The sequence below is a fragment of the Ursus arctos genome, unplaced genomic scaffold, assembly GCF_023065955.2.
Source record: "Ursus arctos isolate Adak ecotype North America unplaced genomic scaffold, UrsArc2.0 scaffold_2, whole genome shotgun sequence".
Taxonomy (NCBI): Eukaryota; Metazoa; Chordata; class Mammalia; order Carnivora; family Ursidae; genus Ursus; species Ursus arctos.
Window position 1 is genome coordinate 29,801,037 of NW_026622874.1, and position 108,340 is coordinate 29,909,376.

The window sequence follows — 108,340 nt, forward strand, 5'->3', positions numbered from 1 at the left end:
GACTGCCTGCGACACCCTCAGTCACAGACGTCTGGTAGCTCAGGTGTGCAGTTAGCAACCGGCAGGTCCTCGTGGTGAGGCTTTCTCACCGGGGCTGCTTCTCCTGTGGCCTCCAGTTCTTCTGGTCAAGCCATCTCACCAGGAAGATGGTGAGCCAAGGACAGCCCATCCTGCCCACTCTGGTCCCAGGCCCCAGGCCCCTCCACTCTCAGACAGTTCCTGGCTCCAGTTTCCCTCAGGTGGTTGCCCTCCGCATGGGAGGGCATGGCTGAAGTGCTCAGGATTTTCTCCATGGACATAGTTCCACGATCGGGAGGGGGACAAAACCATATGGTTCTAGAAGCTTCCATTTCTTTCCTTGACAGGCACATTTTAAAGCGTGTGTTCTTGTGTGATTGACTCATTGGCTGTTTGCGGTGGTTGTGTTTTTGTCTAGTTTCTAAATTTCTGCGTTATTTCTTTGGGCAACAGGGGAGGGAGGTTCCGTGATCCTGCTTTATCCATCTTTAAACAGAAGTTGAATATATGTAAAACAGGATTCAGTTCATGAAAAGGCTGCTTAATCCATGCCCTTCTCATGCCTGTTATTCAAAATGAAGCACGTATGAAAAGAAGGTATTGTATTACCTACAGCCCAGGGGAAAACTAATTTAGTACAAAGAATTGAGGGGTTCTTCTTTCTCTTTTGATAGGCTGAAGGACTTCCTGAATGAAGTGCGAGTTCAACTGCTGAGAGAAGGAAGAGGGAGGCTGAGTGTGGGCCGCAAGGGCTGCTAATCTGGAAGGTTTCATTTCCTCAATTTCTACTCCTTAGAAAATGCCTGTCGCACGGCGGGTCGGTGACAACCCAGAGAGATAATCCTTGTGAAAGAACTTTAAACACCCCACACGAACGAGCAGCAGATACAATGAGATCCAACAATGAAACGGGTCCTTTCTTGTCACCGAAAGAATTGACAGAGAATCTGGGTGAGCCCGTGCCAGGGGTGGGTGGGAGAGCCCGGCTCCGCCGAGGGCTGGACCAGCTGGCGCTGCAGCCTTCCCCGCCTCGGGCCTTTGTCCGTCGGTGGCCCTCTGATGAAAGCTTCACTGTGCCCGCGTCGTCCGCTGCGCTCAGCGGGGGAAGAAAGCGTGAGCTCAGCTTGGCCAGAGGACGGGGTTCGTTTTGCTCTCATCGTTCACAGAGGCCTCTCCCCACGATTTAAGCCACCGGGCAGGACCAGCTACATCGTTTGTAGGACCCGGGGCGAAACGCAGAGCCCCTGGTCCGAAAATTTGAAGAATTGCAAGACGGCGACAGCAGAACATTAACACAGGTGCGGGTGACACGTTTATGAAGTCCGCCCTGCCACCAGGACCCCAAGGAGGAAGTGAGGAACGGGAAGGTGCCAGGCCGCTGGGGGGCCTCCGTGCCCCCGGTCTGTTCCTCCTCCCACGGCCCTGCACAGGGTCCTCTTGGGGAAGAGGAGGTAAGAGTAGCAAACACAGCTCCCAGCTCCCGTGGGCTAGGAAATACTCCGAGCACGTCACCACCTTCAAAACAACCCCACGAGGTCGGTGATACTATCGCTGTTTTACAGATGTATGAAATGACACCTGGAGTTTAGGTGACTTGCCCCAAATCACCCCATGAATGATGGCCGAGCCAGGATTCAGATGCAGGGTATCAGGCCTCAGTCTGGCCTCTCAACCGCTGTGATTTACGCTTTTTTCAGGGGGCCTCTGTATAGTTGCTCAGAGAGGGGAGGCTGGCAGGGGAAACCCGCCCAGGAAGGTCGATGGATCACTAGGCCGCAGCCTCTTCTCCTTTATTGCCCTTAGTAAAAGCACCGCGAACCCATCTGGGAGGGGGAAGCTTGCTGGGCGCTACCGCAGCCCGGGTAAGCAGAGATGGTCATGCATCTCGTCCAGTGAGAGGGGTCTTAGTTGGGGGTCCCTCTTTTTTTTTTGCTTGTTTGTTTCTGAGAGAGAGCAAGGGCATGCACAAGCATGGGTGGGGTGGGGCAGAGGGAGGGGGAGTGAGAGAATCCCAAGCAGACTCCACACCCTGCAGCGGAGCCTGAAGCGGAGCTCGATTCCACAGCCCCGAGATCACGACCTGAGCCGAAATCAAGAGTCAGATGCTTAACCGACGGAGCCACCCAGGCGCCCCAGTGTGGGTTCCCTCTAAAGCAAAGCCTGAGATAAGGCTTTGGGTGCAGATAGTTTATTTGGGGCATGATTCTTAGAATGAGTCCGGGATCAGAAAGCGTGTAGAGGAAAGAGAAAGGGACAAGGAAGAGTGAATACTGGGGACATTGACACTGCCATTGTGGCCAGCGGGAGCTCAGTTCTGCAGGAAGCTGGGCATTCACCCATCACCTCCTGTCCCCCATTGATTAGGGGCTGCCCCTGTGGCCATTAACTTCTCCAAATTTCTAGGCTGTCCCTGCCGTAGGTGAGAGAAGCTTTCCTGGCACTGGAGAAACCCTGGGGCCAAAAGCAAAAAGACTCAGGGAGTGGGCTTCAGGTAGGATGTGCCCAAGGTGAGTGTAAGTCCCCAGAGAACCATCAGCCAGCTACCATCAGGGCAGCTGAAGGCAGAGGGCACAGGAAATATAGGGAGGGACACCCAATGTGTCTGTACAGGGGCCTCCAGATTTCGCTAGGGACCAGCTCTCGACAGAATCTGGGAGCAGGGGTGGCAAGGAGATCTGCAGACAAAACATCACTTGCACTGTTCCCCTGTGGGTCTCTGTGCTCCTCTTCGATGCCCACAGTTGTTCAGTCTTGGGGCTACCGTCTTCCCCAGCCCCAGAGCCCCGGAGATGGCACAGCGGGCGAGGGCCAATCAGCTGTTATTTACGGAGTGTGCTTCCTGAATGGGCTGGGCAGGGGGCGAGGGAGGGGAAGGGCACAGGCTCTGTTCCCCTTAGGGCAGCATGTTGATGCACCCCGGATGGCATCGCCGAGACTGGCTGTGGCCATGATGAAGCGCTTCAGGGGAGAGGCTGATCCCCAGAGGCTTTCTAGAGAAACAGCCGCAAAGCCCAGGAAAGGACTCCGAGTAAAGCTTCCCTGCTGGCTGGAGAACCCCGGGGACCCCGCCACCCCGCTCCTCAGTCCCCTCCTGCACACACGCTCCCTGGAGTCCAGCTGGCTGCCTGCCTGAGGCTGCCCTGGGCTCCGCCAGAGTTGCTGGCTCAGCACGCCTGCTCTGAGCCTCTGGCCAACCCCTTCCTTCCTTTCCCAAGGCCCTCTTCCCTTGGCCACATTTCCCTGAAACCGCTTTCTAGGTCCTAGTTACTCTCTGCCTTCTTCTGAGAAACTAGTTGACAGACAAGTTGACCAGCCAGAACCCCCGAACCTTCGAGCAGAGGGGCGGGTTAATGATTGTTGTTCATCTGTGAGCGGGGAGAATCCGGGCCTGGGAAACAGGAATCTCTGGCTTAGGTCACAGCTCAGCTTTTCTAGCCAGCGAGTCACATTTCCTCAGTTTCCCCATGTGCAGCAGTCATCTGCCTTGCCATCTCCACGTCACAGGGCTGCTGAGACATGAGATGAAACATCTGTGAGCAAAATTTTCAAACCAACGGAGTTCGATGTGGATGTGACATATAATAACCATTGTTTGCCGCCCTGTGCCTGGCTTCCCGTTAAACCCGATTCCTACGCTCTCTTCCTGGCATACACAGGGGCTTTGTTGTTGGGAACTCATGAGCCTGGCAAACTCCTGCTTGTCTGGAATCTAAACCGGCCAGTCGTGAGTTGTCTCGGAGTTGTGGAGCAACGGAAAAGGCCCTCAGTCAGGGCCCGAGCCAGGAATCCCTGCTCCAGGCCCAACTGCTAGGGGCCCCATGGCCTCGGGCAGGCTCCTTGATTTCCTGGAGCCTCGTGTGATTCATCCCACACAGGTGGTTATGACGCCGGCCTAGCCTGTCTGCCTCCTGGGCTCCCACGGGGGTCAAGATAGATTAGGTGGGTCTGTGCAAGGGTGAGCGAAATGCTCCGATGCCGTGTGAATGCTGGGGATTGTTACTGAAAAAAAAAAGGCTTTCTGACCTGATTCCACAGCACACATCCAGCCATCAGGGCTAGTGTGAACTTGGAGGCACAGTCAAGATCCCGAAATGTTTTCCAGATCATCTGATAAAGTCGGTGCAGGAAGAGAAAGACTCAGATTCTAACTAGCTGGAGACGCAGGTCATTGACACCATTACGGTGACGGGCTTGGTGCATAAAGGTTCAGGGTACAGTGGGTCAGGAAGGAAGAGAGTGGACTTTGAGTCCTGGGAAAGGAAGACAAAAATGGCAAGATGTCTTCGGAGGGACAGCAGGAATCAGAAAGGAAGAGCAAGGCAGGGCCCGTTATGCGGAGCCTGGAATGAGGCAGGGAAGACAGGGCGGGGGCTGCAGGACAGGCCCCCCACCTGCCATGCTGGCTAAACCCCAATTTCTCTTGCGTGCCAGAGGGGCCCTCCTCCCGACCCCATGGCCGAACCATGATTGATTTAGAATCTTAGTCCATACCACCACTCAGCTTATTTGTGTGACCCAGTCCTGGCCAATAGAATCTGAGGGAGAGTCCACTGGGGGCTTCTGGGAAACTCTCCCTCCTTGATAAAAACAGAGAGACAAGGGAGTCTCTTCCCTCCTCCTTATCAACAAGGCCCCTCCAGAGCCTGTCCTGTCCCACCTGATAGTAGCTGAGCTAGATGTTAGCTGGTTCACATTTCTAACCAGCAACTCCCCTCCCCCACCCCTCACCCCCCGCCTTACCCACACCTTCCTGCTTCGACTGTTGGCATGAGAAGCTGAGCCCGGGAGCAGCTGTGGCATCTAGTAAGAAGAAAGCCAAGAGCCTCGTACAGAAGCTAAGCCAGAGCCTGGACATTGTCAAGCTGCTGAGTCTTGGAATTCCCTCCAGGCTTCTTGACATGTGAGACAAGGCCTGTTTTCGCGCTTGAAGCCACTTGTAATCTAGTGTTCCACTGAGAAGAGCACAGGGGTAACATAACCCTGGGAATGCATGCCACGGAAGGGAGCCTACGGTTTGCACAGCACTTTATAGGCACTTGTCTTACTCGGTCCTCATAAAGACAAGAGGATGAGTGATCTCGCCCTCTTTTCTAATGGGTGAGCAAACTGACCAGGGGGCATGAATGACCCCCGAGGTCACAGAGCTAACTGGTGGTAGGCCTGAGAGCATAAGTCAGAGTTTCTGACTCTTAGCGCTGCACACTTTCCACTCCACAGGGGAGAGAGCAAAGTCGAAGCTAACCGGAGGGACAGACAGACGCTCCAGACAGCTAAAAGGAGAGGCCAGACAGCAGCCTCCTCTCACCTCCCCGGAGAGTCTCAGGGAAGAAGGAAAGAGAATCTGATCATCAAGCATCAGTGAGCCATTAGGTTGGGTGGCTGAGCCCAGGCTGGAACCAGACAGTACGGGGCTGGGAGATGGACAGATGAAGGGGGTGGTATGTTCCTCCACCACCCCCAGGAAGCTCCTAGATGGAAGGAGGGAAAGATGAGAAAGTGTAAAGCAAGGACTGGCAGTCTTTCCAAAGCATGAGGCCAGCTGATTTCCTGAGCGGGCAGGCACGTGTGGGCCCAGCAGTGAACACACAAGGCCGTGAGGATGCGGCCAGAGAGAGGAGTGTCCGGAGCAGCACGGGCTTTGTCTGAGAAGCTTTTCCAGAGAAGCTGAGTTCTGGACCAAGGAGCCAAAGAGCCTCAGGGAGGGCTGGGAAGGGCTGCTCTGCGTGCTTCCCTGACCCTGGTGTTGGCCAGCCATGGGTCCTTCGCTGGGGTGTGCACGGAGGAGTCCTTCCTTGTAATTCCCCCCTCAGGAAAGACCCCCCAGGGGTAAACTCAGACTCTGCACGTGGTCAGATGTGAAATGTGTTGCAAGAGGTGATACTAATCATAACGTCCCAAAGTATGGAAATCATTTACTTAAAAAAAATTAAAATAGGTGGGGTCAGAGTCAGCCGGCACAGTTACAGTGCTGTGGGATGGGTGCCGTGAGAGCCGCGAGCACCCTGGGAGCAGAGAGAACCAGGTTTAACCCAGCCTGGGCTGCGCCATGGAAACCTCCCTCCTTGGTCTGCATCAGCAGGACCCACCACCGCAGTCCTGGCAAGGACAGAGCCAGGCCTGAGCGAAGGCAGTGTCACAGAAAGGAAAAGACTGGCTAACGGGGAGAGGCTCCAGGAAGGACCTGGCTGAGGGAGATGACCCCAAGTTGCCCTCAGATGTCTCGCTCATGGAACTAGTGGAATGGCGATGCCATTAACCGAAATAGGGAAGAAAGGAAAAGATCAGGTCTATGGGCAAAAGCATTTTTCTTCTCAAATATAAGAATCTGATCGTGTAAATATCTGACATAAAATTTCCCAAGATTCTCCATAACTTTTAAGATAATATTCAAACTCTGTTGTTTACTACATATGGCCTCCAAGTTCTTTCTTCTTCTCTAGGCTTATTTCTCGTCACTCCCCTAAGTTGATCCTTAGATACAGCTATATAAAACTCCTAGTTATTCCGAGACACATTCCATGGCTGTTGTATGGTTTCGTATGCGTGATTCTCTCCGGCTAGAAAGTACTCTGTTATGAACATCTGTCGTCTGTGTTCTCAGTACCCTCTCCTTTGGATTACCTCTCCTGTCTCATTCCATGCGGTCCTGATGGAGCTGCCAATCATCCTGCCCACTGGCCCCAGGGGTGGGGAGGAAAGCCAGGCCTGGTCAAGCAGAGTATCCCATCCCTCCATGATTGGCCCAGGATGGGCACGTGACCCAAGCTGGACCAATCAGAGCCCTCCTCTGGGATTTTATATATATATAGGTGCTAGGAGGGTTCTTTTTTCTTCTGGGGGCAACCAACTAAGGTGATAGAAGCCTAGGATTTCCTGTGGCCATGGCCCTCCTGTCCCCTGAAACATGAAGGAAGATTGATAGGAGAGAATGAGTTCAACACAGAGGAAGAAACAACAGAGATGATGTGAGGAGAGCAGCAAGTCTGAATGCTTTGTGAGTTCGGAGACCAGCTTCACCCAGTTGTCCCTGGTTTGCTTAAATTTGTCCTGTCACTTTTAAAACTGAAAGACTCAGGGGCGCCTGGTTGGCTCAGTGGGTTAAGCATCTGACTCTTGATTTTGGCTCAGGTCATGATCTCAGAGTCATGAGATTGAGCCCCACATCAGGCTCTGCGCTGAGCATGGAACCTGCCTAAGATTCTCTCTCTCCCTCTCCCTCTGCCCCTATCCCACCTTAAAAAAAAAAAAGAAAGAAAGAAAGAAAGAAAGAAAGAAAGAAAGAAAGAAAGAAGAAAGAAAAATAAAGTGAAAGACTCTTATAGCCCAAATCCCAATTTCTTCTATCCACTTCCTACACATCCCTCAAAACTCAGTTCCAACCCAATTCCCCTGGAAAGTTTCCTCTGACCAGTTGCTCCTTCCCTCCTGGTTCCATGCACTTCCCTTGGGTTCCCAGCAATCAGATCTGTTATGCTTGGTTCGTATTTCTGCTTACTGTCAAATCGTAAGCTCCTTGGCCTTAATTGCATTCACATTATACCTCCCTTCCTGGCAAAGAGAAGGTATTTTAAAAACTTTTGATGAACAAATAGCAAGTCCAGAGCTTATCTGTGGAACATTCAGGTGCCCAGGAGTGTTTGTGGGAATATTAGTCATTGGCGGGGCGGGGGTGGGGCTGCTTCTGTGGAACAGGTGGAGGCCAATGGGCTGTGGGCAGTGAGGAAGGCTCTCAGTCTGTCTCCAGTGGCTTATCCAAGGAGGAAAGAGAGTAGTAGGGTGGTGACTGGAGGGGTAAGGGCGGATTTACTGGAAGATTCCAAAGTTTTGAGTGTGTTTATATGTTGAAGGAATGGAGTCAGTGAAGAGAGAAGGCTGAGGATGCAGGAGAACTTGGGCATGGGACCAAGGGAGGGGAATGGGCCCTGAGCACAGGTGAGAGGACAGGGAACAAGAAGACCCAGCAGACACTCAGTTCAGACGAGGACAGAGACGGAGTGTGGAATGGAGCAGCCATGCCGCAGTAACCTCTTCCGTAGCCCCACAGGCTAGTGGTGTTGGGCAAAACCCAGCCTCCATCTTTTTCCTGAGACTCCTGGAGCATCTGGCTGCCTTTTTCTCAATTACCCTCCACCTCCCAGCAAGTAAGGCCATTGCTGAGCTTGAGTGGCCCTCTCAGGTCACTGGCTTCCAGCTGGGTCCAGACCTCCCAGGTGCTGGCCGGAGCTCAGAGCAATCCTGGGCATTGTTCCCTTTGTTGTTGTCACTGGACCCAGGAGATCAGGTTCCCCGGGATAGTGTTTGCTGTCTTTGTCCGGGGCCATGTGATCCTGTCACGGGAGGAGCACGGATGTAAATTATTGAGGAAACCTCAGGTTCTCAACAACTCCCTAGTGAGTCAGATATGCCAAGAAACCTGAGAGGACTCTGTCTTGGGGTGCTGCAGCTGGGATTGTGCTGGGGCCCGCTTCCCCGGCCTGCGGCCTCTGAGCCTGCCAGAGATTGAAACTTGAAGTATGGAGGCTCACCAGGGCCCCATGTTAAAAGCCCTCTGTAGCCATGATTGCCCTAATGATCTGGAGTGTTGAGAGTGCAAGAGCCCAACTCAGAAACCACTCATTCGGGGCCCTCAGTGCGGACACAGGTGAGGAGAAAGCAGTGCCTTCTAGAAGAGCCCAGGGAGGCACGGTCTTTGCTCAAGAGAGAGAAGCTGTTGGGAGCTCCCGACCAGACAGAGGACACACAGGGACACCAACACACATGCACACACACACCCCCCCCACACACACGCATCCACTGTGACTGCAAGGACAGTAACTGGAAGACACAGGCAAGGTGTAAGCACTGTTCTGGAGGCTGGAACTAGCTGGACCACTGCAGGGGCATGGCCCAGAGGAGGGGATTACCTGAAGTTGCCCCCTTCCCAGAGGCCTCCCTGCCATCCGGTGCAGAGCTGAGCCAGGAAGGGTCCAAGCTAGTTGGATGCTTGCTGGTTCCGGCGGCTGCCTATCAGACACTGTGGTTCCTTACAGGGGGGCAATGCTGGAAGGATCTTGCTGGCTTGTTGCCTGAAGTTCCAGAACTCTCTGGAAGAGAGGAAGGGAAGGCGGGGAGGAGTTCGGTGTTCAGTCTTTCCAAGCTTCCTTTGGCTTTGGTTATCAAGAGACAGCCCATCTGTTTGCTCAGGGCTCGCATTTCCCCACCCTTGACTACCTGTTATCACACTCACTGTGTTTCTGGGCTCTCAAAGATCGCCCAGCCTGTGTACGTATGTGTGCTCTTGCATGCCTCATGCGCCGTGCAAGTGCACATCGGCATATCTCCCTGTGGATGTGACCACGCGTGATAATTCCCGTGTCTGCCTAAGTTGTCCCCGCACACGTGTCCCCTGGACACGAATGTGTCCAGTCGTGTGTGCTGGAGGGTCCTCACTGAGGACATTGAGGACAAAATCTACCAGGTTTTCATGACAGCATCAACACAGCTGGCTGGACTTTGAGCTGAGTCTCACCACCTCTCTGGCTTTGTGCCGAACTGATACAAGCACCTTAATGTCTCAGACCCCCCGCCTCCCTTCTCAGCCTGCCCTGAGCCCTGAAGAACCCTGGTATGCTCCACTGAAGACTTTCCCAGAAGGGCTGAGGATGTCTGATCTTCAGAGCTTCCACTGAACCTCAGCTCGTTTGTTCACTAGTCTGTTAAAACATCTGCGAACTTCTGCCCGGCCAGGTCCTATGTTAAAGAACCAGGGATCCGGAAATGAGTGAGACACAGTCCCTGTTTTCATGAAGTGCACATTCGAGTCAGGGAGGAAGGCCTGGACACAACTAATCGCGTTCAAAGGCAGACTCTGATAAAACCATGGGAGTTCAGAGAAAGAAGACACTAATGCCCTCTGAGGAACCCAGAATGGTTTCCTCGAAGCGGCATTTAGCTACGACTGAAGTAGAATTTTGACAAGAGAATGTGCAGAACAGTCTTCCATGCAGAGCAATGGTACTTTCGGGATCTAGAAATGAGAAAGCCCACAGAGTGTCTACTTTCAAACACCTCCCTAGGGCTACTGTGTTGCATGACTCCAGGGGAATGCCCGTCACAAAGATTTCAGCATGAAGGATGCCCCTGAAGTTGTGCAATGGTGTGGTCCTGTCCTTTATCTGTGTTCTGATTAGTCTGTGCCCCAGCCTTACTCATGTGACACCAAACCAGTTCCAAATAGGAGCAAATGACTAATGTGGGGTTCAAAGAACACACGGTAGGAGGGGGCAACCAAACATGCTGTGAGCAAGGCTCCAGAGAATCCCATGGAAAACCAGCCTGCTCTATAAGGATAAAGTCAGAATGGGTTGTTGAGAGTGATTTCAAATTCTTTCTTTGAATCATTTGCTTAACAAACATTCATCTGTTCTCTAGGAAGAGATGGACACAGAAGAGGAGAACCTCTCATTTGTTCATGACGATTTAGTGTTTCTTTAAGTGTGTTCCTAAGAACAATAAATAGTACAGAGAGATTCTGAGATCAAAGAAAAGTTACTGGAATCAATTACATTTAGAAAATATGTGTGAACAAAGCAAACATTTTCCTCTACTACAGTATTTATCAGCGCCTTTAAAAGCTTAACATGCTCTGTGAATCTTCATGAGTGGGATATAACCAGCAGTATTTCTTCACATTATTTCAACTATAACCCCCATAGATTCCCACAGAACTGGTAAGGTGGATTAAAACCTTTCTGGGGCAACCCAAGATTGGAGACAGTAGTTCTAGGAATCACTGGGAGAATGGCAAACCAGGGGGAAAGGATTCATAAACTCATGGGCAGGTGGTGTGGCAAGGAGACAACATCTATCTCACTCCAACCAGAAAGACTTTCTAGAGGATGTGTGGTCTTGGGAACCATTGAGAGAAGAAAGGGCAATCTCAAGGGACTGCAGCTTAATCTGTGTCACATGAAAGCAAACATGTACTTGGAGGCAATAACCATGAGTAAAATGGGATGGTCTTAAGTATCTGTTAGAACATGATTTGAAGGAGGGATAAGGAGGAAGGCAGAGGTCCAGGTCTTGCCTGCTCTCCAGCAGCACCCAGCCTGATGAACCAAGCACAGCCCCCTGCCTTCTAGGAGCTCCTAGCCTGATGGAGGGATGCACGAAATGATGGCTTCCAAGACCCTGGACGTCGGGCTACAAAGGTCAAGGACACCTGAGAGGTGGGAAACAAAGCAGGCAAGCCCTACAATTGCCTCAGTTTACAGCCTTGAGAGAATTTCTAAGCCATGAAGCAGGGAAGGGACACTGAGGCCGAGCGCAGCAGACTGTGAGTGAGGAGAAGGAGCTGCAAGCTCGAGATATCTAGGCAGCGACAGCACACAAATGAGTACCCAGGAAGAGGGAGTTGCATGGAGAGAGAACCCTGGGAATCTCCAAGATTTAAGTAGAGCGCTGACCTGCACAGGTGTGTAAGGAAACTACTCACAGCTGGGGAAAGAACCACCCAAACAGATGAAGGGAAGAGTACCCAGAGCTCACACAGGGCCGGGAATACTCGCTATTCCCACCAGTCAGACTGGAAACATTCATGATTTATGGGTAGGGTACTCAGAAGGATCGTACTTAGGTAGTGAAAATAATTAGCTCTAGACTAAACACTGCTTTCATCTCACCTAACAAATCCTAAAGGCATGAAAGGATAAAATTGCTGCATCCCAGAACACATTCAAGAATATTTATTGGAGGGGCACCTGGGTGGCACAGTCGTTAAGTGTCTGCCTTCGGCTCAGGGCGTGATCCCGGCGTTCTGGGATCGAGCCCCACATCAGGCTCCTTCACTAGGAGCCTGCTTCTTCCTCTCCCACTCCCCCTGCTGTGTTCCCTCTCTCACTGGCTGTCTCTCTGTCAAATAAATAAATAATCTTTAAAAAAAAAAAAAGAATATTTATCGGAATACAAAATTATCTAGCACCCAACAAAGTAAAATCCACAATGTCTGGCATCCAATAAAAAATTACCAGGCATGCAAAGAAACTGAAAAATACATCCCATAATGAGAAGAAAAGATCATCATTGGAACTGGCCCAGAACCCTCAATTAGGGTGACAACTGTCCTAGTTTGCCTGGGAATATCCCAGTTTTAGCACTGAGGGTGGTGCAGCCCACAACACCCCTTGGTCCCAGGAAAACTGGGACGACTGGTCACTCTACCTACAACTACAGCATACTTCATGGTGGAAGACTGAATGTCTTCTTCCTAAGGTCAGGTGCACATCAGAACATCCAGTCTCAACGTTGTTATTGTGTTTGAGATTGCAGCCAATGCGTAAGGCAAGGAAGAAATCCCTAGTGGCAAGAAAAAGTAAAGCTGTCTTTACTCTCAGATGACATAAAGAAAATCTGATTGTTAACTCTACAAAAAAGCAATTAAACCAGTAAGTGAGTTTAGTAAGATTGCAGGTGAATATCTACAGATCGATTGCATCTCTATATACTAGCTATGAACAATCAGAACTGCTATTAAAATAACAATACCCTTTTCAAGTACTATCAAAATATCTGAAAAGGGAAACACATGACAATAGATGTGAAAGACATGTATGTAGAAAACTACAAAACACTGATGAGAGAAATTAAAGATCTAAATAAATGGAGACACCTACCTCGTTTATAGTTTGGAAGACACAATTATTGTTAAGATGTTAAATCTCTCCAAATAGATTCAACACAATCTCAAAAAAAATCCCAATAGTCATTTTGGTAGAAGTTGACGTGTTGATTCCAAAATTCATGTGGAGGGGTGCCTGGGCGGCTCAGTTGGTGAAGCATCTGGCTCTTGATTTCCGCTCAGGTCATGATCTCAGGGTCATGAGATCAAACCCCGCATCAGGCTCATGCTGGGCACAGAGCCTGCTTAAGATTCTCTCTCTCTCTCCCCCTCTCCCCCTGCTCTCCCTCCCTTTTCCTTTCTTTCTCATAATAATAATAATAATAATAATAATAATAAATAAAATTCATGTGGAAATACAAAGGAACTAGAACAGCCAAAACAACTTTGAAAAAGAACGAAGCTGGAAGACTAACACTATTTGATTTCACAACTTATTACAAAGCGGTAATAGCCAAATAGCCCCACACATAGATGTGTGGAGTGGGCTGACTTGTGTTCCTCCCTTCCCCAAAGCAAATGTCCACCCGGCACCTATGAATGTGATCTTATTTGGAAAATGGGTCTGTTCAGATGTAATTAAGTTAGAGATCGTAAGATGAGAACATCCTGGATTTAGGATGGGCCCTGAAGCCAATGACAGGTATCCGTATAAGAAGAGAAGACCCTGAGAGATACTTGGGCAGGAGGCCAGGGAGAGACGAGACAGAGATTAGGGTTATGCTGCCACAAACCAAGGAATGTCTGGAGCCCCCAGAAGCTGGAAGAGGTGAGAGAGAATTCGAGACTACAGCCTCTGGAGAGAATGCTTCCTGCCAACCCCTTGATTTCAGACTCCGAGCCTCCAGAACTGTGAGAGAATATACGTCTGTGGTTGTGAGCCCCCAGGTCTGTGGTATGTTATTAGGCAGTCCTAGGAAACAAATGCATAACTGATTTTCTACAAAGGGGCAAAGGTAATTCAGTGAAGAAAAAGATAGTGTTTTCCACAAATGGGGCTGCAACAGTTGGATACACATATGCAAAGAAATAAACTTGGATTCATGCCTTCAGCATATATAAAAATTAACTCAAAACAGATCATAAACCTATGTAAAACCAAATCTCTAAAATATCTGGAAGAACTCGTAAGAGAAAACCTTTGTGACCTTCTGTGAAAGATTTCTTAGATGTGACACCCATGCGCGCTTCATGAAATTAAATATTGATAAATTACACTTCTTAGAAAGAAATCTCGTGCTCTTCCTAAGACCCTGCTAAGAGAACGGAAAGGCGAGTCGCAGACTGTGTGCATATATCTGATAAAGGACTCGTGTTAGTTATATTTTTTTTAAACTCTCAAAACTCAATAATAACAAATAACCCAATTTTAAAAATAGACAAAGATTCAAATAGGCGAGCCACCCAAGAAGGTATACAGATGGCAAATAAGGACATGAAAAGAGGCTCAAAATCATTAGTTAGGGAAATGCAAATCAAAACCACAAGATACTAGTGAACGTCTATCAGAATGTACACAATTACAGGCCTTCAGTAGCAAATGCTGGTAAGAATGCGGAGCAACTGGAATTCTCGCGTGCTGCTGGTGGGGACATAAAATGGCACAGCCGCTTTGGAAAACGGTGAGGTAATTGCTTAAATAAACATGGACTTACCGTCACATGATCCAGTTATTCCACTCCTAGCTATTTACCCAGAAGAAATGAAAGCATCTGTCCACACAAAGTCTTGTCTACAAATGCCCATCCACACTCGAATGGATAAACAAGTGACAGAATTAAAAAGAAATGAACAGGTGATACACGTGACCATGGATGAATCTGAAAAAATAATGATGCCGAGTGAAAGAGTCTGGGCCAAAGAAGGACATAACGCACCCTTCCATTTAAACAAAATTCTGTAAAATGGAAAGAATGTATAGAGGCAAAAAGCAGATCCGTGGTTGCCTGGGAGGGGCACAGGGGTGCAGAGGGTGGATATGTATCTCCTGCTAACGGTTTCATGGGTGTATACGTATGTCGAAACTTCTCAAAATGCACACTTCAAATGTGTGTCGTGTCTTGTACGTCAGTCAAACCCGATAAAGCTAAAGAACAGAAAAGCACCGGTATCTCCAGCATTCCCAGCCTTAGTGCTGCAGCCATTGCCTAAGGATGGAGGACGGAGGGAAGGGGGAGAGGCGGAGGGGTCCCACAGCCCTCACTCCCAGGCATCGTGCTTGCGGACCCCCATCCATACACACACCCTGAGGACAGGAGGCAGCCTGTCCCCACTCCTCAGCTCCTGCAACAGAAGACCACCCGGACTTGCCTGCGGTCTGGCTGGAGGGCAAAGTCAGCGGGGAATGAGGTCATTACAGTCCTTGGAGCAAGAGCCTGAGAGAATTCATACAAACATCAGAAAACATTTGGTCCGACAGATGCTGTAAAACCCTTTGGACTAATCTTTTTTCATTTCATTCATCTTTGCTGCCCATCTGCAGCTGGATCTTTCCACAGGACTGGGGGGGCTCTGCTCAGTTGCTGTCCTGCAGTCATGGGGGGTGGCGGTGCTATAAGGAGGAGAGAGTCCAGGAACCCGGGCTTCACCTGGGTGACACCCCAACGTAACGGGGGACCATACTCAGATTTTTAAGGATGTGATTTTTTTCTTATTAAATACGGTTGCTTATTACATGTAATTACATTTATAGTTTCATAAGGCTTTTTTTTATGGAAATGTTTTTCAAAATTGCTCTGAGGGTACTCAACTGGAAGGTAAGACACTTTGCAACCATATTGCCAGCAACCCTGTTGCAGGGCTTGGAGGTAGTTTATTCCGTTAAGAAATTTAAAAATCTCCCATGTACTCAACCTTTCTGATTTGTGCCCAAAGTGAGCTCAGCTCACCCTTCTGCTAGGTAGGAGACTCCGAAATTCCAGCCTACTGTATATGCATGATCACAAATTCAAATGACCAGTGTTTGCATAATCGGCCGACTCAGCTGTTCTTCTGGGACCCAGGCATTCAGGTCAATAAGCCTTAAGGAATTCCTCTGTCTCGGGGGGGATAGATTCCCAAGGTCCTGGGACAGACTCCCCTCCCTCACACTTCCCCACCCTATCCTATCATCCCTGTCCCTTTTCTCTACTAACCTCCCCCTTACCACCCTGCTCAACAGGAAACACTAGTAATAGTAAGAGCTGACATGAGGCTCTTGGGTGGCCAGGCACCGATGTGAACACTTCCTATACATCCCCCAGCGGATCCTTACAATGCCCCTCCAAGATGGGTAGTATGATTATTCCTATTTGACAAATGAGTAAACTGAGGCAAATAGAAGTGGGGTAAAGGTACAGAGTTTCCATTTTTTAAATTTATTTTTAGTTTAAAAAATTTTTAATTGCGGTGAATTACATAAAACATAAAATTTACCTCCTTAGCCATCTTCAAGTGTCAGTTCATTTGTGTTAAATATATTCACACTGTTCTGCACCCAACCTCCAAGACTCAAACTGAAACTCTGTCCCCATTCAGTACCACCACCTCACTTCCCCCTCTGCCCAGCCCCTGGCCCCCAGCATTCCACTCTCTGTGTCTAGGAATTTGACAACTCTCGTTCCCTCCTAGGAGCGGAATCGTGCAGTGTTTGTCCCTCTGTGACAGACTTACTTCACTTAGTATGATGTCTTCAAGGTTCATCCATGTTATACCATGCTGTCAGAACTTTCCAGAGTTTCCGTTTTGTAAGACGAGTTCTGGAGCTGGGTGGTGGTGATTTGCACAACAACATGAATGTATTTCCTGCCACCGAACTGTATACCTTAAAATAATTCAGATGGTAAATGTGTATTTTACCACAACGAAACCACCACCAACAAAGACCGATGAGATGTGCCCAAGGGCACGCCGTGGACGGCCGTCCAAACCCAAGTGGGCGAGCTCTTTCACACCGTGCCGTATACATTCTCTCCCGAAGAGACATCACACAGACCAAGCCCGAAGCCCCGAGTCCTTCCAGAACAACACAAGATGCGTGCACGGCGGTAGATTTGGGTTCAGGGTTTATCGGGAATGGCAATGCGCAATCCGCCCAGGGTTTTCGGGGGGAGACAGCTTAGAGGCTGGGGGGATGGGCTCAGACGGAAGACCGGAGTACCAGTGTATGGGGAAGGTTTATAGGCCCACAGCTGAAGGCTTAGGGGCCACCGAATGACCTGAGACCAGGACAGGCTGGGGAGAGAGGGTGTCAGAAGGTTGTGTGAAGGTGGGTGAGCCAAGAAGCCACATTCCGTGAGGGGCCTGGGTGGGGCCAGTGGGGCTACCTGCTTCCCTTAGCTCTTCTCTTACCCCTGAGGAGCAAAGGAGCAGAGGGAGAGAAACGTCTCTCCCCAAGAGGCATCTGCCCCTCTTTCTTGGGGAGGGACCGGGGAAGAGGGGGCAGGGACGGGAAGGGAGAGAGTCCACCTGGGTGGGCACAACAGTCAACTCAGCACAGACCCCTCCACCCCTTTCCCTGTGTCTAAGCCGTGACTGTGGCCTGACTTGGGGGTTAATCTTCTTCCCCACATTTCATCCCCCTTTGACATGAGAAGTAGATTACCACTAAAAATGTCTTTTTCCTAAACAATTTTAGATCGTTTTTAAGAATCCAGATAATAAAAGAGACATATAAATAATAAAATAAAAAAAGCAAGGATGATGGGAGGAAAATATATATCTGAATGGAAGGTTGACAGGAATATATAACCTTTATTTCCTCTCTCTGATTTGTCAGTGGCCGAGCATATCTTTTGCGGGAATGTTAGTGTCCTCACCCCATTTGGTGAGCCCCAGAGGGGAAGCCAGGAGAGCCAACTGGGGGAATATCGCTGATAGTTATCTCTGCAGGGGTTGGGGTGGGTCACGGTTGGGAAAGGGGTCAGAGCCCACCACAGAAGGAGACTGAACTCGAGAGCAGACCAGGAAGGTGTCACCCGTGCAGACAGGGCCGAAGCCCTTTGAGCTCAGGGGAGGCCACTGTATCCCAGCCTCTTCATGACCCTGACAAACTGGCCCAACACCTGGATTACCTCCCAGGGAATCTTGGGAAGGAGCTAGGGAAAAGCCTCAGTCCCCCGATGAGGTGTGTAGGCCCCACCTCGGCCCCTGTGCAAGAAGAGGCTGGGCTGGTCGTGCCATGTAAGCAGGCCTGGGAGTCCAAGGCCATGCCCCCCCGCCCCCAAGTCCAGCCTCACCCAGTAAAGCTTCCTGATGAAGGAGTGGGGCAGGGCAGGAAATGCCCGTGGAAATGCCCGTGAGCTCGCTGAGTGCGCGTGTCTGCCATGGCCTTTCTGAACTGCTCGGGGCAACTGCCCCCAACAGCGGCAAAGCTGCTTCAAGCTCGGAGCTTTATTACAGCTTTCAACAACCTCCTACTCTCTGGGTCACAAAGCGAGGTGCTCAGAGGGAAGCCCTGATCAAGAAGTCGGTGGGACAATAGGAACACTAAGACCACACTCCCGCCCTCCCTGGTACCTGGAGCCCCGGACCGCCTTGGCTCCTAGGAAATCTTTATGGCTGCCTCCACTTCACACACAAACCTATCGATCACCTTGCTCTTCCCCTCAGAACCTGTCCTCCCCAAAATGCCACCAGGCTTCCTTGTTTGGACCCTGCAGAGGCCCTGAGTTTGCACTGTCTGGGGGGGAATGGTGGTGTTGCCTTATCGTAGGCCAGACTTCCTGGAGCAGGCTGGGGCCCAGATTCCTGACAACTCTTGGCTTATAAGCCCTCAGGCCTCTAGGGCCCCGAGCGAGCCAGCCTCCCCAGTCCTCCTGGGGGGCAGAGAGCACCGAGCCAGCCAGGCAGCCAGTTTGAGAGAGGGCTGGGGTCACGCTGAGGGTTTCTAACCAGCTGTCGATGCTCCAATGCTTTGGGTAGGAAGGCCTGCTCTCCATAAGCAGATAGGAAAATAATAATTATAATAAAAGAATAACTAGCTAGTGTTTCCTGCCTTTGTACTGGATCCCACACTCACACACATTATCTAATACACTATTCACAACTTTGGAAGTTGGTGGGAGGAGTTAGGTGCTTTTTTTTATGCCCTTATTAAATATAAGAGAACAAAACCTCAGTAAGCAGAAGGCCGGTTCTCAAATTGGACCCGTTTGCCCCAGAGCCACGCTTGTCCCCAGTACCAGTGTTTCTCAACTTCTGGGTTCATCAGCAGCCCCCGGGGAGCCCCACCCCGGAGTTCCGGATTCAGTAGGTCTGGGGTGGAGCCTGAATTTGCATCTCTCAAAAGGTCCCAGGTGGCACTGGTGATCCCAGGAGGCATGTTTTGAGTCGCCCTGCCTTGCACAACACCTGTGACCCCCAACCTCCTGCAGAGACCCCCTGAGTCCCCGATGACCCTCTGGTGTTGTCACCTTGTGGTCTTTATGTAAACATCCAGCCCCGGCAGGTGTCACACATCCATGCCACCTGGGCCACAGAGTCCCTTGGTCCTCTCCCCAAGACGGGGCTTGCAGAAGGGGGCAGGCACACACGAAGGTCCCCATCTGTACTCACGATGCACAACTTCTCATGACCAGCAGAACACTTAGCAGCGTGACGAGGCCGTTTATACACACCCGAGCCCTCTTTGTGCCCACATGGAAGCGGGAGGGTCAGGGTCAGGGTTTGCTGGGACAGCAAGACCCCCAGCGAGCCGCTCCTGGCACCTTGCTCCTGTCACTGCAGCAGCTAGCACGTGGCTGACACTGCTAATGCCCTGGCTCCCACTGCAACGGAAGTGCCCTGAGGACAGGCCCCCCACTGCACGCCCAGCATCTGGAACAGTAGCTGGCTCACAGAAGGCAGACAAGACGAATGAACGGAATGCCCCAGAAAACCAGCGGACGGTGGACCAGCACGTGAATAAGTGAACGAACCAGCTTGGGACAGACTCAGGGACAGGCCGGGGAGCAGGGAGGAGCGGGACTTGCTGAGAAGCTGGACTGTTAACTTGGCCGGACAAATACATCAGAACAACTGTTCTGGGACCCTCGGCATCCCCCTGTCCCTTCTCGGAAGAGGTCGCCTCTTCACACCGGACAGAGGGGAACCGGCTGCTGGGGCTGCCGTTACAAACTGCACACGCGGGGTGGCTTAATCAAGAAACTGCCCCACAGTCTGGAAGCCAGACGTCCACGATCCAGGTGTCAGCGGGGTTGGTTCCTCCTTGAAACCCCTGAGGAAAATAGGTCAGGAGTGAAAGTGAGGCCGTGGGAAAACCCAGGGGGCTTGGCCCCAAGCCGCGGACTTGAGATCACACCCAGGCGTTCTTTGTAGCCGCACCTGCTCCCTGGGGTGGGTAGATAAGGGCTGAGGGCTGAGGGCCGAGGGGGCCCCGGGGGCAAGCCCCACCCCGCAGGTGCTGCCCCAAACGGCCGTGCTCGTCCAGCCAGCCTCCTCGAGAGCCTGCCCAGCGCACGCCGGCCAGAGCCGGAGCGGCCACGGGAACAGAGGGCTGGCGCGGGCGTTGCAGCCTCCCTTTCCGGTGCTTCCTGTCCTGGGTGCAAATGACAACACCGCCCCCTCCCTGCACCTCTTTGGTGTGGCACAGGAAGAAAGGACCCGGTGGGCCTGGCTCAGCAGCTGCAGCGCCAACCCTTCTGAGCCTTTCCTCAGGCCCGAGGTGCGCTTATTCCAGACCCTTCTTCACTTCCTGCAAAGGCCCATCGAGGCCCTGGGCGTGCGGAGTGGGGGGGCTCTTCTAACTTGCTTCTGTATTGTGATTACCTTTCTTGTTCAAGCGGCTCAGGAAATGCGGTTTTAAGGCTTTTACCAACAGCTCCCAAGGAAAGCAGCCACCAATAATGACTTAAAACAAGCCATTTAGTGGAGAACTGCTTTTGACTCCAGGCACCATTCCTCATTTCATTGACCATGGACAGAATGAAGCCAGTTTTGGTTTCAACAGAATCCCGAGTTCATGAAAGTAAACAGCCCCCGCCCACACACCCTGCATGGCTGGTGTCCGCCTGCCCAGGACCCTCTGCTCCCCTCACTCTGCCCGGGACCCCCTCTCATCCCACCCTCTCTCCTGGACCTTCCACACGGTCATTTACCTGCTGCTGACTCCAGATCTCTATTTCTCTCCTCCCCGGGTCGTCTGTCCACTGCACAAAGGCATCTCCAGTGGGAGGGCCCGACCCCCTCCTCGGCAGGCTGCCCTCCTTCCCGCTGACGTCTACGCGGCACAGTCATTTGCCAGGTGGTGCATCCAGGAACCTGGGCGTCTGTCTCCACTCCTCCCTCCCATTTACTGCTCACGTTCAAGCCACAGTGGCCCAGTCGTTCTATCTTCTAAACATGACCGGAGGGTGTCCTCTCCTCTCTGTGGCTATTGTCTTGGTTTAGGGGCCTTCAAATGCCCCGGATCCCACAACAACCTCTTTTTTGGAGGCTCTGCCTCTGGGCATGGAATCTTTCTCCAACCCTGAGGTGGTCTGTGTCAGTGCACATCTGACGATGCTCCCTTCCTCCTGCTGAGAACCCTTCAGTGGCTCCCTGTCACCATCGGGATGGAGCATAACCTCCCAAGATCCAAGACCTTGTAAGGCCTGCTTTAGCCTCTTGCTAGAATAGCATCGTCACACACACCCACGGCTGCCCCTCTGTTCTCTATGCCCCTGGCACTACCCCACCCTGGCCTCAGCTCCTTGGCTAACTCCTACTTGACCTTCAAAACCCAGCTCAAGGGTCAATCAGGTCCTGAGGCACATTCAGGAACCTGTCTGTTCCCCAGAAAGCAGAAGTTTGCTGTGAATCTTTCAGTCATGGGGTCAAGGTTTCTATATTGGGACACTGCACATCTAAGCACCCCCAAGGTTTGGGTCCTCTAGAGTCTAGTCTCTCACCATCCTCTCCTTCTCTCCCACCTCCACCCCTCTTCCAAAAGAGTGTGCTGGCCCATATAGGTGAGGGGCCAGGCATCCCTTCAGTGCTTTCTAGAGGGAGGGAAGAACACCTTCATCTGGTGACAGGCAGGATGGCAGAGACAGCGCAGGGCTGAGCCGGCTGCAGGCAATGCTCCTAGCGGTTCTGGTCCCTGGATGCCCCTCAGAACCACCTGCGGGACTTCCCCAGGTCACAGAAACCTGGGCCCTCGCGAGAGACCCTGATGCAGAAGGTCCCCGGTGTGGTCCTGGCATTTTTGTTTTTAGGAGAACAAGCCCCATAGGGCTTCTGATCGGCACTCAAGTTGAGAACCATAGGATATTGAGATCAGATAGGAGGCGTCACCCATACCGTCCTGCTAATCGTACGAAGTTACGGAGCCAAAGTTTGGACGCATTCATCGTCTTCCATATTTAAGTTAGAGCAGATGCGAGGCCAGTCCTCCGGCTCTGCTCTCCCCTGTATTCTCAGGGAGAAAAGGCTGGCGGCGCCGCTCTGCAGGCCTGCTGCCCCTCGGGAGCCTCCCTGAGAGGCGGTCACCGACCAGCTGCTCACCGCTGGGATGGTTTCAAATGGGTCGAGTGCTTTCCTGGCCATCCCAAAGCTTGGGCCCAGGTCTGATCGGGGGCTCCCAGGAAAGGGTGCCTCAGAAGCAGACGCTGTCCGCATGGTGTTTCCGAGCAAAGTGAGGCCGGAAGTCGTTGTTCCCAACGTGAGCCTGCACGGGAGTCACCCGAGCTCTGTGTTAAAGGGCAGGTCTGGGGTGCATCCCGAGAGTCTGCATTTCTAACAAGCCCCCAGAGGACGGCGTGGTTGCTGTCCGAGGACCACACTCAAGGGTTGGCACCACTAACCAACAACACCGCTCTGGCTATGGGCAGGCTGGGGTGCTTGCAAAGAGGAGCTCCATAGCCACAGTGACCAACCGTCCCAGTTTGCATGGGACCAAGGGGTATCCAGGGACGCGAGGCTTTCAGCGCCACAAGCCGGGTCAGCTCCAAGCAAGCCAGAATCGCAGAATGAGGGGTGCTGCCTCCAGCCGGGGTCCCTAAGCAAAGGGGCGATGCTGAATTGTCTCGTTACCACCCCAGCCTCATGTGCCCAGGCGGCCCTTCTCATCTCTCACAGGGAGTGCCTCACTGGCTCGCTGCTGGGGCAGGGCTTGCTGTGGTCCAGTCGTTCAGGTTTCGTCTGGCTTCCCTTTCTCTGTGGTGAGGCTGTGAGGAGACTACAGCTTTTCCATTTGTAGAAATGACCCTTGTCCCCAACTGCACCCTTGCCCCTGTGTGCACAAACACACGTCTGCACAAATGCCGGCCCACGTGTGGCCGTCCAGGCTGACGGCCCTCCCACTGAACCAGGCTCATGCCGCCCTTTGACTTGTTTCCCCGTAGGCCCTTGTTCTAACCAGACTCCTTGCAGGGGTCGTATAGTTTCTGAGTGGTCTGAAGAGGCATGGGGGGCTTTCTCAGGGTTTAGTGAGCCAGGCCTCCAAGAATCTGTAGGGTGAGTGGGCCCATTTCTGCTTTCTCTTCTTCAGATGAGAACTGGAATGGTAGGCTGAGGCTTAACCATTCTGAGCCTCAGTTTTCTTTCGTGGAAAATGGGAATAAACCAACATTTCAACCATGGTTATGTGGTGAAGAGTGAAGAAGAGTGAGTAGCCCAGTGTGTGACATAGATGAGTGGCCTTTATCATTCCTGGCTCCCCCAGGCCACATCAGCCATGCCAGGTGTAACCGTGGCCTCAGTTCAGCAGACACTCCAGGGCGGCCCTCCACTGCTGCCCAGGGTGGGGGGCACTGTGAGGGCGGCAACACAAGCCTGAAGAGTAATAATACATTGACAGTCACCAAAACCTCCTCCAATTAGGTCCTCTCTCTGTGCACCACAAAATTGCTCCAGAAAAAACAAAAGTGCAAAGAATACCTTTCAAATGAAACCACATCTTAAGAACACTCTGGAAGACTGGCATTTAAAGTAATCAGTAGCAAGTTCTTTGAGTGGTCTGTGTCACAAATAATCCCCTTCCCTAAATTACTTGTGTGGTAAATTCTGATTTCATGTGTTGCGTTCTCTAAAGACAGGGATTTAACGAAGAACTTTGTGCTTTGGGTTCAAATTATGTATTTGGGAGAATGATATATGTCATTTCTCCTAACATCCAGCAACCGAAGAACTCTGGAAGAATGTACGGCAGTCTAGGGTTCACTCCAGAGGCCATGTGGCAGATCTCCCCAGAGGAGTTTCCAGATGTTTCCTGAAAAACAAGAGAGGAAGAGTGAGGTCTCTGCAATGTGTCTCAGACCAGAGGGAGGCCAGTTCTGGAATTTGAGGCCCATGAGGGAGGGAATTAGCTTTGAAGGGCCACAGACCAGGGCACCTCCTCCCCTCAACTCCCCTCAGCTGCCTGTCTGCCCTGGACAGGTAGTGAGGAGGAAGAAGAAAACAAGAGAGAGAGAAAGTTAGCACAGCCAAAGAAGGGTGGCAGGCACTTGGGAGCCATTTACATCTGCTCATCAATGCGGAAGTGAATTTAAAACCACCTTGAAAACAGCTGTGCCTGGCCCTTGCTCCCCTTGTCTCGAAAGCCCTCGACTGCCACGTTGAGAACCCGACCAGGGCAGAGTGCCACCTGGGAGCAGGCAACGCAGAGGCCAGGTGAAGGAGCCGGACCCTCTGGGGCAGTGTTTGTCGTCTGAAATGCTGGCCAGGGCAGGCGACTGGAGGTCAGATAGATTCCTGTCATGGGGGCACCTGGGTGGCTCAGTCGGTAAAGCGCCTGCCTTCAGCTTAGGTCATGATCCCAGAGTCCTGGGATCGAGCCCCACACCAGGCTCCCTGCTCAGTGGGGAGTCTGCTTCTCCCTCTGCCTCTCCCCCTGCTTGTCTCCCTCTCTGTCAAATAATGAATAAAATCTTTTTAAAAAATGCCTGTCACAGAGCCTCAGCAGTCAGCTGAACGTCTAGTGTTGTGTTTCCCTCCGTAACAAGAGAATTCTACTATAAACCATAGTAGCAATCACATCGGGGGCGTCTACAGCAGGTCAGACATGACACCCATGATTTCGCCCAACCCTCAGGGAAACCCTGTGAGGGAGGCATTATGTCCCCCTTTCTCCAGGGGAGGGACCCGGGGCTCTGGGGCCCTGGGTAACTGCCCGTCGTCTCATCCAGCTTGGGTGTGTGGGGCCGGCATCTGCCTCAGGTCCGTGTCGCTGAGGAGGAACACAGAGCCCTGCTTTTCCCTCCCACCCTCTCTCCACGTTCACACTGAGGCAGTAGGTGAGCTCTCTGGGGTCCAGCGAGGGGGGCGAGGTCTGGTCAGTGGGCAGATGCCAGGCCTCATGGCGCAGCGGTTAGAGCAGAGCCTACTCTAGACATTGGATCATTGCCGTTGATTTTTTAAAAATCCCCTCTGTCCTGGACCAAAGCAGGCCAGCCACACAAACTAGCTGTCAAGATCCTGATCTCTCGGAGGACGGACGCCACCGGGGGCTGCCACTCAGCACCCTGAGTTCACCAGTTGCCGTCTCTGTGCCCCCAGTTCCTCCTTTGTGAATTCCCCACGGGCAGTTGCGAGATGGGATCGGTGCTGGCCCGGGGCTGGCCGGAGCTCAGTGACCAGTCACCATGCGAGACCTGTCGCCACAGGCTTTCCCTTCTGCGTCTGCCCTGGGTTGTCCTCCCCGGCTACAGGCTACAGCCCTGAGGCTACTCTCCGGCGGGGCTTGGTCAAAGAATGAGTGCTGAGAAACAACGAAAGGGTGTGGGGCGCTTCCTCCTGGACTGAATCCAGACTCAAGTTCATTGCCGATGGGAGGCGCCCGGGAGCTCATGACGCGCCCTGCCCGGGGAGCAGACCCAGGCTGGTGCCTAGACTTTCGGTTCTTTCCCCTGAAAGTCAAAACAGAAGTTCCTCCTCTGACTTCCTGTGAAGCCTCCTCACTGAGCAAAGGCAGGCCAACAGCGCCCTTTCCGCGGCCTCCGCGGGCTGCTGGTCACGATCCTCGCCTTTCCCGTGGAACCTCATCCGTGGCCGCCGGGAAGGTGGGTGCTGTGAGGAACGTGAGCTCCATGAGGCACCTGTCGTGAGCGTGTAACTTGCAACCAGCCGCAGGCTGATGTCAGGAGAGTGGGGCAAGGAGGGTGGGAAGGCCACCCGTTCTGGGGACAGGGCCGGGCGGAAAGGCAGGGCCCCACAGGACACACACACACACACACACACACACACACACACACACACACACTGTCTATCTTCCTTCACCATCTGGTCCTGCTGGCTTCTACACCACTCGACTTGAAAATGCTCCTATGGGGCGTCTGGGTGGCACAATTGGTTGAGCATCTGACTCCTGATTTTGGCTCTGGTCGTGATCTCAGGGTCGTGGGATCAAGCCCCATGTCAGGCTCTGCGCTGGGAGTGGAGCCTACTTAAGATTCTCTCTCTCCCTCTCCCACAGCCCCTCTCCCCCCACTATCTCTTTCTCATAAATTTTTTTTTTTAAAAAAAGAAAATGCTCCTAGGTGGGTCACAGGCTCTCTGAATGACCTAATCCAGTGTTTCCATTTCTGCACTGACTTTATTTGCTCTTTCGACAATATCCAGCACTGTGGACCACGCCACATTTTTAAAAAACCATTTCCTGGGTTGGAAGCTGGGTTACAAGTTATTTCCCTATTGCTTCCTACCTCTTTGGTCACTCGCCTTGGTGTCCTTCGCTGGCTCTTCTGCCTCCTCGTGCCCAGCATGCCCTCCAGGCTCCTTTCCCATCTCCCTTATCGCTCTGCCATTCTCAGGGCCTATTCCTCCCCACACCTGACCTCTGTCGCCACCGACTTCCAGCTCTTGTCTCCAGCCCAGACCACTCTGCTGAAACTTCGTGTCTGGCTGCCCACTGGTCAGCTCCCCCAGAGGCCCTGAGGCTGAGCGTGAGCTCAGTGTCCCCCACGCCAGCAGTTAGGACACCACCACCCGTCTGCTCACTCAAGCTGGGAGTTGTCCTCGTTCCTCCCCGACGTACATCTGATCTACCTCCCAGACAGGTCTGCCCCCCACCACCTTCTCCATTCCCACAGCCACTTCCTCAGTTCCGTTGGTATCATTTATCCCCTGGGTTTTACTACCATAAACTCCCACCTGAATTCCCGTCCCCACGTTCCCATTCTACAGTGTTATCAGAGTGACCTTCCCAGAGCACAGTCTGGTAATGCGCGTCTGCTCAAAGCCTCCATGGGGATTCCATCAGGAGATTGCATCTGCCCTCGGGTCGTCCTGCTCACCTGTTGCACAAGGTAAGCACACCGCACCCTTTGCTTTGCCAAACTGCAGCCCCTCCCTTGCCTCCCTGCTTTTACCCACAGTCCCTTTCCTCCTAATTCCCACCTGTCCTTCAGATGTAGTTCAAATGCAGCCTTTCGGGGCGCCTGGGTAGTGCAGTCGTTAAGCGTCTGCCTTCGGCTCAGGGCGTGATCCCGGCGTTCCGGGATCAAGTCCCACATCAGGCTCCTCCGCTGGGAGCCTGCTTCTTCCTCTCCCACTCCCCCTGCTGTGCTCCCTCTCTCGCTGGCTGTCTCTGTCAAATAAATAAATAAAATCTTAAAAAAAAAAAAAAACACAAATGCAGCCTTTCCGGGAACATTTGCCCTGGCTGGCAGTCCCTGCCTTCCTCATCAGATCCGGGCTCCTCCTTCTGGGCTCCCTGAACATTTAGGGAAAGCTCTCTGAGCGTGATTTTCACACTGCATAGGGATAGCTGCTCTGCACCTGTCTCGCCTTTCCAGGGGGACCTCTCACTGTGTCTGTCTTTCAGTCAGTGTTGCTGGTAAAGGCAAAGAATGAAAAGAGAGGGAATGTTGAGAAATCTAATGCAGACATTGCTACTTAATAAAAAACTGTCACCTGGGGTCATACCAAGAGTCCTGGCTCTGACAGTTCTGGTGGATGTTCTGGAAATTGAGATAGAATCATAACGTGTCAAGCTGGAAGGGTCATTTAAGGTCATCTAATGTCACGTTCTCATTTTGTAGGGCCCAGAGAGGTGGAACGGATTCCCTAGGTGACACAGCTCAGCAAAAACAGAAAGGGGCTCCTAGACATCAAACCCCCTGCTTCTACACTTTCACTCTGCTGCCCCCTGAAGGAAGAATCGAGAGTGTTCTCTAGAAGCGGCTAAAGTCCTTTAGAAATACATTATGGCCTCAGCATTTGAGATTAGTTTTAACATTCTTCTTTACCAATTTATATCCTCAATATCCTCAGAGAGAACAGATATCCTTAATTTACAAGTATTATGAAAAATCATGTAAAACTGGTGAATGGCTCTCTGTCGGAAACTTGATCCTTACATTGAACAGAACTCAGCCTTGGACACACCATCCCTCTTTAAAATGGGGTAGCACTCAGAACTAAACACTATTTGGTTTTCAAAGATAAACTGCTTCTCCTCATATTCTTCCCTCCTGACGTTAAATCCAAAGCTGTCTCTTAGCTTGCATCTTGCCCTTCTGTTTATATGAAATAGTGTGTCACTGCTAGGGCCAGTCTCCGTAACACCTCATTCTTTTTTTCTAGAACACGGTTATCTACTCAGCGCATATGATGTCATGCACATTTTTTTCAGAAACATATTTTAGCTTCTGATTTTTATAAACAAAGAATCTTTCCTTTTTTTTTCTCTTTCTAGAAATCTTTATTAAGTAAGCACTTTAAAGAATTTCCATAATCCCTGACTTCAGATTGCTCCCGGGAATTGTAGAAAGAAAACACACAAAGCATTTGTCTGAGGTTCGAAATGTTCAATATGCAAATCTCAGAGTTTCCTGTCAGCACAGGCCCCTGCAGGTGGACTGGGGTGCGTGTACTAACACCTCGGTTTCTGTGTAGTGATTTGCAGCCCTCTAGTGGGTCTTTCACGTAACATTAAAAGGGAGGCAGAGGGCATTGAGGTATGGCTTGTTCTTTTGTTTGTTCCTTCATTTGTTCCTCCCTCCCTTCCTTCCTTCCTTCCTTCCTTCCTTCCTTCCTTCCTTCCTTCCTTCATTCAACGTACAAATGCCAGTGGAGTGCCCACTTACGTTCCAGGCACGTTTTAAGAGCCGGAGATACTGCAGTGAACAAAATAAACAAAAACAAATCCTATGCGTTGGTTACTTAAGACGAAGAAGACAGCGAGTAGAACACATTTGGAGCAAAGATCAGGAGCTTGATTCTAAACATGTTACCTAGAGAGACCTACTAGTCTTCCAACTAGCTTCTCTTCAAAATGAGCTGGTGTCTCGTGAGCAGAGCACACATAGTGCAGATAATCTCTTTATTTGGGATTTCACCACATTGCAGTTAAAACTGACCACAGGAGCAAGAAGACCGTGGAGACAGTGAATTCGACCCTGGGTGTGAGCGAGAAGTTCGAGCCTTGGCCCTGTTCTCATGGAACTGCTCAGCTCTTAGTTCTTGGTTTCTGTCTCAGTTCTCTATTTTCTTAATTCTTCCCACGATTTGTAATGGCTGAATTTCTCTGCACACGGGCACACGAGTACATCTGACCCCTCCGCCTCCAGGGCTGCATGTGAGTCCTCCTCACGGGGGGATCTTTGGCACCTGGCAGGGTCTCAATTTATATTTGTGGAAGGATGAGTTTTTGCTGTAATAGGTCAGAGAAACAGGATATTACATGAGAAACTAGTGATACAGACTAGTATATGGCATATTCTGAATGCATAAAAAACACAGTTAATTCCTCTTTTGGGAGACCACCGTGGGTTGAAGGCAGTCAGGGAAATTTTCAGGGAAGAAACCGAGTGCAATCCGAGTCTTAAAAAATTGGCAGAAGATGGAGGAAGGAGAGAGGAAGTGACGGGGGAAGGGGTGTTTCCTGTAAAGTGTTCCTGATTGGCTTCCACATGCTTCTTGCCTCCAGGTCTCTGCTCTGGGCTGTCCTGCCCCTTACTCCCACCCAGTGGTATGGACTAACTCTGGCCGGTCCTTAGGGTTTGTCACGCCATGCCTATGTCACTTTTTATCTTTGTGATCACGCCTCCCCTGTCTCTTCTCTAATGAACACCTAGCATATCAATACCTATCATTACACCTGGCACATGGTAAGTGCCCAATAAATATTTGTGGAACGAATATATGTGTCTAGATGGCACTCTCCATACTCGTGGGATGGCCTTTCCCCAATATTCTCTGCCATAGGACTGGGGCATTTGAAACATGAGTACTTCAGGGCTCACTCCAAATCCTTGCATGATTATTAATAAGCTACTTCTCATACTTTCATTTAACAAAAATTTATTGCATGCATCCTTTTACAGGACTTATGTTGGCTGCAAGGAGCTTGGAGCTGAGCTACTGTCAGACCCATGTAAACAAATAATGATAAGTTACAAGAGAAGTGTTGATTTACGCACGAGGCGGTCTGTGAATATTGCAGATGAAAAAATTGCTTGTTTTAGCATGCTAGAGGAGACTTCCTGGGGTATAGGAAAGAAAGCTGGCATTGAGTATTGAAAGACAAGTTGTATCGTCTGGACAGACATGGGGGTGAGGGAGTGGTTAAGGGAGTAGGGTGGGCAGTATTCCACACAAATGGAATAACAGGTACAAAGGTGATGGTGGCAGTGGCGGTGGGAGCTGAGAAAGTGTGCCAGGTTTGGGGAACCGGTGCAAAACATGAGAGCAGAAGAGTGGCCAGAGACAAGGTGCAGGACTGGATTTGGGGCAGGCCAGCCAAAGAGCCCCATGAATGTCAATCTTTAAGAAGTACTAAAATAAAAAAAATTACAATGCCAATTAACTCAGATACTTGTGGCTCCTTACATAACTTTTGAAACCTAAATTGGTCCTATTCCCTTGAGGTAAGACAGTGTCCTTGAATGTTACTTTAAAAATGCTTCTGGCTGGCAATTCCAATTATGCTATATTCAGTGCATGTAAGAAATTCCTTATTTTTAACAGAAAGAGGTTTGTAATTCTTATTAATAGAAAATCAAGTTCCTTTCAACTCCATGCTGAACAGATATTTAAAGAAAATTGACCTACTTATGCACTGCCAACTTATTAGCCTTCTGGTAATGGACTAATCCTCCATTCAGGGCTGGCCCCCTCTTCCAGTAAAAATGGGACTCTTTAATCTGACTAGGTGAGCTGGGCACCCAGAAGAGGCTATATCTTATGAAGTTTTGTCAATTAATTATGTGTTTGGCACCCCAAATAACCTATGTGGTAGTCTTTTCTAATAAAAAATTTTTTTGTAGTTGTCTTAAAGGTAAACCTGACTGTCTCTGCCCGAGAGCCACTGTATTCTCCTGGATATTCCAAAATATCAAGGACTTCCATATTCTACACTGAGGTTTTGCATACATCCTGTACATGTTAAGCAGGACTCTAAATTTAGTGTTCAAAAATATAGTCCCTCTACGGTGACTACGCCCTAAGGTCATGTGTAAGCTTTAAATCATTTCTATGAGTATCCACTGTTTTCAAATTGATTCTTCTCTTCCTGACTGTTGGACCTAAAGCAAATAATCTAACTCTTCTGTGCTTCCGTTTCCTCATGGGAAAGTACACTAATTCCTGCATTATAGGTTTGTGTTGAGGAATAAACGAGACAACACATGTAAGTGCTTGGCACAGTCCCCGACCATTGTCTGAACCTGTTCACGCACCTTTAGTAGAGGTTCTGTACTTTGCATCTCAGCACTCAGGTCCCACCACGTCTTCAGTGTGATCCCGCCCAGGCTCAGGGTTCAGGAACTTAAGAGGAGGGTGTGTGCAGAAGAGAGTGGCTAGTGTGAGGGGTCATAGTGCAAAGGTCAGAAGGCAGCTGGTGGCGGCAGAGGGCAAAGAAGTCCGAGGAGAGGTCGCCGGACTTCGATTACCTTGGCTACCTCAGCAGGAGGGACACACCGGCGGAGACACGCCTACACCTGCTTTGTATCCCCCGCCTCCCTTTGGTTTAGCTCCGCCTCTTTCCCCCACGGGGCGCGGGGCGGGGGGGGAAGCCGACGCCGAGGGGGACGCCGACGCGGTTGCCTAGCGATACGCCTTTCCCAAGATGCCTAGGATGTTGTGCTCTTCTAACCAATCAGAGAGGCGAAGCGACCTCACCGCGGGCCAATAGGCTTCCAGGCCAGGGCCCGCGTCGGTTAAACCGGGCTGGAGACTGGAGCGGCAAAATAGGTAGTGTGGCTCGGAGGGGTCTCAGAGCCGGCGGAGCGACCTGCAGGAGACCTGCGGCGGGCCCGGCCATGCCTACTCGGGCGGAGGACTACGAGGTGCTGTACACCATTGGCACGGGCTCCTATGGCCGCTGCCAGAAGATCCGGAGGAAGAGCGACGGCAAGGTGAGCGCGGGCCACCTCCGTGTCTCCGCCCCAGCAGCGGTTCCGCCCGCCTGCGGCGAGCGCCCCCGGGCTCCTGGGAGGCAGGGGAGCGAGAGGCCTGGGGCCGTGGGTCTCCAAGGCGGGGTGCCTGGCAGAGTTCATCTCTTTCAGGTCTGTGTCTGTCCTGGGTCGCTCAAGGGCTGGAAGACTGCGTCTTTTGAGATCTCTCTTTTCTATTTTCCTTTCTCTTCCCTTTTCCTCCTTTTTCCTGCTTTGACTTGCTAAGGGCCTCCCATTAGTGACAGATAGCTGTCTTGAGCTCTTTTCAGAGTAGAGTAGTCCTCTTGGACCTGGGAAAGAGGCAGGACCACCAGAACCTGGAGATTTTGTCTTGGAGTCAGAACTCATTTAAAATACCCATTCTTCGGATTATTGGAGCCTTATTTCCCACTGTGTGTAGGTAGATCTTATACAGGAAGAAATAAGGGAGAGGAAACTGCCTGGCTGCTGATGGAGGGATCTTTACTAAGGTCTCTCACCCTGGAAAAGTTTGACTGGTTGGAATGATGAGGAACTTTGACTACCTCTGCCCCAGCTTTGACCACAGTACCTTCTGCCCACCTGCCACAAAGCAACTGAGGGTAGGAGGTTGGAGGATGCCCAGTATGCCTCATCCCCCTCTCTCCTATTGCATCATTTATTGCTTGAAATTTAGGGCAAAGTTATGGAAATAAACGCAGGGGTTCTTATGTTCATTGAACTAAATTAGATGATAACGACCGTGTGATCTGTTTAATAGAGAAGTGCCTTTTACAATTTTCAGAGGTTAGAATGTTCATTCTTTGTCTTTGAATATAATGAGTTCATTCACACCTTGGAAATTCTTACTTCAGATATTAGTTTGGAAAGAACTTGACTATGGCTCCATGACAGAAGCTGAGAAACAGATGCTTGTTTCTGAAGTGAATTTACTCCGTGAACTGAAACATCCAAACATCGTCCGTTATTATGATCGAATTATTGACCGAACCAACACAACACTGTACATCGTAATGGAATATTGCGAAGGAGGGGACCTGGCTAGTGTAATTACAAAGGGAACAAAGGAAAGGTAAATTAATCTTTTAAACTTAAGCTGAGAATAGGCCAAGTTTCATTTCTGTTAAGCATCCTGTTGCAGGATTGGGGATGAAGTACTTAGCAATGTGGAAGACTGTTCTTGTATTTGTTTGGTGGGTCCGTAGTACTTTAGAAAATCCCTGGTGAATCAACACCCATATCTCTTATTGAAAATAAGAGTTTTTTTTCCCCCTATTTGTACACTTTGAAAACAAACTAGATACTTCACATTGTCCCATCTTTTTAATGGTTTTGTTCAGAAGTTATATGCTGTATAACTGCTTTGGTTTCAGACAATACTTAGATGAAGAGTTTGTTCTTCGTGTGATGACTCAGTTGACTCTGGCCCTAAAGGAATGTCACCGACGAAGCGATGGTGGTCATACTGTGCTTCATCGGGATCTGAAACCAGCCAACGTTTTCCTGGATGGCAAGCAAAATGTTAAGCTTGGGGACTTTGGGCTAGCTAGAATATTAAACCATGATACGAGTTTTGCAAAAACATTTGTTGGCACGCCCTACTACATGTCTCCTGTAAGTACTTCAGAATTTAGATACTTTTTAAACATCCTAATGCTAAGCATTCAAATGCAGGGAAATTGAGGTTTTGTTCATTTGTTTGCTTAGTAATACACAATAGCCAAGGATTAATAGTGTTGTTCATTTTAAATTTCTGTTTTTCCAAATGGATCACCAGACTGTTAAATTCCTCTATATCAGCAATTAAAGTGAAATGCTTTTTTTTTTTTTAAGATTATTTATTGAAGAGAGAGAGCGCATGCATGAATGCATGAGTGGAGGGAGGGGCAGAGGGAAAGGGAGAGAATCTCAAGGAGATTCCCAGCTGAGTGCCAAGTTCAACTCGGGGTTCAATCCCAGGACCCTGAGATTCATGACCTTAGCTGAAACCAAGTCAGACTGAGCCACCCAGGCTCCCCTAAAGAGAAGCTTTTATTCAATGACTGCCAAGTGCTGGGATTACAAAGATGAAATGGGTTTTGTCTCTGGCCTCAAGAGCGACATTTCCCAAAGTGCCATGGGTCCTGTACACCAGCTTGGACTTATTTGGAGGGTTTGTTTAAAATGCAGAGTCCTGGGCCCCAAACCCAAATCCAGTGAATCTGGGTCTCTGGACTGGTTTTTGCATGCTTCTTCACCCCTACCCCCTTCCACTTTTCATTTTGGACTCTGCCTTTTAACAGACTCTGTAGATGACTCTTGTGCAGGCAGATTCAGGAGTCACCTCGGATAACATGTTTGTACAGTGTTAGCTTCTTGTACTGTGCTTGTTTTTGGTTGCCTTTTCCGGGGGCGAAGCTGCAGCCCACCCACCTTATGTAGCCATTCCTTCTGTTGCTGGATATTTTGTTTCCAAAATTTCTTACGCTTCTAAGAAGCCCTGCTCTGCATACCTTTGTGTGAATTGTCCTTTCTTTCTTTTTGGTTATTTCCTTGGCATGTAGCTCTCAGATTGAAATTGCTAGGTCAAAGGATAGGAACTGTTTATGACTCTCTAGATATTAGCTGCTGGCTCTTGAAAAGCTTGAAGCAGTAAGTGCTATGACCAGTGTGTTGTATATGAAATCTGAGCAGATCAACATGGAGATGTATTCATTTTTTTTAACAGTTCACAAACATTTCTAGGATTTTCCAGATCTTTTTGAGTTATTTTCACCCATCTGACTCTAGTATAAAACTTTGTAAATTAACGATTTTGTTTTTGACTAAGAGTAGACATTGCCAGAACCGTGTCATTTTCTCAGTGGATCAGATTCCGAACAGAAAGCCTTTAACATAAAGGAAAATTATCCAGAAGTGGTTCTTGGAAAATTTGAAACCTATGTAATTCTTTTGTTCCTTTTCCCTCCTGCTCTTGTAATTAGATAAGTTCAGCCCTCCCTCCCTAAGGCATTGATTGTCAGGAAGTGGTACCAGACTCACCTGTTGGGAGTTTAAAACACCAAGCGTCCTGAAGGTGTTGGTACTAGATTCTGTGCCCTCTGTAGAGAATAAGAACTGTGGTGGACTATGTATGTGTGGGAGACAGGCAAATGATTAAATTAGAAAATGAGAATGTGAGTTAATACTGTGATTTATACTGCGGACTAAGGGGAAAATATATAAATGGATAACTCAATTAGCCACTTATGTCTATATCCATTTAAATGTGGGCCAGATATATGTTTTGGTTATTCTGAAATTTTTTCTGGTTCTTTTTCTTTCTCTGGTTCTTTTAAAATGGAGTTTCTAGGGGCGCCTGGGTGGCACAGCGGTTAAGCGTCTGCCTTCGGCTCAGGGCATGATCCTGGCGTTATGGGATCGAGCCCCACATCAGGCTCTTCCACTATGAGCCTGCTTCTTCCTCTCCCACTCCCCGTGCTTGTGTTCCCTCTCTCGCCGGCTGTCTCTATCTCTGTCGAATGAATAAATAAATAAAATCTTTAAAAAAAATAAAAAAAATAAAATAAAATGGAGTTTCTAGATTATGAATTCCTTGAGGGTAGAGGTTTGAATTATCAGCGCCTGATCCATTGTAACACAATAACGTTTGTGAATGAAAAATAAGTGAATGAATTATATAGGACAAAGTACATTAGGATAAGATCATTACCTTTTCTCCATTATAAATTTGAAGATAAAATATAAAGTACTGTCTTTTGTTATTATAATACAAGATCTGACATAAACTGAATGAGCCTTTTTGATGTTTTTGTTACAGATATAAAAATATTTTATAATATAAAATTTTTTCCTTTTTTTTTTTTTTTTTTTTTTTTGCTCCGAGTCAATATTACCAAACGTACAGGTTCCATTTTTGTCTCGGGTCATTTTGTAAGTTTTAAAACAATAAACGTTTAACTCCTCCTACATTTTTGCCCTTTCTTCCTCCTTTAGGAACAGATGAATCGCATGTCCTACAATGAGAAATCGGATATCTGGTCACTAGGTTGTTTGCTGTATGAATTGTGTGCATTAATGTAAGTACGATGAAGACAGAGTTCTGGTCTGAGGTACAGTCACAGAGGCTTGTCACCTTTCACTGGGTTCTGCCTTTTGAGCACCTGTGCGTATTCAAGTCTGAAAGACTCATACCTTGGGTTAAAATTAAGATAGATGGACAGCACAGACCTGTACCCCTGAAACAAAGAATACATTGTATGTTAATAAATAATAAATAAATAAAATTTTTTTGGAAAGATGGACAGGTTAAAAAATTATTTCCAAATTGATGGTGTAACCCTGGGACTATTCACACTTCTCACCTGGCTCGATGCAGCCCTTGCTGGACTGAGGCTTAGCTCAAGGGGAGAGAGCACACAGGTCAGGCCCATGGAAGAAATGCAACAAAAATCTGGGGGAGAGGTCTGGGGATCTGGAGAACAAGAAAGAGCTCCCATTCTTTTCCCTTTTTTTCCCTTCTAAACTATTCTGTAGAGCAGTGGTTCTCAGCCAGGGAGCGGAAAACAATCCTGCCCTCCATGGGACATTTGACAGCGTCTGGAGACAGTTTTGGGTGTCACAGCTACAGGTAGCTACTGGTATCTCATGCATAGAGGCCCCTGGTGCTGCAAAATGTAGTAGGATGCACAGGACAGCCCCCCAACAAGCATTACATGACCCTAAATGTCTAACGCCAAGGTCGGGCAACTTCGCTGGAAGACAATCCCAGAAGAAGCCTAAATTCAAACTGGAGCTCCAATTGTGCTTTTGATTTCGTTCCTACTCTTTATTTTCATTTTTACATGAAAAACATTTTTCCCCCAGGCCTCCATTTACAGCTTTCAACCAGAAAGAACTAGCTGGGAAGATCAGAGAAGGCAAATTCAGGCGAATTCCCTATCGTTACTCTGATGAATTGAATGACATTATTACGAGGATGTTAAATTTAAAGGTAAAGAGTATAAGATTATATTGTCTGTTTCGATCTCTCAATTACGTTGTAGAGTAGTGCATTTTCTGTCTTGGAGCACTGAAACTGAAGAAGCATTAGCTGTATTTCCTTAGCTAAATCTACTCTGTTAATGCCAGTGAAAATGTAAATTTGGCAAATTGTGCCTCCTTGCTGGCCTACCTTCTGTGCTGTCTTTATGTCTCCTCCCTCTCTCTGCCCTGCTAACAGATGGCTGGTAGCAAAGCAAGATTGCAGAAAAGCTCCAAATCCTCAGTTCCCTTGTCTACCTCAGTGTGGCAGGTGGTAAGGGAAGGGGCCACTAAGAAGACTTCATTACCCTGCCTCTCGCTCCACTTTAGAGATCAGAGACCAGAGATGGGGCAGGGGAGGGCTGGCTAGAAAGAGTTGAGGGGAAATAAATAAAGAGATTAGGTGGAAAGAATCCGGCCATGGGATGGGGAGGGAGATGTCCTAGGGTCAGGTTGATGTAAGAGCAGGAGTTCAATGCTGTGGAATTACAAAGAAGGGTAATGGTGACCAGCACGACTGAAAGTCAGAGAGACTCTTCAGAGATACAAGGGCAGGGCGGGCCCTAGAGCAGACCTAGCAGTGCCACCAAGCACCAGCTCAGGGACTGAACTTTTTTTAGAAAGGTTAAGGGGAAACAAAGGGCTAGCCAGCCCTCCCCTGCCCCATCTCTGGTTAAGGGGAAACAAAGGTAAGCTCACATCTGCATTACCTTGTGGACCCAGAACCTCGTGGGTTAATAAAGCCCCCAGTGAACTTAACCTTTCTAGGTGTTTAAGACCCATCCATAAGGGTGTCCTTTCTTTCGTCTCGGAAATGTATGCCATTTTTCATGCACCTGCTCTTTTAGGATGAGTGTTTATTGTGTTATGAAGTCTGATTATAACACCGAACATTTTTCCCCCCAGGATTACCACCGACCGTCAGTTGAAGAAATTCTTGAGAATCCTTTGATAGCAGACTTGGTTGCAGAAGAGCAAAGAAGAAATCCCGAGAGAAGGGGGCGTCGATCAGAACCAGAGAAGCTGCAGGATTCCAGCCCAGTGCTGGGAGAGCTGAAGCTAAAGGAGCTGCAGCTGCAGGAGCGAGAGCGAGCCCTCAGAGCTCGAGAAGAGAGGCTGGAGCGTAAGTCCGAACGGGGGCAGCGCACCGGAGCGCTGTGGTCCGATGTGCCTGCCATCTGCTTGTGAACAGAGTATTCGATACGTGTATGTTCTACCAGAACATTCTTAAAAATATTTGAGAAACCAAAATACATATTATAAAATAGTAAATGAAGCGCCTGGCGCCTTCACGCTGAGCCTCTTTCTGAGCTTGGTCGCTCTTACGGTTGGTTACTGACCGTGATGACCCTTTCACGTAGCCATTACGCTGTCCCGTGGAGCTACTTTTTCTTTCCCTTCCTTCCTGTATTTACCCTGACTTTTTTTCCCATTGTAAAAGAGGGTTTTCACATTTGCTGCCTTCCATAATAAAAGCCATCACGTTCACTTTCCGATGTGGCTTCCCCAGCACAGGCCAGGTGTAAAATCCTGTCGAGTGGGGGACTCGACACGTTCAGGAAACTCGGTAGAGCACAAGGTGTCCTAGGTCCGTAGACACGGATGAGTATTCACTGATGGGGTGCTAACGAGTTCTTGATGGTGGAAGTGTGTCTCCTCCCCTGTCGTACGAGCCGCTACCCAGGTTTTCCCCCCGATGCAGGGTAGTGACTGCCGGGAGGCCTCACGTCAACATTAAGGGACGAGGGAGGGGGTGACGACCGTCTCCTGCCACCCTCGCGGCTCACTTGGTTTTGCTTCTGCAACTGTATGGCCAACACGGACTATACACACGTTTGTGTTTAAATGAACTTACAAAGCATCCAATGCATACCTTACTGTTTTACTTTCCGATGACGGTCGTATAGGGCCCAGAGATGTGCTTTCTGCAGAAGTATGATCTATGCTCACCCAGAAACCTTTTCTTGAGGCTTTTGTCAAAAGAATTTGTAAAACAAACCTTTTATTAAGACTTTTCCCGCTGTTCTGTAGTTTCTTACAGCAACTGAAATCTGAGCTTTCTGAATTCTGGGCCATGAATTTAAAAACTGGCCTTCGTTCCTGATCTAAAGAAGCACCTCCTGAGTTGTGGTTTTTTTTCTCTTCCACTTGGGTGCTGTCACTCACCCGGAAGAAGAAGGAGGGTTTGTTCTGTGAGGTCAGGTAACGCCAGAAAATGGACCATTGCCCATTCTCCGTAGAGAGCAGAGATGACTTTAGGTGTTTATTTTCCCAAATGGGTTCCTCTAAGACAACATGACCAAAGGTTGACGCCAACTTCGTATTTGTGCTTAAACCGGTCCTTAACGAGAACACCTGAGACAACACACCGCATACTGAAGGGCTGAATTATAACCTAGCACAACAGGCTGACCGGGGTCTCTGGCGAGAAAACCTTCCCAGCGCCGGTGAGGCCCGCTGGTCTTAGTGATGAGGAGAAGCGGTGAGATTGCCCAGTGTGGACTGTCTTCTGCCTGTTGCCTCCTGTTAACATTGTTCTTGTCCCCTTGCCTTTTTAAAGAGAAGGAACGGGAGCTTTGTGTTCGGGAGAGGCTGGCAGAGGACAAGCTGGCTAGGGCAGAAAGTCTGTTGAAGAATTACAGCCTGCTGAAGGAGCAGAAGTTCCTGCGTCTGGCGAGTGGTCCAGGTATGAGAATCAGCTCCGTCGACAGAAGCTGCCTCCCCCCCCCCCCCATGAAGGAGTGGCCCCAGTATTGCCGCCCTGGGGCTTTGGCAGCCCTTGCAATTGACAGTCTTGCGTTTTAAGATGGAGTGTACTGAATATACGCATTTCGATGGAAATAATAATGATTCTGTGATAGCAGTGATTTTCTTGCTGGGTTCATAGACTCGAGGTCGAGGCAATGAGTCATGATGAATTCGTCTTCAATTTTATTCACCTCATCAAACTGCGTGTGTAGTTTTTGATATTTGTTTTTAAAAGGTACATTTTTAAAAATGTTGTGCATTTCAGATTTTTCTCTGGGTATATTATCAAAACTCTACATTTCTCTCCGTTTTGCCACCGCCTTTACAGGAAGTATGGCTGAAGAGGTGTGATAAACCGATCATAGACTAAGCCATCACTTTGGGATCTTTGCTAAGACCCTTCACATTGAAACGTGTTTGTCAAAATTCGGTTGGTTGACCTCTCCGTGCGCTGTTTGTGTTCCTCCTGTTACTCGGTGTCGTCCGCAGTCAGTCAGCCTTCCCAGCGCCCTGCCTTTGCGGGCCTTGTGCCCTCGCTCTGCTCTGTGAGGCGTGGTTGGCGCGCACACCAGCGAGCCACCTCTAACGGGCCTTCTCCGGTCCGCAGAAACCCTACATCCAACTTAATCTGCTCTTTGAGATGATAGAAAATGCACAGCGTTAAACCTCTTTCCTCTAAATTTCTTTACGACACAAATTGTTTCTTATAGAATGTTTTTGTTGGTTTTAAAAACTGAGTATCTGAATTTTCCAGGGAAACTGAGGCAGAGTCCTTATGGCTTTCTATGACCATGGAGGGCGGCATTGGTGAAAGCTGTCCTTTCCATCTGGAGTATATTGAGAGAGAATCTGGTCACTTCAGGGAGCATGACAGCATTTTGTATCTGGAACAGACAAAAAAAAATACTTAAGTCAGTCTGATGGTTATAATAACATTATAGAAGAAGTGAGTGAAGTAAATGAAAGAAGATTTATATAAAACTTGGGCTTCATCTCTTTTGAAATATCTTCTTTTTTCTCAGTATTGCTACCTACCATTTCAGTATTTTTAGACTATTTATTCCAGCTTTTCTCCTTATGCCACCCACAAAGACAAAATAGGCCGAAATTATGATCACTGTGGTAGAGCAAGGAAACATCTTTATCTGGGTGAGTTTCATGCATCAAACCCGTTGTTCCAGAATTCTCGAAGGTCCTGCCAGGTCTGCTCCTCCAGGGAAGAGCTTATTTACATCTTGCTCTGACAGTGGTTGAACACAGGCTGGAAGAGCTAGAGCACGACGATGTGTCTCAGTACAGGATATAGAACCAGGTGTGTGTAGACACTGAGGTGTCTATCGATGTGAGTCATGGCGACCACTTGAAACGAGCTGTAGGAGTCAAGGACCCCCCGGGACTAGGGGCTACTTGATGGCAAGTGAGCACTGACCGCTCTGAGCACGTCAGTCATAAACAACAAAGCAGGGACGAGTGGGTGCCCTTGTGCGCTCAGGACAGTTGGAAATATCCTCCCCTGGGCTATAAACTTCAGACCGGAGGAAGTGTAATATGTCAAAATCATCCCGGTCCGCAGCAGCGTCTCCGTAAACACTCAGTGTATTTAATGAAGTGTTAACTCCTTTTCTATGTAGTGAAGTACAAATTCTTTTCTAAACACTTCTTCGAAAACTGCCCCATTCGTCAGATTTGCAGTGTATGTTTGGTTTATAACGACAGAGGTTCGTGATAATAAAGGTGGACATCTTTGAAACTGTAGAGTTAAGGGCAAAAAGCCATCGAGTTAGCTTTGCAGCGGGAACAGGCACGATGTAGGAAACGGGAAGTCCCAAGACAACCGGAAGGCAGCACTTCTCTCTGCAGCCTGCCCCATCCAGACCCCGGCCCGACCCCAGGGCCTTTCCTTTTCTTGGGCCAAGAGCAGCTCCTCCAGAGAGACACACGGCTTCTCGCTTCCTCCTTTGCATCAAGTGTCTGCTCAAAAGTCACCCTACTATGCAGCTTTCACCCCCGCAAACACCACCCAGCCCTTCTGTCTCCCTTTCTCAGTATTATTTTCCTCCATACAGCACCTCAAATATTCCTCCCGTGTGCTTGTTTACTTGTTGATGGTCTGTCTCCTCCTACGGGAATGGGACCTTTTGTTCGATCCACAATAGCCCGTTCAGGGAGCTCAGTAAATATTTGAACATAGTTCCTTTAAATGAACACAGAGGAAAAATGGAAAGGTTCTAGAATTCAAAACTGCAAGTCCCCAGCCCCCAGATAGTTCTGTCAGTAGCAAATAGTGTAGCCACTTCAAGTACATTTTTCTTCATGTAAAAGACACAATTCACATTTTTCACTACACCATTAACTTGAATTACCTTTTCTGTGCTGAATTTACCTAGGTTCTTTTTTGAAACAAGTTTCTGCTCAATTAAGCTGCTTTGAAATAAGTGTTCTTGAATACTTAACCAAAACTATACGTGTTCTCTGTTAAAAAAAGAACCTCTGCTTCCTTACTTTTGTGGGAGTTATGTGTTCCGGTTACAATAGCACTTGTTTTCAAGAATCGAGATAAGTCACATTGATTTCCAGAAGTTTTACATTGTGGCCTGTAATCCCCAATGCACTTATTAACCTTAAAAGAAGAGTTGGTTGTTAAGAGAATACGTTCCTTGGTGCATTCCAGGATTAAGTTTTTCAATGCTGTGGGTTAAAAAATGGATTGATATCCGCCAGCATCATGGCCCTACCCTCCTAGCCCAGAGAAAATAACGCAGGTCCCCAGATTTCAAAGGTGAATGGAAAGAATAAATGGTTTTGAGAAATCTGAGAAGTATGGAGAAGTTGAACTTAAAACCCTTTCTCTTTTTTTTCTAAAGAACTTTTCGATCTTCCATCCTCGATAATTAAGAAGAAAGTTCATTTCAGTGGGGAAAGTAAAGAGAACGTCCTGAGGAGTGAGAACGCTGAGAGTCTGCTCACCTCCAAGTCCAAGTGCAAAGACCTGAAGAAAAGGCTTCATGCTGCTCAGCTCCGCGCTCAAGCGTTGTCAGATATCGAAAAAAATTACCAGCTGAAAAGCCGACAGATTCTGGGCATGCGCTAGCCTAGCAGAGAGACCCAGAGCTGTGCCCAGCATTGAGCCCGGCCCGCCCTTGGAAGACTGATACTCAACTGCTGTAGCTTTCCGTACTTGGTTCCGTGAGCCATGCCTTTCTGTAGAGTGAGCAAGATACTTTGGAATTGCTTTGGCGGTTCTTCTGCGTCCACACCTTTCATTTTTCTTTCTTTATAGAAAGATTGACATTTTCTTGGTTGGTTGGGCTTTTAATCCGTTGTGTGATTACTACTGGAACATGAAATATGACATTCTGAATGTTGGGAGAAAATAATGTTAGGAAAAAAATACCCAGATGTAGCACTTAGAAGTTTTAAACGACTGAGTGGTGTTCCTACAACTGTCATGCCTAGATGTAAGGTTTTAAATGTTCTTGAGCTTAGAAAACTTAATTGGATACAAATTGGCCACCAATACTGTGACATCTCGCTCATAAATGTCCCATTGGTCTGCAGTGGAAATCTGTCGCCTCTTGTGAAATTCATCTCTGTGATGTCTATATTCTTCCTTTTTATTCTATTTAAGTGTGTTTGAGCTGGCTGTCATTTACCACCTGTTTCTCACTAAATAAAAGAATTGTTTAGTTTTCCTATATTTATGTCTCTTGCATTTGTTGATCTCTTAGTCGAGGGCGTCTGTGTCTGTGGTTCATGGGCATGGCAGGCAGAGGAGAGAACATTCGTCTGATCTCGTGAGAGCCGTGATGGTATTTTACTCTCCATCTCATGAATCCGTCTTAGACAATCGTCCTGAACTAGGGGCCACTGTGCCCCCCGGCGGACATTTGGCAGCTTTGGAGACAGGAATTGTAATGATTGTGGGGAGGGCATTATTTGCATCTCGTGGGCAGAGGCCAGGGCTGCTGGTAAACACCTACGGTGCACGGACCGTGCCGCCACAAAATCCCTCTTTTTTTCCTTCCTGCCTGCCTTCTCTTCTTTTCCTTTTCTTTTTTCTTTTCTTTTTTTTTTCTTTCTTTCTCTTTCTTTCTTTCCTTCTTTCTTTCTTTCTTTCTTTCTTTCTTTCTTTCTTTCTTTCTTTCTTTCTCTTTCTTTCTTTCTTTCTTTTTCTTCTCTTTCTCTCTCTCTTCTTGCCTTCCTCTCTCTTTCTCTCTTTCTTTCCCTCCCTCCCTTCTTTCCTCCCTTCCTTCCTTCCTTCCTTCCTTCCTTCCTTCCTTCCTTCTAGTGCTACTCTTCAGAAATCTGATCCAGGCTAAAACTTGTTGGAACATATTCCACCCTTGAAGGAAACTTACATTCGTTCTGATGGATTCTTTTTTTTACACGTCTGATTTTTAGTATGAATTAGCGGTGTTTGCTGTGCCCCGCACTCTGCGATGTTTTCCCAGCTATGCTAATCTTTTCAGCTTCGTGAATTAAGACTGAATTATAAAGGGTTAATAATGGGAAGAAACCGTTCCTTTATTAGCTATTTTATTGCTGGTTTATTACACAGTTGATAACGCAGTTCCATCAAAGACAAATGATATTATCGAAACAATCAGAAACTGATTTCCATGCCTGTAGGGTACACCCCACAGATTAAGCCTAACAGCACCACTTTGATATAAATGTTGAATGTAATTTGCAGGGTCCAGTGCAAAATAAAAAAGTAGGGCTCTTTGTTCAAAAAGCAGGAAACAAGTACCATTAAAAGTATGTGAAAAGCCTTGTCCTTTCCTCTAAGGTCTCTGCGTATGGTTGTTACCTGTTATTTAATGTTCAAAGTAAGGAAAAAATTGTGAATTATTAGCATGAAGTTTAGCACCCCTCTTTTATATTGTGCCCTGGCAGTTTCAAATACAAATAACACATTTAGCATGTGTGTAGAATCATCGACCTGTAATTTGTGTTTTATGGCTCTTCCGGGAGGGTGCCTCAAGCTGAGCCTAAGAGGCACACACACAGATCCCTGTGACTGGCTTCCGGGGACCCACGGCTGGTACTTGCCCAGGTCCTCGTCTCTCCAGCCTCCAGACCTACCTACTGTCAGCCTGGAGCAGCCCAGCCAGGCGTCTACCCCTCAGGCCCGCCGCCCCAACATACAGCAGATACATCACTGCTAAGCATCCTTACTCTTCCATGCTGGGATTTTCTTTGCAGCTGGATAAGGGTTCCTGGATCGCTCCCATCAAGATAAGGGCTCCAGCGGGTCGCCCAGCAGCCCTGCCATGGAGCTGCCAGCCCAGGAGGGGAGAAAGCCATGGGGGGGGGTGGTGAGGGCAGCTGCCATGCCCTGTGCCGAGATGCCTCAGGCCACAGGCCCCCACTCCTGACCTCACTCTTGACCATGTGCAGATCCCTCTGGAGGCAGAATGTGGCAGTGGTCCTGGGGCACAGGCAGGAAAGGGAAGCTGGAGGGGGCCTGGTGCACCAGGGAGTGGGGGAGCTGGTAGCGGGAGGTGGGCCTCCCACAAACTGAGGCTCTAAGCCCCTATAGGCACCCTTGTCCCATCAGACTTGACTTACAAAACATCCATCCAAAGACACAATTACTCAGATTTTCAAGACGGCAAGCACAGAGCTTTAAACCCCAGGTCCTGGGCCCTTCTGAGAGCCAGGTCCTCCTACACGTGGGGCCTGTGTGTCTGCACTGGTCGCACACGCATGACCCCAGCCCTTTCTCTAGGAAACTCCCTTCCTACCTTAAGGAAACATTCTTCTTTTCATTTTTAAATCTGTGACGAGTTTCCCCCACCTCAGACTCCACCTTCCTTTTCATTCCTTCTTCATTCAATCAACAAACAATTATTAGGCACCTACTGTAAGCCAGGCACAGTTTCAGGTGCTGAAGATACAGTCATGGAGAAATACTGACATCCTTGCCCTCCTGGAGATTCCATTCAGACGGGGCCAGGGGCCAGAGAGTCAACAAGCACATACAGGGTGTGAGAGTGCTAGGGGGCAGCATGACCCGGAAAAGGGGAGCGAGGGAACCGGGGTGTGATTTTAGAAGAGGTAGTCTTTAGTGTGAGGCTGACTGTAGGTTAGGGTTTAGGTGGGGCTGGGGGAGAAAAGGAAGGGCGAGTTTTGAGTGATGCAGGGGGAGAAGGGAAGGACAGGCCAGTAGGGGAGGGGAAGCTGAGCACAACTGGGATCGCAATAGGACAGAACCTGAAAATAGACGGGCACTTGGAAATGAAGCACAGAGGTGCCAGCCTGCTTGTGCATCCCCTCGCCCACTCTGAAGCTAGTAAGACCTTGCTTCCTGCTCACCTCTGAAGCTGGGAACGTCTGGGGGTATTTGGGCAATGACAGCAGATTAGAAGGGGATCTCTGATGGCGGGAAGGGGAGAGCCTTCCCAAATGATGTTTCTCTGGCAACTCTTTCTAAGACCCTTTTAAGATGCTTTGCTGGATACCAATCCCATATTCACCGTTGCAGACTTTACATATTTAAACAACGAGCTCTAGCAAGCACAGTCCGCTCCTAGGCATTGGGAAAGAAGGGTCTGTGGATTTGAGGGAGATGAAGAAGCTGTTGTAAGACAGCAGCCACAAGGGGGCGCCATGGTTCCGTTAGACCAGGCGTCCCACACTGTCCTGCAGCCTTTGCCATCGGTCCTTATTGAGAGATTATTTGGCAGGCTTTGGTTAAATGTCTTATTCCTATCCTTTCATCCGGTCCTCACAACACCCCTGAGCAATAGCGTCAGCAGCGTCACACTTCACACGGGGAAGCTGCAGCTCAGAGATCACAGCTGGGAAGAGGCACGGCTGGTTTCAGAACTGTTCTTGACTCCAAAGCTCCTGTTCTTGATTAGAACCCTCCACTGCCTGCCTGCACAGGACAGCTAAAGGTCAGTTTTGCCCCCAAACCATCTAGTTTCCCTAATGATGGGTGGATGGTCACAGTCCGTGGGCTTTATCCACGAATCGGCACGACCAGGGAAGGGGGGAGTGGAGCGGGCATGGCTAGGGTCCAGTGGCCTTCCAGATCTGTGTGCCCGGACAGACGGGGTAGTGTTGGGGGAGGGAGGCTGAGAGGTGCCTTCCAAGTGACCCCAGTAGGACCCCAGGTCAAACGGCTTTAGACTAGTTGCTTACCCACCTTCCCCAGCCTCTTCCGTTCCACCGCCTGGCACCCCATTTCCCTCTGCTGCACTCAGGCTCACCCTCCCCTGAGGAACTTCGTGTTTCCAGGTGACCTTCCTCCTTCCAGGACGAAGCCCATTCCTCTAGGCCGGCTGGTTTCCTCAAAGACTGGAGGGAGGTCTGCCCCCTCCAATGAACTGAGGACGAATGTAAAACATAACACAAGGAAGGTGTTTAAAAAAGGAGCATGAGAGACTATGGACTCTGGGAAACAAACTGAGGGCCTCAGAGGGGAGGGGGGTGGGGGAATGGGATAGACCGGTGATGGGTAGTAAGGAGGGCACGTACTGCATGGTGCACTGGGTGTTATACGCAACTAATGAATCATCGAACTTTACATCGGAAACCGGGGATGTACTGTATGGTGACTAACATAATATAATAAAAAATATTACTATAATAAATAAATAAATAAATAAATAAGGAGGAGGAGAATTTCTGTGTCCAGTCAAGAGAGGATGCTTGTTCGCTGAGTGGCTGGGAAAATAGGGATCCATGTTGAATGGACGGCTTTTACAGCGAGGGGGTGAGGGGAGCAGCCCTCCCGGATAGACAGATGGAGGCGCAAGCGGATGGCTAGCTGATGGAGTCTGGGGGTGTGAGGCCGGCCTTCTCCTCCCCCCACCCCAGGCTCACTCTGCCCCTCCCCCACCCCATGGAGGAGTAGAGGTCAGCTGCTCCGGAGGCTCCCCCGTCTAAAAGGTGGGGTTCAACACTGCATTCAGAGACACCGGTAGGGGCACCCTTGCTTACCTCGCGGAGGCTCCTCTCCTACATTTCTGGGACCACAACCAGGGCACCTCTGCCTGAGCTGCTAAAACCCCAGACTAATAAGGCCGCACACCCCTCACTACAAGTACAGGCCAGGAAGCAAACCTCCCCGCCTCCCACCTGCCCAGACTTTCGCTGAAGCCACACACTGGCCCTTTTGAGGCAACGAGGCATTCTGTAATCTTCGTCACACATTCATAGGAAACGTTCACAGTGGCTGACTTTATTCATTAGGTTGAAAAAAATCAGTCTTTCCTTAAATTATGAAGTGATAACATCAATGTAAGACATTCTCGCCGATGGAAGTATATATAGAAAACATGAAGCAGGAAAAGATCTGTCACCTATCACTCCATTTTCTCTCTCTCTCTTTCCAGCAGTAGCTGTTAATAATCTGGTGTTTGAGGTTTCTCTCGAGACCTCCTGTGTGTGTGTAGTGGTGTCAGGGTGGGCTGTCTCTGTGTATGGGGGTCTGTGGCGTGTAAATGTGTGTCTACATGGAGGCATGTGCACGTGTGTATTTAAAACACATAGATTGGATCTTAACACATACACCGTTTTTTAATTTGCTTTTTTCTATTAACAATAATTTTTTTCTTGCTGGTACATATAAATCCTCTTCATTCATAAATAGCTGCCTCGTGTCACCTTCTGCATCATCCTAAATTTGTTCCAGGAGGGCAGGCTCGCTTTGAGCCTTTCACGGAACCAGCTTGCCTGGAGCACCGGACACTATGGGGAGCACAACCCCTGCCTTAAGAACTCGGGACCTTGGGGGCGAGGCAGGCCCACACCCCTGAAATGCTTACACATTCCCACAAAGCAGTTTGCCTGCTCCATTCACAGAATCACTGGCCCCAGCTCTGCCCTCAAGAGCCTTCATGGTCAATTAACTGGGGGAAATAGTGGACAGGGCATAAACAAGCCTTCCAACTAGCGTTTGGCTGCTGGGCAAATCCCCATAATGCCTGGTGGAGAGTTCTAGGGCCCAGGACAAATCCAATATGAATCTGTCCTCTGCTCCCTCTCAGCACGGTGTTGGCCCAGCTGCCACGACAGCCAAGTCCACGTGCTTCCCCCCCTCTGAACGCAGAGAGCCTAGACACCTGACTTAGGCACTCAGTCACTGCCCTTGGCTTGTGTCTTGAACCTCTCTGAGGTTCACTTTCCTCCTCCAGAAAGAAAAGAGACCGTGCTGCTGCTGAAGGTGAAATGGGACGAATGTCGTCAGGGACCTTGAACTGCACCTGCGCGGGAGTGCCTTCCACCTGGCTTCAGACGAGATTTAAAGTGGCTTATAAGATGGGTTCTAATAAAATGCACATATGAAAAGTCAGGAGGAAGGGTGGAGGCAGGAATGAGCCACACAAGGGGACCACGCATCATTACACACTTCACCATGGTCGGGCCACGGATTTGCCTTGAAGCTTCCCAGCAGCCAAAGCAAAGAGGGGAAAAGCCTTAGTTATCTTGTACAGGCCCGCAAGGTAAAGGCCGCGGTCTGCTTGCTCTGGAAGTACAGTGAAAGCACTCTCGCTTATGCCCTAACAGACAGCAGGACCCAGTGGTGACAGCAGCACCCTCCCAGGTGACATCTCTGCAGCTCGTGCACCGCCGAGCCCCGAGCACGTTCTCTCGTCCCCTCCACGCAGACGGCTGGCGTCCCCCAGGCCTACGTCCGCGAAAGCTGTTATAACCCGGAGAGCACGTGGGTGTGTGTCTCTTTCACAATTCTGTATCTTTGCTTCTTTCTTTGTCTCACCCCTGCTTTTGCGGAGTAAACCTTGGGGCGGGTTGGGATCCCTATAGTAAGTACAGGGAGAGAAAGAAAAAGTCACCGTTCCTCTTGTGACGTGCGCCGAGGCAGATTTCTGGGTCCACAGCATCCCCAAGTTGGGCTTTGGCAGGAGAGAAAAGGTTTTCCTGAATGTGCTGAGGTCCATGAATAGCAAGACCCAGGACTAGAGGACCGGATTACAGAGCCCGACGTCAGGCAAGGACAGAAAGCGCTGGGACGCGACTGAAGCACTTCTGCTCCTCAGACGTGAGTGGGGCCTGTGACTCGCCTGCACGGCTTGTGAAAACGCAAGCTCCCATCCAGGAGGTCCGGGGCGGGGCTTGAGAAGCTGCATTTCCAGCGAGTTCCCGGGTGATACTGATGGCTCTCTGGTCACGCGGGTGAGAGGGATGGCAAGGCTTCAGTGGGAAGAGCTCCCCCTTCCTGGGCCAGGGAGTATGGGAGGAAGATGAGCCCACATCTGGGACATGAGTGGCCAGACTCGTGGGTGCTGGCCTTCCCCTCCAGGATGGAGTCCCAGAGTGAGGAGGCAAGCTGAATAGACTGAGGGGAAAGGCAAAAGCAGAGGGTCCTTGGTGCCCTGATCCGCACTAAGAATTCTGATAGTGGGAATAGTTGAGAGCTGGGGGAAGCCGGGCTGGCTTATGCACCAGGCAGATGGCCACCTAGAATGGAGAGCCACGCAAGGGTCCGCTAAGGACCCATCAGCACCACTACCCTGAGCAATTGTTGTATGAGGACTACCAGTCACATTACCAAGGAACTGGTAAGGTTGAAATGGCTCATTTGTGTTGAACTTCAAATTCACTGAATATTTACCCAAAGCAGTCAATTAATTAGCCTGTTAAATGTTTCTCTCACTACCCTACCAGGTGGAATTTGTGACAATATTAGATTCATCACAGGAAACAGAAGCCACGATTTTGCTCGTCTGGGCAGAGCCTGGGCATTTGCTATTGTAACAGCAAGACAAGGATAATCTGAAATGCTGCTCGCTAAATTATCCGTAGGGCCGTTGACAAGAGCTCATAGACAGGCAGCTTCCTAGTGGGATCAGCAGAGACACGGGGACACAGGGCTGAGGCTGCAAAACTAGGGACGGCTGAGGGTTCAGTGGGAGGCCCCCTGGGAAGTTGAATTTTGAGCAGAAGTCAGAAGGAAAACAGATACCCAAATTGGCAGAGAGGGGGCAGGGAAGGGTATGAGAAGGTTTTTTGTTTGTTTGTTTGTTTGTTTGTTTTTAAGATTTTATTTATTTATTTGTCAGAGAGACAGTGCTCACAAGCAGGGGGAGTGGCAGAGGGAGAAGCAGGCTCCCCGCTGAGCAAGGAGCCCGACACAGAACTCTATCCTAGACCCCTGGGATCATGACCTGAACCAAGGGCAGACGCTTAACTGACTGAGCCACCCAGATGTCCCGGGTATGGGACGGTTTAAGCAAAGCATGGGTGAAGGCCTCATTCATTTGTCCAAGAGTCTTTTATTAAGCTCCTGTTGTATGCCACTCACTGAGCCAGGAGCTGGGAATTCAGAAAGGCGTGCCAGGCCTCATGTGGCTCGTTCTCCATGGAGCGGATGAAAGCAGGACAAGGCTTCCCTCCTACCCTCCAAATGGAGGGCGGAGTGTTCAAAATGCTCCTTGCTGCCCCATCCTCTGCCCTGTACCCTGGAAAGTCTGGGATGTGGATGGGGGCGGATATAAGACCCATGGGGCCTATCCCCTCCCCTATTCAGATTTATCCTGGGAAGAGGGGAGTAGCCATTTATTTGTATTTAGAAAAACATTCCCCAGGTGACATGTCTCCACCCCAACTCCTACCACACACACACACACACACACACACAGGTTGATGTGTCTAGAGCCCGAAGTTCAAGCAGGGGCATGAGTCAAGTGGCTTCAGCTGCTGGGAGCAGGAAGGCGACTCGCAAGACCTGTAAAACCTCTCGTAAGGGATTTGGATTTATTATTACGTTTTGCAGAAGTTTTCAGTGGCAAATTCACTTTCATGGAGTGTAGCCCCTCTTTCTATCACGAGGACCCCTGGAGGTCAGAGAAGAGGGCCAGCCTGTGGTCACGCAGAGCCAGGACTCACGGGGCCCCTGTGGGCCGGTCCTGTTCTCAATCAGTCTGTGCAAGCCTTCGCTAAGGCTCCCGGCTGTTCTCCTCCAGCGTGCAGGAAAGGATTAATTATTAATTTTTATAACAACCCAGAAACTGATACCTGTGAACCACGAGCCCCGACGCTTCTTTTCCAACATCCTGCCGCTTAATCATTGGTTTTAGCTGGGTCAGCATAACAGTCTCGTAACCTCAGAAGAAGCACGCCGCAAAGGCCTTTATCAGCCTCCTCTGAGGCCGAAGGCCAAGTTCAAGGAGGGCAGTGGTGGCACGGAGCCGATAATGCTCTCTAAGAACCCGAGATGGCTGCACCACGTGTCAGAGCCAGGCCTCCTCAGAGTCCCTTTCCTGGAATGAATGGTCTCTTACCTTTGTGTGACTGAGCCACAGATTTCAAAGCACTTGCACAAATACCACCTCAGTTGACCCCCAAATGATGCTATCACTGTCTTGGGTGGGTATTTTTCTCCTGAAGAAGATAAAGACTCAGGAAAATGACTCACCTAATGTCACACCAACCTGAGGACTTCTGTCCTTGGTACCACCCACCTGGAGGAATCCGTAGCTGGATCAACTATCTATCATCTGTCTATCTATCATCTATCGATCATCTATCATCTATCTATCTAGATATCTATCATCTATCTGTCTATCTATCATCTATATATCTCTCTCTATCATCTATCTATTTATCATCTATTTATCATCTATCTATCATCTATCTAGCTAGCTTTTACTGATTTATTTGAGAGAAAGAGAGAGAGAGCATAAGCAGGGGGAGCAGCAGAGGGAGAGGGATAAGCAGGCTCCCCGCTGAGCAGGGACCTCGATGCGGGGCTCGATCCCAGGACCCCGGGACCATGACCTGAGCCGAAGTTTAAGGACACTTAACCAACTAAGCCACCCAGGCACCCCTTGTCCATCCTTTTAATGCAAGGGTGTTAACTACGGTCCTTAGGTGTGTTTGGGGCTGTCCATGAATCCTCTGAAAGTGTTGGCAGCATTGGGGACATTTTTCTGAAAGTCCATAGTTTTTTTTCACCGGATACCGACCCCAAACAGGGAGAATCACTGCTTTCATACAGGCAGCGAAAGCCGCTCCGTGCCCCTGCCTGCAGCCGTTCCCACCTGAGGGGACCCGATCTTGCTGGGTGCTGGGTTCGCCGGACACAGTCGTGGTGGGGAGCTGAGCTCAGGAGTTTGCTGCCCTTGAATGGGAGGTTGTCCACGCCGCAAACAACAGGCCGGAAGATCCATATGCAAAAGTTCCCATTTCCACAGCAATACCAAGAAGTGAAGTGTACAGGAAATGCACAGTGCTCATAAAACATTGTACCAAACTACTCTGAGGGGCATTAAATAAATGGTAAAACATCACATCGCGAACTCTTAATATGGTAAAATGCCATTTGCCCACATTTGTAAGTTTGATGCAATTCTAATAAAAATAACTCAGGTTTGTAAAATCTGACACAAGGCATTTGTGTGGAACAATTCAGCTGGAAGGATAAATGGATGAACAGAGTCACAAAACTGCTGGCAAGGAAAGAACAGTGTGGATGTGTACTCCCAGATATTAAGATATATTATATATATTGTACACCTGAAACAAATGTACCAGTGCATATTCAGTATACTGCAATTCAAATAAAAACCTTAATCAAAAATAAATAAAATACATTATACAGTTCAGTGAGGAATGAAACAAGGACAGGCAGCTCAATGGAGAAGCAGCAGCAGCCCAGGGGGCGCCTGGGTGGCTCAGTCGTTAAGCGTCTGCCTTTGGCTCACGGAGTGATCCTGGCGTTCTGGGATCGAGCCCCACATCGGGCTCCTCCGCTAGGAGCCTGCTTCTTCCTCTCCCACTCCCCCTGCTTGTGTTCCCTCTCTCGCTGGCTGTCTCTATCTCTGTCGAATAAATAAATAAATAAAATCTTAAAAAAAAAAAAAAAGCAGCAGCAGCAGCCAGGAAGAGATCCTATATATAAAAGGAAATTAGTAGTGTATGATGAAATGTAATGAGCTAGATCCCTACCTCATCCCATGAACCCAGTTAAGCCCAAAATGTGTTTCTTTATAATAAGAAGGAGCTAGAGTTCCTGCCTTGTAGCGTAGTGAGGGGTCACACGAGGTGATGCGTGTAAAGTTCTTAGCCTTGTGTCCAGTTCAGAGTACCTACCTGATAACTATTAGCTGATATTATTATTATTAGTGTGATGATTAATCCTAATGGGTCGTAATCCAAAGATATAATGACAAGATCATAACATTAACTGAAAGTTCAGGCAAATACCTGATCTCAAGGTGGGAATGCTTTCTGGGGAAGCAGAGGGAGAAGCCGGCAAAGGTGGGGTATGCCAAGAGCCTTAGAATGTTCTTAAACTGTGACCCAGAAGTTCCACTTATAGGAGGTTTATCCTGAGTATGTACTCAGATAAATGGGCAAAGACGGTTATTAAATATTTTTCTAAGAACAAAAAGTAGGAACAACCTAAATGTCAAAAAAGGAGTGCGTAAAAGAAAAAAGCTTTCTGTTGAAACATACAATGGTTTGCTACGCAGCCATTAAAAACTGAAAATCATCTCCCTGAACATGAATTGACTGATTTGGGGAAATGCTTAGGTTAGAATGCTGACCATGACCCAAAGTAAATCTATAGTCTGATATCCCGGACACCAAAACGTATACCAAAATGTTTATCTTTGTTTGGTGGGAATAACATGAGGTGTTTTTTCTTTTTTTTTTTTTTTTTTTTTTTTTGCAAATTCATTATTTGAGACGTGCTTCTTTTATGATTCTACCAAATTTCATGGGGGTTTTTAACATCTATTCCACAATTTAAAAAAATAGGCATTGCCAGATAATTTGTGCTTTTGAAAGTTCTTCACTGAGCAGAGACTTTACAAAAAGTACTTTTCTATCCTCGCCTCTCAAACTGGGGTGGCTTTGGGGTTTCTGCTAATTGGCCATTATAGAACACGTTCACAACCTACTTGAATAATCTTCCTCAAGTCGTTATTTTTTTTTTTTAAGATTTTATTTCTAAGTAATCTCTCCACCCAACGTGAGGCTCGATCTCAACAGCCGCCAAGATCAAGCCCCTAGTCGTCAACTTTCATAGTAACACAAATCCCAACACATTATGGGAGAAATACAAAATGTCCATAATTTCTGTTTGCAGCTAGAGCAGGAGGCCACATGGTGCGGACCCCCAGGTGGCGGCCACTTAGAGCGGGTCCCGTCCACGACCCGTGTCCCCGAGAGCCCGGCTCCTTTCAGAGACGGCTGCTGTGGCGGCCTGAGGGGAGCCCCGGGCAGGGCCAGGCGCTGAGGTCAAGTTTGTCTCCACCCCCCGGCCCGAGGTGCCCAACGGTCTGCCCAGCTTCCTTAAGAGTTCAAAGTCTCATGTGTCACAAGTCCCCAGAGCCAGAGATTTCCCTCAGGTGGGGACTCGCCTCCCAGAAGCCTCCAAAACAAACAGCGATAAGCAAACGAGACGCGAGAAGCGGGCCGGCAGCCAACTTGGGGCTGGTGCCAGGCTTGGGGTGGCGTGAGCCCACAAGAGACCGAGGGCTCTCACCTCACCGGCCTGTCGGGGCAGCTCCTTCCCGAGCAAGCCATGCTCCCTTGGGCAGCTGGCCCTTCGAGAACACAGCCCGCCCCGGGGGAGAAGCCGGTTGAGACTGGGGGGCCGGGGGCGCTGGCGGGAACCCGGGGAAGCTGGCATGTTCTGGGCAGGAGGGAAGCTGGGCTCGCATCATGTGCCCACACAATGCCCGGGCCTTGGCCCATGACCGTGGGGACGTCTCACCAGGATAGCCTCCCAGGCTGCCTGAGCGTGCTGGGGAGTGACACCCAGGGGCCAAGCCTCAGGGTAACCCAGGCTTTTGGGTCACTGAGTCCATGGACTTTAGCCCCCGTCCAGGAGAGCAGGCTCACAGATCAAGTACATGTGAACTTCCCACCAGCACGTCCCTGTTCTCACTGCCGTCCTCACCTTGCTTTCATTTAAGAGGTGCCTGGACTGAGTGACTAAGGACAGCCTTCCAGCCTGGGGGACTGTGGTGGGCAGGCCACGGAACAACTAGCATTAATGGAGCTTGTACTCTCCATCAGACCTGGGGTTGGCTGTATACATTTAGTTGTTCATCATAATGACTGGATTATCTCCATTTTACAGATAAGGAAACTGAGGCTCAGACATGGGCAATGGAGACAGAGGAAGGTCACACTGCTGGTGGATTGCTAGCTGGTGGTGGAGGGACTCACACAGAGAAATCTGTGAATTTTATTATTTTTTTAAAGATTTTATTTATTTGACAGAGAGAGAGGCAGCAAGAGAGGGAACACAAGCAGGGGGAGTGGGAGAGGTAGAAGCAGGCTTCCCGCTGAGCAGGGAGCCCGATGCGGGGCTCGACCCTGGGATCATGACCTGAGCTGAAGGCAGACGCTTAACGACTGAGCCACCCAGGTGCCCCAAATCTGTGAATTTCTTTCTTTTCTTTTTTTTTTTTTTTAAGATTTTTATTTATTTATTCGACAGAGATAGAGACAGCCAGTGAGAGAGGGAACACAAGCAGGGGGAGTGGGAGAGGAAGAAGCAGGCTCATAGCGGAGGAGCCTGATATGGGGCTCGATCCCATAACGCCAGGATCACGCCCTGAGCCGAAGGCAGACGCTTAACTGCTGTGCCACCCAGGCACCCCCAAATCTGTGAATTTCTTGAGCCAGGCTCTCTCCACTGTCCTGGGCTCTAGTCATTATAGAACCCCAGGCCCCCCCAGCCCCTGCAGCACTCCAGGCCCTTTCTGAGGCCCACAGGCCACCCTGGTGACCCCTGCCTGACTTCCTAGATCAAGTCCCGGGGACCCAGCTGAGCACCCCCTCTATGGGGAAAGTAGTCACTCCCCCTCTGTGGCCCTGGACAAAGCCGGTGGGTGGAGGACCGACTTCCCACCTGCCTCCTCCAACACCGGCTCACAGACTCCCGTTCCCAGGCTCCTATTCCTCTGGGAAATGAGGCAAGCCATCACCCACATAGCAAGCACGGAGTTACAAAGGTGCTAGAACTGAACGGAGCTCTCATACTGCCTTCCCTGTGGATGGTCCTGGACTCCCTCTGAGAAGGTAAGTAGAAACCCAGGTGATCCTGAGCCCTGATCTTACTTCTGAGCCTTGTGTTTGTTAAGAGCCTGGCCCAGTTCTGGCCCTGTGCTCCCCTCCCCCAACCAACCCCAGTTCACCCTGTTCTCCAGTCACCAGGGATGGTGAAGGCAGAAGGAGGCCTCTCCCTTTGTCAGATGGTCTGTTTGCTTCTCTGGGATTTTCAATCCCATCCTCCCCCTCCCCCTCCCCTTCCCACCCCTCACCCCACAGAGGCCAAAATTGGGGCATTTTCTTTTAAGACTAACTTCTGTCTTGTAGAAAATGGGGATCAATGTTGGTGTTCTAAGCATTCCTTTTTTCCAGGCAGTCCCACTGCAATGCCTTTCCAGAGGTGTGTTCACAGGCCCGGGCTTTTGGAAGGGGCTGCAACCAGCTGACCCCCAGGCATGGAGACCCCGCACGTTCTGTGATGCTTGCAGGCCTGAGCTCATCTCTGCCTTATCAGAAGGGAGGTGAGTGAAGCCCCACAGGCCCAACTTGTAGGCTCCCCAAGGGGCGAGGCTGTCATCCAGACTTCATGAGGTCCCATCCTGTAGCCACACAGCTGCCCCGTGGAGATGGGCTCCATGTGTCTGGTCTTCCTAAGACAGCAAAGTCCCCTAGGTTGCTCTGCTTCATAGTCTTTGACCTTAACGTGAACAATTCCCTGATCTTATTTGACCCGGGAGGTGGGGGCTGTCCCAAGAATCACCTGCACAGCCAAATCATAAAACATAGAAGATCAGAGTCGACTGCTTCAGTTTTCTAAGCCAAATCGAAGATTTGAAATAGGACGGATGTCTCTACCCAGCAAGGGGCAGCATGGTTAGCGTCGAGCTGGTCAGCAGCAGGCGGGTAGTGAACAGTGCCAGCCACACGGGTCTCAGCCAGGAGCTGTGTGAGGGCGGGCAGCGTGAGAGCCGGGGGCTTCCACTTCCTTGCCTGGAGACGTGGGATGGGACTCTCTATATCACAGAGTTGTTAGATAAGCAGACAGCATTACGTTATGGCTGGAACACAGCGCTGAATTCACGGTAGCTGTGATTATCCTTTAGAATCGCGAAGCTTTGGAGTCCTCAGTCATTCACTGAGCAAGAGTCATGAATGCTCAGAAGATCCAGGGACCCGGCCGGGTGCAGGCACCAGGGAGCTGGGGGTGGCAAGACCTTGCCCTCCCTCAGGGAGTCCAGTGGGCAGACAGACAATAAACAAAGAGCTGTGCATGGTAGGCACTCAACAAATATTTGTTGAACAAGTTGCAAAAATAGATGCGTGATGAGTTTATAATGGGAGCATGCAAGGTGACGTGGGGGAAGGCTCGAGGGGCTCCCCCAGCCCAGGCCTCCCTGCGGAGGTGATACAGAAACAGTCTCACGGATAAGACAGATTTGGCCAGGTCCTTCCGAGCAGCTTTGAATGAGCATTTGCTAAGAGCTTAGTGGTGCTAGATCGTTAATCTTGGTTAGGAGGGTAAACCATTCCCAGTGTTCAAGGTTCAAGTGCAGATCGGGCCTAGGGATTACTTTTCTAGGTCTGGCAAACCTTCCAATCTCTCGCCGCTAACTTTTAGTGGAAAGAAGCTACCGGGTAGCATTCTCCCTCCCTTCTCACTCCTCTTCTCCACTCTGCTCGGGGCTCACCGGGGAGTGAATACCAACAAGGCTGACGTGGTCAGGAACAGACAGGCATTCCCTTCTGGCAGCCTTGCTTTGCCCAAAGCTCCCTGGCACTCACATGTTTAAATTATTCCATGTCGTCTTTAAAGCTAGCAGTGATCAGAGGTCCAAACCTCTGAAGCCAAGAGCAACACTTGTTGAGCAAGATGTCATGTAAAGTTTATAACAACCCTATGAGAGAGGTACTACTGTTACCAGCCCAACCTGAAGCAGAGAAAAGTTCCGTAATTTGCCTAAATTCACTCGGTTAGCAAATGGCGAGGCCGGGGTTCAAAGCCCACATCTGACTCCAGAGCTGTGTTTCGAGCCCCTTATAAAGAGCTGGGGCTTCACCCTTGAGCTGCTGGCTAGTGTGTTGGCCCAAGGAATTTTCCCTCCCTCACCTCAGAGTTCAGGCCTAACCCCAACCCTTTAAATCTTCCATCACAATGGGGACATTTCCCTTCAGAGACAGCACTCAGGCTCACGGAGTCTCCTCGTACTGATGGGTCAGAATTGTCCCCAAAGGAGACTGTAAAGAGCCCTCTTTTGTGAAAAACCGTGAGGACCAGCAGCTGTCTCTGCCGTGGTGCTCCAGACCCCCGGTCAGCCGCAGCCAGGGCTGGGGCAGCAGAAACCAGCCCGAAAGAAGCATCCAGAACAGTGTCCAGAGGCATATTAAGGGCTGGATCAGGTGGGTGGCATTCTGGGTGCTCATCTCTAAGGGGCTCAAACAGCGTTGAAGTAAGCGTGGGGCCAGTCAACCCAGATTTCTACACGTCTTTTCTGATAACTGTGATGTGAAAGTGGGTCCAGCTTCTGCCAAAGAAATCAAAGCTATCCAGGAGGAATAAAATATATATCTGTCCCCCGCCTACTGCTCTGTATGGAAATTTACCCGTGGCTGCCTGGTGCGACGTTGCTTAGGTCACCACGCCTGAGACTGACGGTCACCGGAGGTGGCCGTAGCATATAGAGGTGCTATTTACTGATAATAAGTAATTTATCATTTCAGTTTAAGACGCTTTCATGTATCTCCCGGGGTGAGCAGTGCTGGTTGTTTCTGCATTAGCTAAGGGAAGGCTGCACTGCTGTACCAAAGACATCCAATGATGATGGAGGACAGGGGTCAGTAAACATTTTCTCTAAGGGGTCAAAGAGTAAATATTTTAGGTGTTGTGGGTCATACAGTCTCTGTTGTAACTACTTAACTCTGACACTGTAGGGTGAACGCAGCCCCTGGACAATATGTAAATGAATGACCATGGATGTGTTCCAATAAAACTTTATTGATAAAAACAGGCAGTGAACCCCCATTTGCTCACCTGTACTGCAACTTAAAAATGATAGAAACTGGGTGATGGACATTAAGGAAGGCATGTGATATAATGCGCACAGGGTATTATATAAGACTAATGAATGGCTGACCTCTACCTCTGAAACTGATAATACATTATATGTTAATTAACTGAATTTAAATTTTAAAAAAAATGAGAGAAAATTTTTTCTCATGCATGTAACGATGGTGACGTGAGTGGTCCCAGTGTTAAGGGTAGTGATTTAAGGACCCAGATTCCTTCTATTGAGCTGCTTTGCCATCCCCCAGAAACTGTCTTCCTCTGCATGGTTGAAGCTGTGGGACGAAGTAAAAAGAACATGGACGAGGCGGGCCTGCTGCCTTCAGACTTTGATCTAGACGCAAAACAAGACCTTCTCTTCATATGCCACTGGCCAGTCCTTAGTCCTGAGCCACGCATAACAGCAAAGGAGGCTGGGAAATACAGTCTGGTCATGTGTCCAAGAGAAAGGGACAGTGAATGTTGGAAGGTGGCCAACAGTCTCTGTCGCACCCACCGGCCTCCATTTTCCCTTCCCTTCCTGCCTCCACCCTTTCAGGGAACCCCACTCTCCTCCTCCCTTCCAGGTAACCCCTCCCTCATTTGGTTCAGGGGAAATGGACTCCACCCCTGCAGTGGAGGTGGACCCGGCTGGTCTAAAGAAGATAATCCCAAACCTTTTGTCACAGTGATTAGGTCAGGAACTAGGCCGAGGCCAATCAGTGCAGAGCATTTTTCCTGCCACAGGGATGATTTGGGACTCAGAGAATGTGACCCTAATCAGAGGGCTGATTTGTTCGAGGCATCTGAAGAAGAAGCATCCTTTCCTTTAAAAGAACACCCCTCTCTTCAGAGTGGTGGGGATCCCGAGGCCACTGGAGCTATTTTTTTTTAATTGTGGTAAAACACACCTAACATAAAATGTAACATCTTAACCCTTTTTACACGTACAGCTCAGTGACATGAAGTACATTCACGCTGCTGTGCAGCTATCTCCATCCTTCAACCCCAGAGCTGTTTCCGTCTTCCCAGACGGAACCTCTGTCCCCATTAAACACACTCATCCCCAGCCCTTACCAACAGCCGCTCTATTCTTTTGTCTCTGAATTTTCCTAGTCAAGGTACCTCATGCAAGTGGAATCATGCCGTATCCATCCTTTCGTGACTGGCTTACTTCACATATAATGTCTTCAAGGTTCATCCACGCGGTAGCACGTGTCAAGATTTCCTTCTTTAACGTGGCCGAGTAACATTGCACCATATGTGCGGGCGCCATGTTGTTTATCCATTTATCTGCGGATGGACACTTGGACTGTTTCCCCTTCGGGCTACTTGCTGCGGACATCTTACTCCTATGAAATGAACCAGCCCGTGCAGAAAAGCCGAGGCTTGGAGGAAAACACCGTGAAAGCAGTTTGGGGAAACGGAGCTGAGCTACTGGACCCAGCTGATCCTGCAGCCTACTTACCTCCGGGTGAGCAGATCTGGGGAACAATGGATTTCTTCATTGCCGGAGTGAGTTTGGGTTTCTTATGGCCATAAGCCACCTAACTGATGCATCCCCCAAGACGTCGTCTGGTTTCATAACGGCCGAAGAAAACGAAAATGAGCAAAACCGCAGGAAAGTGGGAAATATTTTGGGGACATGAATGCCGGGAACAAATTTTAAAGCACGTTTTGAAGAAGATTTTGTAACCGTATCTATGCTCGCTACTTCTCTCCTGGCGAGTGTGAGTCACCAGTGCTATGAGTGATGGAAAAATTGAAAAGAAAGACAAATTCAATTAGGTTAAAATGTTTGGTTACAGCTAGCGCATGTCACAAATCCCTTCTTTTGACCTTTAAAGAAAGACTTTTGTTGAAAAGAAAAATGAGGCTTTTTAAAACTTGGGCTAGATAAATGCTGTGTGGATATTTAGAGAAGGGAACCAAATTCTGAGCCTGCCCAGGGCTCTCACACTTGCCCATCCACCCCAACTATGGATGAAGCTAGAGGGTTCCCACCTGTAAGTCCCCTCTGGGCAGTGGTGCCGTTCGGTAGAAATGTCCTGAACTCACTGGCAGCCCAGTTCAGTGGCCCTGGGAAAACCTAACTGCTCTGGGCCTCTGTTTCCTCATCTATAAAATGGGCTTACTACTTTTCCTATCCACCCCACAGAGTGGGTGGTGAAACTGAGAAGTGCTATACAGATTTAAGATTCCTGGAGGGAAAATATTAACCCATCTTCTGTGCGAAGTTCAGCAGCCTTAGGGCGGGGTGGTAATCCCTCTTGCAAACAGCTGGGCCTGCCCTTTAGACGAGCTTGGAAGCTCAGCTGCCTGAATACCTACGGAAGCAGCTGATTGCTTGTATCTGTCGGGGAAGAGATGGGCTCCCTTCCCCGGATTCCCCTCCTATGCACGTGGACTCTGCCCGCGGGGCTGGTCACGCTCATACGCATTGCCCAGCTGAAGCATCTGCATCTATCCTGGGGGATGCTCTCCTCATCGGGGCAGCGAAGTAACCGAGGCTCGGAGGGTCTCCATACCCAGCGGCACACAGCTCTTGAGCGGCATAGAACATGTTTGAATCGAGAACCCACCTTGGTCTCTTGGGACTCTCCCTGCTCTTCCATTATTCCCTGCTGCCTTTGTCTCTGAACCCCGGACCCCTTCTCCTGCCGTGTCCCTAGGTCTTGGGGGGTTCCTTCCTGCTCGCCAGTCTGTGCACCTGGGCACTTTGGGGTGGGGGGACTGGGGACCTCCAGGAGGAGAGCAGATTCCCATGAATGGAGGCAGGGGTTCCAGGGACATGTGTCAGCTCCAGAGGCCGCGGCTCTGAGCTCGACGCCCCTCTCTTCTGCCCTGCCTTTGGAGCTGCCTGTAGGAATAGACACAGACACTGAAGACTTGTGCCGTGATCATTTTTCAGTAAAATAATTCTGCATGTATTGGTCCCGAAGAAAGAAGACTCCCCTGGAGGTAAGAATGCATGTATGGGTGGGGGAAAGGGAGCCAGAAGTGCAAGCTGCCCACCTTCTCAGGGTGCAGGGGACTTAATGGAGCCCCGACTCTAAGGCAGGGCCCTTACCTCGATCACCTTGGTTTCCAGAGGCTGACAGGTGTCCGGCGCCCGGCACACACTCAGTACGTGTTTGTTATAGGGGTGAACGAATGATGGTGCTGTGAATGATCGCCCCATCCTGCCTCTCCTCCTGCGCCCTCCACAAGGCACCTGCCAGCTTACAACACCCCCCTCCCCCCCCGCCCAGACAGCCTCCTCCATCCTCTTCTAATATCCTCCCACTGCCCACCTGGCCTGCCTGAGTTCATCTCCCTCCTCCTGCCCCATCTGTGTGTCCTTCCCTCTCCCTGGTGGCTGGGCCCCATGAAAAAAGTTGTTTGGCTGCCTATGTCCAGATAATTCTCCTTTCTGGCCCCAGCCTCTGCTGTCCCCTACCCTGTCACTTGACCGGGCAGGCCAACTTGACTCAACCTTTGTCCTCTTTGCAAAAAATATTAACTCTCTTGAATTCGAGACTTTAATTCAAGGTGGCTCCTGGAGAGAGACTTTGGTTGTAAGCTGTCCAGAGGGAGGAGGAATGAAAGTCACTGTCAATGCAGTAACCCCTGGGCCTTGCCCAAGCAGAGATGCCATGTGTCCGCTCTGGTGGTCTGCAGGAGGCAGCTTGTCAAGCACTCTGCTCTCTTTGGTGGCAAATCCGAGTCAGAAGGTGTCAAAGAGCTGGCTGAAAGGCAGGGCACTGCAGTGTAAGCCTTCTGTGACTCTAGCTCCTGCCCTCCTACCTGGCCACGCCCCTGGCTCTCTGTAAAGTTCCCATGACCATCCCTGAAAGTGCCAGAGATGCCTCATATATGTCCCCAACAAGTCCCCTCTGCACAGTTGGCCACCAGCCCCTCCTCCCACTGCCTCCCCCTCCAGGGCTCTCCCCTGTGCTACTCCCGTCTCCTTCTGATGGTCCCAGAACCTACCGCATCCATTCTGCTGGGTCTCACACTGCCAGAGGAGGCCTTATGGGCTTTTCATGCTTGGATCCAGTTCAACAGAGCTTGAGCTCAACCTGGGTCTCCCTCCCACCTCCATTCCTAAAGTACTTCACCTCTTTCATATGAGTTTCCTCATTGAGGCTTCACCAAATCTTCAAACCACCTTGTGATGTTATTAGTGTCTTATGTAAGAAACAGGAACCCACTCAGACTAGCTCCAGGGGGAGGAGAGGGTTTGTGGAATGATTCCTCTCTGAGTCCTGGGGAAAAATGAAACACAGCTGGATGGCTTGTGAACATTTTAGAGGGGACTGTGAGCAGGGCTGCAGTGACTGAACCCAACTGTGGGAGTCGTTGGCACTGCCTGTCCTACCTGCTGCCCTGCATGTGCCTATGAATTTGCCTCCTTGTGCAGCAGTAGATGCACTCCAGACCCAAGTGGATGAGTTCACAGGCTGGTCTCTGTGATCAGTCTTTCAAGATTTTGAAGTAAGAGTGTGATAGACAGAAGAAATGCTTCTCACAGATGTCCACACCCCACCCAGCGATTCCACTCCTAGGCGTACATCCAAGAGAAATGCAAACAGATGTCCACACAGAAACTTGCAAACAAATGTTTATAGCAGCATTATTCATAATAGCCAAAGATGGAAACAACCCAAACGCCCATCAATGGATGAATGGATAAACAAAATGTGGTCTACCCGCACAATGGAATAGTGTTTGGCAAATAAAAAGGAAAAAAGTATGACACCTGCTACAACATGGATAAACCTTTAAACCATTATGTTCAGTGAAAGACACAAAAGACCGCATACTGTATGAATACCATTCATATGAAATACCCAGAATACGGAAATCTAGAGAGAAAGGAAGTAGATTAACAGTTGCTTAGGGCAAGGGGCAGGTGTGCAGGAATATAGAGGAATAATAGCCAAAGGGCATGAGGTTTCTTTTTTTCTTTAAGATTTTATTTATTCATTTGAGAGAGAGAGAGAGCACGAGCGGAGGGGAGAGGCAGAGGGAAAGGGAAAAGCAGATTCCCCGCTGAGCTGGGTGCTCGATCCCAGGACCTGGAGATCATGACCTGAGCCGAAGGCAGATGCTTACCCATCTGAGCCACCCCCTCATGCCACTGAAGTTTCTTCTTCAGTTGACGAAACGTCCCAGAATTCACTCTGGGTGATGGTGGTACCATGTGTGGATATACTGAAAAACTGCTGGATTGTGCACTTTATTTTTTTTTTTTAAAGATTTTATTTATTCATTTGACAGGATAGAGACAGCCAGCGAGAGAGGGAACACAAGCAGGGGGAGTCGGAGAGGAAGAAGCAGGCTCATAGCGGAGGAGCCCGATGTGGGGCTCGATCCCAGATCGCCGGGATCACGCCCTGAGCCGAAGGCAGACGCTTAACCGCTGTGCCACCCAGGCGCCCCTGGATTGTGCACTTTAAACAGGTGAACTGTATGCTCTGTGAACTGTATGTCACTAAAGTTGTTAGACCAGAAGGATGTCCGTCCATGTCCTAATCTCTAGAATGGGGGGATGTGTTACTTTACTTGGCAAAAAAGATGGCATTGACCCGGAATTATCCAGGTGGGTTTAATGTAATGACAAGGGTCTTTACAGGCGAGAGAGTGAGAGACAGCGACGGAGGCAGAGAAAAACAGAGAGAGAAGAAATTGGAAGATGCTACGGCTTTGAACTTGGAAGAAGGGCCATGAGCCAAGGCACGAAGGCAGCCTCTAAGAAGCTGGAAAAGACTAGGGAACAGATCATCCCCTAGAGCCTCCAGAAGGATATGGCCCTGCTGACTCCTTGATTTTATCCCAGTGAAAGCTGTTTCAGACTTGTGATATTCAGATCTGCAAGATAATAATGTGTTCTTTTAAGCCACTAAGTTTGTGGCAAATTGTTACAGCAGGAAATGAAACTAAAACAGAAAGTTACAGGGACAAGGTCAAGTGGTGCTGAGTTTTGGAGCTAAGACATCAAGTTGGGTCAGGAAATGTAGGGAAAGCAACATTGCCTACTCCAGGAAGCCTTCCTGACCTCCTCCTCCCACCTTAGACTATTTTAGAGGTCTCCTCTGGGACCCTGGAACACCAGAGCTAGCACTATTCCTGCCGGGCAGCCCTTGACTTTCCCTCAGTCAGGCGGAGACTTCTGGAGAGGGCAGGATCTTTAAGACTCATTTTTGCATCTTCAGTGCCTAGAATGGTGCCTGGCACATTGTAAGCGTTCCAATATTTGATGACCAAATGACTAAGGCCCCCAAAGCTTAGAGATTGTAAAGAATAATGATGATAGCTGGTATTCATTGCATGCTTACTGTGCTAAGTGCTTTCTATTCATTTACTTACTTAATCCTCAAATCAGTCCTATGAGCCAGGTGCCATTATGATCCCCATTACACAGAAGAGAGGAAAGAAATTCAGGAAAGGAAATATCGTGCCCAGCCTGCCACGGATCTGCCCAGCTCAGGGTCTACGCTCTAAACTCGTGCCATCCAAGACCATGGCCACTGGCTCCACGTGGTTACCTGCATTGAAATTAATTATAATGAAATAAAATTTAAAATTCCATGCCTTGGTCACACTGGCTACATCCCAAGTGCCCCCAAAACACCCATGGCTAGTGGTTTCCATACTGGGCAGCACACATATAGAAAATTTCATCATCACAGAAAGTTCTATTGCGCAGTGTTGCTCTAAATGGCCAAGCTGCCGCCTGTCGCTGTAGCAAATGAAAAATGGCATTTCCAATCCTTGATTGCCTTGAAAAAAATGAAAGCAGACCCAGCTCGTCATCTTTCCAAGGCAGGAGTGTGGGTTCTGGGGCTTCTTACCGGAAGGGGCAGGGTAGATACAGGCTAACTCACCCCCTTACCTGAACAGATCTGATAAATATGGTCACGACCCCGAGGAGGGGTGTGTAGTTGGGTTACAGTGAAGTCTCTTCCAGCTGACAGCGCTGGCCCTTTGAGGCCCTATGGGGGTGGCCCTGGGCCTCCTTCTTCTCTCCTCTGATAAAGCAGGCCTCAAACATCCTGTGTTCGCGCAGATCCCACAAACCTGCGTTGTAGCCAGCCCACCAGAAGCTTCCAGAAGCACAGCAGAAAGGGAGAGCAACAACAACAACACGACAATAATAAAAGAACATTTTAGGGAGTGCCTCCTGTATACCAGGCACTGCTAAGAGCTGGCTCATAAGCGTCATCTTAGCTCATCCTTGCAAGTTGATACTGTTATCCCCAATTCACAGATGACAGCTGAGACCTGGCAAAGCTAAGGTCACACACAGGAAGTGGCAGAGCTGAAACATGAACTTGAAAATGGCTGAGAAAAGAAGCCATTTTTGTGTGATGACAACACAGTCTGGGGAGCCTGTCCCCCAGATAGTTTCCCCTAGAAACTTCACAAGAAGGAAGTGAGGGGAACAGCCAGAGCTGAGCAAGCATGCTGCGAGCCCCAAGTGTTCTCCAGCCGAGCGCGGGCCTGTGGCCTTGGCTGCTTTCCCCCTGCGGAGAGAGATGAGCTGTTGGGGCTGGGTTTGCCACCAGCAGCCATCGGCCAGCTTGCCCCGCCGCACAGATGGGCGTGCCCCTGGGATCCCAGCCCCGTGACAGCTGCCAGCCCCCACTGTCTTCCTCGGAGGCCAGGACACATGGTTCCACCTGCGGGGGAGGGATAGAGGGGTTTCAGGGGACCCCTCACCCCCCACCCACTCTGACCAGAGACTATGCAGCAGAAGGGGAAAATCTCAGGATAGAACGCGGCCTGTGGTTTCTTGGGGGAAACCACGGAAGATTCAGCGTGGGATGGCAAAACCCACACTCCCCACCACACTGGGCGTGGCCCGGGAGCACCTTGGCTGCTGATACCTATACGGGCACAAGGCTCACTGGCAGCGTCTTCTTGTGGCCACCAGCTCTTCCGTCTGTCCGTAACCTCTGGAAGGGGTGGCGGTGCTGTTGGCCCTGTGGAGGCAACCACACTAGGGTGGGGGCAGAAGGTGAACACTGAGGAAGAAAGCTTCTGGTTTACCCTCAGCACACTCCCAGCCAGCCCAGTCTCTGAGGCAGAGACATGGTTTCTTACGTCAAAGAAGCTCCCAATCTGATGGAAGAGGCCCGCCCCTTCCCTCGGGGCTCACAATCTTTGAGAAGACTCTGAAAGCAAGTTCTGCTCTAATGAGGGAGACAGGATACCTCTAGATGGAAGCAGAATTGAGAGCGAATCCAGGCGTCCTTCCCCAGACCCCATCTCCTTTGCTGTTTTGGTCAATGGGTCTCACCTCCCGAAGCAAACTCACGCGCAGAACAAGTCCCAGCCCAGAGGACAGAGACAAGCCCTAGTCGCCGATGCGTACTGGAATGCAGGAAACGCAGTACTATTTCATGCCTGACCTTGATTTTACTCAAGCTGACTTTAAAAAGTAAATAACTCATGAATTTTGATATTATAGTTTTTGGTCACACCTTCATGTCCAAGTTTTCGTGTAGACATTATTTCTCATTTCACTTGGGTTGTACCTAGGAGTGGAATTGCTGGGTCTGATGGAAACTCTATTTTGAGGCACCACCATACTGTTTTCCACAGCAGCTCCGCCATTTTACATTCCCCCCAGAGGGGAGGAGGGTTCTGATGTCTCCATGTCCTTGGACATGGCAGTTTGAGATGCCCACTAGATGTCCAGTTGGAAATGTCAAGCCAATGTGGAGTTCAGGGAGATTCTAGGGTCATCAGTGTCGAGATGGTGTGCTGAAATTCTGACACCGTGTGATGGCGCTGAGGGGTGAGTGTGGGCCCAACAGCAGGATGTGGAACCAGCTAAGGAAAGTGAAAAGGGGCCTTTACTGAGGTAGGAGGAGCCCAGGACACCTGCTTTTCTGGAAGCCAGGGAAGGAAAGTCTTTCTAGGAAGAGGGAGGACACAAGCTATGTCAAACACTGCTGATGAGGAAGACAAGGGGAAGAGGTGACCACTGCATTGGGCTACGTGGAAGTTTCTGGGGAGCCTCACAACAGCAATTTCATGCTAGTAGTGGGCAAAAGCCTGACTAGACTGGGGTCAAAAGAGAATGGGAGAGGTCCTAGAAACTGTGAGCGCAGACAAGTGAGGAGCTTTTTTTTTTTTTTAACAGTTTTATTGTGATATAGTTCCCATGGCATAAAACGCACCCATTTAAAATGTAAAGTTCAGGGGCGCCTGGGTGGCTCAGGCAGTGAAGTGACTGCCTTCAGCTCAGGTCATGATCCTGGGGTCCTGGGATTGAGCCCCACAGTGGACTCCCTGTCCAGTGGGGGACCTGCTTCTCCCTCCCCCTCTGCCGCTCCCCCTGCTTGTGCTCTCTGTCTCTCTCTTTCTCTCTTTGTCAAGTAAATAAATAAAATCTTAAAAAAATAAAGTGTACAGTTCAGTGGTTTTTGATAGCTTCCGAAAATTGTGCAGCCATCACCATAATCTAACTTTAAAACATTTCAACACCCTCCTCCCCCAAACTCCTTACCCTCTAGCGGTTGACCCCTAATCCATTCTTTTGGAGGTAAACACTGATCTACTTTCTGTCCCTATAGGTGCCCCTGTTCTGGACATTTCATATAAGTGGAATCACACAATATGTAGGCTTCTTCTGTGGCTGGCTTCTGCACTTGGCATCGTGCCTTCAAGTTTCATCCACGTTGTAGCAGGTGTCAGAACTTCCTGCCTCTTTACGGCTGAACAACATTCCACATTTTGTGTGTCCACTCACCCGTGGGTGGACATTGGGGTTGATTCCACTTATTATGAATGATGCTGCCATGGCCATTTGTGTAAAGTTTTTATTTAGACATTTGTTTTCACTTCCCTTGGGCAGGACTTCTGCTATAAAGGGGGAAAGATATGGTGGCAGCTGTATGGAGGAGTGGGATCAAGAGTTTAAACCAAAAAAAAAAAAAAAAATTAAGATAGGAGTGTGATCCTGCAGAGAGGGGGAAATAATGATACGGGGGGGGGGGGAGGAGAGCGTCTGGAGCCCCGTCCTCGGGTGGGCTCTGGTGCGCTAGCTGGGAGCCCCAGTGCTTCATCTCAGATGTGGGAGGGGAGGCAAGGTCTCTGGGAAATGAGGAGGTGGGAGCTTTGGGAAGGCCTCTTGGATCCCAAGCCTTTCTTTGTTCCCAAGTGTGACAACCAGGGACACTTTCTCCTCCATCTTTCTCTGCCTCTCCTTCTCTTGTTCTCTTTCTGCTCCAGTCCACCTAAGCATGGGAAAGCCTCAGAGTTCCTTTCCTGCTCAGAAACCCTTCTGTCTTGCCACCTCAGGATCTCACCCATTCTCTTGACTTTCTTTGATGCCGAGACTCACTCCTCTCTCTCCCTCGGGGGTGACCTCTCTCCAAAGTGCCAGCTTCCTTCATTAACCTCCCCCAGTTCTCCATCAGGCTCATGAAGTCCCCCGAACCCCAGGGAAACCAGTTTCTGGTTCTCTGTAGCTGCTATGGCTGCATTGCTGCCATGTTTGATCCTGGATTCTCGCATTCAGCGAATGTTTATGGAGGCCTTGGCAGGTAGGCACCAGGCCCTGCGCTAAGTTCTCGACACCTTGGAGTCAGTCTCACGGTTGGATCAGCGTTTTCCCCGTGTCTCTTGGGCCCTCGAGTCTTCACCCTGGATGGTCACCTGTGGAAGTCTTCCTGCTCTTAGGCATAGCCTGTCAAGATAGACAGTCAGGGTTCAAATCCTGGCTCTGCTCATTGTTCATTATGTGTCTTTGGGCAAGTTCTTAACTTCTCTGAGTCCTTGTTTCTTCATGTGTAAATTGAAGATGATAATCTCAGCTTCACAAGGGTATTTTGAGGGTTAAATGGGACAATGCATTAAAGGGCTTGGCACACTGCCCTGCACACAGCGAGCGTTCAGTACACCTTAGCTGCTATCATGATTATTGTTCCAAGTATTATAATTTCTCTGTTCAGCAACATTCAAACCCCTCCCTCCCTTATAATAAGGGAGCTCTGGTTCTTTGGCCTGACCTTTGAGGCCCATGACTTAGCCATGCAGACCCAGAGATTCCTAAGCCTCGACCTGAGCTCTCTTCTGAGGTCAGCGATTTTCTCTGTTCTTTCCAAACCTGCCATCCTCCTCCTCCTCACTACCTTGACTTTGTTCAAGGTGTGGGTTGTTGGCCTCTAGTGAAAATTCAAGGCTCTTCTTCCTCTTTCCAGTCCCCGCCCACCACCATGGCGCCCTCACCCATGTAGGGGGTAACGACTGCCGGGCTGGTGGGGGGCTCTACCAGGCTCATGGTGGATGAGTGCTGGGATGGGGCTTTTGTGTTCCTTTGTGTTTTCACAAGGCCAGATGACAAACTGAGTCCAGGCTGCAACAGAGGGTAGAAGTGGGGGATGGTGGTTTGGTCAGCACGGTGTGTTGCTCCAAATAGGTCTTAAGGCAACTAGGGGCTTACGCAATAACGTAATAAAAGACACGGATACAAGTGCAAGTTCTACGCCTGTGTCTACTGTCAGCGCTGCTGGGGGAAGAAGGGAACAGACGCGCTTCCCTGTATGTTTGGACGCTTTCAGGAACATTTTTTCACTTCGTTGCTATAATAACCCTGTGCGGTAGCTATCGTACTCACTTTACAGTGGAGGAAACGAAGGCCCAGAAAGGTTAGGTAACTTTCCCAAGGATACACAGCAAGCAAGGCATGATATCATTCATCTAAACTCTGGCCTTTGGACACCAAGAATACATTTGTATTCTACCACAGAAGACTCTGGAATTCACATCGTGGCTGAAGTGGGGGTGGGCATGGGGGTGGCCATGTTCTTCATGGTCTGAGGTTTTCTGAAGCCTGATGACTGATTCCGTGCAGGCTTATGAAGGCAAATGAGACCAGAAGCCTGTGCAAGAAACTCTTCTCGCTTCTTTCCTGACATTCCCACAGATGTGGTGGAACTCCAGAGCTCTGGAAACTCTGTGACTTGTCTTGGCTGCCTCTAAGTGCCCAGGACGGAGCCCTTCCCAGCCTCTTCCATCCCGTGCTGAGACTTCTGATTCCTTCATACCTCCTGGTGCCCCAGCTCCAGGGCCTTTGGGGAGCGAGGAAGAGGATGGGCCTCGCTCCCCGAGGTGGGATTCCTGAAAGGCTGCCACACTCTATCTCCCTCCCTGGCTGGCGCCAGGCCATAGGCCATACCAGCATGTGGCTGTGTAGCCACGGGAGCCATGAGTAAGGCCAGCACCCTCCAGCCTCGTTCCGGCAAGGGCCACACTATGCCAGCCTGCTGAGGTCACCCACGATCTGGCTTCCCTTTCCCTGGCTTCCAGGCCCTCCTCTTGTCTGGCTGCCTCCCATGCAGGTTTGTGGCCAGGACCCTGAGCCAGAAGGTAACGTGGAGGCTTGTGGTTTGACCCCTGCTGAGGGGAATTGCAGGGGAGGAGGAACGGGCAGCCTACCGCTCTCTACTGACCAGCGTAGGGCAGAGGGGAGGAGACTGGAAGGGCTTTGGCCACTTTGACCCTGAGGCAGCCTGGAGCAGCTCCTCTCAACTCACCCCCCACCTGCAGCCTTCCCACCCCAGTCTGGGGGGCCCTGCCTCACTCTGGGGGCTCTGCAGCCCAGGGCTGGCCGGGGGGGCGGCGTGAATAGCGCTCCCACACCCACCAACCCCCCACCCCGAAGGTTTGTGACGGTCAGATGCACGGCTTGGCAGCGGCCCTACCAAGACCCGCTTGGGGGTGGGGAACGTGTGGAGTTTGGGCGAGGGTGTGGTCCTCGAGGCAACCATTTGGGCACCACTGTTTCCGCAGGAGGTCCACACAGAAACCGCCAAATTACGCTTTGCCCCTGAAGCCAAAAGTGTTCCTCGGGTCCATTCCCCAGCTATTAGGTCACTCACCAGGGACCGGGCAATGCTGCTTCTTCCCATAAAACAAAGCTGTAAACTAGCGTTCTGCCCTCCTCCAGCCACAGGCCCACTGCCCCCCAGTGCTCCTGCCTTTGAAGGCCAAGGTCAAAAGTCACCCATGAGCTCGGCTGGGGAACCTCAGTGGCCTTGCCCACCTTCCCCATCTCCCCAGCCTGGTGTGTTTGTGCGGGCGGGGGTGGGGGTGGGAATGAGGCTAAGAGATGAGCCTGAAGACGAGAGGCGATGAAGCGTGTTGGAAATCATTCCTCTCGTTTTCAAACGAGGAAACTGAGGCTGAACAGTAGAGTGTCCTGCTGAGAGTAACACTGGCGGCCCGTACCTGCGGGGGCGGGGGGGACACACCGGCTCCTTCGTGTCACCTGCACTTCCCAGGCACATAAACCACCAGCTTCGCCTGTCAGGTGAGGAAACCCGGGCTCGGAGCTTTAGGTCATCCCCCAGCGTCACCCAGCACGGAGGGGGGACACGGATCCCACGTCTGGCCGGCGGCTCTCCTTCCCTCACCTGCTACCCTTGGGGCCATCATTCAAGTGCTTGGAGAACAAATCCGCACCCTGTCCAAGCTCCACAGAGCCCCTCCGTTGAGGGTCCCCAGAAGGGGACACGGTACAGAACCCCAGAGGGCGGACTCAAAGCCGGTCAGCTCCGGGTTCCTGAAAGTTATTTACCGCCCTAAGCCTCACTCTCCTCACCGCTAAAGTGGGTCTAATATTAGTGCTTATGTTATAGGTTGTTGTAAAGATGCATGAGATCACGTAGAGAAGGGCTCCGTGCCAGGCATACATTTCATGCTCTCAATACCGGAGCTGTTACTGCTGTCATCCCAAAACCCGAGGCGGGGGCATCATCTCTCACCTAGGAATCCATCCTGTCCCTTCCCCTGTGATTTCCCCTACTGATCTCCGTTTTACAATTGTGAGTCACTTATCCTAGGAAGTGGAAGCAAGGCCCAGGCTCCACAGCTGTCTCTCCTCCCAGCGCCGGAGCAAGGACGGGCACCAAGGCAGCAGGGCGAGGGTCTGAGAGCCCCCGCTCTCCCTCCCAGCTCTCCTTAGCCTCCTCTGCTTCTCTTCTCGGGGGTGAGGCGGGGCACATGGCTGGCCCGGGGGAGGCCAGGGTCTCCAGGTTCACGGAGCCACAGACAGGGGCCAGGAGCCCAGCCAGCTGAGGTCCAGGGGCCGCCCAGGAGGGTGTAGAGGCCTCGAGGCTCACACATCCCTTTCCTGAGGCCAGCCTCCCCTTCTCTGGATCCTGATAGGGAGCGCTCAGGCCATGCTGCTGACAGCTGAGGTCAGATAATCTCCTGTCTTCCCACCTCTGCCAGCGTGAGGGAGGCCTCAGGAAAATCACTGGGCCTGAGTGGGCCTGGGAAAAACTCTCTGGGAGTGACAGCTGGTCTAGAGGAAGGCGCACTGCTTTCTCTCTTTTCACCCTTTGAACGGCCCTGCTCTAGTGGCAACATGCATAAGGGAATTATTATTATTATTATTATTATTATTTCCACTCAAAATATAATTACAGGAGCTCCCAAAGCACAGCTTCACACCCCTGGCGCTGCTGGGGGAGTCAGATGTGTAATTACAACACGGAGTCACCCAGCTCCCCTCCCACCTTCCCTCCTCTCCTCACTCCCCCTCCAGCGCAGCCCCGCCAGGCCCTGCCCTGGAAGACCTTCCTGGGACTTCTCTGGCTCTGAGCCAGTGAGATCATTTTGTCTCCCTCCCGACTCCCCACTGCCTTGGAAGGCCTCCCTTTTAGCACCACCCTCCACTGGGTATAAACTCAGCAACCCCCGTGGTTAGAGCCCCCGGAGCTGAGATCACTGGTCTGGGAGGGCTTTGTTCCGCTTCTCAGCCTCCGGGGTGGGGGATGGGGGTGGAGCCACAGACCAAAGCCCACGCTGCACAAGGTGGAGGAGGTACAGGGACCTGGGTGTGCAGGGGGCCTTGTAGTCAGTTCTCTGCCTGGCCCCTGTTCTGGAGACCCCCTCAGGCTCCTCAGTCCTTCCAGAAGCTGAGGAGGGCAACCTCAGGGATGCTGGCCGGGCATAGAAAGGGCCCTGTGGCCTGCCTCTGGCTGGGAGTCTGGCTGCAGCTCCTTCGAGGAGTTGCCCAGGGGGGAAGGAAGGTCGCTTTGGTCACCGACTGGCTTCTTCTACCACATTGGCCGTGGATGCTGTAAGTGGCGTAAGGGTTGTCGAGATAAGGCGGCAGCGTCCCCACCCACGGGCCTCCCGGTAGAGATACCAGTTGTCTTGTTCTGCTTCTGGAGGTGATGACTCACGAGAGAGGTGGGGTGGGGAAGGGAGGGTGCCTGCAGCCCCATCTCTCTGGAGGAACATAGCCCAGGAATCCTGCAGCCTGACAAAGGCCAGTGAGCCCTGGGGCCGGCTGCCCTGCTTTTCAGCTGCCCCACGAAGGGCCCAAATTCTCTTATGACAAAATGTCCTTGGGCCTCCTTACTGCTCTCATCAAGTGTGCTTCTGCTGAGCCAAGGCACTCGGGGGATTCAGATTATCTGTAGGGTAGAGAACGCCAATAGGGAGAATCTTAAATGATGACCTGAGTAGCTAAGAAGGAAAGTTGCTGTTGGGTTTTAGCAAATAATCTCTTTTTTACCATTCAGAGAATCGACAAAAAAATTGGGTAAGGAAATGAAGTTGTAATGTGACAGCCAGTCAGAGACATAGAAAGGCAGAGATTTGCTCTCTTTTCTTGATCCGCGGTCTGTGTTTCTGCCTTCTTCCCATCCCTTCACTCAACACCCATCCTTTTATGTTCTGGGCACCCCAAGTGTGGGGGGTGTTCGATGACAGGCTTCCCCCCGTGAGCAGGGGACACAGTGGGGGACAGAGGAAGGACATGGCCCACCTGGATGTGATAGTCAGGTGGAGATGGCCCACAGTGCTGGAACACTGAATTCTGCCTGGGGTGGGGTCGAGTATCAGAGAAAGCTTCTAAGAAGGGACATAGGGACTGGGCCTTCAAGGATGGAAAGTTCCCCAAGTGGACAAGCCGAGGAGGGCACTCTGGACCCAGCGAGTGTTGCCAGAAAAAATACAGAACATCCAGTTAAACTTCAGATAAACAGTAACATTTTTTTAGCACATGTCCCAAATATTACATGAGACACACTTATACAAAAAAAGGTGTTTGTTATTTATCTGAAATCTAAACTTACCTGGACATCCTGAATTTTGATTTGCTAAATGTGGCAACCCTAGGTCCAGGAACCAGCAGGAGCAAAGATGGAAACAGTATTTGAGGGAAGGGGGGGTATCAGGCTGATTAAGAGTCACGGGGCCTTGGGCCCTTGGCAGCTGCGATGATGTCGTTGGGTAGGTCCCGACTTTACTTAGTATTAGACCACCTGGCGGCAAATGGCAGCACCCAGGCCATTAACCTTAGCTGCTGCTTCAGCCCTTTCTCCCAGGACCACCTCATCGCCAGCTAGAGAAATCTGGTTTCAAGTATTCACAGTTTCTTCTTTTCTTTCCAGGCTTCTGTAACCAGCCTCTTCCCTTGGATCAATATTCATTCACACTATTCAGCAAATACTTACTAAGTGCCAGTACGGTGCTTGGCACTGGAGAGACAGCGGCGCATAGAACAGACATGGAATTTACACATGGAATTTACAACCCATACCTTTTAAACCTTTTTCTGATGGTATATGTGATGACTGGGAATAGATAATAAAAAATGCACACACAAACACATACAAACTAAATTTCTCCAATCCCCTCACCCCCCTTTTTTAATACCTATTTCAGAGAAAGGAAATTTCTGAGCCAGAGACCTCCTCTGGAATTCTTAATACCTTCTGCATTTCCAGCATGGAGCTGGAACAGAGTCCTCAGTATCCCTGTCATTCTGTCTCATGCGCAGGATTGAGAAACCCCTGGGAGCAGAACATTGTTAAAAGATACCAAAGAAGAAAGGTGACTGTCCCAGCCCCCAGATGACAGTCTGATGAGGGACGCAGAGTGTACACTAAAAACAAACACCCTACACCCCCCAATGCAAAACCACCTCTAATACAAGTATTTAATTAGAAACACAAATCAGTAACAACCGTAACCTTATCTCCATCAAGGTTGACAAGGGCTTCCAAGTGTTAGCCAAGTACTATGCACTGAGCACTTCTCATCCATCGCTCCATTTGGCCTGTGCCTCCAGAACAATCCTGTAGGCTCCATACTGTCATTAGCCCCAAGGACAGTTGAGGGAATGACAGCCCTGAGAGAGTGGGTAATTCACCCAGGGTCCAACTGGCAAGTGGCAGAGCCAGGTCTGAAGTTGGGTCTTCAAAACCGCAGACCTCACACACTTAACCACAATGTTAAAGACCCGGAGGGATGGTCTGTGCTACCGAAATCTGGAGTTGCCCATGAGTAAAGGCAAATGTGTGTGCATTTTCACAAGTATGTTTGCTTCTACACCAAGGAACTTGTCTTAGCCTACCCTTTCACTGGCTAAGGACGGTAATTGAACCAGAAGACTTTAATTAGGTAAATTATGTCAAGGGTGGAAACGTAAACCTCTCATTGTTCATTCCTCCCCTGGACAATCACTCGTTGGAACCATTGGCATCTCAGTACCTGAGAACTTGCTAGAAATGCAAATTTTCTGACCAATCAACAACTTCCACTGCATCAGAAACTCCACGAGTGGGCCCGGCATGTGTGTTTCATAAGTCCTCCAGGTAGCTCTGATGCCCCTTCAGGTCTGGAAACCACTCTTCTCAAAGGACTTACACTTTCCAGCCACTGCCATGTTTCTAGAGCCTTTGCTCTGTGGATGAAGGAGGAGGCAGCCCTGAGGGGCTTGTGGCTGGGACTAGGGCTCCCTGGGTCTAGTGCCTGGCACATGAGAGATACCCAATGAATGCATGTGGATAAATGCATAACTGGCACCCAGGACTCACGTCGCTGTGGCCGCGTCAGGAGGGCACTGTGGATAATCCCTTGCCTAGACCGCAGTACCACGCAGACCAGAGGCACCCTGAAGAGAGCAGAAAGGCACAATTTCACCTCCACGTATTTCTCAGGATGAACAGAGACCGTGAGAGGGGCTCCCCATGCTTCTGACCTTTGGAGTTTTGGGCAGGAGGTATCAAAAGAGTTAAAAGTTACCACAGGGATAACTGGCTTATCTGGTGTCGTGCTGATAAACCAGCTCTCTGAGCAAAAAGGTCTGGCTTACAGCGTTGCTGATTCCTGGGATGGAAATACCTCCACGGCGGCGGCCCATGGATACACAGCTGGCCCTCAGGGTCCGCCCCGGCGCGCCACTGGCTCTAGCTACTTGTTGAAAACCGTAAGCCTACTTGGTTTAAAAGTGTAGAAGTAGGGGCGCCTGGGTAGCGCAGTCGTTAAAGCGTCTGCCTTCGGCTCAGGGCGTGATCCCGGTGTACCGGGATCGAGTCCCACATCAGGCTCCTCCGCTGTGAGCCTGCTTCTTCCTCTCCCACTCCCCCTGCTGTGTTCCCTCTCTCTCTGGCTGTCTCTCTGTCACAGAAATAAATAAAATCTTTTAAAAAAAAAAAAAGTGTAGAAGTAATATAGATGTACGGGAAAATCAAACAGCACAGGGGGCCTAGAAGGAGAAACCACCTGTCCTCTTTGGTCTTACCCCCAGCGAGAACCAACTGCGACAACTTCCTGTTTTAGTCCCACAGCCCCAAATGGGGAGCTTAAACTGGCGTGCCCCGGTTATCATCCCCAGGGTCCATGGATGCTCTGGCTTGAAGGACTAGGAATCTAGCTCATCTCTAGAACCTTCCACTCCCGGCCTCCCCTACCCCCACGTGATTATTTTGATGATATTTTGCAATTCTTCTGTTGGTTATCTTTATGTCTTTAAATCACAGTAGCAGGCACTTGTCTAGTGTTTGTTCTTAGAACAGGTGCTATTAGAGCCATTTCAGACCTATTAATGGTCGCATCTTCACAGCAGCCCTCTGCGGTAGGTTCTATTTTCATGCCCATTTTATAGATGAGAAAATTGAGGCACAGAGAGGTTAAGTAACTCGCCCCAGCTAGTAAAAGGTAGAGATGGGATTCAAGCCCAGACAGGGCGGCTCCATAGTCCATGCTTTGAAACCTCTCAGAGAAAAGTCATATAAAATTACTCAGTGGGGGGGGACAGCTGCAAGGGAAAACCACGGAGGTGTGAATATATCGTCAAGCTGTAGACTATTTGCTTTTAGTGCCCTTGGAAAAAGCAAGCCAGCGGAAGGATAATGTCTACACAAGAGTGCTCCTGCCCTCGGGTAGACTGGGCTGGAATGGCTCAGGGCCCTCCCCACCATTAGGAATATGGCAGGTGGGAGCTCCAGAAGGCCTGTGGTCAAAATATCATTTGTATTTGCCTATGGGGTCCCCAGGGAATTTCATGAAGCTGTGTCTATGCTTTTCCTGCCCCTTCATCCTGTGGGCCCTTTCAAACTGGAAGGTTTGAATCTTTTTTCAGTTTGGGGAAACTTTCTTCATTTAGTTCTTTGATAATCTCTTCCTCTTTATTTTCTCTCTTGGATGTTGCAATTCTTAGACTGATTTTCTGTCTCTATTTCTTCTTGGCTTGTATTTGGGAAGATTGGTTCATCTTTTTCTTCTAGCCCTTATAGTCAATATTTTGTTTTAGCAATCACAGTTTTAATTTCCAGGAACCTTTCTCCCTCTTTAATCGTTCCTTTTCCACATCAACCTATTTTTGGTGTATAGACGCAATCTGTATCTTTTCGGATCGCTCCGGAAGTTACAAATTAGAATTATCTTAGAGTTCCCTGAATTAGCCCCATTTCCTTTGAGGCCAGTTGTTCTGGTTTCTTATCTTGATGTTTCTACATCCTGGTTTTTCTGTTCTTGGAAGTCAGCTCCCATTCGGCAATCATTCATTCCAGTTCCTCGCGTGGAGCCGCTCCTCTGTGTCTCAGCGTGAGGCCGGGGCGGCGGTGGGCGTGGTGGTGGTGGTGGTGGTGGTGGGAATGGGAGGGTAAGTGCCTGCCCTCATGGAGCTTGCCGTGGACAATAGAGACAGAGACAGAATCAGGACAGATCAGAGTCCCTAAGCATTGGACCATCCCGTGTTTGCATCTTCCACGCTGTGTTTAACATGTGGTCTCTTGTCTGCCAGCCCCACTAGACTGTGATCAGGGGCCCACATTTTATATATTTATCCCAAGGAGGTCCTTGGTAAAAATTTGATACTTCTTGGTGAATGAAACTACATTTTGTTATATTTTTAAAGATTTTATTTATTTATTTATTTGTCAGAGAGAGAGAGCACAAGCAGGGGAAGCGTCAGGCAGAGGGAGAAGCAGACTCCCCGCTGAGCAGGGAGGCCGATGCAGGACTCGATCCCAGGACCCTGGAATCATCACCGGAGCCGAAGGCAGACTGAGCCACCCAGACGTCCCTGTTATTGTTGATATATTTACACACACACACACACACACACACGGATGCTGTTGAGATGTGCCATGGGGCCTCTGGAAGGATGGGGAGACCAGAACCAAACGACATTCCTCTGGAAGGTTTTGCAGGGGCATGAAAATCAGAGCAACTCCAAGTCTACCACCACCTCCCCGAGCCAGCTCAGCCGTCCACTCACTTCCTGAATAAACCCCAGAGCCACCATCGCCTCTTCTCTCTCCAGTAGCTACGAACTGTCACTTTTGCCTGCCATTTCTGAGCACCCAACCTTCTGCCTCCGAATGCCTGAAAACCTGTAGCTTCCTAAGCCCCATCCTTAGGAGGCAGGGGCCAGGAGGCCATGGCCAGGTGCTCTCTGCTTCCTCCCTGCCTCTCCCTGTTCTCCTGGACAGTCGGACCCCTCCGTGCAGAGGACAATGGGCCAGGGGTCCAGGATCTCAGTTCAACTGTTCAGGCATGTGTTCATTTATTCAGCCCTTAATCCTTTCCTCGGAAACCTTCTATATTAGACTTAGGGCTGGGCTCCAGCAATGTAAAACACAAAAAAAGACACCGTGCCCTCCTTACCAGTTCCAGAAGTTTATGGTCTAGGAGACAAAAGCATTTGAGATTTTTCCAGGCGTGAGCAGCATGACTCTACCTGGCTTGCCTGCCCCCGCTCTGTGTTTTCCTTGAATTTAACCTCTGCTCCCGGGCCTGCTCCACACCAGGCTTCTCCCTCCGTAAGAAGGTGTTCAGAAGGTCGGTATGGGTTGAAGGAATGAGTAGCACTCCCTGCGTGGTGGGCACAGGCCCAGCTTCTTCACCCCGAGGGGACGCATTGCCGACTCCCAAAGTGTCACGGAATCCCACTGAGAGCCTGCGACCTGGGGACATGCGGAGACGAAAACTGCCTTCAGCCTCCTTCCCCGGCACCCACCCAGGGGGAGGCGCGGGCTCTCCTGGCCCAGGCGCCAGCTGGGGAGGGCTGTGCTCGTTAAAACCTGGATCAAAGAGAGTGGAGAAATGCCGAGTCTCATTAACAAAGGGCCCAGAGGGCCAGGCCCAGGGAGGGATCGGGGAAGAGGAGGGTGGGTCAAGGGAGGCTCTAGGGTGCGAGGAGCTGCTGCTAATGAGCTTCAGGGTTAAAGAGAGAAAAACACGTGTTAACATTAGGGCCAGGGCCTGGACCCTGCGATGCCTGTTCTGAGCTGGGGCTGTGGTCAGCCCGGGGAAGGCGGCCCAGGCTTCCTGGGGCATCCTGCCAGGTGCCGTCACGGGGCCAAACTCAGCTGTGAAGTCAGCGGCCAATGACAAGTAACATTGGAATTCCCCATTTTCCTGCCCTCCCCTGTCAGAGCATAGGTTCTGCCCTTTGCTCCCCAGGTAGTGGGGATGGCTTTTCTCTGAAAAGCCATCAGACTTCTCTCTGCGCTCGTGGGCCATGGGGCTGGGCTGGAGTTGTGGGCTCTGAGTTCTGTGAGGCTGGGATCCCAGGCCAGGACTCCAGAAGAGGGGCCTTCTTCCTCCAGGATATATGAAAGGGCTGCAGGAAACCACCGACTGCTGGGAGGAATCTGAGGGCCAAGAGAGCCTGCTGAGCAGAAGCCTCCCCTCCCAAGTCCCAGGGCGGCTCTTGGCAAGAGCAGAAGCAGGCAGGAACAATGGGAACACAGGAGAGTGTGCAGGCCCAGATGTGGGGGCATTCAAGGCTAGGATGCCAGCCCTGCGAGCACCCCGGGACAGGTTAAGATACAGGGGTTCCATTTGTAGGACCGAGGCTGCTGAGCTTGTGCAGTGCGGCCCGGGCCGAAAAGCATGCCAGGAAGGAGATGGGGTGCTGGGGTGGATAAGTGGCCCAGGGTAGAGGCTGGGACCTGGAGGCCGGGCTGTAACAAAGGTTACAAAGCCCTTTGTGGGAGGCTCTTGGGAGGCCCCAGAAGGGCAGGTTAGCAGGTTTCCTGGGGCTCTTTGAAAAGTTTAGTGGGGTCTGTTTGAGAAACACCTGGAGAATTTGGGTCTCTGGCTCATCAGGCTGGAAAGCACTCCACCAGGCTCACAGCTACGAGTGTGGGCAGCCAGGACCTCAGTGGAGATAAGAAGATTGCTCCCCAAAGACCCAGACCCTCAGTCCCTGTGATGGAAAGAGAAAGAGAACTGTCTTCAAGAAAAGAGCAGTGAGTTGGAATGTCTTTCTATTTGCATGTTTTTCATATTCCCCTAAGAGGTCAGCTTTTCCCCTTCCCGAGCTCCGTCTCCTCCCCCCACCCCCCTGTCCAGCCATCCCACGCAGCCTTGACCACACTGGTGTGCAGTGGGGTCCAGCATGACACGAGCTCCAGGGGCAGGAGGGGCAGAGCCCTACTTCCTCCGCACTCTTGGAAACAGCAAGGGACGAGGGCCTGCCGAGGCTCTAGACACCTGCCCTGTGCTCAGTCAGAGCGCATGTGCATGCATCGGTGTGTGGTGTATGTGAGACGTGAGTGTGAGTGTGTGAGTGTGAACACGTGTCCGTGCATGTGATGTGTGTGCATGACAGCAGGTGACCGAGGATGGGAGGATAGGAGCCTGTGTGGACGTGAGTGTGTACCGTGCGTGTGTGGTGGGTGTGAATGGGGTGTGTATGTGGTGGGTACGAGTGTGTAAGGGGGCTCCCCAGCCTGCTGGGCCCTCACTCACTGAAGGGTCCCTTTGCGTTGATCATAGCACTCTCCCAGGGCAACGGTTGGTAGGATGACATTAGGGTTCCAGGTCCAGCACTGGGCTCCTGGGGTGCTTTCCCCAGCTCCCTAGAGAGAGAATCCTTTCTGGTTAACCAGACCGATGGCTTCCAGCCTTTGTCTTCCTCCCGTGACCCCACCCCATGAGTGTGTGTGTGCCTGCAAGTGTGGTCACTGCACGTGGGCCTCTCGGGGACTCCGCAGAGCTGACCCCAGGGGCACACGTCTCGCTGTGGGCATGGGTGGCCTTTGTTCCTGTGGAGGAAGATGTTCTCATCCACCGTGAGGACACTGAACATGGCCTTGGAGCCTTTGTCAGGAGCTTGGCTCCAACCGGCACATGGGCCAGTGGGGAGGAAATTCCCGTAAGTCAGAGGGCACCGTGAAGCCCCCTTAAGAACTGAGCCCACAGCCCTGGTCCCTGAGGCCTCTGCTTCTCTTAGCTCCATGAGGGGTACGTTTGGGCTCTGGGGATGAAGACGGCTGGCCCGCAGAGCCCCTGACCAGCTGTTCTTCCTTCTCTTTAATTCCAGCCAGAGGCTCCCACTTGCCACATTCTTCACCGGCTGGCATGATCCAGGAAGGCCTTGAGCCACAATGGACCCGAGGGCTGGGCTCCTGGCAGGAGAATCCCCGCTGGATTCAGGCAAAGTGGAAGGATCTCACTGGGAGTGGGTATGCCTCGGTACCGAAAGTCTCTGAGTCTCTGTTCAACCCCAGTGACCACATGTGGCAGAAATTAAGAGCTCCATCTCTGGAGTCAGATTTGAGTTCAGTCCTCTCTCTACTACTCACCATGTTGGGAGACCTCAAACAAGTTACTTCATTCCTCTGAACCTCAGTTTCTTCATCTATAAAATCGGTATACTACTTCTTACGTCATAGAAGTGTTGTAAGGTGTGGTCCATCTTCAGAAGGCTCGGTTGGGTGATGGAGAAGACCAGTGATTTGTGGGGACTAGTGAGCAGAGGGCCTCTGGAAGGCTCTAGATAATAGAACATTCCCCATGCTCTCTCCAGGGCCCCACCCCAAACATACAGGCCTGGGATATCAGAGCCGGGAGAATCTTGGACACCATTCAAGGTGGTCCACTTCTCAGAGGCCGGGCTGGGACTGGAGTCCAGGCCTCCTGACTTGGTGGGACTCGTTCTGGGGAACATGACAGTGATTAGAGCGTGACCAACAGATCTGGAGTCCATCTGAAGTCTGGCTTCAAATCCTAGCTCTGCCACTCAGTCACTTTCCCTCTCCAATCTTGTCCTTTCATCCCTCAATGAGATTAACACTGATCCACACCTTACAGTTGTGCTCCCAATACAGCGGCCGCTTGGAGTAGCTACTGAAATTCAATTAAAATTGAAATGAAGAAAATTCATGTTCTCAGTCGCACTCACTACCTTTCAGACGCCCAGCTGCCATGTGTGGCAGACACAGACTCTGGTAAGTGGCTAAGTGCTGCCTTGGTGGCTTGGAAAGCGTAAATGAGACAATGCAGATGAAGTGTGTACCTCCAGCTGTCACTGTTGTTTTTCTTATTTTTTATTTTAAAGATCCATTTATTCATTGGGGGGGAGAGGCAGAGAGAGAAACTCAAGCAGACTCCACGCGAACATGGAGCCCGACATGGGGCTCGATTCCAGGACCCTGAGATCACAGCTCCAGCTGAAACCAAGAGTCAGACACTTAACGCACCGAGCCACCCAGGTGCCCCCAACTGTCACTGTTATTATTGGAGCCTCTGGAGTGGTCTTGGTCTCAGCAAGGGTGGCCTAAAGGCCAGGGCATTCCTTGGAACCCTGACTATGTTTGGACCACAGAATGTGGGGATAGAAAAGTAACCATCTACACATCTCCTCGAGCCATCCTCCGAGGATGGAGACAAATTGTTCAAGCTCTGTACTTTACTAAGAAGGAAACTGAGGCCCTGAGAGGTGACATGGATGTCCCCAAAGTCACCTGACAGAGCAGAGGCCAGAGTACTGTTTCTGACCAGGCACCCAACGATCCTTGCCTCCTGCCCCCCTTCAAGGGCACTGAGAGCCAATGCCATCAGGATTGTCTGGTGGCTTCGTAAAAACTCAGATTTGCAGCCCCCACCTCAGGACAGGGCCCAAGGTCTGCTTTCTTACCAAGAGCTCCAGATGCTTTTGATCCCTAGCCAGTTTGGGGGCACAGGGCCAGGAGATCAGGTCTGACTGGCTCAGGCCGCTGGTGGGGTAAACATGGCAGGCTCGGGGAGCAGCGGCCTCCTCCACTCCTCACACTCCCCTGAATTGGTTTCCCCAGAAGAGCCCTTCTTTCCCCCTCTGACACACATCAGAAATTCTCAGGGTGCTTTGGGAAAGGTGAGCAAATGAAGACCTTCAGCCTGTTCCCATCAGACATGCCAGGACAGCTGCTCTGACCAAGGTGGCCCATGCTGCGGCTTGAAGAGGCCTAGGAAGTGCGCAGGCTGTGGCATGGTGCTCACTGAGGGACTGTTTTGGCCTGGGCACCTTGACTTTGCCTCAGGCAGGTTGGCCCAGGAGGGAGCCAGTCACTCGAGGCCTGGCAGCCAAGAGCAGCCCTGACAAGATGGCTGCTGGCCAGCCGTCAGTGTTGTTTGGCTCAGGGGGACTGCTCTCTCCGACAGGAAGCCTTTAATCTCCACAGTGGTAATCACGAGTTGAGAGGGACCAGCTTCCCATTCCAGGGAGCTCAGTGGGATTGTGCAACACAGCCCTTTGCAAGGAGAGCCCCCTTTCATCTGAGCACGCCAAGTGTCTTGTTATCCATGTGGCCTGGGAACAGAGAGAACACTTGTCGGCATCTGTCCCCTGTGTACGTGCAGTTTAGCTATGGCTCTGGGAATTGATGAACAAAACAGGATCTGGGCGGGGGAGGGGTCCTTAGGCTGGGGGTATGTAGCTGGATGGCCCATAATCATCTGGGGTGGGCACTTTCTAGAAAGTCTTCCTGCTCTCCACAACCAGCTTCAGACACGCCACATTCCAGTGGGGAAATTCCCAAGAAAGGGAGTCCCCTTGGAATGGCGTAAGAACTATGTCTCCTTCCTCTGTTCAGGGCTCACTAGGTCTCAACAGGGGGCTCTTTGTAAGCCTCAGCCCCGCTGACTCTTCCTCCAAAGTGTAGAGCCCAAGGAGACTCTCCATCTGGCTGAAGCTAAAGACGGAGGGGGTCAGTTTGGAGGACTCGGACACCCGCCCCCGAAAAAACTGACATGGAGGATATGTATATACGGTTAAATGACCCCTCGAGCTTTATTCACTCACTCACTCATGTATTCACTCAACACACCTTTACTGAGGGCTTCTTATGTGCTCTAGCCTCTGGGGAAGAGCAGCAGACAGGACAGAGTCCTTGTTCTGTGGAGCTTATATTCTTATGGGGGAGACTGAGATAGAAAATAAATAAAGTTAATACATAATTAAGAAAGGGGCTATGAAAAAACTGAAAGCAGAGAGAAGACAGGGAGAGGAAGGACAACTTTTGGGTGGTTGGGGAAATGGGCTCAGGAAGCATCGACTTGTTCTACCTTTAGGCTGGTCTTAAAAACATCCTGGACGTCCCCGTTGCTCTTAGAAATCAGAGGTTAAAATACCCCTCGAGACCCCTGGTTTGGGGTCTCACTACCCACACTGTAGACAACTTCCCTGAGTCGAAGATTCCTGTATCTAAAGGATTCAACCACAAACCACAGAACTTTCATGATGTGATAAAAACGGGCAGGCTGATGTTATATCCTTTCCCTTGACGGCGACAGCACTCAATCCTGCCACTGACAGTAAGTTCTGCTTACGTCACCAAGGGCTTGGTCTCGAGAAAGTGTCCCCTTTGGGCCATTCTCCTGACTTTCACTTTCCCAAACCGACACCTTGGATCTGCTGTGCCTGGTGCCCCCGTTTTAGGAAGATGGAGGTGCAAAGGTATCGTGTGCGATAAGGGAAGGTCTGCCTGGAGGCCCGTCTGCCACGACTGATACCGGCAGCCCCACACTGACAGGTGCTCAGTCAGGGCACGCGAGGCCAGCCCTTCCCTGAGAGGCGGCTGTGGTGGATTCAACGGTAGAGATACAGCTGGAGTCCCTGCTGCCTTGTGCCCTAGAGGGACCCAGTTTGGGAGTCAAGCAGGCCCAGAACCAAGTCCTGGCCTTGCTGCTTCCTGGGTCGCCTCAGTGCCTCTAAAGCCTCAGTTTCTCCATCTGTAAAAGGAGGATCTTTAGCTAGCCTGAAGAACCCGTGCGTGAGCCCCTGGCGTGTGGTAGACAGCTGATCAATGACCCTGGCCATGGCTCCCCGGGCCAATGGCTTCATCTCACTCAGCTTTGATTCATCAACTGTGAAAGCGAGATATCAATATATTGTCCTCCTGGGGTTACGGGAGGGTGAAGTGATGCGTGTCAAGTCGCCTGCCACGGGGCCTGGGGTTCAACAGTGTGTGTCTGGTGGGGTGCAAGCCAGAGTGTAGACAGGTGCTTGGACAGGCATGATATTGCCTGAGAAGCGCCCCACGTTGCAGAGCATGGGCCCTCCTCCCTAGCGACTGGCTGAGTCAGTGAAGAGAAAGTGAGGGAGGGGAAGTGAGGGGAAGGACTTTCTGGATGTTTTTGCTGATTTCAGTTTTGGTTTCAGGGTTGGAACCAACTTCAGTAATGCACCCGCTGAACAGACCTCATCACCCAGGGAAGGCCGCGTGGTACCAGGCCAGAGGGTAGAGAAAAGTGCAGTCTCATGGCCTCTACTTCCCCTGCTGGAGAGATAGTTCTGCTTCTCCAGGCTCACCATTAGCCTTTCCATCTGCTGACTCATTCTCACACAGCTCCAGCCCCGGAAAGCTGAGCATGTGGAAGGAGGCCTATTAATAGCCTTTTCCTGGGACACTCATCCTGACTTTTCCTAAGACAGTTTGAATGCAAGCACAGATGCCCTACCCCTCATCCTCCTCCCCACCCCACCACCACTCCCCTAGTAGAGACTGAGAAGGAACAATTCTTGGCCCCGAGAGGTGCCCGGAAAGCTCTGGGGCTTCCATTCTGTCACTGCCAGATTTGTTGGGATTTCAAAATGGAGGCCTATTCATTTTGGTCAGAGAGCAAGGTGTGGGGGAGCTCTTTCTAGAGTGTTCCCAGAGGGCTCCACCAGGGAGCCTTAAAATGGGAAGCTGTAACAAGCGAGAAGGAGGGCACAGAGCAAACCCTGGAAAGTGTCCCGAGGCCCAGTGGAGGGCAGAAAGCACTGTGCCGGGCAGTGTGGCTGGGCTTGTGTGGGAAGAGCTTTTGGGGTCCCTGGGCTCCTGCCCACACCAGAGTACAATCGAACCTGGCTTGGCAAACAGGCCACAGAGCAGAGAAGTCACCTGGACTGTATGCGGTGTGGGGGCCATGGGGCCGGCCAGTGCCTCCATGACCACAGCCCCACACGGACATCCTGCTCTGGGGGCATCAACCACCACAGTAAAGAATGGTGACTGGGGAGCGCCTGGGAGGCGCAGTCGTTAGGCGTCTGCCTTTGGCTCAGGGCGTGATCCCGGAGTTCTGGGATCGAGCCCCACATCAGGATCCTCCGCTATGAGCCTGCTTCTTCCTCTCCCACTCCCCCTGCTTGTGTTCCCTCTCTCGCTGGCTGTCTCTTTCTCTGTCAAATAAATAAATAAAATCTTAAAAAAAAAAAAAAAAGAAGAATGGTGACTGGGTGGAAGAAAAGCCATGAAAGGACAAACTGAGGCCCCCTGCGCAGACGTGAAGAGAAACTAAGTGGTCCAGGTTTTTGGACACCATCTTGGGGACCTGGCCTGCACAGTCTCTCTGGTGCCTTGTGTACGGAGGGATGGAAAAGAGGCAGCCTCGTGGGGCACAGAGCACTGGTGCTTTTCATCTCGGTTTTACGGCTCATTAGCTATGTGACCTTGGTCAAGACATGACCCCTCTCTGGGCCTCAGGTTCCTCAGCTGCAAAAAGATAGTGTTAGACAAGGTGAGTTCAAAGGTCTCTTCCAGCCCTGACCTTCCTGGCTAATATGATGTGCCTCTTCAGAAAATGTGGCTCTGTGCAGGACAAAAGAGAGGAACAGCCAAGAGAGCGGGTGGACTGGGGGGGGGGGGGGGATAAGGGACCAAGACGGGAGTGTTGGCGGTTCTTTTCCCTCTTTCCCTCTCCCATCCCTTTCATTAGAAAAGCTTCCCCACGTCCCAGGGTGCCTGGGGGTCTCACTCGGTTAGGCGTCTGCCTCTGGCTCAGGTCACGGTCCCAGGGTGCTGGGATCGAGTCCTGCATCAGGCTCAGCGGGGAGTCTGCTTCTCCCACTGCCTCCCGCTACCCCTGCTTGTGCACGTGCGAGCTCTCTCTCTGTCTCACAAATAAATACATAAAATCTTTAAAAAAAAAAAAAGAAAAGAAAAAAGAAAAGCTTCCCCACGTCCCCTCCCACCGTCGCTGGCAGGTCCCCGGCTACCTGGGAAAGCAGAGTCTAGGGTATAGCTTTTCTGGGCCTGAGACCAGCCTCCACCGTCACGCCCTGTCAGCTGAACCTGCTTCCTCTTCCACCTCCGCTCTGGCCCCCTGTGCTTCCCTTTTCTTTTGGTGCCTCTACGTTCCAGTCAGGATTCAGAAGGCTCCCGGGGGCCATGGGGACTCAAGGAATGACAGTGGTGTGAAGGGGGTGTGGGTAATAAAGAGGAAGCTTGGTCAGTTGGGATGGGGGTGGTGGGGAGAGAGAGGGAGAAATCTTGGCAGAGAATGTGGGTGCTCCCCCCCAACCACCAACAACCAGCAAGACCCATGTGGTCCCAAATGTCTTCTGCCTTCTCTTCTCCATCTTCAAGTGGGCAAACCTGCCCTTTCTGCTCAGGAGGAGGCTGGAGATGTTCACATAGCCCTTCGACAGCCTGGTGCTTCACCAGCCAGCAAACAGGGCAGGGGGGGCACAGTCTCCTCCAGCAGGGGAGTGTCACTGGGGACCTGAGGGTGGTAGGGGTCAACAGATTAACTGCTGGCGTGGGAAGAGTCCTGGGCCCAGCTCCAGGATACTTCAACACCATTCGAGGCGAATCCAGGCGGGGACACTCCCTCCTCTGCCCCCTGAACTCGGCACGAAGGGAAGATGGAAAGAGCCGACACGATTTCCCGGCTGGCGCTCCCGCCCGCACGTCTGGCTAGCGATTGCTCATGCCCGCAGAAGCCACCTTGCGCACAGCCCCTGGATCCAGATCTCTGCAAAGCGGTGCCAGGGAACCATGGGGGAAGGGAGGGGCATCTGGCTAATGAACTCGCTTTGAGCCAAGACGGAGTTTTTGGTTTGAAAATAGATTGTCTTTTGCTCTCTGACTATTTCTCTGGCATTCGTTTGCTGACTGTGAAAGAGAGGCTTTGGGCCAAAAAGTAAGTCTTCCTGGAACAAATAGACTAGTGAGAACTAACCCAGCACAAAGAGAGGGCATTTTTCCTTTTCGGCACGGCATCCACAATTACAGTAACCAGTAATGAGCACCGGCTGAAGGGGAGCCATGTGCTAAGGGGACAAATTCTGGAATCGGACTGGCTGGGTCCAATCAGGAACCTCTCACTGGATGTGTGATGTGGCCTTGACTTCCTCATCTGTAAATGGGGTAAGAGGTGAGGCTTAGAATGAGGGTCTTTTTTTTTTTTTTTTAATATAAAGCAGTTGGAACTGTTCCTGGTACATGGTGAGCCCTCGGTGGCTATTACTCTAACTACTGCTATCTGTACTACGGATAACTATAGATCAGCACTCACTAGATAGAAGTGATTCACTGATAACTATTGATAACTATAATTATTGTTATCATGTTATTGCAGACATTTAGGACCTTCATTTCTGTTTTTTTTTTTTAAGATTTTTTATTTATTCGACAGAGATAGAGACAGCCAGCGAGAGAGGGAACACAAGCAGGGAGAGTGGGAGAGGAAGAAGCAGGCTCATAGCGGAGGAGCCTGATGTGGGGCTTGATCCCATAACGCCGGGATCATGCCCTGAGCCGAAGGCAGACGCTTAACCGCTGTGCCACCCAGGTGCCCCAGGACCTTCATTTCTACTGTGAAGGACATTTATAATCTAGTTAAATGGATATGAAACAAGCACATGTAAATTTCGATAATACTTTATTTTTTTAAGATTTTATTTATTTATTTGAGAGAGAGAGCACAGAAGGAGAGTGAGAGGGAGAAGCAGATTCCCTGCTGAGCAGAGAGCCTGACATGGGACTCAATCCCAGGACCTTGCGATCATGACCTGAGCCGAAGGCAGACACTTAACTGACTGAGCCACCTGGGTGCCCCAATACAAAATACTTTAAATAACCCACGACAGTAGCACACAAATGGGGTGTAAGATTGATTACCAAATGGTGGTACAGCTTCCTGAAAGGCCAGACTGGTTCTGCTGGGCCCACAGTCCATTTCTAGGTGGCCAGGTCTCCCCTCCCTCAACCCTATGGAAAGGGCAGCCCAGTGGAGGCTACACAACCCACCACCTATCCACAGGTGTTTGGACCAGGGGCCAAGACTTGGCTCAGTAACCATAGGCCAGCCAGGGACCTGGCATGACTTGGTGTATAAAGCCTAGTTATTCCAATTCAGATGAGGCCCATATGGGGGCCCCACATGGTAGGCACACATACCCCAACATTACAAGAGCACAACAGTGACTGAGAGGCTGACCGTTCACAGAGATGGGACCAGAGCAGACACAGAGCAGAAAACAGCACGTGGAGGCAACCGGAAAGCTCCTGAGGAGAGATGAGAAAGCGCAACCCTGAGAGCTGCCTCAGTTCCTAACAACCTTCTGGAAGAATTTAAGTCAGTCTGACTCTTGGGACCAAGAAAGTGGGACTGTAATTTGAAGAAGGAAGGGACCACGGGGGCTGTATCAGCCTGAGGAGAGGACAGAGGTTCCTATCTGTGAGGCCAAGAGGACATCTAAGGGGCAGAGGGGCTAGAGGAAGGAGCACCCAGAGGATAGTCATGGCGCTGGAAAGACATGAGGAAACATGAGTAGACTGGTTGGTTGGAGCCAATGATTAGAAGATCGGAATTTAGGGGCGCCTGGGTGGCACAGCGGTTAAGCGTCTGTCTTCGGCTCAGGGCGTGATCCCAGCGTTCTGGGATCGAGCCCCACATCAGGTTCTTCCGCTATGAGCCTGCTTCTTCCTCTCCCACTCCCCCTGCTTGTGTTCCCTCTCTCGCTGGCTGTCTCTATCTCTGTCGAATGAATAAATAAAGTAAAAAAAAAAAATCTTAAAAAAAAAAAAAGAAGATCGGAATTTGGAAATATTCAGAAAGATACCTTATTGTATCAGTTAGGATGCTTTCAATTGCCTTAGAAAACCCAACCATGGGGCACCTGGGTGACTCAGTCAGTTAAGCATCTACCTGTGGCTCAGGTCATGATCCCAGGGGCCTGGGATCAAATCCTGCATTGGGCTCCCTGCTGAGCAGGGAGCCTGTTTCTCCCTCTGCCTACTGTTCCCCCTGCTTGTGCTCTCTCTCTCTTTCTCTCTCTCTCTCTCTCATACACACACACATAAGTAAATAAATAAAATCTTTTTAAGAAAGAAAGAGAGAGAGGGAGGGAGGGAGGAAGGGAGGGAGGAAGGGAGGGAGGGAGGGAGGGAGGGAGGGAGGGAGGGAGGGAGGAAGGAAGGAAGGAAGGAAGGAAGGAAGGAAGGAAGGAAGGAAGGAAGGAAGGAAAGGGAAAGGAAAAGAAAAGGAGAAAACCCAACCAAACTCGGCTTAAGCTCAAATGGGAACAGACTGGTTCGAGTTTGGGAACAGTCAGCATGTCAGCACGTTTCCGTGGAGGCCCAATCCAGAGTTCAAAGGCTAGAGAAAGGACCTCACATTGATGCCTGTTCCACTCTTCTAAAGCAGGCATCATCCTAAACCCTGGCTTTAAGTCAATCTGCCAAATGACCAACTTGCCAAAAACATAATTTAAGAAATATTCTTTTTTAAAACAGTCAATGAAAATGCATATATTTTTAATTTGATTCAGAAACTGGCTTTCAGCTAATTGGATTTCAAAAAATTGTTTTTAGGCAAATTGCCCTGCTTTCAGCTATTCTTAGAAATGAAGATGGCTGTAGCAGCCCCTGGGCTATTAGCCTCTCTATTCAGGTCCAGGAGGAGAAAGAGCCTCTGTGCCCCAGCCTGACCAGCAGAAGTCTGCGGTTCACTCTGGTGGGTCAGCTGGGCTCACATGCCATCCTCTGAGACAATGACATTGGCCTGGAGAGTGTGCTGGCTGGTGTGAACCCAGGTCAGCGGCCTTTCCTGAAGCAGCAGTCGGGTGATGGGACAACACTGGTGGGCTTATGCCATTTGAGCCCCGCTCTTGATTCTAGGGTAGGTGAAATCACACCCAGGCACGTGGCTGGAAGACTCGATGGAAAGACCTTGGAGGTCACAGTTGTTGAGAAGGCAATTAGCAACGTTGGTTACAGCTGGGGACAGTCGTGACCAACCAGCCAAAGGGATCTGACTTTATTCTACCTAGGCAGAAAGGTGACATGGGAGACTTTCAGATCTGGGATATAACCTCTCGAGGTGGTATTTTAGGAAGAGGAGTCTGACTGTAGAATGGATTGGAGGAAGGGAAAATCTGGCAAATCAGTGGGATTATCAGAGAATGAGGGAGGTTGGACAGTGAGGACTGGACCAGGGAACCAGAGCGAGAAGGGAAAGAGGAGCGCAGATAGGAAAAATCTTGAAAGAGGAGATAAGAGGAATTTGTGTCTTATTAGACACTAAGGAAGTGGGAGGATGATGGCCGAGGGAGGAGTCAAAAATGACCCCAAGGTCTGTGACCTGGATGAAAATTTGGGGTGTCTACCCCACTTATTCGCCTTCTCTGAAAGCTATCCCTTCACTCACAGGACAGGGCCCTTGTCCTGGTGCTCCGTTGTGTGGGCAGCTTGGCATTCCTCCCACTTCTGGGAATGGACCCTTCCCTCCTTCTGGGAACAGCCCACTCCCCACCTTCCATGGTTATTGCGAAGCCACTGTGCCAACAACCCCTGTCTAGGGACACTTGACCCAAGATGGGTCAATGAGAACTCTTCCTCAACTTGGCAGTAGAACTGAGAAAGAGATGTCTGTCTGTCTCTGGGAGGCTGTGGATGGGATTGGCACAGCTGGTACCTGCTACTGGCCTCATTCTTCCATGTGGTCCAAGGAGCACAGGAAGCCAGTCTGCAATACAGAGAAGAACACAGCAGATGCAGTCACGGTGTCTAAGAGTGAGCCCAAGAGCAGCTGCTGGGATCCCTGAGGGCTGTCAGCTTTCTGCACGTACTTCCTCTTCTTGGGTTCGGAGAGACACCCCTGGCTTCTTCATATACATTTTAAGCATCTATTTCTGAAGTAGGAAAGCAGGAGTAGTTGCTGATTCTAAACAGAAACTATCATTTTGAAACTTATGTGCACTACCAGTGAATTTATTGTAGGTATTCAAGCTGGACCATCACTTAGAGATGTCATGAAGAAATGCCAACACTTGGTGAACAGACCGTTAAGTAAAGAAGGAAGCCACGGGAACAGGAGAGCACTCCCAGAGAGAAACAGTGGAGAGAAGTTCAGAGGAACCTTGTAGAGATTAGAAGGTGTAAGAGGACCCAGCAGAGATACTGATTTACCAGAGAGTTGGGGGACCTGGGAAGGAATGTCCAAAGAATCCAAAGGGAGGTGCAAATTCAAGGAAATACGGGTGACTGTGGGCAGGCTCTGGAGCTGGCTGATTGAGCAGCTCGGTGACGTTACTTAGAGCCCTCGCTAGGTGCGTCCGCTGCCCTGCTCTGCTGCACCGCGCACGGGCTCCGTCTAAGAGTTCATTCCTCCTGTGGCGGAGTAACCAGAATGGGGGAAGAGAGTGAACTGCTTCCCAGCTGAGGACGCTAAGCTTCTCTCTGCAATCTGATTGGACCACTTTAGATCATGTGCACACCCCCAGCCCAGTAAGAGTCACCAGATAAATGCCATTTACTGATTGGCTTAGACCAATCGGAAACCACTTCTTAAGCAGGAGGTGGGATCAGCGTTCCCTGAAGCCCCTGGAAGGGTAGTGGATGGCTGCTGCACTTGAGGCTCCTGGGAACTTAGGGTTCTGTTGGGGGAGGAAGAAAGGGGATCAGAAGCGTCAAAGGCAATAAACAGCCCCCCACGTGGGGCCCACAAGGCCCATATGTGCTGGTCCTGCCTCACCTTGCTTTTTCTCTCTGTGCTTTGTAAAGTTCCCAGGATGTACTAGGTTTCTTTCTTGCTCATGCTCTTCTCATACGCTGATCGCTCTGTGGGGAATAGTCTCCATGATATTTGTTGCCTGACTAATTCTTATTCTTGTATCAAGTCTCACTTAAATGACATTCCTTAAAGAAAACTTTCCAATCCTCCTAAACTAAATTAACCCCCCTCCCACTTGTGTCCCTATTGGAATCTAATATCCAGTTGTAATTATGTTTATCTTTTGTTCATTTGTAGCTCTGTGGGGGCAGAGGCCATGTTTGTTCTGCCCACCAAGGAGTCCTCAGAGGTTGGCACACAGCAGATGCTCAAGAAATATTTGATGAATGGATGAGTTAGATAGTTCACCCACTTCTTTTTCTAACTCACACCTGACATATCTTTGGAGTTTACATGATTGTAAATATTTCTATAAAACAATATCTCTTCTAAAAGAATTATGACTTTAAATGAACCTAAAGAATTAGGGATGCTTTGAAAGCTTATGGAGCCCAAGCAATGGGACTTTCTTTTTTATCATATATTTTTGTCATGTCCAAGTAATTATGCTTCATGTCAGTTACATAGATAAAGAGAATGCTAGAAAAAAATGGGTGAATTAGTCCAACACTGCTTTGTTCCACTCCCTACCTCATTAGTTAATTACATTATCAAACATTTATTGAATTCCTCCTCTGCACCAGCCATTGGCTGGGGCTCTAAGACTATGTTTACGTCAGGGTCATTGTATCTGCTAAGGCAAGAACTGAATGAATACATCTTCAGAATGGTGTTGTTGTTGTTGTTGTTGTTTTTTGGTTTTGTTTTGTTTTGTTTTTTTACTACGAAATTTGAAACAATGTTTTTCTGATTAACCTTTAGAGAATCAATTAACTTTTATTACCAGAACATTCTAGCCTGCTTTGCTAGTCAGAGTTTCTACCCAGGAGGGGCTTAAGGGCCAGCAATCTGTTAGGAAGGGAGGCGTGTTTACACAGCAAGTACACTGTTTCTGCTCAGATTGTATGGCTATTTGGCATGGCTAGAGGCAGCTATTGGAAATCATGGATGATTAAATCATTGCCTCCTCCCAACCACCCCCCCGGAGCTGCCATTGATCCTAGTTAACTGAAGCATAATTGTATTTTGTTTATCAGACTTTCAGATATCTCAGGCTTCAAAAGCCACTAAGATCTCAAAAAGAAACTTTCAAAGGGAAGAAGTAGCAGTGGTCTTCTTTGATAATTTGTTTATCAATTTATTTTCCAATTGCCCTATCCTTGTCTCCCAGAGGGAGATATGGTTGAGAAACTGACTCTCAGGCTTGATGTCCATAACAGGCTTTAAGATAGAGAATCTTTAATTATTTGGGAGGAGGGGGAGTTTTTGACCTTAAAAAGAAAAAGAAGGTGGAGGAGGAGGAGGGGCGAGGGGGAGGGGGAAAAGGAAGGGGAGGAGGAGGAGGGGAAGAAGAAGAGGGAGGAGGAGAGGAGGAAGAAGAAGGAGGAGGAAAATGTGGTTAGAATGCCAAGTTAAAAATCTATAAATTGGCAATATGGAAGTATAGATTTACCTACTTTATAGGGACGTGATGGTATCAAAATCAGAGGAATGTGCTGTGCAAATACAAAGGATGTAATTTAATAGCTTCCAAAGAGCCTTTCTTGTTTTATTATCGCCCATCCGCTTCTCATGCATTGAAAAAACAAAAACAAAACTTGTTGGTATTTATCCTTCTCACTTATGCTGAATGAACATATTTCACTCAAGGAAAGCAAAACTAGACAGGTCTGGTTTTATTGCACAATCGGATATTAATATACTGTTTTTGAAGATAAATGCTTTATGACCTCAGAATGAATCAGCTCGTGGGGCAAGAAGACATTTAATGCAGCAGGCGGGACGCCTGCCATCGGCTCTCTGCGGTGTGCTTGCTTGCAGCGCCGCGGGGCTGAACTTCACCACTGCACATGTATGGACCACAGGCAAGCTAGGTTTTCACGGATGCGTGAACTTGGACTTCATCCCCTCTCTCCTTCCTAAATTCTGCTCAGGAAGCTCAGTTCTGTGGTGATGCAATCCAACTGGGTGAAAGCTCACCATGATAATGAGACTCCTAATAATAGCTAACATTCGTTGTGCCCCTATCCCGGGGCCAGACGCGGGGCTAAATGTTTTCGTCCTCATCTTTGGAGCTGGCCCAATACCATTATCAGGTGTATTTTATCATCTTGCCATTTTCCAAAATTATTTGCAGGTGAGGACAAGAGCAGAGAGCAATTCGGTCACTTGCCCAAGATCCCACAACTGGGATTTAAACCGAAGTGCGCCTGGCTCAGGAAAACCTCTGAGCAGCCAGCGAGCTGAGCTCTCAGGGTCCTGCACTTACATGCTCCCTTGTGAGGCCTTGTGCCTAATTCTGTGTCGTAATTTTGTGTCGTAATTTTTCTTACAGTGGCCCCCCAAACTGTGTTAGCTGTAGTCCCCATAAAATCTGGATTCATCCCTGGCTTGACAGCAGAACCTTCATTCTTAATCTCCAAAGTGTGGTTTATAACCAGTCATAGGGCACCTGGGTGGCTCAGCAGGCTTGGCTCAGGTCATGGTCTCAGGGTCCTGGGATCAAGTCCTTCGTTGGGCTCCCTGCTCGGTAGGGAGTCTGCTTCTCCCTCTCCCTCTGCCCCTCCCCTCTGCCTGTGCTCTCTCTCTCTCTCTCTCTCATGTGCACACTCTCTCTCTCAAAATAAATAAATAAAATCTTAAAAAAATAACCAATCATAAATAGTGACCCAAGTGACAAGAACTATCTTATTTCCAACACAAAGTAGGTGCTCAGTTCAACTCAGATAAGATGAAAGTATAGACGACTGAAGAAAGGTCATACTTGGAAGCCAGGCTGTGGTTGGATCACTATTATGGGTCAAAAACTATGGGGTGGATTAAAAAGCTGAGAATCCAGAGCACCTTGTGAACCCTTCAAAGAAACGGACTCTTCCCTGACGTGGGGCACAGCATAGCAGCTGAACTTTCCCCCGTGTAAAAGAGCTGATGGGATTCTTCTCTGTACCATTGTACTATTGACAAACCAGGGAGAATGCCACAGTGGTGAATTTTCGGTGACTTCCTCTTCGCAGGCACTTCCATAAGAGACATCTCATTTCACTTAGCTTATCCAATTAACAAAGGGAGGCAAACAAATTAAAAGGAAGTCCCTGCGATGGCTGAGACTCAGTGTGCTAAGTGCATAAACAACATAATTGGAATCGCCTACCCTGATGAAAGCACCCTGCTCGGGGCTGGCTGTAAACGAGTAGTTCTAGTTTAGCAAGAGTTTGCTAGTGTCCTTGCAAGGAAAGGCTAAGAGGAAATGTGTTTAAAATGTATTTAAAACAAGTTCTTAGTTAGACATGCAGATGGTGAGGATTGATACATATTGGAAGTAACTATTGAAGGAAGTTGGAGAGCCGTATGTTCCTCATGCCTGAATGTCATCTTGTCACCAAGACAAGACCGGAAATTCCAGTGTCCTAATGGGACGCATTTACCCTATGATTTACCCCGAACTATATGCCAGAATGAGGAGATTCTAGAGGGTGGACTACTCTTGAGAACAACAGTGATGGTTCCCAGGATCACCTATGCTTTTCTTGTGACCTGACTCCGGGGTTCTCTGCCCACTGGTTTCATGCAAGAGTTCTCACCTGACTCAGAAGAATTTGGCCCACCCAGTCTTGATGCCTTGTGTGCTAAAGAAATGACTTGGTCCCATGTAACCTTTACGCTACAAAGGACTTGCCCTTGCCTGTAAAGGAGCAATTAGCAAAATCACAAACTGTCTCTCAGTTTTGGGGGCAACTCATGATTCAGTTTTGGGAACTTCTTGCCTTGTTAAAAAGGATCATGACTTAGGATAGGTGACTTTCTACACAAAGCAATCAACACATTTCATGCAACTCCGCTCAATATTCTAATGGGGAAAAGAAGACAAGGAGGAAGAAGAGAAAGAGAAAGAGAAGACCAAGAAGAGTCATATGGTAATGAGGCAGCTACTTTCCTTTTCATATATTAATACCCATTACAAATGTTCAGATACACACACACACACACACAGTTTTTTTTTTTTTAAAGATTTTATTTATTCATTCATTTGACAGAGATAGAGACAGCCAGCAAGAGAGGGAACACAAGCAGGGGGAGTGGGAGAGGAAGAAGCAGGCTCATAGCGGAAGAGCCTGATGTGGGGCTCGATCCCACAACACCGGGATCACGCCTTGAGCCAAAGGCAGACGCTCAACCGCTGTGCCACCCAGACGCCCCCACACGGTTGTTATTTATCCTCTATCTATCTATCTATCTATCTATCTATCTATCTATCTATCATCATCTATCTATCGATGTTCAAAGTATGACCCAGAAATTCCACTCCTAGGTAATTATCCAAGTGAAATGAAGACCTATGTTGACACAAACACCGAATATTTACAGCACTTTGATTCATCATCACCAGAAGCTGGAAGCAACTCAAATGTCCTGCAGTCTGGAAATGAATAAACAAACTGTGGGGCATTCATGCAGCGGAATGATAGTCAGCAGTCAAAAGGAAGGAGCTGTGGATACAGACAACAACCCGGATGGAACTGAAGGACATAATGCTGAGTGAAAGAAGCCAGCCTCAAAATCATACCTACTGTATGATTCCATTTGTATGACATTCTGGAAAACGCAAAACAGTAGGGACAGAAAACAGATCAGTGGTGCCAGGGGTTAAAGGACAGGGGAGGTCTGACTGTACAAGGACAGCCTGAGGGCATTGGGGAAAATTAGTTTATAAACTAAAAGATGAAATAAAGTCAATCAGTGTTACATGAGTATAAGTACAGACAAGTCTACGGCACATCACAGAAAGCTAGAATGAAGTGTACCTAGTTCATTAGTTTTGCTAAAGATGGCATTTTCAAACCCATGGGAGAAAGATGCACTATTTAATAAATGGTGTCGGGAAAACAGGTCTTTATCATTCATTATTAAAGATATGCTTCATACCTTAAATCAAAATAAACTCTAATGGATTAAAGACTTAAATGGGAACAACAGCAAGACTACTAGAAGAAGATACAGACGTTTAAAATGAATCTTAGAGCGAGGAAGGACTTTTTAAGGATGATTCAAAAGTCAGAAACCAGAAAAAAGATTTGCTTTGACTATATAATACATCTTAAAAACTCAGTACAACAAAGAATAATTATAAGCAAGTCAATAGACAAATGGAAAAAACATGGACAACACATATCATAGTTAAAGATATCCGTAGTGGCTGCTGGGATGTCCTGACCAGATCCCACCTTTAGGGCTGAGGTCAATGCCCAGCTGTGAGGTCAGGTGTGTTGGTGTCTCAGAACTCACAGCTAGGCTCTTCTCCTCAACTATCCATAGCTGAAGAGTCACTCTGCCTGGTCATCCCCACTCCTTGAGACAACCCTCACCCAGTGACTTGTCACTAAAGGGTTATTGCCTCAAGTCAGAACTATGAAGGGTCACCCTAGCTCTAGAGCCTCCCATGGAATTCACTGAGTGAGCTCTTCTGTGCAATCCTGCTTTGTTTTCACTCTTTCTTTGGTATTCATCCCAAGAGCACCCCCCAATCAACTCATGCATGGGAATCTGTCTCAGAAACTATTTCTGGAGAACTCAACCTAGGGTAATATCCTTTATATGTAAAGAACTTTCATAAATCAACAAGAAAATTTTTAAATGGGCAAAAGACAAAAACAGCCAATTTTGACATGCATCATAATTAAAATTACCTGTATCTTTTGTCACAGCAAGTTTACTTCTGGAATTTGTCATAGAGAAATACTCTCACAAGTGTGTAAATCTGTATGGTCAAGGATGCCCATGGGAGCATTATTTTATAATAGGGAAAGACCGGAAACAATCTTAATGTCCATCAACTCATTAATAAATGTCATACTATGTAGTTACTAAAAGCACTGATTTAGATGTTTATAAACATGAAACATGGGGCGCCTGGGTGGTGCAGTCATTAAGCATCTGCCTTTGGCTCAGGGCATGATCCCGGCATTATGGGATCGAGCCCCACATCAGGCTCCTCCGCTAGGAGCCTGCTTCTTCCTCTCCCACTCCCCCTGCTTGTGTTCCCTCTCTCGCTGGCTGTCTCTATCTCTGTCAAATAAATAAATAAAATCTTGGAAAAAAAACATGAAACAATATTTAACATTCAAACATATTCTTTAAAATACATTCTGTAAAATAGATTGCACAATATATAGCATATATATAAAATAGAAAAACAACTTGAAAGGTTATAGAAAAAATTTTAGTAAATGTATTTAGGATTATAGAGGATGCTTATTTTCTTCCTCATACTTTGCTGTATTTTCTTTAAAAAAATATATAATGAGCATTACTTACATAACCAGAAGAAAGATAAAAAAATACAATTGGATAAGCCTTTGAATGAAATTCAAGCATACTGTTTAAGACTCAAGCATATTTCATCTTCTCATTTCTAATTATTTCAATTAAAGCAAAATAATTAACCTCAAGATTAACCTTAACAGCAATATATAAACAACATCTTAATTTAAGGCTTTGCTCTTCACATTAATCCATGAGAGTCCCACACTACTTGTGTTGGACACATGCTGTTTCTATGTGTGCTTGCCTGAGCTGTACCTAGTCTCCTAGTTCAGGTCAGGGGGCCTGGTTTGCCCTTAGGGAGCCCTCCCCCGTCTCCTGAGGCCATGAGGGTCTTGTGAGGCTGACCCCACCACCTCCATGGAGGAGCACATAACCTGTCCTCACTTCCCATCTCTCTGGCCACGAGGCATTCAGGGCACCTATGTCCCAAGTCTATTCACTGAGGGTCACCTGCAGAACTCTGCTGGAACTATTGGAAAAGCAATGCTCTTTTTGCTAGGAGGGTCAAGAATAGCTTGGAGAAATGGTGCTGAGTATGAAATCAACACAACAAAGCAGAGCAGAGAGACGGAGGGAGAAATATTTCTGAAGACAGAGTTGGGGCCTTTCAATCCAGCTGTGCCCAAAGATTCATTTCTGGACTTTCCAGTTCCACAAACCAATACATCCTCCATTTTGCTTCAGACTGTTTGAGTTGGGCATCCTTTGCATCTCGGGGATGTGCTACTACACGCACCCTGCTCTAACTCCACGGAAGGCAAGATCGTGTGGATTTGTTCAATCTTTCAATCATTCCATTAAAATGTAGGGTGCACTGTCTTAGCTCAGGCTGCCACAGCAGAAGATCACAGACGGGCCTTTAACAACAGAATAGAGTTCTCACAGCTCTGGCGGCCAGAAGTCCAAGATCAAGGTGCCAGCAAAGGTGGGTTTCATTCCGAGATCTCTTGGCTGACAAGTGCCACCATCCTGTGATCACACGTCTTCTGTGTGCATGCTGAGACAGAAGCAAGCTTCTTGGCATCTCTTCTCATAAGGGCACCAATCCCGTCATAAAAGCCCCAACCTCGTGACCTCATCTAACTCTAATGATCTCTTAAAGGCCCTATCTCCAAATACCGTCATATTGTGAGCTAAGGCTCCAACATGTGAATTTTGAGGGGAACGAGACGTTCAGTCCATAGCAAACACCTTGGACCCACAGTATGCCAGCCACTGTGCTAATCCTAGGAATACAGGGGAAAACGGCACAATGCCTGCCCTTAACAGGAGGGGTACACTTGGTGGGAACTCAACCCCAGAGAGTGGTCCTTGGGGGTTCCCCAGGTTTCTTCCCAAAGACTTTCCAGCCACCTCTAAGCAGACTGTGGGCCAGCATTTTTATCTCTCTTTGGTCACTCGCTCCTGCTGGAGAGTTAGCGTCTGCCTTCCCTTTGGCTCTCTCTGGCATTCCTTCTTTAGACTCTTCCTCTTGTCTCCCAAGTCAAAAAGGCTGCAGTTGCCCCCACCAGGGAGGCCCGGGGTGGGCAGGCTGGACCAGCTCTGTTTTTGGTAGTGACACAATTGCCCTTTTGCCCTGGCGTCCGTCTTGCTGTTTGTGCTCTCTTCTTGTTGCCTGGACATTCCTCTCTGCTGGGCACAGTGAAATCTGGACCCAGGGGTGACTTAGGGGAAAAGGATAAAGAGAAAAAGCTGCCCTGTGCCTAAGTCAAAGGGGTTCTGCATGAGCCCCGTCCAGCCTGGACAATGGGCTCCACGTTGGGGGCCAGGACATATGTCTCAGTCAGTCTTTGCCATCAGCCATTGTTCTCTGAGAATGGGTTTTCTTGGAGGATCTCATGGAGAGGAGTTGCGGGCCAGAAGCCAGAATCTGGGCCTTCTGGGGTTCTCTGGCCACATGCTACCTTTATTTCATTACCATTCTTACCTCACAGATGTGTACAAGACCTTCTAGGGAAAGTACTCAGACTCAGAAGAGCTGGGAGTGGAGCTCAGCTGGACAGTTCTCTCCGAAAGCCCTCTTGGAGAATTTTCGAGGTTGTAGATCACATCTCCAGGAGGGGAAAATAAGCAGGCTCAGCAGATTCCATTAGAATAAGGGTAACCCAATGAAGTCATGTCTGGTAATTATAGAATTATCTTAATTATTTTTTAATGTATTCAAGCCTTGAGAACACTGGCATTCTCATTATACAGTATAAACTTTCAGAACCAAGCCCAAACCCTACCTGGGGAAACTGTGCAAATGAGCAGTAACCCCCAAGCACCCTTGGAGGTGAACGGCCCTAAATTCAGCTAAATGATAAACTGTCAACTTTATAGAGCTACCTAGGGAATTTTTTTTTTCTTCTCACTCTAGGAAAATCCTAGAATTCACCCACCTCAGTAGTTCCTTCAGTGTGGACATCAGAATCTCACGGGGGAGCTTTTTCAGACTTCACTTGTCCAGGCCCCACTTCTGGAGGCTGCTTCTGGAGGTCTAGGGTGGGGCCCCAATATCTGAGTCACCACTGATTAATCCCTAAATTGGCAGATGGGGAACTGAGACCCGGAGAGAGAAAGTGATTTGTCTAAGGTGACAATAGCCATCTGTCAAAGAGTCAGGGCTAGCGCTCAGGTTTCCTGACTCGGACCCAGTGTTCTTCTTCTCACAAGACAAGTAGAAGTACCAAGAAATTGGTATCCTTGCTCAAACTGCTAGTTATCTTCCATTACACAAGTGCCCACCTTGAAGAATGGAGTGTGGTTCCAGTCTGTGCTTGGGAACACCGCTCAGGGATTTATAACTACTGCCAAACAGACAAACCAGCCATTTGGGTAACAGCTGCCAGACCTCTCTGTCCTTCATTTTCAAAACCAAGGCCACTTGCCCTTTGTATTCCACTGTAGTAGACAAGATAGGGCAATGTGTGACACATGTCTCCCTCTGTTTGCTGCGCCTTTACTCCTAATGCCCTGTGGTTTGTGGTTGTGGTTGCTTGTTTACAAAACCTGGGGCTCAAAGTCATGGTCAGCCCAAAGCCTTTGCTATGGCTTCGCAGAGGGGCTCCTCTGTGCTGCTGTCCCTTCTCGCCTTTTCTCCCAAAGCCACAGAATGTGAATGTGAGCATTTCCAATGAAGGCAGGAGCTGGACCCCCACAACATCAATCGAGAAATAAGTAGTTGTTGAGAGACAGTGCATACCCAGCATCAGATTTATGTTTAACTCACCTGTAGTTAGAAGGCATTTCAGGGTGTTGGGGAAAAGGAATATAAGCTGCTTCAGAGTTCCTTTCTGGAAAAAGAAGTCCCTCTTATTCACAGCACACTTAAAAGAATACCAAAATGTATTACTCCTGGAGGAAAACATTCTTCGGATACTCTGGAAAACACCCACCCAACCTCTCTACGCTGGGCCTGTCTGTAGGAGCTGAGCCATGCACCGTTATCAACCATCTCAAAAGCGTTAGCTCGTTTAGCAGAAATCTGACAACAACGAGTCCTACCGCTTCCTGGACACTTGGACTTGTCACCCATTATAACCACCTGTGTTTTACAGTTGAGGAAATCTAGAGATGGAGTGATTAAAGCCCAGCCAAGGTCACTCCCATGGAGTTCAGAGTACAAGCAGAGGAGAAGGAAAACTTGCTGGGTGTCTAGAATCAAAGGACGCTGTAACTGGAAGGGATTTCAAGAGGTCATTCGGTTCACTTGTTTCACTGCAGGTGAACAGTGAAACCGTCCAAGACTAATGACTGGGGGCAAAGGCTTCATAATGCCTCCAACCTCTTGGTTCTTCCTTAAGTCTCACCAAACTCTCTCTTGCTGTTACTTTTTCTACCTTCCCAACCAGTGTTTAATGCAGAGAACAGTGTTTCTCTATTGTGAGGCCTCACTTGTCCGATTGAAGAGTTGGCTCTGGGGAAGTCTTGAAAGAGCCACTTGGAGAGACTCTGTGGGAAGCTAGAGCAGGCGAAGGCAGAATGTTCTGTATTTTTGGCTCTTTTACGCTCTGCCTGAACGCCAGACAATTGTACTTCTCTGACCCATCCTCTCCAGGGATTATTTTCCCTGGAGAAGAGAAAGCTGAGAGACAAATCATGGGGGATACAAATGCAGAAGATATTGAGCAAAAGTATCTATGACCATAGGCAACCGCAGGGGGTGAAAGGTATCTGGTTGGGTTGATGGGGAGGGGTGTTTCTGCTTCTGGGGGCCATTACTGAAGTAAAATCTGATCCAGGGGGATGCTGAGGAGTCTCCTCCCCAGGAAGACTAGCAGATGGGAGAAAGCTTCACCACAGGGGTGATTTCCCGTGCTTCCCAATGGGAGAAGAAAGATGGAGGAACTTTCCTTGGACTCTTTCCAACTTTGCGGGAGCTCTTCCCCTGGTCTGAAAAAGCACTAGTTCTAAGCATTTGGAAAGACCAGTGCCTAAGAGGAAACTAATAAGCAAACGGCAGCTCAATGAGACTCCCTTTGAATTTGGCTCTTGCCCTGCATTAAACCAGCAGGGACAAGCCGAAAATGAGACGGCTCTTATGTGGCTCCCCAGGCAAAATTTTGAAAGCTAACAACTGACATTTTCTTCTTGATATTTTCCCACCCTATTGCCTCCTTCAATTAGTGCAGTGGGAGGAGATGTAGAGCTCCAAGATTAATTCCATGTATCGGGTTTTATTTTATTAAGTCTCTTTTGGGGGTCAACTATCCGCTAGCATTTGCACTGATTGTTCTCAAATGACTACCTAACATGAAATGCTTCAATTGGGAGAAGAATTTCCCTCAAGACAGTTCTCCCTAAAGGGTAAAATGAGATATTTCAAACTATGCAGAAGAGCTTTAAGGGAAAAAAAATAGGGCAAATACACAGCCTGTTCTTTATATCGGCACCTCTCAGAACTCTTTTCACCCATCTCTTACAGTCTACCAACAAGCACGTCCATCAGTTATGATGGACACCGACTGAGCCCAGCTTTAGGCCAGGCAGTGTGGGGTTCACCGCAAAATATAAGGTTTAGCATCTGCCCTTAACAAGTGTCCAGACTCGTCGGGCCATGAGACTAACTCAGACTCACACAAGGCAACCCACATTCAGGTGCTAAGTGGTGTTAGTGCTTTAGTAGATAGAAGTAGTAAGGACGTTTTTTATTAAAGACTACACAGCTTGAACCGGCTTTCAAGAAATGTCAGATTTGTGGGCACCTGGATGGCTCAGTTGGTTAAGCGTCTGCCTTTGGCTCAGGTCATGATCCCAGGGTCCCGGGATCAAGTCCTGCATTGCGCTCCCTGCCCAGCTGGGAGTCTGCTTCTTCCTCTTCCCCTCCCCCCTGCTCGTGATCTCTCTCTCTCTCTCTCACTCTCTACCTCTCAAATAAATAAATAAAATCTTGAAAAAAAAACAAAAACAAAAACGAAGAAATACCAGATTTGGGAGAAGCAGAGTAAAAAATTAACAAACAAAAAGAAACAAACAGGATGGAGGAAGATAAAAAAGCAAAATTATGAGAATTTAAAGTAATCTTAAAACTTTTTCTTTTTTAGAGAGAGAGAGTGGTGGAGGGACAAGGGGAGAGGGAGAGAGAGAATCTTAAGCAGGCTCCATGCCCCACGCAGAGCCTGACTTGGGGCTTGATCTCACAACCCTGAGACCATGACCTGGACTGAAATCAAGAGTCGTGCTTAACTGACTAAGCCACCCAGGCGCCCCCTAATTTTAGAACTTTAATTATAGATCACTTCAATCATATAAAAAGCTGCAGAAGACCTATGTACGCATCACTCTGCCTCAAACTTGATCAATTCATGGCCAATCTTGCTTCACCTATCCCCTCATCCACTTTTTCCCACATCCTGGATTATTTTGAAGCAAATCCCAGACATCGTATCATTCCATCTGGAAATATTTCAGTATTTTACTAGCATTTTGATGTAAGCAAGGATCAAATTATACAGGTCAGAGCATGTTTCAAAAAACAGCACAAAATTGAATATCTTGGCACAATGAAAAGATCCCCCAAGCGTCAGCCAATGGCATGTGTATTCCCATTTCTATTTTGTTCAACAACAGCCCAACACATCAGAAGAACCCCTAATTTATTTTGGAGGAGGTTGAAATAAAATATATAGGTCCAGAAATATGTGCTTTTTGCTATAATGCTTGGACTTTAATGGAATGTCAGAGGCATATGGACAAACACTTGTCCCTGTACGTCTGCTGCAACTTAAGTGTATTTCTTCATTCTATTTTCAACATAGATCAGGGTGGTATTTCAGGAAGACATGCCTTTCTTAAACCAGAGTCCAACAAAAATGGCCAGTGGAATCTGAGGATGGTGGGACAGGCTGGGCAGGGAGGTGAAGGCACAGCGGGGGGGGGGGGGGCAGAGCAGAGCAGGTTGGGGGGGGCAAAGAGGGCTCCGGCTGGATGTGAAACTGAGTGGGAGGCAAAGAATGAAAGTGGAGCATGGTAATCTTGGAACAAGGATGAGTCATGCTGAAAATGAGATGCTTTCCCACTGATGCTCTGAATAATACCCCTTGACTGGGAAAAGAAACCAAATGAATGCTGTGCTTGATTGCGGTAGAGATAGAGAATGGCATCCAGAGCACTTAGCTGAAGACTGGGCAGCCCTCCTGGCTCTTCCACTCTTCCAGGTGACCAGCAACAAGCCAACAAACCCCACAGGGTCTCCGACGCCTCGTCATCAACAAAAGGAAAGCGGGGCTAAATTATCTCTGGATTCCTGGAGACCCGCAATAGTCAACAATTCAGTTAATTGAAATGTATTTTAAAAGGTTAGACAGATACGAATTTGCAGTGGCTTTTGGATGGTGTCTGTTAGCAGTAGGAAGCAGCAGTAGCAATTGAGACAACCCAGACCCTGCACAAGCTGTCATATGGGGAAATTAACTAATGGCACTAGCCCACGTG

At 49.6% G+C, this 108,340-nt stretch overlaps 1 protein-coding gene and 1 long non-coding RNA gene across 3 annotated transcripts; one reads left to right on the forward strand and one right to left on the reverse strand.

Moving 5' to 3' along the window:
* Positions 1-23,698: 23,698 nt before the first annotated feature.
* On the reverse strand, positions 23,699-31,475 carry LOC130544315 (uncharacterized). Its single transcript, XR_008960502.1, has 3 exons — positions 31,249-31,475; positions 26,966-27,155; positions 23,699-23,840 (listed from the first exon to the last, which is right to left on the reverse strand). It is a non-coding gene; the product is annotated as an uncharacterized LOC130544315 (long non-coding RNA).
* NEK2 (NIMA related kinase 2) lies at positions 25,450-43,390 on the forward strand. Of its 2 annotated transcripts, none has more exons than XM_026509097.4 (10): positions 25,450-25,629; positions 26,753-26,874; positions 27,610-31,926; positions 32,799-33,016; positions 33,318-33,558; positions 35,920-36,002; positions 36,790-36,916; positions 37,852-38,068; positions 39,506-39,631; positions 42,558-43,390. In XM_026509097.4, exons 3-10 carry the CDS (start codon positions 31,831-31,833, stop codon positions 42,782-42,784), a joined length of 1,335 nt encoding a protein of 444 aa, XP_026364882.1. In that variant the 5' UTR covers positions 25,450-25,629; positions 26,753-26,874; positions 27,610-31,830; the 3' UTR covers positions 42,785-43,390. The 2 variants fall into 2 exon arrangements, with proteins under 2 accessions (XP_026364882.1, XP_057171472.1); XM_057315489.1 differs by having other exon boundaries at positions 31,672-31,926.
* The last annotated feature ends 64,950 nt before the right edge of the window (positions 43,391-108,340 follow it).

Excerpts from the sequence above, each read along its gene's own strand:
- NEK2 (XM_026509097.4), top strand. The coding sequence starts at position 31,831 with ATGCCTACTCGGGCGGAGGACTACGAGGTGCTGTACACCATTGGCACG. Across the intron at positions 36,003-36,789 it reads TATGAATTGTGTGCATTAAT|GCCTCCATTTACAGCTTTCA; the intron begins GTAAGTACGATG and ends TTTTTCCCCCAG. Across the intron at positions 38,069-39,505 it reads TCGAGAAGAGAGGCTGGAGC|AGAAGGAACGGGAGCTTTGT; the intron begins GTAAGTCCGAAC and ends GCCTTTTTAAAG.